Source organism: Chionomys nivalis, chromosome 2 (assembly GCF_950005125.1).
Source record: "Chionomys nivalis chromosome 2, mChiNiv1.1, whole genome shotgun sequence".
Taxonomy (NCBI): Eukaryota; Metazoa; Chordata; class Mammalia; order Rodentia; family Cricetidae; genus Chionomys; species Chionomys nivalis.
The window spans coordinates 68,393,248-68,537,120 of NC_080087.1; the positions used below are offsets into that span (position 1 = coordinate 68,393,248).

Sequence of the window (143,873 nt, forward strand, 5' to 3'; positions counted from 1 at the left end):
GCCCCTCCTGGGAGCAGACCCAGTCCAGGGCCAGCTGGTGGGGGCGGTGGAGCTAGAGAGGAAACTGGGAGGCCAAGGTCACCCTGTACCGGGACCTGGGGTTTCTAGTTGGTGCCTCTCATCCTTGGAGCTTCCAGACTCCTTCACTGGGAATTGGGAAAGAAGTCAGGGGAAGAGGTTGAAACAGGTGAGGGCAACACAGCCAGAAAGAGGCACAGCGGTGGGGATCTCATAGAAGGGAGAAACGAATGGACAGGGAGCGGACTGTCTGGAACTGGGAGTTGTAGTTTTGTAGCTTGCTTTCTTTTGTGTGTGTTTCTTTTTTGGAGATGATGGGGGCTAAGTTCTGCACAGGTGAGACTGTTGTGAGGAAAGACTGGGGATGTTCCAGAGAAGTCTGCGGGGCCTGACGAGGGGATTTTCCTCAGTGCGACAGATGCTGAAAGCTGTGGTGTGTGGAAGAAATAGGCAAAAGGGAAGAGGATTCTCTATGATGTTGAAACAAAAGTTGGGGACAACAAGTTCTAATCTGTTAGAGTGTGGGGTTCAGAGTCACCTGGGAAGATCTAGAATTGGGGGATCCCTTGCAGGGTAGACTACTGAAGCTGTAGCGAGATGTCTCTGCTGAAGGCAAGAGCCAAGGCTTGCTGGGCAGAACAGGGGGAGGCGATTATATTTTGGGACAGTTTAGATATTAGAACATTTCTGAATGGGAGCGAATTGGGGTCTGGAGAAAGCAAAGGCTGTGAGTAGGAAACCTTGTGAAGCTCACAGAGCAAAGTTTTCTTAATGGAGGAGAAAGCAACGGGAAAGATGAGTTTGTGTGAGTTGTAGGGAGAACGGAGACAAGGTTCCAAACACAAACATAGCAGGCCTCTGGGGCTGGAAGGGAGGTGGATGAATGACCCACAAGGGCAGGAGGGGCTGTGAGAGTCCGAGCGGCAGAGATTGGGGTACAGTCTCCCAAGCCTAGGGGATCTGGAGAGATTGGGGTACAGTCTCCCAAGCCTAGGGGATCTGGAGAGATTGGGGTACAGTCTCCCAAGCCTAGGGGATCTGGAAATTCCCCGGGGAGCTTTTGAAAAGCCCTAGGTGCTTGACCACATTTCAGACTCATTAACTTGGGATTTCTCAGGTCCAGTATCAGAATTTTTATTTAATCTTCTGGTACTTCGAAGATGTATCCAAGGTGGTAAGGCCAGTCCTGAGACGCAAGGGCCTATAGAGAGAAAACCGAGGAAGCCTCAGGGCCACTGAGCAGATACTGTACATCTGTGAATAGTGAGGGTCACTTGCGAAGGCTTGTTTTAAGCTAAGGAGAGATTGAGGGATTCATTTTTTCTGAGTAAATTATAGGAGACACGCAAGGTGTCATTGAGTGACAAAAACAGGGAGGGAGGCATTCTGTCAAGGAGGGGAAAAACAAAACAAAACCATGGAATTAATGAAAAATTTTTGTTTGTTTTTCTTTAGATGGGGGTCTCAAGTAACCCAGGCTGGCCCCCAACTTGCAGTGTAGCCAAGGATGTCCTTGAGCTGATCCTCCTGCCTCTACTTCCTGAGTGCTGGGATTACAGGCATATGCCACCCTGTCCCATTGATATTGTGGTTGCTATCAAACCCAGGGCTTTATGCAGGTTAGGCCAACACCTACCAGGTACATCTGCACCTGAGAGTGTGGCTTCTAAATTGGAGAGAAGTCAGAGGCAAAATTGGAGAAGTATGAACAGGCTTTTCCTAGCAGTGCCTGTGTGTGTGCATGTGTGTGTGTGTGTGTTTATGTATGTTACTATATGTGGGAAGGCTGGTAATGGGGGTCAGGGGAATTAAGCAGTGAGAGAGGCAGGGACCTCCTTAGGAGGAGCTAACAGTGGAGTTTGAATCAAGGGTTGGGTTTGTAAGAGGGCATTGGGGATCACAGGAAAGGAATCAAAGGGGTGGGTCATGACCTCTGAGTATATGGGCTGATGAAGTACAATCTTTTAGTAGAGATTAGCAGGAAAGGTCGGGTGATGGTGGCGCAGACCTTTAATCCTAGCACCCAGGGAGGCAGAGGCAGGCAGGCAGATCTCTGTGAGTTCAAGGCCAACCTGGTCTACAGAGTAAGTTCTAGGACAGGGTTCAAAGCTACACAGAGAAACCCTGTCTAAAAAATCAGAAAAGAAAAGAAAGAAACCACACAAAAAACAAAAAGAAAGAAAGAGAAAAAGACATTAGCAATTAACAGGAGAGCAGTTTTGAGCAAAAAGAGACCATCTCAACAGAGCTAACTCTCTCTCTTGCCTCCACCAGTTGGAGACCATGGCTTCACTCTGACCTCCGCCTCCGCAGCCACCTGCTTGCTGCCTCCATCCCCTCTGGCCCCTCGAGGCCCCCCGCTTCTGCCTGTGTTGTGACCCCCCCAGTCGCCGGCACGGCCCCACCTCCGCTGCCCCGGTGGTGGCCCACGGCCCCCCGGCTGCCTGTGGTCAAACTGGAGTCATTGAAACGTTGGAATGAAGAGAGGGGTTTGTGGTGCGAAAAGGGCGTTCAGGTATTGCTGACCACCGTAGGTGCGTTTGCGGCCTTTGGACTCATGACCATCGCCATCAGCACTGACTACTGGCTCTACACACGAGCTCTCATCTGCAACACCACCAACCTCACCGCAGGTGATGATGGACCACCCCACCGTGGGGGCAGCGGCTCCTCGGAGAAGAAGGACCCTGGGGGCCTTACACACTCAGGCCTCTGGCGGATATGCTGCCTGGAAGGTAGGGTGCAGGAAGGCCCTGGCTGGCCACCTCCACTGAAGCCTGTGCCTCCAGCAAATTGACGGCTAATGTGTTCTGAGTCTCCATCTCAAGGTCTCCAGGGGTGTGCTTCCCTGCTGGAGCCTCTGTGATTCCACACATTCCTCTGCCCTACCTCCCAACCCTTCTTCTCTGCTTCTCTTATTTTATTTGATGATGTGGATAGATGCGTCGCCTGTAGGTTCGACTATGTACCACGGGCATGCTCCGTAACCTTTGAGGTCGGAAAGAGGGTGCTGGGTCCTCTGGAACTGGAGTTACAGATGGTTGTGAGCTGTGTGGAATTACTGTACACGTATTTCTGTGTGTCAGTGTTTTAAATACGTGCATGTGTTCAAGTCCCCATGCAAGCTTGAACAGAGCCTCTGATCCCCTGGAGTTAGTTATTAAAACCTTGTAAGATGTGTGATATGGGTGCTGGGAACTGGACTCTGGTCTTTTGGGAGAGCAGGGAGTACTCTTCACTGCTGAACCATTTCTTTGGCCTTCTTAAATTTTTTTTTTATTCTGTCTGTCTGTCTGTCTGTTTATGTATCTATGTATCTATCTATGTATCTCATCTATCTATGTATCTCTATCTATCTATGCATCTATCTATGTATCTATCATCTATTTATCTATCTATCTATCTATCTATCTATCCATCTATCTATGTATCCATCTAGCTATGTATCCATCTATCAATGTATCTATCTAGTGAGTGCTAGTTCCAGTGTGAATGTGGAAGGCAAAGGCCAGTTGAAGCTTCACACACAGGCCATCTCACCTGCCCTGCCCATTCTCTTCCCTTCCTCACATCTTTCCTCTCCTGTTGGCTTCCAGAATTGAAACAAAGCTATGCCTTCTGACCTCCTCTGGTCTCTCTTGCTCTCTCTCCCTGCTGGAGACCATCTTCTCCTCATCTGCAGCACTTAGTACCTTTTCCCCATCAGAACTTCTCCCAAGCTCACATCCTGGTCTTTCTAGTTCTTATTTAGACAGTTCTGCTTCATCTCCACAGCCTCATGACTTCCTAGCGGACTCCTGGGATGCTTCCTCTTCTCTGACCCCTTGTTTCTTCACTCTCCCTCCAAGTATTTTCTGTTTTGGGGTGCTGTTTTCAGGCTCAAACCTATCTCCTTGCCGGACCCTTCTTGACCAGGACACCTGCTATCTTTCTTTCTCTTGGCTCCTTCTCTATCCCATCCTCCATGTTAGTAATTCTTTCATGCAAATTTCCTGTCTATCTGTCATGCATATAGAGGCTGTGAAACAAGACTCGGGGTGCTTTATTATGTGACCGCTGTCCTTCCACCTTTCTGAACCTTCTCACCCTCATCTGTTGCACTGAGGATGGACCAGCAACCCCGAAGTTCCTTCCTTACCACCAAGAGCTGAAGTTTTTACACTTTTATTTTTTGTCTGTCTTGTTTTTTCTATTGCCCCTGACTCCTCTGTCTTGTCAAATCACTCACCTCAAGTGAAGAATGGGTGGGCTTTGAAGATGAGTCCATGGAATGTTTCATACTGGAAACCAAAGTCAGTCACCAGCATTACAAAGCAGGGAGACTGCTCCCTAAAGATCTGACCTCTGGCTTCCGGCAAGCTATCACAAAAGATCTGGTGTTCAGAACTGACCCCTACTGGCCCCATTTGAGTAGCAGACCCTTTCTTTAGATCTGGCTATGGAGTCAATCAGATGTCATAGTCACCTCTGCTCATTGTCATCCCATGTCCCTCCTCTTCTCTGGTACCCCCACCCTACGGGACATGTCACTAATGTCCACTCTTCGGCCTCACCAGGGCTGAAGTACAGAGCCATATATGGGAGTTTGCACCGGAACCCTCCTTGAAATGTATGTCATTCATTCATTCATTCATTCATTCATTCATTCAATCACTCATTTATCTGTGTGTTCATCCATCCATCTTTTAAAATTGACTTTAAACTGTGTAGCAGATTCTGTACCTTTTAATTTTGTATGTGTATCAGTATGGTTTGAATGTGTGTTTTGGTGTGTAGGTAGAGGTCAGAGGAGAGCTTGTGGGGGTCATTTCTCTCCTTCCACCATGTAAGTTCATGGAATTGAATGTAGGTTGTCAGTCAGCCATCTCCATGATCCCCAGATTCTCCCTGTTGAATCAAGAGCAATAAGGCACAAAAAACACATACAAATCTCTGACTTTAAATATCTTCTGTTCTGAAAGGAGAAAGACTAATGGAAATAATAGAGAGAAAGCAGAAATGGAGAGAGGGGCCATATCAGGGTTACGCATGTGAGTTAATTGAGAAGGATGGGAGGCGTTTGTTTCATAGAGCAGTTGACATTGGTTGGTGGCCTGGAGAAGTGAGGTTGGAGACACATGGATGTATAGGCTGTGGAAATAGGGGCTGCAAAGCTTCTGAGGTGATCATGAATCTGTGTTGGCCGCCAGCGGGAGGCCAGTGTGACTGGCAGACAGTGGGGAGGGAGCAATGCATGGTCAGAGAGATAATAAGCTCTTGACGTCACAGGCTCATGTGTACTCCACAGAAGATCCAGCTTTTGCCCAGAGATGGGAGCCATTGGATTCTCTGGAGTCGAGAAACCATGGGAGTTGGCTTAAGTTCTAGCAGAATGACTCTTGCTGCTATGTTGAGAGATGGCTCAGGGGAGGGTGGAAAGGGAGAATGTGGGAGCCGTGGTTTGAATTCATAGTATATTCCAAAGTTCCCCGTGGGAAGGCACTGCTGATGGAGCAACTGTGGGATCTGAGATGGAGAGATGGGTGAAGGGTGTCTTGGAGGCAGGGCTTCTGAACCTCCACCCCGGTGACATTTTGGGACTGAGGATTCTGTGTGGCGGGGGCTGAGCTGAGCATCGTAGGATGTTGATCTGGTTCTCTATTCCCTGTCTAGTCCCGCCCACCCCCAACAGTTGTGACAACCAAAATTGTAAATTGTCTCCATACATTATCTACCTTCCCCTGGGGGATTAAAAAAAAATCACCTCAGGTGAGAAATTCCACGTGATGAGGAAGTTTTGGTCATAGCCACTTGACAATGGGGGATCTGTTCATGAGAAGGAAGAGCAGGGCATTTTGTTTAAATTCCTTTATTTTCTCTTATTTCTCTCACTATTAAGGAGGGATATCACTGGTTCAGTTGTGGACGTGTCAGCTTTAGAATGCTTGCTAAGAAATAATGCCAGTGATGGGGGAGGCGGCATTCTCTGAAGGGCTAACAGCATGCAGAGGGGTAATTATTTCTGGCTTTGTGGAGCACACGGTCAGTGTTGCCACTTCTAGTGAAAGCATCCATTCTACACCCGAGTGTGGCCGCATCTAGCTGAGTATCCTTGGTGGACGTTGGCATTTGAATTTCGTGTCCTCTGCTCTGCTCTTCCTTTCACCCCTTCTTCCCTCTTTCTCTCCCTTCCTTCTTTTCTTCTTCTCCTTCCTCCACCTCTATCTCTTCTTTTTGTGTGTTTTGGTTTGGGTTTTTGAGATAGGGTCTCATGTAGCCTAGGCTGACTTCTAACTTGCTATGTGGCCAAGGTTGGACTTTGTTTTTAAATAGGACGTCTGTACAGTCTCTTTTAATTTTATTTGTATTGTATTATACTTATTATTGTGGAGGGGTGCACACACATGCCTGTCATGGTCACATTGGTTGAAGTCAGCAGATAACTCACAGCAGCTAATTTTCTCTTCTCTTCCTACCGTGCGAGTTCCAGGGCTGGAGCTCAGGCCATCAGATTTGACAGCAAGCACCTTTACCTAGTGAGCCATTTCATCAACCCAGACAAGATCCCCTTGTCTCTGTCTCTTAAGTGACTGGGATTATATAGCATGAGTCCCCATACCTAACTTAAAGTTTTTGCTTTTGCAACAAGACTATGAGATGCAGCTCAGGCTAGCCTTCAGTTCACAGCAGTTCTCCTGCCTCAGCAAGCAGCCTCAGTACTGAGATCACAGGTATGAACCACCACACCTAGGCTTCTCCCCCTAATAGATTGAATCCAGGGCCGCATGTATGCTAGGAAGGCATTTTATCCCTTAGCTGTATCCTCGGCTTTCTTTTTATTTTTATACAGTCTCACTGACTTTCCCAGGCTGGCCTTGAACTTGCAATCCTTCTGCCTCAGCCTTCCAAGTAGATGTAATAAAAGGTTTGTGTCAAAAGATCTGGCTGAGTTTCATGCCATTTCAGATACGAGGAAATCACTCTTCTTGATACTTTACAAAGTGAAGAAACCATTCTCAGTTAGGTCTGGTCTGCTTGTTGTCCTTTTCTCCTCTTATTCTGACTTATTAGAGACGTGGTCGGAGAGACTGGAGTCAGCAGCCTGGCTGGAGATGTCTATGTGATGAGCATCAGTGTGTGTGTGGACCAGAGTCACCAAAGAGAAAAGGAAGAAACACAACAAATGACTAAGTTCATAAAGTGCTTTCTTTGCAAATACAAGGACCTGAGTTCAATTCCCAGAACTTACGTAAAGAACTAGATAGGGGGGGCTGAAGAAATGGCTCAGTGGTTAAGAGCCCTGACTACTCTTTCGGATGACCTGGGTTCAATTCTCAACACCTGCATAGCAGCTCACAACTGTCTGTAACTCCAATTTCTAGGGATCTGACACCCATGGCAAAACACCAAAAGTCAGACATGGCAGTAAATGCTTTTCTGCAGCTTGCTGGTCAACCTAGCCTCTAGCAAGAGGCTCTTTCTCAAAGGAAGTAGCATACAATAGAATGACATTTAAACAAGCATAAGAAAAATCAAACCAAAAACATTTGAAGCCAGGCATGGTTCAATCCTAGCATTCTGGAGGCAGGATCTCCAAGGCAGGATCCATGCTCCAGATGGGCCAGGGCAACATAACAAGACCTTGTCTCAAAAGGGAAAAAAAAAGTAAAAAAAAAAAAAAAAAGACAGTCAAAATGTGTTCTAACTTCATTTCTGTTGTTATAATAAATATTCTGCCAAAAAATAACTTAAGGGAGAAAGGGACTTTTTCCATCTTTTTAAAAAAAACTACTTATCTATTTATTTTGGTTTTTTTTGAGACAGGATTTCTCTGTTTAACTAGCTGTCCTGGAACTAGCTCTGTAGAACAGGCTAGCCTTGAACTCACAGAGATCCACCTGCCTCTGCCTCTCAAGTGCCAAATTACAGGTGTGCGCCACCAGAGCCCTGCTCTTTTTATTTATCTTTGTGTCTTTCAGATCATGCATTTCAATCCCATTCATCTCCCCATTCCTTCATATCCACCGCCCCTGCAACTCCATCCACCCAAATAAAATAAATTTTTTTTTTTTGATTTTCAAGACAGGGTTTCTCCGTAGCTTTTTGGGTCCTGTCCTGGAACTAACTCTTGTAGACCAGCCTGGCCTCGAACTCACAGAGATCCGCCTGCCTCTGCCTCCCGAGTGCTGGGATTATAGGCGTGCGCCACCACCGCCCGGCATAAAATAAAATTTAAGAGGAAAAAAAGAAAAGAGAAAAGAATAAAAATGGACAAAAGGAAAAACCTTATCATGGGAGTTGTGTGTGACACAGTAACCCTTTAGTCCAAGTATTTTTACTTGCAAATGTTCATTGTAAAGAGTCATTGGTCGTGTTGGAGGTCTCTAGCTTTTGCTACACTGTCTATGCTGGGCCCTCACTGGGACTCCTCTAGGATATCCTGTTGTTGCAGTGTGTTGTGGAGATTCTGCAGCTTTGGGTCTGCAGAACCAGCCCCTCCATGTGCTCCCACAGATCATGGATGGGGTGGATGTTGGGGTTGACCAACTCATAACCCTGGTTCTTGGCTCGGGTAGTTGCAGGGTTGGCCAGTCTGCCAGTTCTCCCCCATCCTCACCATCAGGGTGAACTCTCCAACATTGCTCCTGGCTAAGTCACCCCTTGCCGTGATGAGCAAGAGGCAGGGCCAGTTCTGCTTGCATGCCCTCAGGGTCTGCTCTCCCATACTTGGACCAGGTTACAGTGGATTGTTGGGGGGCAATCAGGCAGTCACTTCAGATAGTTTGTCACATTGCATCCATAGTCAAGAGCTGAGAGAAATGCATGCATGCATGTTGCTTGCTTGCATACAAGTTCTCCCCATTTTCTCTCATACAATCCAGGACCCCCACGTCCAGGGAATGGGACTATCCACAGTGGGCACATCTTGCCACCTCAATTAAAGCAAACAAGCCGTTCCTCCACAGATGCTCCCAGAGGCCACCCTGAACTAAACAATCCCTTGTTGTGACTCTCAGATGGCTCTAGGTTGTGTCCAGCTGGCAAATAAAACCAACTCTCACAAAGGGTTAATGTATGAGGGAGCTGGAGAAGTGCTTCACAGGAGACAGGAGGGAGGGTCAGATGTTGGGTTAAACCTGATGGGTGTGCTGTACGCCAGAGGAGGTTAGTGTGTCACGGAGCTCGCTTGTGAAGGCTCACTTGACTGTTACTGTAGCTGCCATTCATGTGGCGCTCAAATAACCCGCTAAAGAGCTACTATTATTGTCCCGCTCCCCGCCCCCGCAAGAGAAAGCATTGGCTCAGAGATGCACAGTGTCTTGCCCAGAGTCACACAGTTAACACACTGTAGCAACTGGATTAAAATTTAGGTCCGGAACAAAGCAGTGAAACTACCAACTTCCAGCCCACTGGGTATTCAGGTGTGCAGAAGGTCTGGCACTTCTGGGACTCAGTCTCATCTTCCTTTGTGGTATTGGAAATGGTATAGAATTTTGCCTTGAGACATAAACCATAAAACAAGACACTTTTTGTTCTCCACTGAGAGCAGTGTGGCCATGGACTGTCTGTATATTTTAACTTTCCCAGTTTCATTTCCATTATTGCAAAAGGAGGATCACGATAATGCCCTTTTAAATTTTTTAAATTTATATTTTATGTATAAATGCTCTGCATGTATACCCACACACCAGAAGAGAGAGTCAGACCCTATTATAGATGGTTGTGAGCCACCACCATGTCGTTGCTGGGAATTGAACTCAAGACCTCTGGAAGAACAGCCAGTGCTCTTAACCTCTGAGCCATTTCTCCAGCCCCCCCATATATAATATCTTATTCACAAGATTGGGAAAGTCTGAATTAATAAAAGTAAAGCACTTAGTAGGCTAGCAGGTGGTGCATGTACTGGTCTACTTATTATTGTTTTCTTCTTATTAGTATCTCAAGTATCCAGAATCTTTCCTTCCTAAGCACTCAGCACTGCCCAACAGAAACATAAAATAAATACTATATATAATTTATTTTTCTAATAGATACATTAAAACAAACAAGAAGGAACAGATAAGGGCTGGGGTGTGGCTCAGAGGTAGAGGGCTTTCTTGCCTCGAATCCTCCATTGAGGGTCTGGGGGTGTGCCTCCATGCAGAGCACCTGCCTAGATCCCCCCCACACCCAGGGCTCGAGGGCAAGGTTCAGTAGTAAAATACCTGCATAGAATCCACCAAGGGATTGGCTGCTGGGTGGGGTAAGGTGGGCCAGTGGCAGAGCTCTTGCCTAGACTTTATTAGCCAGGGGCCTAGTGGTGTAGTTCAGTGGTAAAGTGGCTGCCTAGACTTTTTCAGTTAGAGGTTCCGAGTGGGGCTTGGTGGTAGAGTGCTTGCCTAGAATCTATCAGTGGGGCCCCTTGGTATTTCACTTGGGTTCTATTCCCAGCAGTAAAATCCAAAAACAGGTGAACTTAATATTTAAGCAAATCTGACCAAAATATCGCATATAATCAATATGAACCTTACTCCTCCCCTTCCTTGCTCCTCTCACTTCCTCTTGTTATGAAGGTTTAGTGAATGTCCCCCTCATAGCCTGTGTCTGCTGCTGTATCGGGGTGGTGCTACCCACACTGGACAGTTGTGTTCCAGCCCCTTTCTGAGAACTCTCAGCTAAGCCGGCAGCTCCTCCCTGAGGATTCAACAGTCTGGACCCACGGCCCCATTTATTGCTGCAGACTCTGCAAATGCCTGCGTTCAGCAGTTTGCCTGCCTTATTATCTCATTGAGTCTTTGCAATTGTGCCACAGGGAAGGTATTATTATGGCTCCTGTTTGTCAGAGCAGCAAGCTGGAGGCCCGAGAAGGGAAAGTGACTCAGGTTGGGGCACCCACAGTGTGAGGCATGTGAAGGACTCCGTGTGCTGGACCTGGTTTTCATGTGTCCTGTCCACGGCTATCTGCTGCCACTTAACATCACATCCTTGTCTATTAGGCAGATCCTGGGCTTTGGGAAAGAGTTGTAGAGCTTCGGGGTCATCCCTGTACATAAAAAGCTCCTGTCTAGCCCAGGGTTCGAAATACGACTTAGTGGTTAAAAGCACTTGCTACTCTTCAAGGAGACCAGAGTTCAGGTCCCAGAATCCATGTCAGGTGGCTCATGACTGACCGTAACTACAGTGCAGAAGGGATCTGATGTCCTCTTCTGGCTTTCAGGGGCACCAGTACTCATGTGCACATACCTGCCAATCCCCAATTAAAAATAAAACAAATCGCCGGGCGGTGATGCACATGCCTTTAATTCCAGCACCCGGGAGGCAGAGACAGGCTGCTCTCCATGAGTTCTATGCTAGTCTGGTCTACAGAGCTAGTTCCAGGACAAGCAGGGCTATGTAGAGAAACCTTGTCTCGAAAAACAAAAACAATAACAACAAAAACCCAAACAAACAAAACTTACAAGTTCTTAGCCTCCTGGGCTCAGAGCCTAGACACTGGTCTGTGTGGTAACCATCCCAGGATCTGTGTTTCACTTCTCTGAAACCTCACCAGAACTCCACAGAGCCACAGCCTCATCTTCGTTTCTCAGCGAGGAGACTGAGACTCAGGGGTGTTCTGTTTCCTAAGAGCTGCACTGCTGGGACTCTGGGACGGGAGTCCAGAGAAGCTTGCTCAGAGCCCGAGCTCCGTGACCTCCAAAACCTGGCTGTGGCTGAACCCTCTCCTTCTGTGTGCATCTGTGTGGGGCAGGCAGCTTCCTCAGCACTCTGTGCCTCAGTTTCCTGGTTTGTAAAGTAGGGGTCCTGTCACTGTGTACTTTAGAGGGTTGTATTGAGTACTGAGCAAGTTAAGAAACCCTCTGTCAAATGCTCAGCAGCAGCGGGCACATGGTTAGCCGAGAGGGTACTGTTACAGTGTGTTAGATTCTTTAGTCTTCGCTAAAGTGTGAGTGTCAGGACAACTTGTAGGAGCCAGTTCTCTCCTACCGTGGGAGACCTGGGTATCAAATTCAGATCAACAGGCTTGGTGGTAAGTGCCTTTACATCAAGCGTCTTGTTCACTCCTTCCCCACCCCTCACCCCTGTCTTGAGGCAGTCTCAAGTGTCTATTCACTTTGCTTTCCATTTACTGTGATAAAATACTCAACAAAATCAACTTAAGGGGTGCGCATTTGCCTCATTTACGGGCTACAGTCCATCATCATTGTGGGGGCAGGGAGTCAGGGAAGCAAAAACTTGAAGTAGCCAATCACATGACAGCCAAAGTAAGGAGCAGAGAGCGGTGTTTAGCGCACGCCTGTCAGTGCCCAGCTCGCTGTCTTCCCTTTAATTACGTATGTCTGCCTGCCTGCCTATTTATTTACGTTTGGGTGGAGGGGATTTTACAGCAGGGAGCATGTGCGGATATCAGAGGATAACTTGTGGTCAGAATCAGTTCTCTCCATCCACCACATGGATTCCTGGTATCAAAACCAGGTCATCAGGCTTGACAGAAGGTACCTTTACCTGCCAAGTCATCTTGCTGTCCTACCTTCTCCACTTTATGTAGTTCAGAATCTCTTGCTCAGGGAGTGGTCCCATCCACAATTAGATAAGTCTTCCTACATCAATTTAACTCAGAAATTCCTCACAAATAAACTTTTTTTTTTTAAGATTTATTTATTTGCCAGGCAGTGGTAGTGCATGCCTTTAGTCCCAGCAATCGGGAGGCAGAGGCAAGTAGATTTCTGTGAGTTTGAGACCAGTCTGGTCTACAAAGCGAGTTCTAGGACAGCCAGAACTAAACAGTGAAACCCTGTCTTGAAAAACTAAAACCAAACAAAAAACCCAAAACCAATTTTGGTGGTTTTATTATTATTATTTATTTATAATTTATTTATTATGTGTAGAATGCTGTGCCTGAAGACCAGAAGAGGGTACCAGATCTGTTATAGATGGTTGTTGGGAATTGAACTCAGGACCTCTGGAAGAACAGCTAGTGCTCTTAACCTCTGAGCCATCTCTCCAATGCCAGACATACTTGGAGGCTAACCTTAATCTAGACAAACCCTCACAGCTATGCCCAGAGGCTTGCCTTCTAGGTTCCCAGTTGATAATGAGTAACATTACACTATTCCAGGCTGGCCTTGAACTTGGTATGTACCAGAGGATGGGTTGAACTCTTGATCGTTTGTCTGCACTTCTTGAGTGCTGGTGTGTATTAACACACTTGGTTTATACAGTGCTGCACATGGAATCTAGGGCTTTGTTCTCACTCTGCCAACTGAACTATATGTATGTGCCTAGCCTTTAGTACGGTTTAGTGACCAGTCTTATGTGACTCCTACCATTCTGAGGTGGGAACCTGAGACCATCATCTTAACCCATCATACTGCCATGGGTGTGCTGATGGAGAGAATTTACCATTTATGGGATGGGGAGATGGCTCAATTGTTTAAGTGTTTGTTATATAAGCACTAGGACCTGGGTTCAGATCCCTGGCACATGACCATAGCACTATAATCCCAGCATCAGGGAGGCAGAGATAGGAGGGACCAGAGGTCTGTTGGCCAGACAGCCTAGCTCAGTTGCTGAGTTTCTGGTGCAGGAAGAGGCTCTGCTTCAAAGAAGGTGGTGAGTGATTGAGGAAGACAGACACCCAACGTTGACTGCTGACCTTCACACATGTGCATGCACACCACACACATACAGAGAGAGAGAGAGAGAGAGAGAGAGAGAGAGAGAGAGAGAGACAGAGAGACAGAGAGAGAGAGAGAATGTACATTCAGATCAGAAAAATCTTTTTTCCTTCTTTCTAAATAGTAGTGAAATATGCATGCTATAAGTTTATTTATCATCTTACTAATTTCAGAAATAGTTACTTAAGGATGAAGTGGTCCATGCCTTTATTCCCAGCACCCAGGAGGCAGAAGCTGGCAGATCTCTGTGAGTTCAGGACTAGCCTGATCTACACAGCGGGTTCCAGGAAAGCCAGGGCTACAGAGTTGAGACCCTGTCACAGATATGTTTGCTTATGTATTTGTGTATGTGTGCATGTTCTTGTTTTATTCCACACTGGAGGCATGTCATGGTGCATGTGTGGAGGGCAGAGAACAACTCTGAGGAATTGGTTCTTCCTAACCTTGCGGATATAGGGTCTTTTTTGTTTCTGCCATGGTGAATAGTCTCAGCTAGCTGGCCAGTGAACTTCGGGGCAGTTTCCTTGTTTCCGTCTCCTATCTCATCCTGGTGTGGGATTACAAATGTGTGCCACTCCGTCTGGCTTTTTGCATGGGTTCTGGTGATCAGAAGAGGCTGTCAGGTTTGCACGGCATGTGTTTTCACCCTCCGAGCCATCTTTCCATTCCGAGGGAGCAGTAATCTCATTTTCCATTACCGAGTTGCTCTGTTTTGTTTTATGTCGTTTCGTGACAAGGTCTCACACAGCCAGGTGAGTCACGAGCAGGTTGAGGCTGTGGATGATCTCGAATGCCTCAGCTTCCTGATTCCTGGGGAATCAAACCTGGGTCCTTCGGTATGCCAGGCTGGCATTCTACCTGCTGAGTTACATCGCTAGTACCACTGTACTCACTGTTAAGCATACAGATCATCAATGCTGAGTGCATTCATGGTGCTCCATAACTAATCTCCACAACACCTGAGAACTTGCAAAAACTGAAACACTATCCACCAAACCTTTCTCCATTCCCTCTCTCCTCACCTTGGCCACCACTATTCTGCTTTCTGTATTTGTGAGTTTGATTTCTCCAGGTGCCACTTGTAAGGTTGGTTTTTTTTTTTTAATTACATTTTAAATTTATTCCTTTTTTTTTTCTTCTTATTTTTGGTGTATTGAGACAAGATTTCTCTGTATAGTCCTGGATTTCCTGGAACTCATTCTGTAGACTAGGCTGGCCTCGAACTCAGAGATCCTCTGCCTCCCAAGCGCTACTATTAAAGGTGTGCGCCACCATTGCCTGGCTTTAAATTTATTCTTAGTGTTCATGTATGTGTGTATATATGTGGATGGATGAGTATGCCTGTACCAATGCAGGAGGAAGAAGCAGGAGAACAACTTTTGGGAGTCGTTTTTCTCCTTCTACCATATGGGTCGCAGGGATTAAACTCAGATGCTAAGGCTTGGTGGCTGGCTCTCTGAGCCATCTTAACAGCCAAATCATACATGTTTTTTCCGTGTGCCTGGCTTATTTCACATAGCATCATGACCTCAAAGTTCAATGACAGTTTCAGTCATGTCACAATTCCACTTTTAGATCGAAATTTACTGTTGTGGTGATTGTTTTGATTTTTGTTGTTGTTGCGTGATTGAGGTTTTTCCTTTGTTTTTTTTTGTTTTGTTTTGTTTTTTTGTTTTGTTTTTTTTTTTTTTTTTTTTTTTGACATAGGATCTCTCTACATAGCCCTGGCTGTCCTGGAACTCACATGTAGATCAGGATGGCCTCAGATTTATAGAGATCCACCTGTCTCTGCCCTCTGAGTACTAGAAAGACATTTGCCACCATGCCTAGCTTGTAGTGGTTTTGAAGACAGTCTTGGGTAGACCAGGTAAGTCAGGAGCTGACTGAGATGAGCTGGAACTCATGATGCTCCCGCTTGTGAGAGATTTATGTGTCATCATCCTGTTTTAGGAGGTTCTGGGGAATCAAACCCAGGTCCTCTGGTGTGTTGGGCCAACACTAGAGATGTAGCAATAAGCTACATCATCAGTATAATTCCTTTTAAAGGGTTCAATAATACTCCATTGTATACATTACATTGCTTTGTCTTGTGCATTCATCTTAGAAGAGAACTTGGACTCTCCTCACTTTTTAACAAGGTACTATGTAGCTGAGACTGGCCTTGACTCAATATACAGCCTACGACGACCCTGAACTCCTGATCTTCCTGCATCTATTGCATAGGTTCTGGGATTACAAGCCACCATGTTTTTTTGTTCCCACTTTTTGGCTACCTTGAATATTGCTAAGAACATGAGCGCATTAATTCCTCACATTGCTGTTTGCAATTTCTTCAGGTTGAAGTCCAGATGTAGAGTTGCTGGGTCATGTAACATTATGATTTTTAACTTAAAAAATAAGTTTATTTTTTCATTTTATATATATGGGTGTTTTGTCGGCATGAATGATTGTGTACCACATGCCTGCCTTGTGCTCTCAGCATTAAGAAGAGGGCATCAGATCCACTGGAACTAGAGTTAGAGGCTGTTGTGAACTGCCATGTTGGAGCTGGGAATTGAACTCAGGTCACTGTGCTCTTAACCACTGAGCCCCCTCTCCAGGTAACCTGTCCTTAACTTTTTGAGGACCCTCCACACCATACTGTGTCCCCCAATGGCGGTATTACCCTTTGTTCCTGCCAGTGGTGCACATGATTTTCTCCTTTCTCCCCATTTTGTCAACACTTGTTATCTGATTTTCTGCCCTCTGTAGTCCCAGTGCATACAAGATGGCATCTTGGGCTGAGCGTGGTACTGCACACTTACCATCCCAGCATTCGAGAGACTGAGGAGAGAAGATGATGAGTTTAAGGCCAGCCTTACTACACAGTGAGACCCTTCTTCATCAAACCAAACCAAACCAAACCAAAAAAAAAGAAGAAAGTATCTCATTATAGTTGTCACTGTGTTTCCCTAAGGATTAGTGACAGTGAATATATGGGGCTTTTATTTGTTTGCTTGTTTTTATTTATTGAGATAGAGTTTCTCTGCATAACCATCCTGGATGTCCTGGAACTCTCATTGTAGACCAGGCTGGCCTTGAACTCACAGATATCTGACTGCCTCTGCCTCCTAAGTTCTGGGATTAAAGGTGCACCACCACCACCACACACAGCTTTGAATATATTTTTTTAAACTTATGTGTGTGTGTGTGTGTGTGTGCATGTGAGTGCAGAGCTCATTGAGGCCAGAAGAGGGCGTCAGAATCCCCTGGAACTGGAGTTATAGATGGATGTAAACTACTAGATGTGGGTGCTGGGTGACAGAACTCAGGTTCTCTGCAAAAATACGACATGCTCTAACTGTTGAGCTGTCTTTCTGGTCTCTGACATCTTTTACATTTTTTTTTGAATTACATATATTTATTTATTTAGTTTCTCTCTCTCTCTCTCTCTCTCTCTGTGTGTATGTGTGTGCTCAAATGTGCATGTGTGCTCACTTTTGAGAATGTGTGGCATAATGAACATCTGGAGTTTAGAGGATAACTTTGGAGAGTTGATTCTCCCCTTCTACCATGTGAATGTTGAGGATGGAACTCAGATCATCAGGTTGGCAACAAGCTCCTTATTCCTCAAGCCTACTTGCTGGCTCCCCAACACCATTTGATTTGCATCTTGGCCCATTCACTCATTCTTTCATTACAAGCTTTTTTTCTTTTTTCTTTTCTTTTCCTGTGTTGTAGCACAGGCCAATCTCTGACTTGCTATGGGGCTAAGGACAATGTTGAACTTCTGACTTTCCTGCCTTTCTTTGTCCTGGTGCTAGGAATACAGGCATGTATCACAGCCTCCATTTTATGCTGTGCTAGGGGTAGAACCTCTGGCTTTGCGTGTATCAGGCAAGCACTCTACCATTTGGGACTATATACCCAGCCCTTATCACAAGTATTTATTATGCATTTACTATGGGTGAGACAGTGTTTGAGATTCTGGAATCGCATTGATGGACAGGCCAATGCTGGCACTCCAATGGTGCATGTGTGAACACTTTGGTGTGAGTTCTGTTTCCTTCATCCATCAGTGCTGAATTGCTGAGCCTTTCTCTGCTTTATGTTCTTCATCTGAACAATGGGTACTATCTGTGGTTCCTATTGCTGTGATAAAACATCATGACCAAAAGCAACATGCCGTCATGGAGGGAAGTCAGGGAAGGAACTCAAGGCAGGAACCTGGAGGCAGGAACTGAAACAGAGATCATGGAAGAGTGGTACTTATTGGTTTGCTCCTCAGAACTTGCTCAGCCTGTTTTCTATTTTCTTTTCCTTCCTTCCTTCCTTCCTTCCTTCCTTCCTTCCTTCCTTCCTTCCTTCCTTCCTTCTTCCCTCCCTCCCTCCTTCCCTCCCTCCCTCCCTCCCTCCCCCCTCTCTATTCTTTTTTCGTTTATTGTTTTTCAAGACAAGGTTTCTCTGTGTAGCTCTGGCTGCCCTGGAACTCACTCTGTAGACCAGGCTGGCCTTGAACTCACAGAGATCCACCTGCTTCTGCCTCCTAAGTGCTTGGATTAAAGGCCTGCACCATCGCTCCAGCTTCAGCCTCCTTTCTTTCTTTCTTTCTTTCTTTCTTTCTTTCTTTCTTTCTTTCTTTCTTTCTTTCTTTCTTTCTGATTTTCAAGACAGGGTTTTTATATAGATTTGGAGCCTATCCTGGAACTCATTCTGTAGACCAGGCTGGCCTCTAACTCACAGAGATCCACCTGTCTCTGCCTCCTAAGTGCTGGGATTAAAGGTGTGAGCCATCACTGCCTGATCAGCCTGTTTTCTTATAGCACCCAGGACACCCAGCCTAGAGGTGGCACCAGATATGGTGATCTCGGCTTTCTCACACCAATCATTAGTCAAGAAAATGCACCACAGGCTTTCCCACAGGCAAACCTGGTGGGAATATTTTCTCAATTAAAGTTCCCTCTTCCCAAATGACTTTAGTTTGTGCCAAATTGACACGAAACTGACCAGCACAGGTTACAACAGATCAACAGAACATTCAGTTACGTTTATCTGGATCCTATTTTCACATCAACACAATGAATTAGGTCTTATTCTTTGAATCTTGATATGTGAAGGCATAGAAACAATAAGTACAGATGTTAACAAGGTGACAGAATAAAGGTGGTATAATCTAACAGAAAACAGTAGGATTTAGAAAAGATTGATTATTCTGTATATGCATGTTCTGCCTTGCTGTATATATGTGCACTGTGTGCATGCCTGATGCTCATAGAAATCAGAAAAGGGCATTGGATCCCCCAGGACTGAAGTTAGGGAAGGTTTTAGATTTAATGTGTCAGCATTCAGGCGGGGGGTGGGGAGGGAGGGAGAGAGAGAGAGAGAGAGAGAGAGAGAGAGAGAGAGAGAGAGAGAGAGACTGGTATGGCCTGGAGAGAAGGGAAGAGAGGGAAAACAGGCGGAATTCCACCTTTTAAAGGAAGGGGCTACTGCCTGCATATTGAGCATGCACACAAGGGAGAAGTACTCTCTCAAGACTCCAAGGGGTGGGCCAGGTATGCCTAAATACACACCTGAATGAGAATTTTAGGAACTCAACCTTGGTCCTCTGCAAGAGAAGCAAGTGCTCTCTCTGCCTCTCTCTCTTTTAAAAAAATATTTATTTGTTTGTTTATTTGTTTATTTATTTATGCATACAGTGTTCTGCCTACATGTATGTCTCTGCAGGCCAGAAAAGGGCACCAGATCTCATAGATGGTTGTGAGCCACCGTGTGAATGCTGGGAATTGAACTTAGGATCTCTGGAAGAGCAGCAAGTGCTCTTAACCACTGTAACATCTCTCCATCACCCAAAGTGGGATTCTTAGCATCAAACATTTGGTCTGAACATAATACCAACCTTATCTCTTTATTTTCAAGTATAATGGGGGGCACAGACATGTCCTCTCTATTTGTGATGTGGTTCTCAGGGATCAAACTCAGATTGCCCACCTTGCAAGCTCCTATGCTTGTGTGTGTGGTGTATGCATGTGCAGTGTGTGTGTGTGTGCTTGTGTGTGTGTGCACATGTGCATGCACATGTATGCAGAAACCAGAAGAGGACATCAGATGTCCTTCTGTATCTGCCTTCTGCCTTACTTCCTTCATACGAGATCTCTCACTGAACGCGAAGCTAGATCAGCAGGCAGCAAATCCCAGCAATCCTCCTGTATCTGATCCCTTGCCCCAGCACCGAAGCAATAGACACATGCAACCATATCTGTTTTTTTAAAGCGGTGCTGGAGATTTGAACACAAGTACTCATGCTTGCCCAGTAAGTGCTTTTACCCACCGAGTCACCTCTCCAGCCCCTAAAGCTCTCCTTCAGTGCACATCAAGTGACTTGTCCAGCACAGGAACCACCTAACCATTGGCTCTTCACAGCATTACTCACTGCCTCAGACTCGATCCCTCCATTTCCCCCTTTATTCCCATTTCTTCCCGTGTTCCTTTGCCTCACTTGTTCCAACCTCTTTCTGCTGTCTTTATAGTCATTCCTTATTCCATCCATCCATCCATCCATCCATCCATCCATCCATCCATCCATCCATCCCTTCCTTGAGGCTTCCTGGGAGCCAGGCTCTATGCCTTTCAATGGTAGGAATACAAGAAGTCAAATTTTAGTTGCCCCTCCCCCACCTTTAGGAACTCCCAGCTTGCAGAAGATAAAGAATATCAAAAAGTCTACAAGGGATGGCCTAGGGAACTGTTAGCCCTAGAGGGTCCACCTTGTGTGTGCACACGTGTGTGCATGTGTGAACTCCTAAACTGTATCTGCAGAGTAATTATTACATCTGCAAAGACCAGCAAGTTGGAGGGAGCTCGGGTTTAAGAATGAGTGTATTTATGCAATTTGTGTTTGCAGGCTATATATCACAGGCAATATAACAACCTGCTCCCACAGATTGAAATAGATAGGTTCTAGTGGGTGGGAGGGGGAGGGTCAGAGAGGATGGGATGAAGCTGCAGGATGATCTCTTGGTTCTCAGGAACTGCATGCAGTGTTTTCGGAGTCCTGGTTTTTCCATGCATTTTCAGCCTTTTCGACAAGCTTAGGGTACAAGGGTACCTCGACATGGTGACAACACTGACTTCTTGGAGGGAAAATGCGAAGTCACATAAATTGAGAGCAAAGGTCTCTAGTAGTGGATACTTGGAAGGATGTCCGCCTCTGAGGTATTGTCTTTCTCCCTTCCCTTTCCTCCTGTCTTCTCTTCTTTCTCCTCCCCTCCCCTCTCTGGCAGGAGCTCAAGCATCCCAGGCTGGCCTCTGAACTCTCTGTGTAGCCAGGCGTGACCACAAAGCTCCTGTCCTCCTGCTTCTACCTCTGGCGTGTGCTGGAATTACAGGCTTGTACCCCCACACCTGCCCTTACATCTCCCTGCCCCGTCCCCTTCTCTTCCATCAAAAAAAAAATTCTTAATACAGGTGGGAAACAGATGTGAGGGGTGCAAAGTTTGCCCCGACACCAGTTGTGGACTAGGATTCCTACCTCTTAATCAACCCAGAGAGAGCGGGAATAGAAATTGGGGCCTGGGGGTGTGCGTCTGAGTAGGGGAGGGTCTTCTCAAAACACAGGGGTTGGCGGTCCCTAAATCTGACAACCCCACCGTCCCCATCCCCTCTCCAGGATTGAAAAGAGGTGTCTGCGTGAAGATCAACCACTTTCCGGAGGACACGGATTACGACCATGACAGCGCGGAGTACCTACTCCGTACGTGGGCGGGGTGGAGGTGGGGTCGAGGATCCGGGTGGGATGAGAAAGGACAATGTGAGTTCTTGGAAGGAGACGGGCGGGTGGGGGACGGGGGGACTGGGAGGAGCTTGAACCTCACTCCTAGATTAGTTTCCCTTCCCTGGCAATCCAGGTCCAGCTGCTCAGCTGCCGGGCCAGAGGGGCAAGCCCAGCGGGAAATTCTGGGTGATGATTGGTCGGTTGGATGTCTATGGCCGGGCAACTTTGTATAGTAAAAGGCTGTAGATTGGCTGCTGCGCTGGGCCTGCAATCTGCCGCCTGGACTGACTACTCCCCTGGGGGAGCAAGTACTGCGATTGGACTGTTATCCTGAGATCGTGGCAAAGTCTTTATTATGATTGGCTGCTTTAACAAGGCTCAGAAATAACAGAATCTGTCCAGGGTTTTAGAGAGGGAAAGCACGAGTGGAAAGGTAGAAAGAAAAAAAAAAGGAGATAGAGAAGGATACGATGTATACTCAGAAAGGGAGCGAAGGATGAAATATGGAGTTACAAACAAGAGAGGGATGAAGATAAGGAGAAAGAAAAGCAGTGGGAGAGAGAAACATGATAAAGATGCATAGAAAAAGGAGGGGAGGTGGGGTGGAAAAACAAAGAAACTTTAAAATCAGGAGGGAAAATGAGATGAAAAAGAAAAGAATCAGAGAGGCAGAATTAGCGAACTAAATTTAGCTAAGCAAAGAGGGAAGCAGGCAGGAGGTGCGGTGGGCCTGGGGCTCAGTGGCCCGCCTGACAGCCCACGCGCTCTCCTCTCGTTCCTTCTCTTTTCTTTCCTTTCCTCAGGAGTGGTCCGGGCCTCCAGCATCTTCCCGATCTTGAGCGCCATCCTGCTGCTGCTCGGGGGCGTGTGCGTAGCTGCCTCCCGCGTCTACAAATCCAAAAGGAACATCATCCTGGGCGCGGGGATCCTGTTCGTGGCAGCAGGTGAGAGGCAGAAAGAAGGGGAGGCGGGCCACCCACGGGCGCGTGGGTGTCTGCGTGTGCATGGGCGCATGCGACTGCAAATTCAGCCTGCCCCAAGCGCCCCCTGGGGACTGGAGTTTTCCTAGGCTCCTCCCATGCTGGGTAAGGTAGGTTTAGGTTTAGTTTGTGCCTGCACAGACTGGTGTCTGTGAGTAAAGTGGGAGGCAAGGAGCGGACTTTCCCTAGCTGTCCTAGAGAACTGAAGGAGGCGTCTGGGATGGAGGAAGGGACCTGAGACACCAGGAGTCTAACAATAGGAAGGTGGGGCTGCGGCTGAAGAGGAAGAAATTTACCTGAGTGGATCTTAAAAGGGGCTGGTTCTAAGAAAAATCCTCTAGCCCAGTGGTTCTCAGTGGGTCGACCCCTTTGAGAGGCTAAACAATGCTTTCCCAGGAGGTCGTATACCAGATATACTGCATATAGATAATTACATTACGATTTATAACAGTAGCAAAATTACAGTTATGAGGTAGCAACAAAAATAATTGTTTTGCCTGGGGGTGGGTCACAGCATTAGGAAGGTCGAGAACCACTGCTCTAGGCCCAGCAATATGAAACTGAAGGTGTGAAGACCAGGCGTTGCCTGTTTGAGTAAAAAGGCTATTTACTGGAAAATTCAAAAGGAGATAGGTTATGCAAGAAGCTAGACGGAGGCCAGGATGTGAAGTTCGTTACCACAAGAGCTAGGGCCTTGGCTTGTGCATGTGACTGGGCAGTAGAGTGTACAAAGGCCCTGGTCCCATCCCAGCCACATTTAACCCTCCTCGATGTGATGCCTGCCTGCAGTCCAGGGGGGTCATGAGGAGTTTGAGGACTGCCTAGGCTTTGTGAGAAATCTCAAAATAAAGACTCCTCCCAACCCCAAATAAAACTGGCCTAGGGTAGCAGACGCCAGGATAATGAGCCTTAAGGACAGAGCTCAGACCTGCTCATTAGTATAGATTAGGATTGGAAAGTAGGGTGGAGTGCAGAAAAGGCCCCTTCTGCACAGGGGTGTAGTTTAGGGTAATGAAAGCAGAGCTTGCTTTAGAGTCCCCCCAGACACCACACACACACACACACACACACACATCCCCGTGGAAATTAGATTAATGAACGTGGGGCTTGCTTTAGATTGATTCCCCAGGATGGTTTAGACCAATGGGTAACAGGGTATAGATACCCTCCAGACACCACACACACACACACACACACACACACACACACACACACACACACACACGGAGATTAGATTAATGAACGTGGAACTTGCAATCCAAGAAGGGAGTTTAAGACATTTAACTAGCCTGGTATGTGTTGTGGAGAGCAGTGGTCTAGACCTGCACAGGGTGGGGGGGTCTGGTTAGGTGTGAGAGAGGTGTGTGGCAAGGTGGAAATACTGACCTACACCTACAGGGCCTGGGGTTTAGAAGACTGGAGGTTGGACCTGGAGTACGAAGATTTATTATAATTAGGGTGTAGTTAAGGCTGGTAAGGCCAGTACTCTATAGTGCAGAGAGGGTTAGGCCATCAATGGGCAGATCTTAGAGATTTAAAGTGGAATTATGCCATTAGCAACAAAAAAGGAACAGAAGGAGGGACCTGGGGGAAAATCTGGATTTATACTTTGGACAGGATCTGCAAACTGCGACTGGACTACCTCACCGAGGGTAGATCTGACACCATTCAGTGTGGGCCTAGGTGTGTGTGGGGGGGGGGGAGGATTTAGATCCATGGAGGCTAGATAAGAAGGGGCGGAACCTGAACTACCTGGGGGTGATTAACCTAAACTGTGGGAGGAATCAAGGTCATTAGGACAGGGATGGGCCATTCTCAGCCATTGTTTGGACTCTCCAAGGTAAGGTCTGAGTCCTCCTGGGGTCAAGGCCTTGAAAGGGGTGCAATTTAGACCCAGATAGGTAAGGCAGATGGAACTGATGACGGGAGAAGGGGCCAGGGCCAGGTAGGGATGGGACCAAGATTAGGGGGCGCAGGGGATGGCGCTAACTCAGAGGGCAGGGCTAGATCTCCAAGGGAAGTATTTTAGGCCAATGGAGGAGAGTCTTATAGATTTCTGAAGTGGGATTTTAGACCAATGAGGATGGGACTTAGATTCCGGAAGATGGCTTAGGCCAATGGGACCAGAACTTGCATTCCTCTGGTGGGTTTAGATTCTTGAGGACGTGTTAGCCCTTTTGAGTGATACTTAAACTACTTGGGGGTGAAATTCATACCGGTGGCAGTGGGGCTTAGACTCTTAGGGTGGAATTTAGCCCAGCAACGGTGGGGCTTAAGTTCTTGGATGCAGTTTAGCGAGCAGGGCTAAGGCTGCTGGAGTAGAGTTTAGTCCAGTGGGAACACGGGTGGAATTCAGTTCGATAGAAGTGAATCTTAGACCCTTGGGTGTAAAGCTTAGACCAGTGGAGTGGGTTTAGACTCCTGGGTGGGTTTAGGCCAGTGGGGTGGAGCTTAGACCATATGGGCAGGACATAAGAGTTCAACCAAGAGTGGAGTTTAACCAGTTGCAGCCGGGCCTAGACTCCTGGAGTAGTTTTTAGCTCCGTGGGTCTCAGGGCTTATATTCCTGGGGTGGAGCCTAGCCTAGTGGAAGCTCTGGTTTAGACTACAGGGGATTAAGTCGGCCAGAGGACTGCGGGTCCTCTAGGCTCCCACATGACCGTCTCCATCCAGGCCTGAGCAACATCATCGGGGTGATCGTGTACATATCGGCCAATGCCGGCGAGCCGGGCCCCAAGAGGGACGAGGAGAAGAAAAACCACTACTCATACGGCTGGTCCTTCTACTTCGGCGGACTGTCCTTCATCCTGGCCGAGGTGATCGGCGTGCTGGCCGTCAACATCTACATCGAACGCAGCCGCGAGGCGCACTGCCAATCTCGCTCGGACCTGCTCAAGGCCGGCGGCGGCGCGGGCGGCAGTGGCGGGAGCGGCCCCTCGGCCATCCTCCGTCTGCCCAGTTACCGCTTCCGCTACCGCCGCCGCTCCCGCTCCAGCTCCCGAGGCTCCAGCGAGGCATCGCCGTCGCGGGACGCGTCTCCCGGCGGCCCCGGGGGTCCGGGCTTCGCCTCCACGGACATCTCCATGTACACGCTCAGTCGCGACCCGTCCAAGGGCAGCGTGGCTGCGGGGCTGGCGGGCGCCGGGGCCGGCAGCGGCGGCGGCGGCGTGGGCGCTTACAGCGGGGCGGCCGGAGGCACTGGGGGAGGCGGGGCGGGCGCCGAGCGGGACCGCGGGGGCACAGCGGGCTTCCTTACGCTGCACAACGCCTTCCCCAAGGAGGCGGCGTCCGGCGTCACGGTCACGGTCACCGGACCGCCCGCTGCGCCCGCGCCCGCGCCGCCCGCTCCTGCAGCACCCGCGCCCGGGACCCTGTCCAAAGAGGCTGCCGCGTCCAACACCAACACGCTCAACAGGAAAACCACGCCCGTGTAGTGTTGCTCGCCTTCGCGGGGAGCCGGGGGGCGCGTCCGGGGCGCGTGCGCGGGCGCGCGTGCAACGAGGCCGCCGGATCGGGGTGCCCCCAGCTCTATCCCCGCGAGCGCGCTGGACACCGCTGGGCCTTCCAGCCCCTCCCCGCGCCCCTCCACACCCTCTACCCCCATCACGCTCTGAAGCAGGGACCCTTGGGGAGGGGGACGGGACAGGAAAGGGGGTTCAGGCGTGGGAGCGCTGTGTTTTATTTTTGTGTGGGGGGAATTTCAAGGGAGGGTGGGAGGGCCGTGGTGTTTTTTGCAGTTTTGAAATGTTTTCTTTTTAAATGTTTTGCTGTGTGCATGTGGGGGCGGGGCGGGGGGGAGGGAAGGGAGGGACTCCCAGCCCAGCCCAGCCCAACTCCTGGAGAGGGGCTCATAACACATGAATATAGAGTTACATCTACAACTATATATACACATGTTCTGTATAAAGATACAGGCCCGCAGAAGGCAAAGGCCAAGGGAGGGGTGCGCTGACATTTAGCTCACTTTTTCATTCATCTTTTGACAAGGGCTTATTAAGCACCTACTGTGTACCAGGTAATGGGTACAGAAGGCGGTGCAAGGGAGGAGCGGACATAAACGCAGGCGCATCCATTCATCCATTTCTGGAAATTTTATGTGTGTTGGCGTAACCGCTAGGCATTGTACTCGAGGTAAAGTAGGGTCCCTGGCGTCCTCAGAGAGTTTGCATCTTGTACATGAGACGGCCATTAATCACAGAATCATGTACCTACCCAGTAAATGACACTTAGAAATGTAGAGGCCCCTTGGGGCTGTGTTTTCCTAATGCAAGCCGTGGGTTACATCTCCAGTACTGCATAAACTAGGTGTAGTGGTGTGCTTCTGTAATTCCTACCCTTGGGAAATGGAAGGTGTTCAAGGTCATCCTGGGCTGTATGCTGAGATTGAGGCCAGCCTGGACTGTGAGACTTTTGTGTTTTTAAAAAAGGCAACCGGGGATGGGGTGGGGTGAGGGTGAATATGAAATGCTGCAGAGTGTCCAAGGTAGGGTGATTAACTCAGATGGGGGGGGGGGACGTGGAGAGTACAGCTGACTATACAGACAAAGAATGGTACTAGCTAGTCAGACCTGAGGTGAAGTGACCCAGGCAGAAAATTTAACTTACCAAGCCCCCGGGACGGGAAGCAGCTTCCAGGTTGTACCGGAAGTCTAGTGAGCCTAGCCATGGTTGAGTAAAGGGCCTGGAGACAAACTGGTCCAGTGCTCCTATGTGACATACTATAAGTCAACAAAAGGGCCATGAAGTGGCTTTGGGCAGGAACAGGGCATAAAGACAGGAACTCGGAGGTAAGAGTTAAGAGGCAGAGGCCCCTTGTGGGAGGCAGAATACTCTGCCACAAATGCTGGATCTCGGAAGGTTGGGGCCATTTTCCACCCATCCATTCAGTCACTGCCCTACGTTAACTATTAGCATTCTGTGCTGTGTAAGTTTGGATTTGGGAGATGACAGATTGCTGCTCTGGTTTCAGTGTCAAAAAATGTGCAATACAGACAGGGCAGTGGGCGTCACATTAGGGTCACAATGGTCACCCGAGAACACTGGACAGAGTGACCCACTGTCAAATACGTGCAGGGGGAATGGAGCATCCTGGAATATGTGATGTCTGGACTTAAAGGACCAGCAGGTGTCTGGTGTGTGCTGATGGAGATAACTTGGGCGAGAACCCGGGGAAGCAAAACAGCACGATGTGCAGGAGGTGAGGGCAGGAGAAGGTCAATGACTCTAGCATGCTGCAGTCCAACTGCAGGCAGTAGTGAAGGATCTACAACCCAGATCCGGAACTCCAGAGTTCCAGGCTGAGGGGCCTGGCAGTCCCTCAGCAGGCAGAGAGTGGTTCTTGCTGGTTTCATTTGCTCAGTAAATAATCCCCGAGGTCTGCACATCAGTCCTGTACTCAATGTGGGAGAACAGGAGGGGTAGACTGAGCAAGGAAAGCATAGGGACCTGGTATGAGATTTGTGCTGGGGGGGGGGCCTTCATGAATGGCACATACCTGTCATCTTAGTACTGGTGAGACTGAGGCAGGAGGACTGTAAATCTGAGGTTGCTCTAGGCTAAGAAGCTGACTCCAGAAAATGCAAAGAGCTGGGAATGTAGCTGAACTGGGAGAGTACTTGCTGAACATTCACAAGGTCCTGGGCTCCATCCTCAGCATCATATAAACTAAGTGTGGTAAATTATGCTAGTAATCCCTGCATTTGGGAGGTGTAACCTGGAGGATCAGAAGTTAAAGGCATCCTCAGCTATATAGTGAGACCGAAGCCAGCCTGTGTTGAACATGGTTTTTTAATAAGGGAGAGAAAGATTTGCTTCTGGGGCTCAGATGCGATTAGAAGGTGGGGAGGCTGAGTCAGGGACCTGGGCGCAGATCTGAGAGGGCAATTCAGGAAGACATGCTAGGGAATGGGGAGAGGAGTATAAATTTAGTGGCACTAGGAGCAGGAGTGGGGGAGGGGGTTAGTGTAGGGAGGGTGAGAGACTAGGCATAGTGAGAGGTGAGGTGAAAGAGACAAATGTGGAGGACATAACTGTTCTGAGGCATGATGGGATCTGTAGTCCAAAGGTCAAGCCCAGAGCAAAAGGGGAGGTAGGGAGTGGGCAGGAGAAAGTGAAATAAGGGTGGGTGAGGAGGGATGGAGGGCAGAAGAGATCAAGACAGAAGGCAAAGACAAGGTGATCCTGAGAGGGGAGGGGAGAAATGGGAATGACTGGTAAAAGCTTGGCAATCGAAGGTAAGAAGTTGCAAAGACACAAAACAGGAACAGAAAACCGAAACCTCACAGAGGCAAGTCAGGTAAGAAGTGCATGAGGCATGAGGAATGGGCAGTTCCTTGTCTTTTAAGAAATTGATTTTATTTGAACAGGGTATCACTATATAGGTCAGACTGGCCTGGAACCCACAGACACCTGCCTCTACCTCCTGAGTACTGGGATTAAAGGTGTGCTACCATACCCTGCATAGCATTTATTTTTAGAGAAATATTGGACTGGAGAGGTGGATCCGTGGTTAAGAATGCTTACAGAAAAGCTACAGAGAAACTCTGTCTCAAAAAGAAAAAAGATGCTTACAGCTCTATCAGAGGAACCGAATTCAGACCCCCGTACCCATATCAAGTGAAGATAACTCAAGACTCGGGGAATCTAACACCTTCTGATTTCCATGGCTATACCTCCTCATACAAGTGTGTGCACAGTCTCTCCTCTCCCCTCTCATGCACACGGGACGTGTGCACAAATACACATAAAATTAGAAAAAGAGAAATATTAAGTATGCTTGCCCTGGTGGTGCAGACCACAGGAAATTGAGGAAGGAAGATCACCTGCTTAACTTACTGAGTTCAAGACTGGCTTGGTGAGATTGTTTCCAAACAAATAGGAAAGAGAGGGCTGATGATATAGTTCAGTGGTTGAGCCCCTGCCTAGAATCCCCCAGTGAGGGGCTGGAGATGTGACTCACTGATAGAGCCTGCCATATGTGAAGGGTTAGAGTCAATCACTGGAAGGGGCAGCAATCTGTCTTAGATTATCTGAAGAGACCTTACATCATGGTAGACAGGCGGCAGAGATGATGGTTTGGGACTAAATAGCCTCCCAAGGCCGACCAAGTAACTTCCTTCAGTTCATCCCACCCTCTACTTTCACTACTACCTTCGGATAAAGCCACCATATGAACTGTGAAGGGATTAACCTATTGATTGAGCCTTTAGGATTCAATCACTTCCCCAAAGCCTAACAATCTATAACTAAATTCTTAATACCCCTCATGGGATAATTCACATTCAGACTGTACAAGTGATAAGTAGACAAGGGTCTGCTGTTTTGGGACCTCTCCAAGTGACCTCTCTAAAATTCAGAAATGAAGATGGGGCAGGAGGCTGGGGGGTGTGGCTCAGATGGTAGCAAACATGTTTAGAATTCATAGGTGCTGAGTTCAAACCCCAACACTGCATAAACCGCACGGTGGTGCGTGCTCGGTGTAAATCCAGCAGTTGGAAGATGGAGGCAGGAGAATCAGAAGTTCAAGGTCATTTTTGGCCACGTGAGGAATTTGAAGCTAACTTGGGATGCATGGAGATGCTTTATAAAAAAGAGAAAAGGAAGAAAAGCCAGAGCTGGGTGTGCTGGTGCACACTTACAAACCCCAACCCTCCAGAAGTTGAAGTAGCAATTGTGAACTGCACATTGAGACTCTCTCAATTGACTACAAAAGCTACAGATACGGTAACTGTATGACAGGGAAGAGTCATTCAAGATAAATTGTTTGAGATGATTAGTGTAAACAAGGATGAGAAACTTGCACACAAATTCCAAAGCACTGGGAACAAAAGACTGATGAGTCCTTGTAGCCCTGGATCAAAAAAAAAAAAAAATCCATATTCTGTTCCAGCTTTGATGGGAAACACCTGGAGAGCTTTAAGCACAGGCATGCCGGGGGTCATAGTTTCGTTTAAACAAAATAACAGAATCCTGTCACTGGGCTGGGAATGATTTCACAGTCAAAAAGAGGACTAGGTGGGGGTAGTGCATGCCTGGAGGTGGAAATGAGATCAGGAGTTCAGGGCTGTCCTAGCCTTCAGGAGATTCTCTTTGTCTTCCAAACAAAACCCGAGGGGCTGGGAACGCAGCTCAGTTGGCAGGGTAACTTCCCAGTATTCAGCAGACTTTCCTTGTTGTATAAATGGCATGGTGGCTCAGGCCTGTAAACCTAGTGTTTGGGAGATAGAGGCAGGGGCATTAAGAGCTCAAGACCAGCTTGAGCTGCATGGGAGCCTGTATCTGAAACAACAAAAAAGTCAAAAGTAAGCATTAGGGGCATGGGATCTTACGGATTCTGTCTACAGGGGTGGTGAACCAGGTCTGGGGGCGGGGGACGCCAAGCAACTAAGGTTAAAGGAGAAAGGAATCTGAGTTGAAGGTGAGCCGCTGTACACTGGACAGATTTGAGGTGGGAACAATCTTTTGGACGTGCCCAGTTGGTGATGCCTCTGGAAATCCAAGTCAGGGTATTAGGTAGCCAGTTGGTTATGGGAGTGGTGAAGAGGTCAGGGCTGGAAATACAAGTCTTAGTAACGTCAGCATCCAGGAGACATTTAATGCCAGAGAATGGGAAAACTGTGAGGGGTAATTAGATAGAGTTATGACTCCGCCGCTCTAGAAACTTGGGAACATCCAAGGCATCTCTATGAGAGTGATCTGGGGGAAAACAGAAAGGTAGACCCTCACAGAGGGCAAAGTTAGTGATGGTGGGGTATGGGGCTCAGTGGTAGAGCCCTGCCTAGAATCCCCAGTGAGGGCCTGGGGCATGGCTCAGTGGTAGAGCCCCTGCCTAGAATACCACGGTGAAGGGATGGGAGTGTGGTTCAGGGCTAGAATGTTTGTCCTAGGATCGGTCCCTACCACACAAGATGGAAGGGAAAGAAGGGCAGAAAGTACATAATGTTTTATGAAGCAAGAAGTCAGCCATCTGTGCCCAGTGCTGCTGAGAGCTGGAAAAAGATATGGAAGACTAGAAGGTTTGTGACTGATGGGGACAGTGGTGACGAGCTCGATAAGAGGTGACTTTTGTTTGATTTCAGAGATAAAAGCCTCCATCCAGCATTGAAGAGGATGGGGGCGTGAGGGAAGAAGAGGAAAATGAAATCTAAGCAATTATTATTTTGGTATGCAAACCATACAAAGCTGGGTGTAGTGGTTCATACCAATAATCCCAGCACTAAAGAGGCTGAGGCAGGGGAATGACGCAGTTCAAAGCCTGCCTGAGCTTCTGATGAAGACATTTTCATAGAACAATAACAAAATATTTTAAAGAGGGCCAGTGGGATGGCATAGCAGGGGGCACACTTGCTGGCAAGTCTGACCACCTGAGTTTAATCCTTGCCCTGGACCCACAAGCTAGAAGGAAAGAACTGACCCCTGCAAGTTGCCCTCTGCTCCCCCATAACCTTCATACCCCTATACCACCCCAAAATAATTGTAATAATCTTTTAAAATTTAAAAATAGGGAAGGAAGCCAGGCGGCGGCAGAGTACACCTTTAATCCCAGCACTCAGAAGCAAAGGCAGGCGGATCTCTGTGAGTTGGAGGTCAGCTTGGTCTGCAGAGTGAGTTCCAGGACAGCGAAACAGTGAAACCCTGTCTTGAAAAACACAAACAAACAAACAAAAAATGAGAGGGGGGAGAGAAGTAAAATGTACAGACAAAAAGACAGAAAATACACTCCAGATTTCTAGAGATATTACAACAGATGTGCCTGAGAAAGATGGGGAGACCCACGGCCCAGGAGAAGTTGGGGTGGAGACCAGTTCAGTAGCAGGCAGGGAAGAAAGACTTGGGAGAACTTCCCGAATGAGGCTGTGCTGTCTGCTTTCCAGCTCCTGCTGCTGACATTGTGGGGCTGGGAGGCCATCCAGCCCTGAGAGATCCAGTGAAGTCTCCTTCATTCATTCAGAAATGAAAATGCACTCAGCACTCAGGAATGTCTTCTGGGGACTTGGGGATGTCAGGCCCTGTCATTCCAGAGCTGTGTCCACCTTGTCATGGAATGGGAGCTAAGCCAGGCAGAACAGAGACAGGTGTTCCGGTGGACACTGAAGAGGAGCGGGTCACATCTTTCCTCGGCTGGACAGGCAGCTGTGTATATGCCATCTCATTGCACCATTCATTCACCCATACCTCATCCATTCATACTACCCATTGAAGTGTCTAAGGCTTCTTGTGTATCTGACCTTGAGATGGATACCTGAGAGGACCGTGACAGGTTGGGCCAGTCTAAGGCAACAGTCAGACACACAATCACCTCCAATGATACAGTCCAGAGCAGGGCCATCAGAGGTGGCATGGGTGTTCCAGGGACCTGGGGACGGCACCTGGGAAAGGAAGGAGTTGGTAAAAGGTGGGTCCCACCTGGGTAGTCCACAGAAGGGCTGAGGGGGAGTGAGGGGTGAAGAATCAGGCCCTGCTGCCATGCAACATGGCTGTCCCTGTCTAGGTGTCTGCCCCCAAGGGAGCTGAAACTGCATGGAAGGTCCCCCAGGGGCACTCACTCTAATAAATCCATGAGGATAGCTACTCTGCTTCATGCGTCCCAACCACCCCATTCCCTGAGCTCTGCCTTTTCTTCCTTCTGGGGGACTGAGGCCTCAACACTGCAACTGATCTATATCCATCGATACCCAGGATTTTGACCACGATGACCTCTTCCAGACCTTCAGCAAATTCAGTCAGCTCCGCTAGAAATACAGGGCCTAGCCCTTCTTCCTCAGACCCTGGAGTCCCCCTCTCCACTCTTGTCACCCTCCCATTCCCTAGTCCAGACTCAAGGGTCAGGCCTCAGCCCTCCTCTCTCTGACCCAGGACTCCTGGCCCCAGCCTCTTCCCTCAGATCCAGGAGTCCAGGTCCACTCTCCTTTCTCAGGCCCAGGAGTGCAGGCCCCAGCCTCCTCCCTCAAACTCAAGAGTCCAGGCTCCAGTCCTTCTCCCTCAGGCGCAGGAGTTTGAACCAAGCCCTCCCCCTTCAAACCCAGAAGCCCACACTCAAGTCCTTCTCCCTCAGACTCAGGGGTCCATCCCACCCCCACCTTCAATTCTTCTCCCCAGCCTCTGGCTCTTAGAACCCTGCAATTCAGCCAGCGAGTTTCCAGCCCAGCCTGCTCAGGACAGAAATACAAGTTCTCAGTCCTTCACTGGCTCTTTGCCTCCAGATTTTGGAGTTTGGACTTTGCAGCCCCGCCTCCGGACCCTTGGGGAAACAAAATTCCCTAGATTCTGTCTATTGAAGACCCGGCCCCTAGCCCCTCCTTCCTAGAGGCCTCTGTCCCCCCTCCCCTTGTCCCCTTAAAATACCCGGGATCCCTATGGCAACAGGCACCCGCGACAGGTGCGGGTGTTATTTACGGGTCGAGCCCGAAATAGCCGGTGGGGTGAGGGGGTGGGCGGATGGGGCGAGGCCGGGAGCGAGCACAGCGGGTCCGGAGGGCCGAGCAGGCGGAGGCAAGCAAAACCGGACGCTTCGGAGGCATCGCGGAGCTGGGGCCGGCGCAGTGCGGAGGCAGGAGAGCGCGAGGGGCCCGTACCCGGGAGAGCCGGGTGGGAAGACCGAGAGGGACGCGGGACCCCGAGCTGAGACTGGAGCGATCCCGGCCGGGCCGGCCCTGGGAGCCAGGGGGAGGGGGAGCCGAGTGACTGGACGGACTCACGGGTCCCTTCCCAGGTCCTGTGCCTCCAGGGTACTTTGCTCTGGTTTTCTGAGCCACAGTGTGGACCACAGTGCCTTGATCTGAGCCCTATCGGGACCCCAGGTCTTTCTCCTGGGCCCTTAAAGAGTCCCCAAGACTCTTTTTCTGGACACCACATAGATTCTCAGCCACCGTTGAGACCTGGGCTCTTTTCTGTGTAGTTCCTGACTACACATCCCCTTTCCCCAGAATTCCAGAAGAGTTTACCAGGATCTGTTGTGAATATTGGAGGATACTCCTTGCCTCTTTGAGACTTGGAGGGGTTTCTACTCTTCCGTGGGGAACCACAATTCTACCTCTTGTATAATCTAAAGGTGTTGTGATTCCTTGCTTTACAAACTCTGAGCCTGAAGAACTGTAGACTATCTCAAACACACGAAACACCTCAGCTTCTCTCTCTGAGAAAATCCTGAGGCTTACTGGAGACCCCATCAGCAGCCTGCAGAGACTGGGAGGTCTTCCCCCAGGGTAGGTGAACCTCAGAGGAGACTGGCTTTTCCTCTAGGCCGCTCCTGTGCCAAATTCATGTGCACAAGCCCCGGTGGTGTCTGTTTAAACCCACCAGGTATGCTTAGGCCAAGAATATAGCTTATTTGCTTGTTTGCTTTTGCTTATTTTTCCTCTCCGGAGAGGCAGAGGCTTCCTCTTGCATTCGGGGTTCAGCTTTTGTTTATTCCCAATCTAGCTGACACTGAGCACCCCACTTCCTTGAAAAGCCCAGGTCCTGCTCCCTGCTCCTCAGGGCCCCCTGCACAGGTCTGTCTGACTCCTCGAAGCTCGCCTGAGCTCTGCCCGCTCCCATCATCATGATGATGTGGTCTAACTTCTTCATGCAAGAGGAGGACCGCCGTCGAGCAGCTGTGGGACGGCGTCGTGCCCAGGGACAGCAGAATCTTGGCTTGACTCCGGAACTCGAGGGCAAGATCAAGCTAGTGTTGCTGTTGGCTGCCGTGGGTGCCACCCTGGCTGTGCTGTCGGTGGGCACCGAATTTTGGGTGGAATTTAATACATACAAAACCAACGGCAGCTCCGTCTGTGAGGCTGCCCATATGGGGCTGTGGAAGGTGTGCATCAAGCGACTGTGGCAGGCGGACGTGCCCGCGAGCAGGGAGACCTGTGGCCCGGCTGAGCTGCCAGGAGGTGAGAGGCTGTGTCCTGAGCCTGTGTCCCACAGTCAGGGAGAAAGAAGCTTGTGTCTGGGAAAACTTTTGTTCCAAAAGAAAAAAAAAAAAAAGTCTTATCCCTGAGAGTTTGTGACTAGATCAACCTGTGCTCACAGAAACTGGAGAGAAAGGGGGTGTGGGGAGAGAAGCGCAGACCTAGCCCATGTCCCCAAGCAACATATTCCCTAAAGTAATTTTTTCCTTTTATAAAAAAATTTTAATTTATTTTTTAAAAAAACATTCTTTTCTCATTTTACATACCAATCCCAGTTCCCACTCCCACTCCTCCTCCTGCTCTCTCCATCCACCTCCCTCTCCACCCCACTCCCCATCCACTCCTCAGAGAGGGTAGGGCTTCCTATGGAGAGTCAACAAAGTCTAGTAGAGATTTGAGGCAGGACCAAGACCCTCCCAGCTATATCTAGACTCCTGGTCCCACTGCCAGCGTCCCCACATTCAGAGGGCCTAGTCTGGTCCTATGCTGGTCCCCCCCCCCCGCACCCCCCCCCCCCCTGCAGTCAGTCTGGAGTCAGTGAGCTCACATTAGCTCAGGTAAGCTGAAGAAACTTGTTTCTTAAAGTTTGTCTTCTAGCTATGGCCTGTGCCCGAGACCAGCCTGTACCCCTAGAGACAGCCTGTGCCTTCAGACCCAGCTGGTACCCTCAGAACAGCCTGTAACCACCCCCGCCAACCGTATCCCCTAGAACTGCCTGCATTCCCCATCAGACAGTCATGCACCCACAGACAGCCTGTGCCCTTAACTAGAAGCCTGGAGACATCCCACATTCCCACTCTGTGAGGCTCTGTGGAGACAGACCACCCTACGCCCACCCGGAAGTCAAAAAATCTGTGCCGATTCCCTGTTTGTGGATTCAATCAAACGAAATTCTTACCCGGTACCTCTCACAATTCTGGGTGCACATTGTCTTTCATGAGAAACGTTTATACCAGCCTCTCTCACCTCTGTGTCGTCAGAACGGACATTCCCACCCTTCTCCCTTGCTCTATAGGCACCCACACCCTTCGTTTCCCCACATGGTAGTTCCTTTGCTTTTCAGCTGTGCCAGAGGGCTACCCTGTACCTCTCACTCTCTGACAGAACACGCTATGCCCTTTTCTTAGACAAGTGGGACATTCTATACCACCCTGGGAACTGGATGGTGTTTATTTTACCTCTTTTAACTCAAGGACAGTATTTGATACCCATTAAAAACCACGTTGGATATCACTTGTTTGATGAGATCTCTGCGGTGCTGCTTTCCAGTGTGTACCCGATAGTCTCAGGACCCCTGATGGAATACCTTTCACCCCTTCTGGGCTGTGATTGGATTTCCTTTCATTTCTTAACTGCTACATTTCCAGTTGTGGTATGGAACCCGAAATATAATGTTCTAAGCCTTTGAAGTGGGAAGTCACTGTTTGTGGCTTGAACTACCTGTCTGTCCTGATCAGCTATTTTAATTCTTGTGCTTCTCACTGCCTGGGACCTCAGTCAAAATGATCCCAAACCTTTGCAGAATGGGATAATGAAAAAGAATATGGGATGCTGGGCCTGGTGGTGCAATTCTGTAGTTAAGGGTACTCAGGAGGCTGAGGCAGGGGGAATGAGAGCTCCAGGGCAGCCTGGGATACAGATGCAGTTGAAAGTCAGCTTGAGCAACTTTGTGAGATCCTCTCTTAAGAAGCGAAAAGCGGACTGGAGGCATGTCTCAGTGGTAGAACACTCGCCCAAAGTCCCCGTGAGGGGCTGGGTGTGTGGCCCAGAGATAGAATACCTGCTTAGAATCTCCCAGTGAGGGACTGGAGCATAGCTCACTGAGTTTCACCATACTTGTTCTACAGGGGAGAAAAATAAGGAGCAAGAACTCTTAGTGTCCAGTCTGTGCCTCAGGCTAGTTCTATGTGGTTTGACTTTCAGATGTCTCGGTTCCTAAGAGCTATGTTTTGTTGCTGTAACTAGAACTTAAGGTCTCAGAGACCCTCATTCTTTGGGAGAGAAGATTACCCGCTGCCACTTCACTGTGTATGATGAGGTCCTTCACACCTCTTGCTGTTTCCTCTGCTTGCCAGAAAGGACTTCACCACTGAGCATGGCAACACACACCAGTACTGAGTAGGCAGAAGCAGGAAGACCAGGAATTCAAAACCAGCTTGGCTACATAGTGAGTTGTAGGTCAACCTAGGCTACATAACACCTTGTGCCAAAAACAAAATAAAACAAAGCAAAACAAGAGGACTTCACCTTTCTTACAAGGCCATTCCCAAAATACCATAATTCTGTTCATCAGAATTCTCTCTTAGATTCCATTGTCTCAAAGAAATAACTTCATTTGAAAATTAAAAGAAAGCCATTACATGTCCTTTGGCTATCATATCAGAGAGTGACTCACTCTGTTGCTTCCTAAGTGAGTTTGCCCTGTCCTCTATGGGACACGGACACAAAGTCCTGTTATCAGCAGCCAAATGGAATGCCAGATACCATACCCAGTCCCAGAAGGAACTCTACTCTCTCATGGGTCTAGAATGTATCCTCTACCAGTGTCCACAAAGAGCATCTTCCTTGCCTGGAGACTGCAGCCCCACTTCCCCAAGCTGATATCTGGCGTGCCCCCTACTCTCACTTGATGTGGATTTATCCCCTTGCCCCTTCATCTCTCCCCCTTCAATTGGTAAAGTTCCGTTTCCACTTCTCCAAATTGTCTGACTCCCCTTTCAACATTCCCAACCCCTTGTGATTCTGCACACTCCCGTCTGTTCTGTGCCTTAGTTTCCTCATATGTAGAATAAGAGTAGGTCGGAGTGAAGGATGCATTTTAGGAGCCAGGGTGTGATTTAATTGGCGTACTGTTTACCTAGCATGCACAAAGCCCTGAGTTTGATCCTCAGCATCACATAAACCAGGCATGGTGCCATATGCCTGTAGTCCTAGCATTTGGGAGATGGAGGCAGCAGGGTCAGAAGTTCAAAGTCATCTTTTGCTTCGCAGCAGGTTTAAGGTCAGCTTAGGATACATGAAACCCTGTCTTAGCATGTTAGAATATCCTGTTTTTAGCTTTAAGCTTTCTCATATTTAAATTAACAACAGTACTGAGTGAATTTTACATATGTTTACATAAAATGTTTACACAAAAATTATTGTCTGTTTTCAGAAGGTCCTCATGCTATGTCTTAAATTTTTTTTTTTTTACCTTTTAGAGGCAAAGTCTCACATGGGTCTGTCTGACACCACATCTGCATATTTTAAAATTTATTTCCCATGTTGTACATGGTGATACATACCTTTAGTCTCAGCACCCGGGAAGCAGAGGCTGGAGGATCTTTCTGTCTATATAGCAAATTCCAGGATAGCCAGGGCTACACAGGGAGACCCGTCACAAAAAAATTCTTTCTTAATTCAGTTCTGTAATGTGTTTGGCATTGCATCCATCCATACATGTTTTGACTTGGGAAAAATGTAGAATTTGAGTTTATATATATGTGTGTTTTGGTTTGAAGAAATTGTATTATGTGGCTTTGCATTGTTTTCAATGTCATTTTTCTTACTCAACACTGATTTCCAAATCTCTCTCACTTGCTTTATTTTTTTTTTTAGTTCATCATGCTTCTATGTTATAAAGCTGTCCATGAGAGCATCTATCTCCGTTATCTATCTCCTGAGAGATGGACACTAGATTATTTCCTACTCCATTTTAGTAAGCGATGCCACAGAGAACAATCATATCTATATTCCCATATGTGGTATTTTTCCTTCTTGGAATATCCAGAAGTGAAATTATTGTGTTATAGGGCAAAGACATATAAACACGCGTCACTTAGTAGCAGAGATGTATTTTGAGAAACGCAAGTTTTAGCCGATTCGTGTTGGAGAACACCAAAGCATGTACTCATGTAGATTAGGGTGGCTTCTATGTGACAAAATCATGACTTAGTTTACTTTTACTTTTAACATGTGTGTATATGTGGGGGGCAATGTGTACCTGTGTGCGAAGGCTCAGAAAGGTCCACCGAGCCCAGAAAAGGGCATTGGATGTCCGGTGCTGGAGTTGCTGTTTTAAGCTGCCTGATGAAGGTACCAGGACCTTCACTCGGGTCCTCAGCAGGGATGGGATGTGTTCTTAACCACTGAGCCATCTCTCTAGCTGCGAGGTGACATACTCATTGTCCCTTAGTCACACGCCTGGCCTATTACTGACTGAACGGTTATTGCCTGCTGTACACCTGCACTTCACGCTTTAATATGTCAGAGTCCTTCACATACAGACTAGCGCTGGTTTACCCTCCCAGCTGCTTCTCCTTCTCCCCCCAATGCTTCACACTGCCCTTTCAATATTTGCCCAACTAATTGATCTGAAGTGCTTCCTCCCTGCTGGTTCAAGTCGCATTTCTCTGCCTCCCGCTGCAGCAGTCTCTCTTCATGTACTTGTGAACTCTCCAGATTTGCCCTCCTGTGAATCACTATTCATATCCTTTGCCCGTGTTTCAATGGGGTAACTTCTCTTCCCCTTGCTAATCGGCAGGAGCTCTTTGTGTATGCGGCGTAGGAGAGAGGACTCTTTCCTGAGTCCCTTAACCTCCTGGTACCTGCATCTTGCTGTCCTTTGATGAATGAAATGAAAGCTCGTTTCTAATCCACTTGCTCCTCAGACTCACATGAAGGAGCTGAGAGGAGAGATTGTCAACTCATTTAAAGAGGAAGAATCTCAGAGTCCAGAGAGGTGAATGGCTCACTGTGCCAAAGGCTTAGACCATAGGTCTTGGGGTTAAAAACGTATTCCCCAGACATCAGTGATGTGGCAAATGGTGTTTACATCTCAGTATTATTGTCCATCTTGGTGCATTTATTTATTTATTCTGCTCCCCCAACGGTGTATTTGTGTGTGTGTGTGTTTGTGTGTGTGTGTGTGTGCACAGAGTCAGCTCTCTCCTTCTACTGTGTGGATTCCAAGAATTGAACTCAGGTCCTCAGGCTTAGCACAAGCACTATATGCTGCACAATCTTGTCAGTCTGATTTTTCTCTGCTGTGGGTCAGTCATACTAATATTTTATTTTTAGCTCCCTGTAAGTGTCTGGGCAGTGTCCAGCCTTGAGCGTACACAGAACTTCATGTCATCACCTCTTCTTTTTCTTTCCTGAACCCCACAGAAGCAAACTGCACCTACTTCAAATTCTTCACCACAGGGGAGAATGCACGCATCTTCCAGCGAACCACCAAGAAAGGTGAGGACATCTCATATTGCGACAAGGGAGGGGTGAGGGTAGGATGACAGCTCTGAAGGAGTGAGTGACAGCGTGGTGCTCGGGATGGGCTCAGATCTGGTACTGTCCCATATTTGGAGGGTGATCGTGGGTTAAAAGTTGTGGTACACACCTTTAATTCCAGCACTCGGGAGGCAGAGGCAGGCGAATCTCTGTAAATTGGAGCCCAGCCTGATCTACAGAGCGAGTTCCAGGACAGCCGGTACTGTTACACTGAGAAACCATGTCTCAAAATAAATAAATAAGTAAATAAGTAAATAAATAAATAAATAAATAAATAAATGAATGAGTGGGGGCAGTGATCACCAGACCTTGTGTCCAGCATTCTGACCACTGATTCAGCCTGTACCATGTGGGGCTTGGACAAATTATACTTCCTTTCTGTATTGAACATTATAAGCATTTTAAGGCCACTGTACAAGCTAAGCTCAGCACTCATGGTTTGTTAGCACTAACTCTAGTTCTTACGATAACCCTACAGTTTGGAACTTTAGCTTCATAGCTTCATCACCCAAGTGAGAAAACAAATCAGAAATGGTTGAGAGTATTATTATCCATTTCCACAAAAGGGCAGGGATACGATCCCAATCCTCCCTGCAAATCTGAATCTACAGAATCGTATGTGAAAAATGAAAATGTTGCCGGGCGGTGGTGGCACATGCCTTTAATCCCAGCACTCGGGAGGCAGAGGCAGGCGGATCTCTGTGAGTTCGAGACCAGCCTGGTCTACAAGAGCTAGTTCCAGGACAGGCTCCAAAGCCACAGAGAAACCCTGTCTCGAAAATCCAAAAAAAAAAAAGAAAATGTTGAGCGTGTTCTTTGGTCCACATAATGGTTTCGAGCCCCATGGGAGTGCCAAGTGCTCAGAAGGTAATGGTGTAATGGGGAAATGAATTTTTAATTTTAACTTCAGTGAATTTAAAATGGAATGTGTCTCTGGTAGCTACCACTATACCAAACAATCAGATTCTGAGAACTTTGTCCTTTCTACCCTAAATCCAGCTTCTTGAACATCGCTTCAATGCCCCAGTGTCTTCATAGAGGAACTGGGATCATTTCATGTCTCTAGCTGTTTGTTTGTTTTTAATGAGAATTTAATGCAGCTAAACTCTTATGAGACCTGGTGCATACAAGGGTCCCTTACCTTCTCCATTCATTTCTTGTGTGATCTGAGTCAAATCCCTGTGCACCTCTGAGATGGTAAAATCACCTGGTGCACTGGTCTGGACCACCTCCTATGGTGCTGAGCAGTACACCGAGCACTTCCTGTGACTTCTGATCCTGATTTTCCAGAGCTGAAGACTGAGGGCAGTGTAGGACTTTACCAGGAGGGTAGTTGGGGAAAATTACAACCTGGGTGATTACAAGATAATGAATCATCTTTACCACTGTCTCCTACACCCTGTTCCCTCCACTTCATTATTTGTTGACCCAGTGATGATCAAAGGACAAGTTGCAGATGGTCATTCCAGTATCCCTGACCTGGACTTGTCCCCCTTTTGCTCTATAACCTGAGTCAAGTAACTAACTGACCTATCCGAGTCTCTCTTCCTTCAATGGTGTAAATAACACACTCTCAGGAGGACTTTGAAGTCCTTCGTCCTTCTGGTTGTGCTTCTTGTGGAGGAGTGCTGTCCATGCTCCTGTTCCCATGTTCTCTGCCTCTTCCTTGGCCCCTCCTTGCAGAAGTAAACCTGGCAGCTGCTGTGATAGCTGTACTGAGCCTGACAGCCATGGCCTTGGGCTGCCTCTGTGTCATCATGGTGCTCAGCAAAGGTGCAGAGTTCCTGCTCCGCTTGGGAGCCGGCTGCTTTGGCCTCTCAGGTGAGGGCTGAGTGTGTGGAGGCTAAGGACATTGCATGCTAGGAAGTGAGGTCTCTACACACTGCTGCATGCTGGGAGGTGGGATTCCACACGCTGCTGCATGCTGCAAGGTGGAAACTATCCAGTTGCATGCTGGAGGTGGGAACTGTATCCAGTTGCATGCTGGAGGTGGATCTCTACACGCTGTTGCATGCTGGGTGGTTGGATCTCTACCAGCTGTTGCATGTTGGAAGTCCACTCACATTTGAGTGCTGAGCGCTCTACGCAATGTTGCATGCTGGGAAGTAGAATCTCCAAGTCCAGCTGCATGTTGGGAGTAAAGAGAAACCCAAGAGCTCTAGTATACTCAAAGATGGAAGAATTCCAAGGACTCTTACTGGCAAGGTTTGTTTAGATTTAAATGTTGTTTTACATTTGGAGCTGGGAGTGCCAAGAATCTCTGTGCACTGAGAATGAGATCTCCACTCACTGCTTCATGCTGGGAGCAGAGGAGGGGTCTGTCCAAGGGCTGTAGTAGGCTCAAAGATGGAAGAATTCCAAATTCTGTTGTCGGCAGAGGGGTGGAATGTCTCTAAATAATACTATTTTGGGTTTGGACATGGGGTCTCCAATGACTGATACCAAAAGAAGGGGTAAATCTTAGGCACTATTGCTTGCCAGGAGTTGGAGTGAGTTTATGTAAAATCTAAAATCCAGGAACTTTCTAAATCCTGTTGTTGCATGACAATTGAATGCTCTCCAACCACTCTTTTAGATTTGGCTTGGAATCCCCAACACTGTTGTGTAGTTGTGTGATTGGAGGAAGAGGCAGCTCTGTGAGCAGTATTGCATGCTGGGTGGTCAGAGAAGCTCAGGAGCTGAGTAGGTCCAAAGATGAGAGAGTCTCAAGCCATTAAGAAGGTTTCCAAAACAGTCTTTGAGTTTTGAACTTTGAGTCTGCAGGGACTCTATTGTATTCTTTTTTTTTTTTAAGATTTATTTATTTAATGTGTATGAGTGCTCTGTCTTCATGAATACCAGAAGAGGCAACCAGATTCCATTACAGTTATAGTTATGAACCACCATGTGGGTAATGGGAATTGAATTCAGATCCTTTGGAAGAGCAGCTGGTCCCTTAACCACTAAGCCATCTCTCCAGCCTCATGTGCTATATTCTTTTTCCCACCGTTCCTGGAGGCACTGCAGTACCAGGTCGGTGAGTGGAGAGGATGGAGTAAGCTCCTACTCCAAGTCCTAACTCCAAAAACCCATTGAATATAGAGGACACATCAGATATTAATTGGATAAGGACAGATACTACACATGATTTTGGCCAAAATGCTTAGAAGCGATGTGTGTTATATTTTTGTAGGGGAAGATTCAGAAAAAAAAAAGGCCACATCTTGTAAAATGTATACCTCAGTAATAACAAAGACTTCAGTTTGGTCGACATCTACCTCAGAGCTTTACATTGAGTGGACTAGCTAAAGGTTGCTATGATTTATTTATTTATTTATTTACTTAAAAATTTTTAGTGCTTTATTTAGCTTTGCTTTATGTGAGGGTGTCAGATCCCCTGGAACTGGAGTTACAGACAGTTGCGAGCTGCCGTGTGGGTGCTGGGAATTGAACCCAGGTCCTCCACAAGAGCAGCCAGTGCTCTTAACTGCTGAGCCATCTTTCCAGTCCCTATTTTTTTACTTATTTATTTACATATTTATTTAATATGTATGAAAGCTTGACTTCATGGGTGTCTGTTCACCATATGTGTGCTTGGTGCCTGAGGAGTCCAGAGAAGGGCAGTGGATCCCCTGGAACTGGAGTTACAGATGATAGTGAGCTGCCATGTGAGTGCTGGGAACCCAGCCTGGGTCCTTTGCATGAGCAGCAAGTGCTCTTAATCATCAAGCTATCTCTCCAGCCCCAAAGTCTGTTAGTCTTCATTTTGTTGATAAGAGCACTGAAGTTCAGAAAAGTCAAGTGACCTCTCATAGACACACAGCCCCTAATGGCAGAGGCGGGACTTTTCTCTTTTAAATTTCCTCACAGTTTTACGTTCATGCACACACAAACGCATATATGTGACGCCTTGTTCACATCCCCACCCATGCATCCCCCCTTGTCCGTCTCCTGTCGACCCCCTTCTTTACAAGTTCTCCTTCAACTTTCATGGCTTTGTTTTTTGGTGCCCCACTGCATTTAATTAGGGTTGCCTGCATGGGTAGAAGGTCATTTGCTTCACCAAAGTCAACTTACCAGTGGCTACAACACCCCTGAGGAATCTATCTCCATTTCCATAGCTGATTGTTGATGAACCAGTCTTGCACAGGTCATCATCCAGACGCTAAGCTTTCTCGGCCTCTTTCACTGAACTGCAAATGATGGGATGGTGATAGAGATGTTGGTGATGACAGTAAAAGTGATGATAGTAATGGTGACTACGGTGGGGTTAGGGTAGGGATAGAGATCATGGTGGCAATAGGTTGCGGTGATGATAGTGATGATCGTGGTTGTGACTCTAGAGATGATGGTGGTAGATATTAGTGCTTATGTGGTGGTTGTGACAGTGCTGGTGTCATTGCATTATTAATGATAATGGTGACAATGATGGTGGTAGTGATACATGTAGTCCTAGTTAAGGTTCCTTCCTTCCTTCCTTCCTTCCTTCCTTCCTTCCTTCCTCCCTCCCTCCCTCCCTCCCTCCCTCCCTCCCTCCCTTCCTTCCTCCTGAATGCTGGGATTTGAGGCATGTGCCACCACCTCCTGGTTTCTATAGCTGTGATAAACACCATCATCAAAAGCAACTTGGTTAGAAAAAAGGATTATTTCATCTTATGCTTCCAAGTAATAGTTCATCACTAAGGAAAGTCAGAGCAGGAGCCAAAGCAGAGCAGGAGACAGGAACTGAAGCAGAGGTCATGGAAGAATACTATTTACTGGCTTGCTACTTTTGGCTTACTCAGCCTGCTTTTTTATATCACTCAGGAATACTGATTTCCATAGCAGCTACAGTTTAAACTCACCTCAACAGTGAACATTCTTGCCAGCATTTGTTTTCATGTATCAATTACTAGCCTGGAATTTATCATGTAGCCCAGGCCAGCCTTGAATTTGTGATAATCATGAGTACTAGGAATAGGCACACACAATCATTCGTGACTCTCCCTACTTTAAATATTTGGAGGTGCTGGAGAGATGGCTCATTGGTTAAGAGCAATTGTGTTCTTCCACAGGATCCAAGTTTGGTTTCCTGCATTCATGTCAGGCAAATTATAGCTGCATGTAACTCCAACTCCAGAGGATCTGTTGCTCTCTTCTGCACTCACACAGTATACACACACACACACACCCAGAGGCATGCACACCTGCACACACGCAAAAAATACACCTTTATTTTTTTCTCCTTACTGCATATCACTCTCTGAAATCCTCTTTCTTCCTCCTGTATTTGTTTCCGAAGGTGCCCCTAGTCAGTGTTGTCTAATTTGTGTTCTTTTTTTTTAAGATTTATTTATTTATTATATATACAACATTCCTTCCATGTATGCCTGCAGGCCAGAAGAAGGCACCGGATCTCATTATATATGGCTGTGAGCCACCATGTGGTTGCTGAGAACTGAACTCAGGACGTCTGGAAGAGCAGTTAGTGCTCTTAACCTCTGAGTCATCTCTCCAGCCCCTCTAATTTGTGTTCTTTGTTTGACAAAAATGCCTAAGGATTGGAGAAAAATCCTATAAAAAGAGCTAGCTAGGTACTGTGGTAGATAACTATAATCCTAACACTCAGGAGATTAAGGCAAGAGAATTGTGAGTTAGAGAACAGCCTGAATTACATAGCAAGACTCTGTCTCAAACTAAGAAGCAAAAAATTCCTTTAAAAATGATAATGATTTCAACTCTAGTGATGGATCAGTTGTTAAGAACACGGGCAGCTTTTCCAGAGGACCCAGGTTCCATCCTTACAACCTTCAATAACTCCAGTCCCAGGTCATCCGATACTTCTGTAGGCATTTTGTGCACACAGCGCTCAGACAAAAGTGCAGGTAAAATACCCATCCACAGAAAAATGTTTGCCAGGTGTGATGGCACATGCCTTTAATTCCAGAACTTGGGAGGCAGAGGCAGGAGGATTCTGTGAGGTCCAAGCCAACCTGGTCTACAAAGTAAGCTCTGGACAGCTAGAACTACATAGAGAGAGCCTGTCTCAACCTCTACCTCCTAACCCAAATAAAAGTGATTAAGCCAGGCATCGTGGAAAATGCTGTAATCCCACTATTTAAACAGATGAAGGAGAATCTCTGGACCTTCAAAGCCAGCCTGGTATATATAATGACTTCCAGGGCAGCTAGGGCTATAGGAGACCTTGTCTCAAAATGAAGAGATGGGAGGCTAGGGTAATGGCCCAGTCAATAAAGTGCTCGCTGCTGTAAGCACGGCAACCTGCGTTTCATCTCTAGAACCCATTAAAAGCAAGGCATCTTTTATACTCTGTTCTTTATAAATCTATAATCCCAGCAGTGTGGCAGAGACAGGAGGGCTTGCTGGCCAGTGAGTCTAGCCAAACTGTGAGCCCTGGGCCAATGAGAGGTCTTGTCTCAAAATATAAGGTGTAGGACCAGCAGGATGGCTCAGCAGGCATAGGGACTTGAAACAAGTCTGACGCCCTGAGTTCAGTCCCCAAGTCCATGTGGTGGAAGGAGAGAATTGATTTGCACAAGTTGTTCTCTGACCTCCACATATGTGTCATGGCGCACACACACTCACCAAAATGTAATGTAAAGGTGTTTTTAACGTGGAGTAGGAGCTGGAGGTGTATTGTGGACGAGCACTTGCCTAGCAAGTACAAGGCCCAGGGTTCAATCCCTAGTGCCTCAAAAATAAACTGGAAAGTAATTGAGAAAGACACATTGCATTGACCTCTGGCCTTCACATATACACACATGGGTAGGCATGTGCGCGTGCATACACACACACACACACACACACACGGAGAGAGAGGAAAAATGTCTCTATGTTAAGCACAGATGTAATGCTTGCTTCCTGTCCCCCATTGGTGGAATGAGTATGACTGTTGAATGACCGAAGGAAAACGTAAGAGGATCCTTGGTTGATAAAGGAATGAAGGAGGGTGACAGTCTCAAACACAAACTGCAGTCCCAGAGCTAAGAATTTCACTCTCTACTTTTCATTCATTCATTCATTCATTCATTCATTCATTCACTTATTCATTTATTTTTGTACATTATTGTTTTGCCTACATGTTTGTCTATGTAAGGATGTCAGATCTCGGAGTTACAGATAGTTGTGAACTACCATGTGGGTGCTGGGAATTGAACCCGGGTCCTCTGGCAGACCAGTCAGTGGTCTTAACCACTGAGCAACTTCTCCAGCCCAAATATCTCTCTGTTCTCCCCCCACAGGCCTGCTGCTCTTGGTCAGCCTGGAGGTGTTCCGGCATTCCGTCAGAGCCCTGCTTCAAGGAGCCAGCTTGACACTCCCCCAGCCTGACACTCCCCCAGCTCCACGCCTGACCTATGAGTATTCCTGGTCCCTGGGATGCAGTGTGGGTGCTGGCCTGATTCTGCTGCTGGGGGGAGTCTGTTTCCTGCTGCTCTCCCTGCCTTCCTGGCCATGGCGGTCACTGTGCCCCAAGCGGGGTGACCCAACCACCTAGAGCCCTAGAGCCCCGGCCTGCTTTCTGCAGTCATCTGCAAAGCCTGCCTCAGTTTCTCCTCAAGACTTTCCATCTCTCTTCTAGAGAGACTGTTCTTCCCACTCAGGGGGTCCATTTTACACAACGTCTTGGCCCCTCATTTTCTCTCTGTAAATAACACTTTTGGGGGTGCAGGAGAGATGGCTCAGTAGGTAAAGTACTGGCTGAGCAAGTCATGAGGACTTGGGTTTGGGCTTCTAGAACACACTTTAAAAGCCAAATCAATGGTACATGTCTGTAATCCCTGGGGTTGGGAAGGTAGAGACTGGGGGAACCATGGGGCTTAGTGGCCAGATAGCCTGGCTGATGAATTAGGTCCAGGTTCAGTGAGAGACCCTGTCACAAAAAATAAGTTAGAAGCCATGGAGGAAGATGCCTGATGCTGAACTCTGACCCCCTCCCAATGCACGTGTGCATGCACACACATGTGCGCACGTGTATACACACACACACACACACACACACACCCTTTCTTGGTAGCTGAATTTGGGTTGCTTGGGGGAGGATGAGAAAAGGCTATGTGCAAACGCGGGCTTCCTGGAGAACCTTCCAGGGACCTGTTGGGGAGACAGCTATAAGCTGGTGGAAGGGCGGGGGTCCCAGAAGGACTGGGGGAGAGATGTCTTTCGCCGGCCTGGTGGGGCAGAGAAGAGCCCAGGCCTGACTTTACTGTGATCTGATTTGGGAATAAAGGTTTGAAGATGTGACAACTTTGGTTTGGAGGCTGTCTGTGTGGAGCTCATGCATTCTAGGGTGGGACAAGGAACCCCTGTCCTCTTCATTCATTGGCCACATGCGACTGTCTGTCCTGGAGTCACCAGTTCACGTGCCTACACGTGCAGATAAGAACTTGGAGAAGGAAACAGTTCAGAATGCAGACATGGCTAAAGTTTGAATCTTGTCCTTCCCCAAAGTGCACGTGCTAGGGACACTCAGCACAACTTTGGTTATAGTTTCATGTGTGTGCGCAGGTGTGTGTGTGTGTGTGTGTGTGTGTGTGTGTGCATGTATATTCACTGTGCAAAAATGTTGGTTTTCATATGACTCTTTTTAGATTTATTAATTTTTGTTTTATGTGTGAGTATTTTGCCTGTGTGTCTGTGCACATTGTGTGTGCTTGGCGCCATTAGAGGTCAGAAGAGGAAATCAGAACTCCTGGAAATAGAGGTATAGATGGTCATGAACCACCATGGGAGTGGGAGTCAAACCTGTGTCCTCTGCAAGAGCAACAAGTTCTTTTAACAGCTGAGACATCTCTTCAACCCCTTCTATGACATCTGTACAAATATATTTGACCACATCATCATCTGCCCCACCCCCACTCTCCTACCTATTTCCAAGTAGCCCCCCTTCTATTTTATTTTACTTTTTAAAATTTGAGGCATAGTCTCACTATGTAGGCCAGGCTGGCCTCAAATTCTCAATATTCCTGCCTCTGTCTCCTGAGTACTAGGGTGTCAGGCAGGCACTACCATGTCCACCCCTGATGATGTGTTTGTTGTTTGTTTGCTCTAAGGCAGGATCTTGCTTTGAATTCCTGGCTTGTCTAAAACTCATTATGTAGCCAAGGCTGGCTGCAAACTTGCAGTGATTCTCCTGCCTCAGTGCCAGGGTCATAGGTGTGGTTCTGGAGAGCAGGTCTTTACAGACATAATCACAACAAAACAAGGTCTCGAGGATTGGCTCTAATTCAACCCAACTTGTGAAAAGGGGAGATGGGGACACAGAGATGGAAATTCACAGAGGGAAGGCAGCATGGAGGGACCCAGGAAGAAGACAGCCATCTGTACTCTGAAGAGGAAGCCCCTTAGTGGATCCCTGCCTCAAGCCTCAGGAGGAAGGAAGCAGGATGCTCAACCTATATTTTATACTTAAAACATCCAGAACCATAAGGCGACAGGTTTGTTGTCCAAGCACCTGGCAATGATTTGTGACAACATCCCCAGCAGGTGAATCCAGACTTTGGCACCCAAGAATGTGGGTACTTCTAGGATAGAAACTGAGAAAGATGGGGAGGAGGGGCCAACAAGACTGCTCTTGTTGGAAGATGAAGGCACTTGCTGCCAAGGCTGAGGACCTGAGTTCGATCCCCAGGACCCACGTGGTGGAAGGAGAGGACCAGCTTCAGAAAGTTGTCCTCTCACTTCCACACATGCATCATGACATGCGCACACGGGCACACAAATATGCCCTCTGACCTCCACATGTGTACCATGACATGTGCACACACACAAATAAAATGTGCAAGTAGAGGCCGAGGAAGTGGCTCGGTGAAGCCTTTGTCATGCAAGTATGAGAATCAGAATCCACGGGCACACCTTGCTATGGCAGCTCAGGTCTGTAATTCCAGCACTGGGGAGGCAGTCAAAAGGCTCCCAGGTCTTGCTCTTCAGGTAGTCTCGCCTCCTCATGAACCACACATGAGGGGTACTGCCTCAAAAACTATCTGGCCTGCACACATGCACACACACATGGCCCCCCACAAGTGCGTGCACATACTATATGCAGGCGTCTTTGAGCAATGGTGGGTAGAGTTTGGGCACTATGAGATTCATGAATGGCGACTGCATCTTGTTGAGGACATAGAGGGGACATGGAGACAGAAGAATTTTTTCTTTCCTTGTATTTTTTTAATAAAAGTATCTGTTATTCTCTAACAATTCAATATACATGAGCATTGCATCTCAGTCAGCTCTAGCTCCAATTGTCTCCTCCTGTTCCCACAAGGTACCCCAACACAAAAGCATACACTTTCATATCCCCTCCCCCCCGCCTCGTAACCCACCAAGTACAATTCGAGTGCTTCCTGCTGGAACGTTGAGTGATCTTTCTGCCTTGATCTTGTGCACGTGACTGAGGCTGCAGCAAGTTTACAAGTGCAGGTCCAGAGCTCAGTGTTTGCTCCCCTCCATCTTCCAGCCCTTAAACCTCTTTCTGCTCGCTCCTTCTTCCGAAACCGCCAGCAAATGAGGACCTTGTGTCAGATCTGGAGTCTCTCAGCAAGAAGAGCGCCTTCATCTCTGATGAAGAGCTATCTTTCCCTGGTCACATACCACTGTGTGCTGGGCACTGGGCCAAGGTTTTTTTTTTTTGGTTTTTCGAGACAGGGTTTCTCTGTGGTTTTGGAGCCTGTCCTGGAACTAGCTCTTGTAGACCAGGCTGGTCTCGAACTCACAGAGATCCGTCTGCCTCTGCCTCCCAAGTGCTGGATTAAAGGCGTGCGCCACCACCGCCCGGCTCGGGCCAAGGGTTTTATTATGTGGCGCAAGCCTGCTACACTGCTGTTGATGTCTCAATAGAAACACAACCCATCAGAGAACTTAAGTGTGGCCTGTCTTAAAGCTATACAGCGGCTACGTGAAGGTAGAATGGCAACTCAGGCTTTTCGCAGCACACTCCTACTCACTACAAAGCATAGAATTATAAGAGAAGCCAGAATAAGTTCAAAACTCAGGCATACTGATTGTGGTGACACACACCTTTAATCTCAGCACCCAGGAGGCAGAGGCAGTCAGATCTCTGTGAGTTCCAGGGCAGTCAGGGCTATTTATGACTCTACCTCCCAAGTGCTGGGATTAAAAGCGTGCACTACCACCACCCGCCTATAAAGGTTTATTTTTTTATGTATGCAACGTTCTGTCTGCAGGCCAGAAGAGGACACCAAATCTCATTACAGATGGTTGTGAGCCATCATGTGATTGCTGGGAATTGAACTTGGGACCTTTGGAAGAGCAGACAGTGTTCTTAACTGCTGAACCATCTCTCCAGCCCATAAAAGGAGGCCAGATATAGTGATGCATACTTTAATCTCAGCACTTGGGAGGCAGAGGCAAGTGGATCTCTGTGCGTTTGACACCAGCCTGGTCTACATATTTCTAGACCAGCCAAGGCTATACATAATGAGATCCTATCTCAAAAGCAACCAAAGATTAAAAACCAACCATCCAAACAAAAGCCTTAAATAGAAAAAAAAGTACAAGTCCAGGCCGGGCAGTGGTGGCGCAGGCCTTTAATCCCAGCACTCGGGAGGCAGAGGCAGGCAGATCTCTGAGTTTGAGGCCAGCCTGGTCTACAAGAGCTAGTTCTAGGATAGGCTTCAAAACCACAGAAAAACCCTGTCTCAAAAAAACAAAAACAAACAAACAAACAAAAGTACAAGTCTGTTTTAAAGTGTAGCTCCTCCACATTGCTGAAGGAACCTGCCTTCCGTGCATCTTCGTTTCACCATCTTGAGGAAAGCTCACGGGCTCAGCACAGCACTGGCTTCTCCCAGCCATTCCAAGGAGTAAATGCGGTAATAATCCCTGCAAAGCTGCCTGGAGGCCTCCTGGCACCAGATCATAGCTGCATCTGTCTTTGCAGTTATTATTGTTTATCAAGCGGCACTTTGCGGCTGGCATGCAGAAGGCAGTGAAGACCGACCCCTGAGGAGCTGACAGTCTGCCCATGGAAACAGATATTAATCCCATCATCATGCTAATGGCCGTGTAATTATAAGCTGAGATAAGTGCTAAGAAAGATCACCAACCACTTCTCTTTATCTTTGATTTTGAGCCTCGCCAGCTCAGGCAATCCCAGAGTGCTGTGTAACCACGGGGCTTAACAGGCTGGAAGGGGCTCTGGGTTAGGGAAATGGTTCTGCCTGATGGAATCTCCACCTAGAGCAAATAAATGCCTGAGCCAGAGATGACATCCGGTGTCTTTTCACCTTCTACCTTATTTCCTGTAAGACAAGGTCTCCCACTAGTCTGCAAGCTTACTGTTTCAGCTAGACTGGTTGGCCAGCAAGCACCCAAAATTTGCCTGCTTCTCTCTGCTCCCCAACACTAGGGTGAGCACCCTGAACAGACACCGCCCACTTGAGCATGTGACTTGGGCAGGCCTTGCCCTTCTCTGCCTTTCCCCTCTGTCTTGCTAAAAACCACTAGATTACATTCCTGAAGCTAGCCCCAAGGTCCATTCCCTTGTTTGACCACTTCCTCCTCCTGAGCCTGACTACCGAGGCCCAGCTATCGACGTGTTGAAATCTAGCAATCAAAAGCTCCTTTAGCTCACCCAATTAACATGCCCAATTAAACTTAGACACCTCATCCTAACATGAGGGCTCCCTTGCAGCTTTATAAACTGCTATTTTCCTATGTGTCATGTCTGTCTCCTATAAAGAGACAGTCCTTTGTCCCTCTGGGACAAAAACCCTTGCCCCATTTCCTTTCTTCTCTTTCCTTGTCCTCCCTTCTGTCTCTGTCCCTCTGGGGTAAGTGCTGAGAACTTCGCCTTGGGGGTCCTGAGCTGATACTTTTATTCCACACTCACAGCCATCTGCAGCTTTTAAATGGGTGCCAAGACAGCAAGTGTTCTTACCCCCTGCACCATCTCCCCAGGCCCCCAAATCTCCCTTCCTACCTGGGGTCAAGGCAAGGAAGGGACGGCACTGAGCTCTGACAACCAAAGGAGCCTGAGACCTTCCTCCAAGCCTCCCCAGCCACTGCTCCCTGGACGTGGGCAGCTTTTGTTGCTGTGAGGAGATAGTTGGTAACAACAGATGGTCAACTTAAAGCAAGTGTGGTGGTGGACGCCTGTCATCTCTGAACGTGGGAGGTTGAGGCAAGAGGGCCTTCCAAGCTGCACAGCAAGACCTTGTCTCAGGAAACATGCAGCTTAGCGTGCATATTAGAATACACCAGGAGGAGGGTGTGTGTGATTCAGCAGGAGGGTGCTTGCCTAGGATTCACCAGTGAGGGACTGGGAGCATGGCTCAGTGGTAGAGTGCTTACCTAGCTGACGTAAGACCTTGGGTTCCAGCCTCAGCACCATAAAAATAGATAGAAGATAGATAGATTAATGATAGATAGATAGATAGATAGATAGATAGATAGATAGATAGATAGATAGATCATAGATGTTAAATAGATATTTGTGAGATAGATAGATTAATGATAGATATATCATAAATGTTAGATAGATATTTGCCAGATAGACAGACAGACAGACAGAGGAAGAAGAAGAAATAAAACCCTTACAAACTTGGACAGATTTACTTTGGCTCATAATTTCAAGTTTCAGCCCATGGTCCGCTGGTCCTGTGACTGGGTTTGTTGCAGTGGTGGAGGAAGCCTCACACCATGGCAGCCAGGAAACAAGGAGGTGGGTCTGGATGTCCCCTTAAAGGGGACTGTGTAGCAAGCCCTTTACCCACCAAGCCATTCACGGAAGTGCCCTTGCCCTGGCGCCTGTGTTCTCTGTTCCCCCGAGTGTGCACGCAGGTGGTTTGGGGGGCGCATCCTTTCAGTCCTGTGATCTGTGTCTGGGTCCCCAGTGCCTTGTTAATGCTTGCGGGTCTGAATCTAAGGACTTGTGAGATGTCTCTGTGATACACAAGCTCACGCCTGGGCCTGTGCTTCTTAATCAGGGGAATTTGAAAAGGGAAGTCCAGCATTTGAGAAGCAGAGGCCTTGGCGAAGCAAAAAAGAGAAGCAGTAGAGACCGTGCTGAAGAAAAAAGAGGAAATTCCCTGACCCCGTGTCAGAGCCCCTTCCTCACTTCCTAGCTGTGCGATCTTGAACAAGTCGTTGACTCTGTGTCTCAGTTTCCTCTTCTATGTCCAATTATCCTTAAAGCTGGACAATAATATCTATGTTTTAAGGTTGTTGGCAGGGTTAGTGAGTAAAGCATTTTTTAAAAAGAAATTTATTAACTTTTTATGAGTACTTATTTTCCCAAGGATTAAGATATTAACTCTTTAAGTTTTAATTATTTATTATGTACACAGTACTCCACCTGCATGTATGTCTGAATGCTAGAGGAGGGCGCCAGATCTCATTATAGATGGCTGTGAGCCACCATGGGATTGCTGGGATTTGAACTCAGGACCTCTGGCAGAACAGTCAGTGCTCTTAACTTCTGAGCCATCTCTTCAGCCCTGTAAGTAAAGTTTTTTTAAAAAAGGTTCTCATATGATATATCCTTAATAAATATTACCTTGCCAGGTGGTGGTAGCACATGCCTTTAATCCCAGCACTCCAGAGGTAAAGGCAAGCAGATCTTTATGAGTTCAAGGCCAGCCTGGTCTGCAGAGTGAATTCCAGTACATCCAGGGATACACAGAAAAACCCTGTCTCAGTAAATAAATAAACAGATAAATAAATAAATAAATAGCTAAATATTCCCCTTTGATGGTGGTGTAGTACACAGAGCTGCACACAGCTGACAAAGTGCCTGTTTTCAAGTTATGCTTCCTCTCTTCATTTTACCCTTGTCTGACTTTGACCAAGATTAGAAGAGGTCCAGGGTTTCAAACGGGAGTAAGGGCTGGAGCAGTAGCAGAGGGTTTCCAGGCAGCAGAGGGATTAGGGCTCACAGTGCCAATTCCCTGTATGGGGCTGAACCCAGAGAGGTGATAGGAGGGATAAGGGCTGAGCAGATCTTCAGCTCCTGAGAACTCCTCATTCTTGCTCCCCAAATCCCCCGAACACAGCTCCCACAATCCTTTTTCTCTTTCCCTCCCCTTCCTTCTTCTCTCCTCCCTCCCCCTTTCTTATTCTAAAAATACACACATCAATATACAAAGGTATTTGCTGTTCTGAAATTTTTTAATTTACATTTTATTTATTTAATTGCTTTTATTTATTTTGTGTTTGGGGTTTGTGCACAGGTACCATGACAAATACATAAGGTCAGAGGACAATTTATGGAAATCAGCTCTTTCCCACAACCAGGTGTATTTTGAGAATTATACTCAGACATTGCAAGTGTCTTCCCACTGAGCATCCCCACTGGCCCAGCTAGTTGTCTGTGAGATAGTCTCATGTAGTCTAGGGTGGCCTTTAATTCATTACATGGCTGAGAATGACCTTGAACTCCTGATTCCTGCCTCCAGAATGCTGGGACTAGAAGCTTCCACACTATACAAAATTTACATGGTGCTGAGGATTGAACCCAGAACTTTGTGCATGCTAGGTGAGCGTCCCACTAGCTGAGCTACCTCCCAGACATTTTCTGAAAATGCAGATCTAAGTGGACATTTTGTAGCTTCATGTGAAGTCTGGTTTTTCGATTTTGAAAGGCTCCCTTCATCTGCTGCACTAATACCAGACTTTCACAGCGAGAGAAGATGGATGCAGAGAGAAAAGATTCAGGATTGGAGCTGTGTGAAGTAGAAAACACCTTTAATCCTAGCATTTGGGAGGCAGAGGCAGGCAGATTTCTGTGAGTTCAAAGCCAACCTGGTCTAAGAGTGAGTTCCCGGACAGCCAAGGCTACACAGAGAAATCCTGTCTCTAAAAACCAAAAATGAAAAGAAGAGATTTGGAGCCAGGTCCAGGGGACACCAAGAAGGAGGACCCACCTGGCCTCTCCTCTTGCCTTCACATCTTTGCACAGTCTTCTTTATGTGTGCAGGTGTAGGAGGAAGGGGCTAGCAGAGTCTGTGATAGCGGATCCAGACATGATTCATCATTACTTCATGTACAGGAGAAAACAAGCGGTACTGAAATGTGAGGTGCAAGAACCACAGGATATGGGGAACAGAGGAGGGTGCTGGCCTCCCTCACCAGTGTTTTAAAAATTGTAGTTACTAGGTTCGGGGTCTGGAAAGGGAGCTCAATGGTTAAGAGCACTGGCTGCTCATGCAGAGGACCAATGTTCCATTCCCAGGACTTACACAGTGGCTCACACAGGCAAAACATCCACAAACATAAAAATATATACACATAAAACTATTATTACACTGTTTATTTAGTGTGGATGTGTGTGTGTGTGCGCTCTATGAGAGTTGGTTCTCTCCTTCCACCATGTGGGTCTTGGGTGACCTTGGTGGCTGTCAGGCTTGCCCGCAAATGCCTTGAATCACTAAGCCATACCACTGGCCCTCTTTTCAGTGTTTTGAGGGCACACCGAATTTCCATTTTCACTTAAAGATGCAAGCATGGACTTGAGATAGATCAAATCATAAAGTGCCTGCCACACAAGAATTAAGAACCTGAGTTTAATGCCCAGCACCCATTTTTTAAAAGCTGTGTGCAGGATCTGAGGAGGTAGCACTCACCATGCAGGTGTGAACTCTGGAGTTTAAATCCCCAGCAGCAAGGAAATGTCAGATGGCCATGGTGTACCCTGTAATTCCATTACTGGCGAGGCAGAGACAGGTGAAATTCTGGAGCAAGCTGGTCATTGGACTAGCTCATACCAGTGAACTCTGGATTCATTTGAGAGACTGCCTCAATAAATAAAGTGGAGAGAAATAGAGGGAACTCCTGATGTCTGTCTTAGGCCTCTATATATTACAGATGTATGCTCATGCATGCTCGTGCGCACACACACACAAGGGGGAGGGAGTAATTTTTAAAAGTTTGCTGCATAATTTTCTTTTTCTTTTCTTGGGGGTTTGAGACAGGGTTTCTCTGTGCAGCCCTGTCTGTTCCGGACCTTGCTCACCTTGGCCTCTAATTCACAGAGATCTACCTGCCTGCCTCCCAAATGCAGGGATTAAAGGTGTGCACCACCACCATCCCATATATATGCTGTAAAAATTTCAATACTTACAAACACCCATAACTTCCCCACACTTTTTTTGTTATTGTTTTTTGTTTTAGACAGTCTCGCATCTTCGAGGCTGTCTTCAAATGCAGCTGTACTCCTGATCCTCATGACACCATCTCCTAAACGACAGGATTTCACATAAGTGCCACCATGTCTGGTGGATGCAGTGCTGGGGACAGGAGGCAGGGCACTATGCACACTAGGCTAGCGCTACACTAGGGCTACACTCACTGAACCACATCCCCAGCCACATAGGCTACATTTTGTCCAACAACTCATCTGTATACAGATACGTGGGTTGTTTTAACCTCTTGGCTATCGTAAATAATCTTGCTACAAACATGGACGTATAAATATCTGTTTGAAAACTGGCAAGATGGCTCAGTGGATTAAGTCTCTTGCTGTCAAGCCTGATGACCTGAGTTCAATTCCAGAAGATATCTGATTCCTACGATTTGTCCTCTGACCGTATATCTACTCAGATGCCACAGCGAGAGTGTACCCAAATGAATGCACACACCAATAAATGCAATTAAAGTTTAAAATATCTGTTTGAATCCTGCTGTCGATTCTTTTGGGTCTTCACTCAGACTCTGAATTGCTGAATCATGTGGTGGGCCTATTTTGGGTTAGAATTTGAAGCATGAGCTTCCACTGAGTCAGTCAGTGACTCACATGGAGGAAAGCCCAGTGGGGACTAACTTTTAAGAGCATGACGTTGGCTACCATGGAGAGCAGTGCATTGTATTTTCAGAAACCGAGAAGAGCAGATTTGAAGTGTTCTCCCCACAAGAAAGTGACGGAGAGGTGAGCTTTTCCACATTCATCAGCTTGATTTAGTCATTCTTCAAATGTCAAGTGTTTCAGAATGTCAAGTTATATACCATAAATACATATAGTATTTGTCAATTAAAGATCGATCGATTGAAACTGGGTGTGGAGTGAACACCCATAATCCAGCTACTCAGGGACAGAGGAGGGAGAATTGCATGAGGCCAGCCTGGTCTACATGGTGGATTTTGGGCCAGAGCTACATAGCAAGACCTTGACTCACTGTCTCAAACTGATAGATAGATAGATAGATAGATAGATAGATAGATAGATAGATAGATGATAGATAGATAGATAGATAGATAGATAGATGATAGATAGATAGATGATAGATAGATAGATAGATAGATAGATGATAGATAGATAGATAGATAGATAGATAGATAGATAGATAGATAGATATAGGTGATAGATAGATAGATAGATAGATAGATAGATAGATAGATAGATAGATAGATAGATGGATAGATAGATGATAGAAAGAAAGAAAAGTAAGTTGGTTCATATCTGTGGTCCTGGAACTTGAGAAGCTGAGGTAGGAGGACCAGAAGTTCTAGGTTGGGTAAGCAAGATGTCTCAGCCAGTTAGACCACCATGACCCACATGGTGTCAGGAGAGACCTGACTCCTGCAAGTTGTTCTCTGACTTCCGCACAAGTACCATGGCACCTGCCTTTTGCCCCCAATAAATAAAATCTAATAAAAATTTAAAAATAAAAAAGTTTAAGGTGGTCCTTGGCTACATAATGAGCTTGAGGCTAGCCTGGGCTACCAGAAATTATGTACAAAGAAAGAAAGGGGAGGAGGGAGGAAGAAATAAGGAAAGAAAGAATGATTTAAAAAAGATTTTAAAACGATTTTTTTATAAAGTCTTTTTTTTTATTCTTTTTTAATTAAAATTTCCAACTGCTCCCCGTTTCCCATTTCCCTCCCCCTCCTCCCACATATTGCCCCCTCCCCCCACTCCCCTCCCCCATCCCCACTCCTCTTCTCCTCCCCCCAGTCCATTCCCCCTCCCTCTCGATACTGAAGAGCAGTCCAAATTCCCTGCCCTACAGGAAAACCAAGGTCCTCCCACTTCCATCCAGGCCCAGGAAGGTGAGCATCCAAACAGGCTAAGCTCCCACAAAGCCAGTTCATGTATTAGGATCGAAACCTAGTGCCATTGTCCTTGGTTTCTCATCAGCCTTCGTTGTCCGCCATGTTCAGAGAGTCCAGTTTCAACCCATGCTTATTCAGTCCCAGTCCAGCTGGCCTTGGAGAGCTCCCAATAGATCAGTTCCACTGTCACAGTGGGTGGGTGCACGCCTCGTGGTCCTGATTTCCTTGCTCATGTTCTCCCTCCTTCTGCTCCTCATTTGGACCTTAAGAGCTCAGACCGTTGCTCCAAATTGGGTCTCTGTCTCTCTCTCGATCTATCGCCAGATGAAAGTTCCTGTGCCATTCTCCTTGGCCTCTTGTCAGCTCTTATTGTCCGCCACATTCAGAGAGTCCGGTTTTATCCCATGTTTTTTCAGTAGCAGTCCAGCTGGCCTTGGTGAGCTCCCAATAGATCGGCCCCACTGTCTCAGTGGTTGGGTGCACCCCTCATGGTCCTGACTTCCTTGTTCATGTTCTCTCTCCTTCTGCTCCTCATTATAACCTTGGGAGCTCAGTCCGGTGCTCCAGTGTGGGTCTCTGGCTCTATCTCCATCCATCGCTAGATGAAGGTTCTATGGCGATATGCAAGATATTCATCAGTATGATTATAGGATAGGTTCATTTCAGGTTCCCTATCCTCAGGTGCCCCAATGAACTAACTGGGGACATTGCCCTGGGCATCTGGTAGCCATTCCAAATTCAAGTCTCTTGCCAACCCTTAGGTGGCTCCCTTACCTAAGGTATGAGTTTCCCTGCTCCCCTATCCAACCTTCCTTTATCCCCAATCACCCCGATTCCCCCAGTTCCCAGAGGTTAAAGAACACTGGCTTTTCTTCCAGAGGTCCTGAGTTCAATTCCCAGCAACCACATAGTAGCTCACAACCATCTATAATGAGATCTGGTGCCCTCTTCTGGCCTGCAGGCAGAACACTGAATACATGATTAAAACGATTTTTTAAACAATTAGTAATGCACCGGGCGGTGGTGGTGCACGCCTTTAATCCCAGCACTCAGGAGGTAAAGACGGGCGGATCTCTGTGAGTTCGAGGCCAGCCTGGTCTACAAGTTAGTTCCAGGGCAGGCTCCAAAGCTACAGAAAAACCCTGTCTTAAAAAAAAAAAATAGTAATACTTCAAAAAAAATTCAGTTTAATATTGTGGGCCCAAAACAAGGAGAGGATGATGGCAGGCGCCTTTGCCAGCTGAGCCAGGCTGCTGGCATGACCTTGGACTTCTGATTCTCCTGTTTCCACCTTGACTGCTCTGGGATTACAGGTGTGCATCGCCACACCCAGTTTTCAATATTTCAGGTTTAAACTTAATTAATTAATTAGGTTTTTCGAGACAGGTTTCTTTGTGTACCTCTGACTGTCCTGGAACTCGTTCTGTAGACAAGATTGGCCTAGAACCTGGAGATCTACCTGCCTCAGCCTCCTGAGTGCTGGGATTAAAGGAGTGAGCCACCACGCCCGGTTTATTGTAATTTTTAAAAAACTTTTTAAATCTTGAGACAATGAGTTGAAGGTCTCCCTGTGTAGCTATATGCCATTTCCCAAAGGATAACACCAGACAACCTGTTTCAGAAAACACAAGAGCAGAGAGTAAGAACCTCACAATTTCCCTCTCAAGGCAGCAGGCTCAGAGTTGCTGCAGGATAGAGGGCTGCCATGTTTTCTGATCCTTCTGTGTGGGAACGAGGCTTGCGGTTCAGAGAGCGAGTACTGGTATGGAGAGATGCAACGTGAAGCTGGACTTCTCTAAGGAAATAATAGTCATGCGTTTTTGATACTAGTTCACAGGCCTTCGCAACTGTTGGCTCAGAGAGCAATGGCTGCCTCCCTTATTCCGCTTTGGCTGGAAACAATCACTGGCGCCACCTAGCGGCAGGATAGGTAGCGACGACTCAGACCTACAGCAGGAGCTTGCAGTGTAGAGTCATGGCCTCCACGACTTTCTCCCTTCTAAGGTTGCAGTTTTTAGTGCATAAACTCTCTTCTGGTCTTTTATGGACTTATACCCAATCACCCTCTCACCAACGACTGTCCTTTATATTAATACAGATTCTGTGGGCCAGGGATTTGAACAGATTACACAGTGGAAGGCATCTGCCTGCTTGACCATCTGGACCCCCAGGAGCTGGAATTACCTAGAATCATCTAGAAGCTTCTTCACTCATTGGTGAGGCGCTGGGCTGGGGTGATTCCAAGGCTGAGCTCATATGTGCTAAACAGGTGCTCTGCCACACTGGCTTACATTGGGGCCTGGAGAGATGGCTCAGTGGTTAAGAGCACTTGCCGTTCTTGCAGGGGACCCAGGTGCAGTTCCCTGAATAGACACAGCTCACAGCTACCGTAACTCTACTTCTAAGGGATCCCACCCCCATCCTGGCTTCTATGGGCACTATGGTCATTGTTGCACTTAAGTACACTCAGACAAAATACTCATACATAGAGGATAAAAAGAAATCTCCTTTTAGAAATTATATTTTAAGGACCAGGAGTGGTGGTATGCGCCTTTAATCCCAACACTCAGGAGGAAGAGGCAGGTGGATCTCTGTGAGTTGAGGCCAGTAGACCAGCTTGGTCTACAAAGCAAGTTCCAGGACAGCCAAAGCTGTTACAGAGAGAAACCCTGTCTCGGAAAGAAAGAAAGAAAGAAAGAAAGAAAGAAAGAAAGAAAGAAAGAAAGAGAGAGAGAGAGAGAGAGAGAGAGAGAGAGAAGAAAGAAGAAAGAAAGAGAGAGAGAGAGAAAGAGAGAGAAAACCCCAAACAACAACAACAACTATATATATATATATATATATAGAGAGAGAGAGAGAGAGAGAGAGAAAGAGAAAACCCCAAACAACAACAACATATATATATATATATATATATATATATATATATATATATATATATAGAGAGAGAGAGAGAGAGAGAGAGAGAGAGAGAGAGAGACTGGGTCTCATTAAGTTCCTTGTTTTTTTTTTTTAATTATATATATTTGAAGATGTGTGATTCTCTGGAGCTAGAGTTAGTGACTGTGAACTCCCCTGATACAGGTGCTGGGAACCGAACTTGGGTCCTCTGCAAGAGGAGTATGCATGTTTAACCACTGAGCCATCTCTCCAGCCCCCAGGATGATCTTGAACTTATGATTCTGGCCTCCTCCTCCCAAGTGCTGGGACTCCAGATGTGCATTCTCCTGTCCGAGTGCTGCTGGTGGTTTTCAAGGGTACAATATGTTGTTGTTGTTATGATAACTATAGTCACTATGTTGTACAGTGAACTATAATTCAGCTTTAAAAAAGAAGGAAACCCTGTCACTTCGACAACACAGATGCTCCCCGGAGGATGTTATGTTCTGGGAAATGAAGCAGGCACAGAAAAGGAAACACCGCATGATGTCATCCAAATGGAGAATCTAAAATAGTCAAACCCATGGAAGCAGAGAGTAGAGTGGGTATTCTAAGAAGTTGGAGTTGGGGGCTGAGATCTGGGCCCTGCAAAGTCTTGAGTTTGAGGTGTGGGAGAAACTGAGTTGTCTTTTTGATTAAGAAGCACATTAAGTTATTAATATGTCTGGACAGACAGACAGACAACAGATTGGGGCTGATGCCTCTGAGGAAGAGTTTAGGCTGAAGAACCAGAGTTAAGGGTCTTGCTTCTTATAGATTTCAGAGAAGCCAGGAGAGAGGCTTTCTCAGAGTACCAGCAGGCAGCAGGGAAGGAAGTGGGAGCGGGGCTCTGCTAGCCTCTTCGATTGTCTGCATCTAGCAGCCTCATGTGGAGAAGTGATGAATCCCAGAACCTAGGTAGCCTATTAGAGACTCACAGGCAAACTCTCAGGTGGCTTATGAATCAAAGCTGGGGGACAGAGAGGGAGGCTGTGGTTGGTATGGCTAACAGGTAGGTGCTGTTAAAATGACAAGGTCACGGTGACAGACACTGCATGCTCTGTGGTTCAAGAACACATGTGTACTTCATTCTGTGGGAAGAAATCTGTGGGGAGGGAAGGAGGGGGAGAGAGGGTCAGGGAGACACACACACACACACAGAGAGAGAGAGAGAGAGAGAGAGAGACAAACACACACACACATACACAGAGACGGGGGGGGGGGGGAGACACACACACACACACACAGAGAGAGAGAGAGAGAGAGAGAGAGAGAGAGAGAGAGAGAGAGAGAGAGAGGTGGTGCCACCACCTAGCATCTCAATTGGGCTAGTCCAAGCACTTGGGAAGGGGGTTCACCTTAAGCCATGCCAAAGTGATGGAAAGAATAATTAGTCCTTTAAAGAGATGGTGTGGTTTTCCTTCCTAGAATCCCCTCATGTGTTGCAGCCCAGAAGACTCTTAAGTTTGCCTGCTTTGTTTTGTTTTCTTTGTTCCTGTTTTGCTTTGCCTTGTGTTTTCTGAATTATTCTCTAGGTTATAAATTCATTTTTTAAAATCTGTTTTCTAAGCATGTTTTCCTTAATACTTTGGGTTTTCCTCAACATTTCAGTTTCCTTGCTCTTTCTCTAAAGCCTCCCCTGCCCCCCCCCCCAAGGCTGCTTGCCTGCCTGCAACCCCTCTGACCTCCATACCTGGGTTAAATGGCTGATCCCTTCCCACTCCCCTCTACTCTCCAGGCATTGGTTACTGAAGTTTTCATTTTACCTGCCTGAGGTTTTTCTTAATCTGTAATGAAATCGTCCTTATGCTTCCGAGTGAGTCATTTCTTAAATCTCCCCCCCCCCCCCCAGACAGGGCTTCTCTGTGTAACTCTGGCCATCCTGGAACTTGCTCTGTAGACCAGACTGGCCTTGAACTGAGAAATTCTCCTGCTTCTGCTGGGATTAAAGGTGTGCACCACCATTACCCAGCCTCCTAAATTCTTTTATTAATGAGACAAAGAACCCCCAAAGGGAAGACTGGTTTCCACTGTCTCTGTTTGCTCCGAGTTAACCTTTAACCCAGATGCCATCTAAATGCAAGACTTGGGGCAGTGATATTTGTGAACCCTCCCCTGTACAGAGAGGCGAGGATAAAGAGAAACTTAGATACAGCTCAGAGACAAGATTGACCATTTGGCCAAAGGGATGAGATGGAATTTTGGAATGACTTTGTTTCCCCGGCTCTGTAAAAACTGCTAGTTAAAGAAGGTGTGGAAGGCAATTTTAGGGTGCTAACTCACTGAGTAAAAAGTAGCTTAGAGATTTGGTTTCAGGTTTTGTGCATATGCTGGACTGAGTACAAAATTATGGATAATTCCAGGGCGAGGGAGGAGTGAGTGCAAGCATTCTATTGACTCCACTGATTCAGGAGGTCACATATCTCCTCAGTCAATCCTCCGCTGATTTCAGGAGGTCACATAGCTCCTCAGTCACTCCTCTGATGATGACCCACATTCTGGCCTCCAGTCAGGCGAGGAGGTAAGCATCTCTCTTACTCTGGTTGAAAGACCCTACAGACCCCCTCCTCAGAACCCGCAGCTAGCAGGCTCCCCGGGAAAACGTCCTGTTTGCTTGAAAGATTCTCAGGATCAGCAGCTAGCCTGCTCTCGTGAAAGGAAAACAGGGTATCTATAAGATAAGAGCAGGATGTCTGCTGCCAGACATCCATGCTGGGAGAGGAAAACCATTCATGCCCCCCGCCTCATTCCAATAACCAAGCTTCTGCTTCTGTAAATTGCTTTTTGCTGCCCTCTTTCCTATAAAAAGTCCTCCTCCCAGTCTGCAGGCGCGCAAGTCCTCCGAAAGACTTTGCCGCCCGCAGGTACCTGTGTCTACCTAATAAACCTCTTGCAGTTTGCATCCGACCCGTGGTCTCGGCCTGGTCTCTGTGTCCGGGGGTCTCCACCTGAGGGAAGGTCCCTACCGGGGTCTTTCATGGTGACTTTAAATATAGTATATGCTGGGATGTTTACAAGTGCACAGCAGGGCCAGAGGTATCTTTGGGAACCACCCACCTCATTTAATTATTTATTGTGTATATGAATATTCTTTTTCTCGTGCATTCCACAGCGCACTTATGGAGGAGGACAAAAGACAGCTTGTGGGTGGCTAGTCTCTCTGCCCATCACAATGGTCCTGGGAATCGAACTCATGCTGTATGGCTTGGCTTAGCAGTAGGTAGCTTTATCCTCTGAACCATCTCACCCTTTCTACCTTGTTTTTCAAAACAAGGTCTTTTTTTCACTGGGACCTGCGGCTGAAAGGTTTGGCTGGACCAGCCTCGAACTCCAGTCAGAACCTCCAGAAGGCTGGAAATACAGCATTCGGCACCATGCTTGGTTCAAATCACTCATTTACTTAAATGACAACCCTGAAGTTTATTAAAGGGAATTTTACACACAGATTTAGGCCCCACAGTAAACTGAAAGAGGGGCTCAGAGAAAGAGTAACACACACCCGAGAGTGGGTGTGGCTTAAACCACCCAGTACAGGGGATGGGGAAATCGTCCTTTGTGAAGGGCTCAGAACTCTTTCTGTTGTTTTTCTTCTGCCTCCTTCAAGTGTCTGTGAGGTCACACCACAGTTCTCAGTTTATGATTAGCTCACAAGCTTAGGTGGCCAGGTGTAACCTCACACTTTCTTGATTTTGCTTTTGTTTGTGGTGTTCAAAGGCCAACCTACAAAAAATGACTTGTTTCCCCTGTTCCGTGAGTGGGGTTAAAAAAAAAAAAAAAAAGCAAATTTGCAAAGTGGTTTATCAGAAAGATCTAGTTGACTCATCCACACCTCATCCTACTTCCCCCAAACCCCCAAAGGCTCTTGAGTGAGCGGCAAGGGGAGGTCACAGGGAGGTAAGCTTCACGGGCAGCAGGGGTGTGGAGAGGGGGGCAGGGGAGGTGAATCGCTCACTGTCCTCAGCATCCTGTGAAGTCGCAGGGGATTTCCTTACCATGCTGAGCCAGCTGGACTGGAAATTTTCTGGTTTTGGAAGACAGCCTATCATAAAGCCTATCATAAAGATCGGTTAGATAACTTGGCCATTAGAACAGGGGACTCCGGTGTGGTTTGGTCTGGTGTCCAGGGGCCTGGTATAGGAAGTCAGTACCCACAAAAGCCTCTGGTAGAGTAGGTTTAGCAGTGGGCAATGCTCTGGCATTGGTGGGGCAAGCCTGTAACCCTAGCTATCTGAGAGGTTGAGTCAGGAATAGGAGGGGGAGGGGAGAACACAAACAGGAAGAAGAGAAAGAGGAATAAGAAAAGGAGGAAAGGGGAGACCAGCACCCCAAAAACTGAGCGTGAAAACACAGGTCTGTAATTCCATCGCTCAGGAAATGGAGGAAGCAGGGGATCAGAAGTTCAAGACTATCCTCAACTCCATAGAGAGTCTGATGTCAGTTTAGGGATATGGGGCTGGGGAGCACGGGAAGTACGGGAATGGACAGAGACACAGAACAGGAAGAGAAATGACTTTTGCACGAGCGCCACCTGGAGGTATGTTGTGGAACTGCAGAGAGAACCTGGAAATGTACAGAAGGAGCCCTTGAGGTTTCAGGTGTCCTTAGCTGACTGACAGGAGATGCATCCCAGTACAGGAGGTGCAGAATACAGGCTTGCATCTTTGTGAGAGAGCAGGAGAGGAATAGAAGGTCCAGGTGGGGAATAAAGAAAGAGCTGAGTGTTCTAACTCGGCAGCTGCAGGCAGCCTGCCAAAGAGTTTCAATTACTAAGCTGACACCATTTTCCTTTCTTCTTGCATCTGACTAATATAAAAAAAAAAAAGGACTGGAAGTTTTTCTGACCTAAGATGACTATGAAGGTCGTTTGACTCACTTTCTATGGCGCCCAAAGACACAGGCAAAGATTTAGGTGTCGGGCATGGTGGTCTATGCCTTTAGCACCAGCACTTGGGAGGCAGAAGCAGACAGAGTTTGACACCAACCCACTCTCCATAGAGAGTTCCAGGACATCCAGGGCCATGCAGACAAAAACTGTTTCAAAAAGCCAAAACCAACTAAACAAAAAAAGACTTAGACCCGGGGGAAGTGGATCATGCAGAAAACTGATGGAATAATCATGTCCATGGCTTTATTGACTTAAAAAATATATACAGCAAAGATTTATTTAGTTAGTTTATTTTAGTGAGTGTGTGTGTGTGTGTGTGTGTGTGCGCGCGTGCCTGGGTGTATCTGTATGCACAGAGGCTAGAAGAGGTGTCAGATCCCCTGAAACTGGAATTACAGGCCATTGTGAGCCCCCAGTGTCGGTGCTAAAAATCAAGCCTGGGTCCTCTGCAATAACAGCCAGCAGCATCAGACATGGTTTCCGTCTCATGGAGTGGGCCTTAAATAAATGAATCAGTGGTTGGTTACTTCTGTAATATTTGTGCCAGTATGTATTACAGGCTGGTTACCATTGTAGGAAGAATAAAAGGTTTGCAGCTGGGTGATATTGAGGTAAGAGACCTTGGAAAAGTTATTCCTAAGTGGGATGCCTTCCTCAAATCTCTCCCCTCAAGGTTCAGGGATCTGTTTGGAAGAGGGAGAGGAAAGACTGTAAAAGCCGAAGGTGGTAGATAGCTCTAAAGAAACAGCATCTTCCAGACAGACACACACAAAAGAACTGACGCACATACAAACTCAAAGAGCCCATGACAGCATCCACAAGACCTACACAGTCTCAAGCAAACAAAATCTCAGCGCTTTCGGAGAAAGTGGATGAGAAGTCATGTTGCTTCAAGACAGTATCTAACTATATAGTCCTGGCTGTCCTGGAGCTCCCCGTGTAGACCAGGCTGGCCTCAAAATCACACAGTTCCACCTACCTCTGCCTCCCAGAACTGAGATTAAAGGTGTGCCCCACAATACCTAGCCAACCACTGATTTTTGACTGTTTATAGTACCAGATTTGAATTCCTACCATGAATCAGGCCTCAAGTTCAATCAGAAAGCAATTAGTTACTCCTATAGCAGACTTGCCACGTGGTCCCAGTGGGCACATAGTGCTTGACTGTTTGGTAAGTGTAGCACAAATTATAATTGCCCTTAATAATAAAAACGCAGAGTCAGCTATCAGGGAGTAAAAACTGAGAGATCAGAGAAGCAGGCGGCCAGTCACTAGAGTTCTTACCTCTACCAATGTTCAGACAAAAGGCCATCCTGTCCTCAGACTGCCTCCTCAGACCAACCGCCTAGACTACAACCTCAGACTGCACTGAGCTATTACCTCCTCCCGCCTTATAACCCTCTCTCTGTGAAGCCATATCACTCCTGTCTCCATCTCCCTAGTGCTGGGATCACCTTTGTGTGAACTCTTTTAGACAGATTCAATCTTTTGTAGCCCAGGGTGGCCTTGAACTAACGGAAATCCATCTGCCTCTGTCTCCCAAGTCCTGGGATCAAAGGTGTGTGGAACCACTGCCTGGCCTCTAGTGTCTTAGCTCTGCACTCTGATCTCCCGACAAATTTTATTTGTTAAAACACAAACAAAACATCACTAGAGGTAGTGTTGACACAGGGTCCACAGCTAAGGAATGCTGTTGATGTCAGCCATGCCCCCAGCAATCTGTGCAGCACTTTCTGGCACTATGAGGCCTAACCAGTAGGGAAGAAGCTTCTAGTCCAATCCTGTTTCTCTCTGTCTTGTGACTAAGATGTATGGCATCATTAAGACATCACTATATCCAGTTACAGTGCCGGGGACCGACTGCATCACGGGTTTCTTGAGTGCAAGGCAAGCACTTTACCAGCTGGGCTCCAGCCCAGCCCTCCGTGTGCCATTGCATACACGTCTATAACTGCAGTTTGCTCCTAGTCACCCTTTGCTCATCTTTCTTCTGTCCTCCTCCAGCCAATTGCTCTCCTTCCTCCTCCCCCTTTCTATGCTGTGTGTACGGACATCTAGACTCTGCTAAAGAGAGAAAGCCTGCGGCACTTTCTTTCTGAGTCTGGTTCATGTCCAGGTTCATCTGTTTCTTCATCCTGGAAATGACAAAATTCCATGCTTTTCTTTATGGCTGAATAAAACTCTCGGGTGTATTGATTGCTTTTTTTTTGTTTGTTTTTTGTTTTTTGTTTTTTTTTTGTTTTTGTTTTTGTTTTTCGAGACAGGGTTTCTCTGTGGTTTTGGAGCCTGTCCTGGAACTAGCTCTTGTAGACCAGGCTGGTCTCGAACTCACAGAGATCCGCCTGCCTCTGCCTCCCAAGTGCTGGGATTAAAGGCGTGCGCCACCACCGCCCGGCTTATTGATTGCTTTTTGAAATAGTATTTTAAAACTATTTTTTCATCATGCATGACCATGCGTGGGTATGTGCCCAAGAGTATGTCACATGCCTGGAGATGGCAGTACCGGTGCTTGGGAGCCCTCCAACACAGGTTCTGGCAACCTAACTCAGGTCTTCCGGAGGAGCAGCCATTGTTCTTAACCGCTGAGCCACCCTTCGGCCCTTTAAAATGGTATTTTAGGGTGAGAAATGGTTCAGAGGTTGAGAACACTGACAGCTCTTCCAGAGCTCCTGAGTTCAGTTCCCAGCAACCAGGTGGTGGCTCACAACATTGGTGCCCTCTTCTGGTGTCCAGGCATACATGAAAGCAAACACAGTATACATAATAAATAAATAAAAATGGCATGGAATGAATTCTTTGCGGAATGTGTTTTGATCATATTTACCATCCTTCCTGAGTCCTCCCAGATCCACCGCCTTCTCTATCTACTCAGTTTCATTTCCTCTTTTTTTTTTTTTCCATTTGAAGTTCATTGCTGGCTCAATGCTCAGACCATCCCATGGACGGTGCTCAACCCACCAGGGACCACACCCTTAAAGAAAATGGGTTCTCCCTCTCTGAGCTGCTATCAGTAGCTCCTCAGCTAGGGTGTGGGTCCTTGAGCCTACCTCCCCGTCCATGCTGGGATGATTTGAGCTCACACAGGTCTTGGGCATGCTACTGTAACTTCTGAGTTCTCATGTGCTGCTAACTGCCCTACTGTGTCCACAAAACTGTTTCACTGAAATCCATCACCTCAGACTCTTATACTCTGTCTATACTCCTGTTTGTTTTGTTTTCTGGATGGGGGTCTCTCTACATAGCCATCCCTGTCCATCTTGGGATTTACTACGTAAACCAGGCTGGTTTCAAATTCACCTGCCTCTGCTTCCCAAATGCTGGGCTCAAAGGTGTGTACCCCTGTGCCTGGTTCCACCCTCTCTTCCTCCATGATCTCTGAGCTCTGTGAGAGGGGGAGTCATATAGATTTCTCACTTAGGGCTAAGTATTCTGAAGTCTCTTATTCTCTTGTGCATTTGTACCACATTTTCCTTGTCCATTCCTTGGTTGATTTACATCATTGGTTTTGAACTTTGGCTCTTATGAACAATGCTGCAATAAGTGCAGGCATGCTGTGCTGACTTATTTCCTTTGTATGTATGCCCAGAGGGTAGTACAGCTGGATCTTACGCTAGCTCTGTTGTTTTTATTTTTATTTTCTGAGAAACTTCCATCCTGGTTTCCATAGCGGCTGCATCAGCTTAGACTCCAAAAAGCGGTGAATAAAGGGTCCGTTTCGATTCATTCTCTCTCCCATTTTGTCTTTGATTTCCTGGATGATAGCCATGTTGAGTGGGGTGAAATGGAATCGCGATGTAGCCTTAATTTGCATTTCCCTGATGACTAAGGATGGAGAACGCTTTTTCGAGTATTTATTGGCTCTTTGTTTTTCTTCATTTGAGAACTGCTTGTTCCTTCCATTGGCCCATTTACCGACTGGATGATGTGTTGTTTGGCGTACCCACATCTTTACCACCCCTGTGCTCACAGCCAAGGTGACCACCTCACCTCAATGTATGCAATGTATTATGAACGAATTCACCCCCTTTAATCTCTCTTATCTCACGTCCATTCCTATACACCTTTCTTCCAAACCATTCCCACCTACTTTTATGTAATTGTGTATTCTCTCTCTTTCTCTCTCTCTCTCTCTCTCTCTCTCTCTCTCTCTCTCTCTCTCTCTCTCTCTCTGTCTCTTTCTCTCTCTCTCTCTCTCTCTCTCTCTCTCTCTCTCTCTCTGTGTGTGTGTATGCAGTCAGTCACAACTGCTGTGTGTCCTGAGAAATCCCTCACTCAGAAGCACAGACTCCCATATATTGAGACCCCACCCCACCCACACAGACCAGGCCTATGAAGTCAGGGGCAGCTGGCCTCACCACTTGCAGCACCCCTGCTGGAGATCTTCTGTTCACAGTGGGAAAGAAAATTATCCATCTTCACTCAGCCCAATCTTCTATCCAACACTGTAGACCAGGGTTTTAGTCCCATAATAATTCTCAGTTTCTTCCCCAGCACATCCCTCAGGGATATGCCAGATGACAAAACAAAACAGGGCAAATTCATTTTTCTCACCGTCTGGAGGCTGGAAGTTGGAGATCAAATGTCAGTAGTTCTCTAAGGAGGATTTTTTTTGTTGTTGTTGTTCAAGAACAATAAAATAAGAAAAACTTCTGTTCTTGGCTGGCAGATGGCAGCCTTCCCACTGTGGCCTTGCATGCTTTCTCTCTTTTCCTGACATTTTATATATATGATAGATTTATTTGTATGCGCGTGTGCATGTGTGCATGCATGTGTGCATGTGTGTGCGTGTCTGTGTGCACTCACGTGCAGGTGAATGCGCCTGTGTGTCAGTGCAAAGGTCAGAGTAGGGTATCGGACATTTTCCTTTGACACCCTCCACCTGTCCCAGTTAATTTCAATTGTCAGTTTGACACAGGCCAGAATCATCTGAAAAGAGGAATTGCCTATATCATATTGGCCTGTAGGCATTTCTGTGCCCAGCCCCTTGTGGGTGGCACCATCCCTAGGCAAGGTGAGCTTGTGCTATCTAAGAAAGCCAGCAGAGTAAAAGCAGGTTTGTCAGTGATCCAGCAAGCAGTATCCTCCGCAGTTTCTGCTGTATTTCTTTGGCTATGAAATGAGTTCCTTGGTTCGGTGAAAGCAAGCAGGCTTGACTTCAGGTTCTTGCCTTGAATTTTTGTGATGGATTATGACCTAGAAGTGAAAGCCAAAGCCAAATAAATCCTTTCTTCCCCTAAATTGCCTTTTTTTTTTTTTTTTTTTTTTGTCACAGCAGAAGAAAGAAAAGTGGAGTGGAGCACCACCAACTACTCTGAGGCAGGGGGCAGGGTCTCTCCTCTACCTCAGGGCTTGCACTTTCTCAGCAAGCTAGAAGCTAGCAAACATCAGTGACCTTGTTTTTATATCCCTAGTATTCCTTCCTCTAACTTCATGTCCTCCTCTTACTCCCTGATATGAGGGAAAATACATGAAACTTGTCTGTTTTATTTCAAGTAACGTGGCGATCCCAGTTCATCCATTTTCCTGGAAATGGTAGATTCCATTTTTTTCTTTTGTAACTGAATAAAGCTTTCCCATGTGTGTATGCCAGATTTTCTTTATCCATTCACCTGATGATGGACAGCTGGAAGTATTCCATGCTCTGGCTATTGCAATTAGTATTACAATAAGCATGGACATGCAAGGGCTTTTCTTTGTCTTTTTGTTTCAGTCAGGAATGATAGACTAGACTGGGCGTGGTAGCTCAGTCAGTAACAAGCACAAGGACCTGACTTTTTTTTTTTTTTGAGTCTTTAAAATTTTTTTAAAATAGCTGGGCAGTAGTGACACACACCTTTAATCCAAGCACTTGGGAGGCAGAGGTAGGCGGATCTCTATGAGTTCAAGGCCAACCTGGCCTACAGAGTTATTTCCAGGACAGTTAGGGCTCTTATACAGAGAAACCCTGTCTCGAAAAACCAAAAAGGTAAAAAAATATTATATATGTAAGAATGTTTTACCCATGTGCATTCTTGGTGCTGCAGGTGAGAAGAGGACCCTGGGTAATTCTGTCATTGGATTTACTAATGTTTGGGAATCACCATGTGGGTGCTGGGAATTGAACTTGGGTCTTCTGTAAGAGCAACAAGTACTCTTAATTACTAAGCCATCTCTCCAACCCCAGGAGATTGAATTTTTTTCCATTGAACTCAGGAAACAAAAAACCAAACTAAACTAGACATGATGGCATGTGCTTCTAGGCCCGGTGTTGCAGAGTGAAGACAGGGAGATCCCAGGCTTGTTGACCCACCATCTTAGCCTATTCAACAAGTTCCAGGCCAAGTGAGAGCTTTACCTTGTCTCAAAAAACAAGGCTGATGACCCCTGAGAAATAACGCCCAAGGTTGCCTTCTGTCCTCTACATGTGTCTGCACCCTCACCCATATATGTAGCCACCCCCCCACATATATATGGGGGGAAGAGAGAAGGGGAGGGAGGGAGAATGATAGACTGAGGGAGAGCAGAGGGATGCTGAGTTTGGAAGCAATTAGAATCAAGAAAACGAAGCCTAAGGCATCACCACTCACCCCCGGTTCCTGGATGTTTTGAATCATCATTCTTATTTCTTGTTAAAGAACAGCTTCCTCCACATGGCAGGGACAGATGGTCCTGAGGGCTCCCAAGTTTTAAAGAGCAGTGACTGTGTGCAAGAGAAGAGCTGCAGATGCTCCTCCCCCATCAGCTGCTCCTGATGAGACTTAGCCACTATGTCACACGGAGGCTGTGGTAGGAGAAGAGGGACCAGGACGGGTGGCAGAGGTTCCCTTAAGAGGCATAATCCTAAAACTTCTGCATGGGCCGACTATGTGCACAGCCCAGATGTGTGTGTTTTGTCAGCTTGCTGCAAGCTTGAGTCACCTAGGAAGGGGAACCTCAATGAGGAGTTGTCTCTATCAGACTGGCCTGTGAGCATGTTTGTGGGGCATTTCCTTGAATGGTTGATGGGATTTGGTGCCCCTCCTGAGCTGGGGGGTCTGGATTCTACAGGAAAGCATGCTGAGCAAGCCAGCAGAAGCAAGTCAGTACGTAGCACTCCTCCATGATCTCTGGTTCTGTTTCTGCCTCCAGGTTCCTGTCTGAAATCCTGGCCTGACTTCCCTCAGGGATGGACCTGTGACATGGAAACACAAGAGGAAACACATCCTTTCCCCCAAGTTGGTTTTGGTCATGATGTTTTATCACAGCAATTGTAATTTGCAACATGACGGTGTTAAGAGATGGGGCCTCTTGGAGGTAATGGGATCAGTGCCCTTATAAGAGACCCCAGAGGTTTGCTATCCCCTTCACCATGCAAACACACAGGTGTGATGCCAGGTGTGGCAGCTCTTGTCTGGAGTCCCAGCTCTCGGGAAGCTGACGCAAGAGGGTCGCCAAGAGTTTCACACCAGCCTCAGCTATAGAGTCAGACAGACCTTGTGTCTGTGTGTGAGTGTGTGTGTATGTGTATCTGTGAGTCTGTGTATCTGTGAGTGAATATGTACAAATGAGTGTAGGTGCATGGGGAAGCATGAAGGTGCATCAGAACTCCAGAGCTGTGATGTGTGAGGTCCTTCTGTATATGTGCTGCATCTATTGGTTAATGAATAAAGCTGCTGTGGCCGGTGACAGGGCAGAATATTGCCAGGCTGGAAGAGATATAGAGAGTAAGCGGAGTCGACACCATGTAGCTGCCGAAGGAGAAGGACACACTGCCGAAACCTTACCTGGTAAGCTACAGCCTTGTGGCGATACACAGATTAATAGAAATGGGTTAATTCAAGATGTAAGAGTTAGCTAGAAATATGCCTAAGCTGTTGGCCAAGCAGTGTTGTAATTAATATAGTTTTTGTGTTATTTGGGTCTGGGTGGCTGGGAAACGAATGATCAGTCTCTACCTACAGAACTGGAGTTACAGGTAGTTGTGAGCCATCAGATGTGGGTGCTGGAACCCAAGCATTGGTCTTCTGTCTGCAAGAGCAACAAGTGCTCTTAATTTCTGAGCCATTTTTTTAGTCCCATTGGCTGGCTTCAATTTTTTTAAATTGCATTTTTATTTGTGCATGTGTGTACATGTAAAGATCAGAGGGCAACTAGTGGAAGTCAGCTGTCTCCTTTCGCCATGTGGGTCCTGATGATGTAACATTAGACTTGGCAGCAAGCACTTTTACTACATAAGATATCTCACAGGCCCTGCCCCACTCACCTTAAAAAAGCAGCAACACAAGTTGAGCAGCAGTGGTGCACACCTAACCCTAACCTTAATCCCAGCACTCAGGAGGCAGAGGCAGGTGTGTCTCTAAGTTTGAGGTCAAACTGTTCTACAAAGTGAGCTCAAGGACAGCCAGGACTACACCTATCTATAGCTTGTCTACACGGAGACCCTGTCTTGGGGTAAAAAAAGCAACACAAAGAAGCCATTTAGCCATTTATGATGCAATTGGGCCCTCAGCAGATAATAGCGCTGTCCTACAAGCACCTCAAACTTCAGCCTCCAGAATGTGAACATTTGTTATTTATGAGTCTTGCAGTCTATGGTGCTTTGTCACAGCAAACTGGATGAAATTAAACATTCTCTCCTGACCTCTCATGCCCTGGACTTTAATCAGGAATACACATGGAGGGGGTGATGGTCTAGGGCTTATAGCCTGACTAGTCAGACTTAGAAAAAGATCCTGACCTTTGACTTTAGAACCTTTGAGTTTGGTAATACAGGCTGTAAGCTGTGTGCGTGTCGTCTGCCTTTGTGTATACCTGCATGTCCCTCCCATGTCTTCATGCTTGCGTGATTCTGTGTAAGTTTTGGTCTGTGGTTCTGACATGCTGGTGGTTTTCAATAAGAATGTAGGCTTGTCTGTGTGTTATGTGTAGCTGTCTCTGTGGGTCTCTGCATAGTACAGCGCGTTCATTTGGCTTCCATCACTGTGTTTAGTGTGGTAATGACTCGGGCTTTAAAGGAGAAACCAGGAATTCAACCAAGTTGCTGAGCATGTTCAGTCTCTTTTCCAAAGCACTCTGGGATTTAGCCCTCCTACAGGACATACTGTACCTACTATATGATGTATAGTTCCAGAGTCCCAGTTTGTCAGAGATGACAAGGTCCTCAGAGACAATCCCATCCAAGGTTTATTTTTTTTTAATTTTTTTTCATCTTCCTATCAACACTAGAACACAGAGTTCTGTCTCTCCAATTCTTATCCTGGTAATTTTTTCAGATTTACACAATGCATTGGTCTAGAACAAGAATTGGCTAACCATGGCCTTCCATTTGTGTTTATTTGAACATACAGCTATGCTTATTTACGTATCAGTTATGGATGCTGAACTCCTATAGTCATAAAGCCGAAATCACTATTGCTTGCTTCTTTTCAGAAAGAAAAAAAAGGTCTGCCTTCTGAGGGTCTAGGACCTAACAGATCTGGGATTTAGATCTGAGCCTTCATGACTTTGGAAATATAAATAGTTTTGATTGTGAGTACTTTGGGTCTTTTGTTCATCACTGTAGAAATGAGAAAAATGACTGTCTCATGTTCCTTCCACCTTTCCTCTGGATGTTCACAAGCCTCTGATTCCACTGCGGTTCTGCTTCTTCCTTTGGAATCGCTGGTGTATTGCTCCATGAGGAGGAGGGAGCAGAAGTGGGGAACAAGGTTCAGACAGCTGTGGGTATGACGGAGAAAGCCCTCCAGGGGATGACTTTGGTAAATCTGTTCAACTTTATTCCAGAGTATATGGAATATATAGGATTGGAAAGCCTGGGGACAAACCTTAATTTACTTTAAGTGGCATGCTCCTGTCATAAGCCTTCTTATGTGACATCAGGGTCCCATAGCAAAGCTCCTAGCACGAGTCTTAGTTACCATATGTGCAGCAGAGGTGGCCTCTAGCAGGAAACTGTGGCAAGGGTCACCATAGAGATAAATCAGGCTTCCAGGCTTAGGGACTGCTCTCAGATAAGGTCAGTCCTCCGGGCTCAGGGACAGTCTCCAGATAAGGGTGGGTAGAGAGCAGGAAGTTCTGCTGGGGGAGGAGGGAGTTCCCACTTCCCCGAGTTTTGGAAAGAGCTGCCAGGCCATGATAGACTGCAACCTCTGATCAGTCATCATGGCTTCCCAACATCCCACATTGATATTTCTGGAAAGGTAGGCACAAAGACAGGATGTCTGTTATTATTCTTGATGGTGTGGACTTTTCCTGGTCACAGATAGGATTTGGAGAGTGTCTTCTTTATGGATTCACTACTGCAATTACATAACAACAGATTTTCCTCATAACTATTGCATGTCTTGGATTATAGATTGAAAAAAGCAGGAAATAAATTCTTGTTTTATGCTTTATTTAAAAATTATTGTTGTGTGTATGCATGTGTACCTTTATGTGGGTATGTACACCTAAGTTCATCTGCCCAAAGAGGCTGGAAGAGGGCATCATATCCTTTGGAGCTGTACCCAGTCAATGAGGTGGTGGGAACAAAATCCAGGTCCTCTGCAGGAAGGATGTGCACTCTTAACTGATGAGCTATTGCTCTAGCCTCTCTCCATTTGTAATACAGTGCTATGTGTCCTAGCTGGCTTGGAACTCACTATGAAGCCAAAGATGGCCTTAAACTTCCGGATCCTCCTTCCTCCACCTCCTGAGTGCTGGGATAACAGTTCTGTTTATGTACTGGAGATGGAACCAAAGACTTTGGGTACTAACTGAGAGCAAATGTTCGATTTTTTAAAACTCCCATATTCAACACTTCTATGAGTTAGTTTTCTAGCCTCTTCTGAAGGGAGTCTATGATTTTTTCCCTAACAGATCCACTAAATAAGATCCCCCTAACCCCTCCCTTTTCTCCTTGGCTAAAAGTCTGTGAGTCTGTAAGCCTGGAATTGTCATTATCAGTCATAGAGTCATAGGAACAGCTGGTCTGAATAATAATAACACAGAAATAGAAATGGAGATGAGAGGCAAAGGAAGGGAAGCTGAAGTGGTTTTCATTATGTGGATGCAGGCATCTGAGGATGTCTCTACAGCTCTGCGTTTTCTTCAGCTTGCTTACATAACCAACCGACCTTCCTTCCTTCCTTCCTTCCTTCCTTCCTTCCTTCCTTCCTTCCCTCCCTCCCTCTCTCCCCCTCCCTCCCTCCCCCTCCCTCCCTCCCTCCCTCCCTCCCTCCTCCTCCTCCTCCTCCTCCTCCCTCCCTCCCTCCCTCCCTCCCTCCCTCCCTCCCTCCCTCCCTCCCTCCCTCCTTCCTTCCTTCCTTCCTTCCTTCCTTCCTTCCTTCCTTCCTAGGTTTTCTTACTTGGATTTTTCCTTTTGTCACTTCTGTCCAAGAGGCTAAACTAAGCTAATTGTCAAAGATGGTATACATAAAATATAAATTAACATATAGAAACATTAGCCCCTCCTCTACTCAGAACCAAATTTGAACCTACAGCTTGGGTTAAAGCAATTTTAAGGCAGGTGTGGTGGCACACGACTTTAATCCCAGCACTCAGGAGGTAGGGCAGGGAGATCTCTGAGCTTGAGGCCAGCCTGGCCTACAGAGAGAGTTCTAGAATTGTCAGGGCTACATGGAGTAGTCCTTGGTCTTGAAAATAACAACAAAAACCAATTTCAAATGGGTCTAAGAGATGGCTCAGTGGGTAACGATGCTTGCTGACAAGCCTGACTATTAAGTGTGGTCCCTGGGATCCACATGACGGAAGACTAGGACAAACCTCCGCAGGTTATCCTCTAACCCCACATGAGTGAGCTCTCACACGAGCTCCCAAGGTCCCGATGAGGAGCAGAAGGAGGGAGGACATGAGCAAGGAAGTCAGGACCGCGAGGGGGGCACCCACCCACTGAGACAGTGGGGCTGATCTAACGGGAGCTCACCAAGGCCAGCTGGACTGGGACTGAAAAACACGGGATCAAACTGGACTCTCTGAACGTGCTGGTCAGTGAGGGCTGGCTGAGAAGCCAAGGACAATGGCACAGGGTTTTGATCCTACTGCATGTACTGGCTTTGTGGGAGCCTAAACTGTTTGGATGCTCACCTTCCTAGACCTGGATGGAGGGGGGAGGACCTTGGACTTCCCTCAGGGCAGGGAACGCTGACTTCTCTTTGAACTAGAGAGGGAGGGGGAGGGGGAGGGAAATGGGAGGCAGGGAGGAGGAGGAAAATTTAATAAAAAAAATTAAAAAACCAAAATAATAATAATTTAAAAAACATCTTAAAAACTTTCAAATGCACCAAGTATTGCAAGGGCTAAAAAAACCATGATATTGTATGTATTTATGTATGTTTAGTAGCATAAGTATTACCACATATTGACTACTAGTGAATATCTATTTAATAAAAGTATGGAAAAAGCACACAAGAATGAAGCTAGGCATGGTGGCACAGCCTCTAATACTAGCACTTGGGAGATAGAGGTAGGAAGATCAGGAGTTTCAGGTTATCCTCAGGTTAGTTTGAGGCTAGCCTGGACTACCTAAGAACCTGTCTCAAACAAACAAAAAAGCGTTACATAGTGTTTGCCTCTGGTGACGGTGAGAGAGGGAAAAACAAACTAAGGGTAAATATGGGTGGGGAATATATCTCAGTCAGAAGGTACTTGCCTAATGTTGGTCAAGTCCTGCGTTTAAGATTTAATACCCCCCAAAAAAACTTAAAAAGAAAGGAAGAAGAAGAAGAAGAAGAAGAAGAAGAAGAAGAAGAAGAAGAAGAAGAAGAAGAAGAAGAAGAAGGCAAAATGTCACTGTCTAGACAATACCAGGCAATGCGTTTCCATTCATATTTTGTATTTTTCATTGATTGGATTATTTTGAAAAACAAAATTTTAAAAAGGGCCAAACATAATGGCACGTACATTTAATCACAGTACTTGGCCGGCAGAAGCAGGTGGATCTTTGTGAGTTCAAGGCCAGCCTAATCCACATAGCAAATTCCAGGCCAGTCAGGAATACACAGTGAGAACCTGTTTTAACAAACAAACAACAACAACAAAAAACCCCAAACATCAAAAAAATCATAAAAAGAGAAAATTATTCAAAATCTGCTCATGAGCTAAGGATATTTATATAGAGGATCCAAATGTTCACACTTCCATTTCTTCCTATATTAAAACAATGCCTTGCAAAGTCGAGTGACAGAACATTGGAAGAAAAGCATGTGTGTGCGTGCGTGTGTGTGTGTCTCTGAGTGTCTGTGTGTCACTTGTGTGTGTCTGTGTGTATGTTTGTTTGTGTGTGTATACATATGTGTGTCTGTCTCTGTGTATGTCTGTGTGTGCATGTCTGTCTGTGTGTGTGCATTCCTGTGTGTTTCTCTATGTGTGTCTGTTGAGATATGCTCTCTGTATGCAGCTCAGGTTGACCTCAAATTCACAGTCTTCTGCTTCAGCCTCCTGAGTGTTGGATTCCAGGTGTCACTCAGCGCAGCTGGCTTCATGTTCATATTTACACACGTGATCATTCTCAGTGTCACTGAAACAAAGAAGTCCATGCTAGAGAAACCTTACAATGATGCATTTAGATAATCAGACTGGGGTCTCTAACAGCATACACCCAATAAACTTAGGGGTAGCTTACGCATCTAAGGCCACACTCTTCCCTCTACCTGTGGGGCTAGAAAGGCTCCAAATACCCAGGTTGCAGTTGAAATCAGGGTACATTTTGTTTCCTTGTTTCTGGAGATAGGGTTTCTTTGTGTAGGCCAGACTGTTCTTGAACTCAGAGATCCACCTACCTCACCTCTGCCCCTCGAGTGCTGGGACTAAAGGCAATATACATATTTAATTTCGTTTTGTGTGTGTGTGTGTTCCTGAGTGTGTGTATGCAGGAGCCCATGGAAGCCAGAAGAAAGCATTGGATCCTCTGGAACTGAAGTTACAGCTGGCAGCCATCATGTGGGTGTTGGGGATGGAGCCCAGGTCCTCTGTAAGAGCAGTAGCTGCTCTTAAAGGCAAAGACATATCTCCAGCCCCCAGGGTGCATTTTTTATGAATCTCTTTCTTGGTGTCTGGCCAGACTGGGAGGAATGAACCCATGGAAGAAACTGAAACTTAGGGCTGAACTGTTAATATGGGGGTGTGGGGGACTTTCCTGTAGGCAAATTCCCAGGAGACTGTAGCTGGATCGTTTGCTTGTTCTGTTATTAGTATTTTTGAGGAACCTACACACTGTACTAGTTCCTGCTAGCAATTCCACTACTGGATGCGCTAGTTCACACCCCCACCAACAGTATATAAAAGGGCTCATCCCTTTGTTTGTTTTTAAAAAAAAAAAAAAAAACTCATGATTTTTTTCTGGTATCTTGTTACTTACCTATAGCCTCCTCCCGCCTTGGAAAATTAGAATGGCTGGTTCTGAGAGAGTGGGATGGGGGAGGGGGAGATGGGGGAGAGGATATGAATGGAAAGTGGAAGTAGAGGATATGAAGACTTGAGGGAGAGGGAAGTGAGGCAGAAATAGGCTGGGGTGGGTAGCAATTGGCGATATTTAAATGGGGTCTTAGAAGAATGAAGTGGGAAGGAAGTGGGGCATGAAGCTTGCTGAAGACTGTGCATTCATTTACCTCTTGGGAGGCTCTTTGTGTGACGAACCTATAAACATACCAGGAAGAAGAATTTACACATATATCTATGTATACACATCTACATGTGTGTGTGTTTGTATGTGTGTGTGGTGTGTGTATGTGTGTGTGTGTGTACAGCAGGGTGTCACTATGTAGCTCTGGTTGAGCTGGAAATGATTGTGTAGACCAGGATGGCCTTGAGCTCACAGACAGTAACCTGCCTCTGCCTCCCGAGTGCTGAGATTAAAGGCATGTGCCACCTCGCCCACATCTTATCAGAATCATTCTCTTGCCTCTCTCTTTCCCGCGCATGGATAGATAACTCTTCTTAACTCACCTTGCTGAGTGCATCTGTAGACAAAGTAGACGGAGACAAAGAGGAGAGAGATGCAGAGGCAGCTGAAGGTGGTAAGGATGATGCGTTTGCTGTTTGATGGTCGGGGGGAATTTCCTCCACCTCCTCCCACTCCATCTGTACATCGGAGACAGAAATGGCAGCTGTATCATGAGATACCCCTGAGAGCACGTGTCGGAACAGCTGTAGAGGGCTGGACAGAGCCTCTCACATGGGAAAAATTCCATGTGAGCATCTCACCCACAGCCATAAATTTGATCGTTTACCAAGAACGGAGTCACAGAATCAGTTTGCTTCCCCAAACAGTTTAGCAGAGCGGTTAAGAGGCTCCAGACACAGTGTGTGGTGGCACACTCTGAGAATTGCAGGACTCCAGCCAGAGGTGGGAGGATCTTGAGTTAGAGCCCAGCCTTGGTGATACAGTAAGTTTCAGGCTAGCCTCAAGTGTGTGTGAAATCCTGCCTGAAACTAAAAACAAAATAAGAGCCAGAAGCCAGAAAACCCAGTAATCAAACTGGTGGGTGGCACTGTCTTGGGTGGCTGTGGCACCTTTTGAATAAGGGGTCTAGCCCTGCTCAAGCAGGGCCGTGGGGTGAGGGGAGTTCTGGTCCTGTGAGATATGAATAGTCAAGGGTCCTTGCTGGATATTTTGGTGTTCGTTCTTTTAAATTTAAAGACATATTTATTTGATGTATAAGTGTTCTATTGCATGTACACCCAGAAGAGGGCATCAGATACCACTATAGATGGTTTTGAACCACCATGTGGGTTCTGGGAATTGAACTTAGGACCTCTGAAAGAGCAGTCAGTGTTCTTAACCACTGAGCCATCATCCATTTTTTCTGAGACAGGGTCTCACTGTGTACCCCTTGCTGAGCTGGAACTCACAGAGATGTGCCTGCCTTCTGTGTGATGACTAAAAGCAGGCACCACCACAATATTGAGTACCCATGTTGGCAATTTATTTTCTCTCCCTCTTCCTCTATCACCTCCCTTTCACTATTTATTACTTAATAAACTCATTCATTCAAAATAGAAAATATAGCTATCATATAGATCATTCTCCAGAATGTACTTAATAAAAAGATGGGAAATTTTCGTCTATCAATTTGTGGGACTCTGATGTACAGTGTGGGTATAGAGGAATGTATTCAATTTGTAATAATCATTACACAATGTGCACCTTGAGTACAATCTTTGTCAATGAAGAGTTTTTTTTTTTGTATGTTTTTCGAGACAGAGTTTCTCTGTGTAGCCTTGTTTGTCCTGGAACTCACTCTGTAGACCAGGCTGGCCTCAAACTCAGAGATCCACCTGCCTCTGCCTCCGAGTGCCGGGATTAAGGCTCGTACTACCGCTGCCCAGCTTTAGTTTAGGGTTTTTATTGCTGTGAAGAGACACCATGACCATGACAATTCTTGTAAGGGAAAACATTTAATTGAGGGGGCTCGCTTACAGTTTCAGAGGTTTAGTCCTTTGTCATCATGAAGGGGAGGATGGTGACAGGCAAGCTGGAGCTGAGGATGTTACATCTTGCAGACAGCAGGAAGCTGACTGTCACACTGAGGGAAGCTTGAGCAAAAGAGACCTCAAAGCCAGAGTTCACAGGGACAAACTTCCTCAAACAAGGCCACTGTTGATACCAGTGCCACTCCTTTTGGAAGCCATTTTCCTTCAAAGCACTACATGCAGTAACTAACATCATTTTACGTCCTTCTAATCCACATCCAAAAATCCCGAAACCCTTACAACATATAAATAAATGACTTTGTTCTCCCATTGCAATGTTGCCAGTGGAGTCTTGTTCTGTTTAACAAAATCCATGGTCAGTTTAAACACCCGTGATGGTTAGTTCTAATTGACGCCTTGACACAATCTAGAATGGCCTGTGAAGAGAGTATTGTGGTACTGTCTAGATCATGTTGGCCTTTGGGCAAGGGGTGGGGGATGGATGTGATTATATTTACAGGTAAGGAATGACACAGCCTAAGGTGGGTGGTGCCATTCCTTGTTTGGGTCCTGTATTGTATAAGTGTAGAGAAAATGAGCTGAGCTTGGGTGCATCCATTCTCTCTCTGCTCTTGACCGTGGAATTGTGAGTTCTTGGCTGTGAACATGACTAGCTGCCTCAAGTTCCTGCCTTGATTTCCTTGAAGGATGGGCTGAAACCTGGAGCTTTAGCAAACTCTTTCTTCCCTAAGCTGTTGTTTTGTTTTGGTCATGGATTTTATCCCAACAAGAGAAATGAAGCTAGGACAGGACCCGAGGTGTAGGTCCTCTCACCCCCTCCTCTTGTACTCTCCCTCGTTCTCTGTTCTCCTTTCTACTTCATTCCTCCATTCCAGAAACACGCTTTCTGATATTGGCTTTTCCTGTTCTCTACCCACAAAGGCTTGTCTTCAGATGTCAGTGTGATTGGGTATGTCTCATCCCCTAGAACTGTGATGGACAGCCGCCTCCAAGTACCTTCTTCTGGTATTCACATTCCTGTCAACTCCTCTGGCCTTGAGTGCAGATACTTAGGCTTTGCTTCTAACCAACAAATGAGCAAACACAGCAGAGTGTTTGAGTGTCACCCCCACGACAGTATGCTATTATCTAAGAACCCCCCTTAAGCCAGTGCAAAAGAAAAGATTTTTCCCCAATCCAGCTTCCAGAAGAAAATGCAGCCCTGAAAACTTTCTTGCAGCCTTGAGAGACCCAAAGCAGAAAACTCAACAAAACCTATTTGCCTCCTGACCCACTCAAACTGTAAGACAAATAAATGGATGTTTAATGGGGCTAAGGATCTATCTAGTTCAGTTGGTTGATTCATGCCTAGCATACACAAAATCCTGGGTTTGATCCCCTAGTACCATGTAAACTTGGTGAGGTGGTTCATGCCTGCGATCTCAGTCCTTGGGTGGGAGAGGCAAAAGGATAAGAAGATCAAGGTTTTCCTTGACTACATTAAAAGTTCAAGGCCAGCCTGGTCTATATTAGACCCTGTCAAAAAAATTGGATGTTTTGAACTTCCAAATTTGTGGTTATTTGCTATACAGCTATAGACCACTAAGCATGATCACTCACTATCTACGATTTTCTTTTTAGCATTTCATTTCTGACTGTCCTCTTCCTGAGTATTGTGATCACAGATGCTCTAATCATGTGCTCACTGCCTTGAAATCAGTTACACATTATAGCCCTAATAGATTTTGATTCACAGTCATTAGAATTCCGTGTACTCATATTTAGCTCTAAACCCCCAGTGATAAGTTACTGCTTCCAAGCTGTGACCTCTGGTTCATTGTGTATTCATCTTCTACTGACCTACTAACCTTACATTACATCAGATTTCCTACTAATTCACTCTTCGGAGGCATTCGTCTCTGATTACATCATTGAGACCTATTGGAAATCCCTGGCCAGAGCCTCACCCCTGCACTCAGCTCCACATCTCCAGTCTCCTCTGAGGACTTGTATCGTTATTGCTTCCTGGAGTCTCCAGTCGAGACCCATTAGAAAAGAAGGAACATGTCCACAAAGGAACTGATCTGACCATTTGGGAAGAGGGTGAGTGGGAGGGGAACTTAGTGAGGGACCAATAATGCCAAGCAATGATATACTTGAAGAAAAATGTCATTAAACCTATCACTTTGTATAAGAGTTGCGTAATAATATAAATTTGACTGAAAAAGCAGAGCAAGTCATGGTGGACATATATAATGCCAGCACTTAAGAGGGGAAGACAAGAGCATCAAAAGTTCAAGGCCATCCTTAACTATATAATGAGTTAAAGAATAGCCTGGGCCAAGGCCAACCTTGTCATTGTCATTATTATAAATACAATCAATCACATCTATTTATTAATAATTATAACAATTATTTGAAAACTAAACAGATGAAGTTATAAATATAAATAGTTAAATATACAAAGTATATACAATTATAAAAATATAATTATAGCTAATTATATTTATAATTATTATAGCATTATTATTTTAAAACTCAAGAAGCAAGGCTGGGAAAATGACTTAGTGGGTAAAGGACCTAGTATTAGAGACCTGAGTTCAGATACCCAGAGCCCATATAAAACTGGATTGGTACGTCTGGTAGTACTGGTAGTCCCAGCACTCCCTCAAGGAAGTGGGAGGTGGAGATAGAAGGACCTCTGAAAGCTCTCAGGCCAGCTAGCATGGAGTACACAGCAACAATGCAAAAGGGAGACTCTGCCTCAAACAAGGCAGGAGAAAGACCATCATCCAAGGCTGTCCTCCGATCTCCACATGTGTGCCATGGTACCCTTGCACCCACATGTACACACATATCACACACACACACACACACACACACAATGAGTTTGAGGGTTGGCTTGATGGGTAAAGTTGTTGGCTGTTAAGTGCAACGACTTGAGTTTGATCCCCAGACCCACAGAGTGGAAGGAGATAAGCAAGTGTCACAACTTGTCCCCTGACCTCCTCACACAGGCTGGGGCACATATGTGTACACACATGCACACACAATAAATAAAAAAGTGTAATTTCAAAACATATGAGGAGAAGGTCTGAGGCTGCTCGGCTCACCTGTGACCACCAGCTGTAGGTACTGACTCCGTGCTGACCACCTGCGGGAGGCTGCTGTCCTGTAAGCACAGAAATAGCCCCCAGCATCTTCAGGCTGCACGTGAGTGAGGTGGAACTCAGCCTCCTTTGCCACTGATCTTAGCTCCTGCTGGTACCCAGAGTTGTGCAACTTTCCCAGAGTAACTGTAACATTCTGGAAATGAGTCCAGCATCGGAGAGTGACGTTACTCTTGCACCTGACCACAGAGCTGGGCCAGGCACTGATGGAAGGCCTGGGAAGTTCCTCTGGAAAGAATTCAGAGTTAATTGACTCTCCATCACAGCAAACCTCTCTTAGAATTCTAAGGATTAAAGGTGTGACGGTTAATGTCAGTTATAACTTGATGAAGTCTTTGATCACCTGGGAGACAGGCTTTTTGCCCATGCTTGTAAGAGCCTATCTTGATTAGTCCGACATAGAAAGACCCATCACTATGGGTGGCACCATTCCTTAGACGGTGGTCCTGCATTGTATAAAATGGAGAGGGCCAGCAGCAGGGCTCAGCTGCTAAAAGTCTCATTGCCAAGCCTGAGAACCTGAGTTTGGTTCCTGAGACCCACACTGGTAAAGGAGAAAACTGACCTCCATGTACATGCTGTGACATGTTCACATCCCACAAACCCTTATACATAAGTAAATGCAAGAATTTTTTTAAAAGGAGAAAGTGAACTGAGCATAAGTGTTCATTGCTCTCTTGTTCTTAAGTTCTTAAGGCTGGAGAGACGGCCTGTGACTAAGTATCCCAGGGGACCCATGTTAGGTGTCTCTCAACCAGCTGTGACTCTAGCTAACTCCAGAGCATCTGACACCGCTGACTTCCGAAGGCACAGAATTCATGTGCACAAACACACATACACATGATTAAAATATTTTGCTTTCTAAGTTTAGGACTGGAGAGATGGGTCATGTTCAAGAGCACTAGCTGTTCTTGCAGAGGACCCAGGCTGGATTTCAGAGCGTACACAACAGTTCAGTTGCCTCTAACTCCAGTTCCAGGGGATCCAGTGACCTCTTCTGGTTTCCTTGGGTACTGCACACAATGGTACATTCACACAAATGCGTGAAAACACGCATATACATAAAATATTCTTTAAAAAGTTTTAAAATAAAATTTTATTTTGAGTGTGTGTGTGTGTGTGTGTGTGTGTGTGTGTGTGTGAAGTGTGTATGTGGATGTCAGAGGACAACTTCTGGGAGTTGATTTTCTTCCTCTACTATGTGGGCTTCCACGTTGTCAATCTTGGCAGCACCTGCCTTTATTTACTGAGCCGTCTTATCCCGCCCACTCTTTTCTTCTTGAATATGGATGCAATAACCAGTTGCCTCAAGCTCCGGTTGCTGTGACCTCCCCACCAGTAGGGTCTGCAACCTCAAACAATAAGACAAACAGGTCATTTCTCCCTTAAGTTGCTTTATCAGGATTTATCACAGCAACAGGAAAAGTAGCTACTGTAGGGCAAAAAGCCCAAGCTCACTTTGGGGTTTCAGAAACCTACCAATCTCGGAGCTCAAAAACCAACCAATCCTTGATCTCAGAAATCACCAATTCCTGAACTTGGGGACCAACCAACCCTGAGTTTGGAAAACTGCCATTTCCTGATCTTGCCCTAAGCTCAGGACTTGAAACCCCATGGATCCCCACCCTGAAAAATGCTACCCCCTCTAAGAAACCCTACATAGAATGCCTGCCTGCTGCTTAGTTCTTCGCTGCTTCTCATCCTGGCAGAGGCGATCACTCTCTTCTGTTAGTCCCAGAAAATCTCTTGTGTGAGGTTTGTTGTGTGGGGTGACTTTGGGGTATTCCCTGACTCCTGACTGCCGGGATACTTTTCTCTTCAGAGGTGCAGCACTGACATTGGGGAAACCATTCTCCTCAGATCTGGAACACCTGCAGCTACTACAAAGGGAGAAGGTCACGGAGAGTGGAGCAGGGAACACATAGAACGTGTGGAAACTCACCATTCTCTTCCTCATCTCCATAGCACAGGCACAGCCCTGGAAGAAGAGAAACCTCGGTGAGAGACTGTGTCCTCCGACTTGAAACGCTACCTCCCGGCTGAGGGGGAATATATAAAAAAGTGAGAGTAGAAGAAACCCACAAGGCTCAGGGAGTGAAGGAAACCTGCATGGCTCATGAAGCTTTCCCAGCTCAGAATATTCACAAGGGCCCCCTCCCAGGGTATAAAGACAGTCACCATTGCTGGGGAGAAAAGGCTCTCCAGTGTGCATAAGCTGTGGGCAGTTCCAGGGGTGCCGCTTTTATCAGTTGTGACTTATCCTGGGATGTGCTTTTTCCTGATGTGGCTGACTGTGTAAGCCCAGCTCCTATAGTAATCCCTTATACGCCTGGTACAACTCACTGATTTACCGAGATAGACTTGGGTAGAGTCGAGGTAGGCAAGAGTAGGGCTAACTGAGTAACCTAGGATGCCACTTGGCTAGAGCAATATACACACCATCTTCCTTAGAATGCACATATCAACTTGGGACCCCCGCTTCATGCATATACCAGGGTCCAAATAATGCATTATGTCATTCCTCCCTAAGAACTGTTGGGTGACTCCTTTATTGTGGCCAAAAACATTCTGAAACTAAATGAAATGGCTCAATACAGGCTGAAGAAGTTTGGGGTGCTAAGTGGTAAGTCAAAATATATCCTTTGAACAAGCATTTAGGGGAAATCGCTCTTTACTGTATTATACCTATGCATGATTATGATCAGATGCATCTTAGGTAAAGATATGTGCAACAAACAAAGGCTTACATATCTAAGCCTATCAATCAAATCCAAAAGGCCCCTGCATCATGCCTCTAGCAATCAGTCCCTCTTCCTAGACTCACAAAAGGAAGCCCCAGACAGTGACCAAGGGCTCTTGAGTCCTCTAGGCTGGGTAGCCTGCTATGATTTTGTAGTCTATCTGACCTGTGATTTTTCTTTGATTCTGAATAAAGACCCATGCTATTTTACCATTTTTGTATGTTTTCAGTTATTTGAACAAACACATACACACACACAAACTTGGAGACACCTGGTCAAGTCTGAGACCATGAGACAACCAGTACCAGAATCATTGCTTTGGTCTGCCATCAGTGTCCTGTCTGGGCGATATACATTTGTTTGAGTTCTAATCTGTTCTACTTTCATTCTGTTGCTGTGATAAAAACACTGATCCAAAGCAACCTGGGGAGGAGAGGGTTTATTTACTTTCCACATCAGGGCAACAACCCATTACTGAGGAAAATCAGGGCAGGAACTGGGAGGCAGGAACCATGGAGGGACTGCTTGTTGGTTCACTTACCCGGCTCATATTTAGCTGACGCTTTTATACAGCCCAGGCCCACCTGTCTAGTGATGGTGCCACCAACAGTGGGTTATGTAGGTTGAGTGTTTCTTGTGACTGCTGACTCCAAAATAAATGCACAGAGACTTAATATTAACTACAAATGTTTGACCAATAGCTCAGGTTTGCTACTAGCTAACTCTTACAACTTAAATTAACCCACTCTACTAATCTACATTCTGCCACGTGTCATTACCTCCCTTTCACCTTGGACTTTCTTTCTCCGGTTTCCTCTCTGTATCTGGCTTGCAACTCTTCTGACTTTGTCCTTCTTCTTCCCAGTGTCCTTTGTCTGGTATTCCCACCTAATGGTATCCTGTCCAACTACTGGCCAGTCAGCTTCTTTATTAATCCAATTATGGCAACACATATTCACAAAGTTTAAAGTAATATTCCACAGGGATATTTATGCAGGAGGCTGGGCAAGAAATTAAGACAATCCCCCACAGACATGCCCAGTTTGATCTAGGCAATTCATTAGTGGAGGCTTTCCTCTCAGATGATTCTATGCCGTGTGTAGGGTGTGTCAAATTGACAATTAGAGCTAACTAGGAGAGAGCTTGAGGGTGGGCAGAGGTGGTGGTAGCCATTAGAATGGCCATGACTGCTAAGTGTCGTCTTCTTCTTCTTCTTTTTCTTCTTCTTCTTCTTCTTCTTCTTCTTCTTCTTCTTCTTCTTCTTCTTCTTCTTCTTCTTCTTCTTCTTCTTCTTCTTCTTCTTCTCCTCCTCCTCCTCCTCCTCCTCCTCCTCCTCCCCTCCTCCTCCTCTTCTCCTCCTCCTATTCTTCTTCTCCTCCTCCTCCTCCTCCTCCCCTCCTCCTCCTCTTCTCCTCCTCCTATTCTTCTCTTCCTCCTCCTCCTCCTATTCTTCTTCTTCTTCTTCTTCTTCTTCTTCTTCTTCTTCTTCTTCTTCTTCTTCTTCTTCTTCTTCTTCTCATCATCATCATCATCATCATCAACATTATTATTTGTTTTTTTGAGACAAAGTTTCTCACATAACAGCTCTGGCTGTCCTGGAACTTGTTTTGTAGGCCAAGTTATCCTCAAATTCACAGAGATCTATCTGCCTTTGTCTCCAGAGTGCTGGGATTAAAGGTGTGAACCACCATTGCCAGGAGGTAAGTGTCTTCTTAATTCTTGCTTTTAAATTCAGGATCAGATACTATAGAATAATCCTTCTGTACACTGTGAAATGTGTTGTTCTCATTGTAAATAAAAAGCTGATTGGCCAATATGTAGGCAGGATTTTTGGAGCAGACAGAATGCTGGGAAGAAAGAGGATGGAGGCTGAGGAGTCTTGAGGAAACTCCATGAAATGCAAACTGAGCAGGATGGAAAGTGCGTACATGAGGTAAATGAGCCTTGGGGCAGCATATAGATGGATGGAAATGGGTTAATTTAAGTTATAAGAGCTAGTTGAAAATAAGACTAAGCTATTGGCTGAGCATTTATAATTAATATTAAGTCTCTGTGTGGTTATTTGGGAGTCAACTGGTGGGACAGAACTGACGGCCCGGACACAGAGAGACTGTCTACAGCTGGCATCTAGCTCAACTGTCAGAGTGCTTGCCTGGCATGCATAGAACAGTGGCTTCTATCTCTAGCTCCATGTAGAGTGGGCATTAATTTGCTTTCCTGTAGTTTTTGCCCTTGGAGATAAAGGCAGGAGGGATCACTTGAAAGGTGGAGGAAGGAGAACAGAATGAAAAACATACTAACTAAAAGTGAGGGACCAAGAATTACACATGGTGTCGTTCTGTTCCATACCTTATCCAGAATATGCAAATCCAGAGAGACAGAAAGCTCATTAGTAGATGCCAGGAGCAGGAGGTGTGGGGAGCTCAATGAGTATAGTGTTTCTGTGGGGGTGGTGACAGTATCTTGGAACTAGATAGAAGTGGTGGCTGCACAATACTGTGAATATACCAACTGTCCCTGCCGTGTAGACTTTCAAGTCATTGGTTTTATGTTCTGTGACTTTTATCTCAGTAACTGTTTAAAAATCAATGTGCCTTGGGTGATTTTCCCTCTCCCATGGAGATTTATATGAAGCCACAGCAGCCAGCCTCACAGGATCAAGCCGGTGCATACCTTTAATTCTAGCACTTGGGAGAGAGGCTGGCGAGTCTCTGAGTTTGAGACCAGCCTGGTCTACAGAGGGAGTTCTTGGGATAGCCAGGGCCACTCAGAGAAACTCTGTTTGGGGGCTGGAGAGAGGGGATTCCAGCATGGAGTGGTGGGGGCTCTGAGGTTCTACCCTTAGCTAATTGCTGTTGAGGGAAGGAGAGTCACTTTGCTTTAGGGGTGTAACCACAGGTAGGTCGCCTGTGTCCCAGTGGATGACCTCATACCTATAGGCATATGGTCAACACTAATTGAAATCAATGAGGGAAGGAAGGAAGGGGGGGGGAGGGAAGAAAGAAGGAAGAACAAAAGGAAGGAAGGAAAGAAGTAATGAAAAAGAAAGGAAGAAAGAAGGAAAGAAGGAAGAAAGATTTTGGAGGGAGATGTTCTGGGAAATCCTGGAGGGAGTTAAAGAAGAGAGTGGGGATAAATGATTACAATGTATAGTATATGTGTATAAATTTTTCAAAGAATAAATATTTATGTAAAATATATATGGGGTGGAGAGATACACGTGTTAAGACCACTGACTTCCCTTCCAGAGGACCAGCTTTCTATTCCCAGCACCCACATGGTGGCTCCTGTCTGTAACTCCAGTTCATCTGCTACAACAAGGCCACGTCTCTTAATCCTTCCCACATACTCTCACCAACCAGAGACCAAGTATTCCAATGTATGAGCTTGTGTGGTTATTCTCCTTCAAGCCTCCACAGTGAATGAGCTTTCAAAGCTGTAGAACCATAGCTGCCCAGGGCCCTGCTTTCAGACCCTCAACCCATGCAGTAGCATGCCAACAAAGAAAAGGAAAAATGGCCTGGCAGCATCAAGCTCGGCCCAGATGACTCCAGGGGCCAGACCCACAGTTGCCATCAGTGATGTTCCTGTTGCTGCCTTTCGTCAGCTGCGGCTTTCTCCTGCTTGTGGAGGGCTCCTGATACTGAAACTCATGTAAGCATTTGTATTCACTTTGTTTTTTATTTAGCGAGTTACTACTGTGTGTATATGCTATGTGTGTGCTTGTGTGTATATGCTTCTGAGAGCTCGTTAGTGCATATGTACCACGGCATGTGTATGGAGATCAGCTTGAAGGATTTGATTCTCCTCCTCTGAGGCATGGACATCCAATGATTAAACTCTAGTCAGTGAAGGGCTCCAATGGCCCAAACATGGCAAACAAGAGAGGTCCTCTGTTCTTCCCCCTTCTTTTGTGTCCCTTATTTGGCCATTTCCTTATCCCCAAAACTGACTGTCAATTCTACTTTTTTTTCTCCTTAAAACCCACTCCTGCAGAGCCGCTTGCTGCTGTTTCTGTCTGATTAAGATTCAGCCACCCTGGTTCTGTGTCATGCTTAATATTAGATCTCTTTGTGTTGGAAATTGGTGTTTGAGTGTGGTCTGTGCCTAATGGGGGTTCAGAAGGGAGCACTCTATGGTGGTGCATGCCTTTTATCCCAGTACTCAGGAGGTAGAAGCAAGTGGACCTCTGTAGGTTCCAGGCCAGCTCTGGTTACCTAGTGAAACCCTGTGTGGTAGTTTGAATGAAAATGGCCCCTAGAGGTTCATAGGGAGTGGAATTATTTGAAAGGATTAGGACATTTAGCTTTGTTGGAGTAAGTGGGTCTTGTTGAAAGAAGTATTTCTGTGGATATAGGCTTTGAGGTTTCAAATGCTCAAGCCAGGCCCAGTTCCAGCCCCCCCCCTTCTGCTGCCTGCCACTTCAGACCTAGAACTCTCAGCTACCTCCCCAGCATGATGGTTTGCTGCCGTGCTTCCTGCCATGAGGATAATGAACTAAATCTCTGAACCTGTAAGCCAGCCCCAACTAAATGTTTTCCTTTATAAGAGTTGCCATGGTCACAGTGTCTCTTCACAGCAATATAAACCCTGACTAAGGCCCCTGTCTTTAAATACATTTAAAAAATGTCAAACAATAGCAACAATGAATGGAGCCCCCAAGCACATTGCCAACTGCTACCAGAAGCTACACAGAGAGGCCTGGAATAAGATCTCCCTTCTCTCCTTCCAAAGGAACCAGTGTTGTCTATACCTTGATTTCCATAACTCACGTAATCAAGAAATTTATTTTCTATTGTTCTAAACCAACGGTTGGTGGCACTTAGGTACAGCTGCCCCAATAAAGCAACTCGGGCTGTATCAAGACATTTCCCAGAGGAGGTGGTCAGCCTGGTCTGTGGCTGGAGACTCTCTCTAAAGAGCGTACACAGAAAGAAGCACTGACCGGGAGGGAATACTGTGAGCAGTAAAATAGGAAGGAACAGGGCAGATGTGGCCTTCTGATTGCCATGCCCACACATCTTGACCCTGCCCTTGCACCAGGGAGGAACAAAGGGCCTCTTAAATGGGAGCTGCTGTATGATGCAACCAAGCCAGCAGCCCCATCTTCCTCTTCATGTACTGAGATATCTACATGTGGGTAGTTCAAATCGATGTTGTTAAAATCAGCCCCAGGATGGGGATGGTTGGAAAAATCTGCATCTTACCCACAGCTCTGCATTTGGCAGTTCCTGCACCTCCACCCCTTTCTAATCTGGTGGCATGACCAGGCAACGTTCTGGGTGCCCGAAAGGAGATGCAGAGACCCTTATGGAGCTTGAACTTCTTGCAGTAATCAGTGTCTTTAGGTGTGGCACTGATACAGATGTCCTTGAGGACCCCCCCCCCCCCATACCAAGTCTCTCACACCCACACATAGACACCTTCATCTCTGCATTTCCTTAGTCACCACCTTGACCCTGCTCTGAGTTTTTCTCACCCAAGGAAGCACTTGTCATAGCCCTGGAGACTCACCCAGGCCAAGCAGGTATATGAAATCTATGTCCATAGCTCCCCTTCTCCCTAAGCCAAGGTCCGGTGTTCAGTTCTCAGGAAGGATTGGCAGGGCAGGAGGAGACCACAGTTCTCTCCTGGCCCCACTTTGTCCCTGGAACCTGCAGGCTGAAGCCTTGCCCTGACGCTTGGGTTGCTTTCATAGCTGTTTGCACAGTTTCCTTCCTGAACAGACACAGGAAGCAAGAAGCCTTGGATGATGACATCTCTGTCAGCCTGGGTGCAGCTCTGCCCACCCTGGGACCTGCCCTTCTCAACTGAAATCTTACCTAAAATGCTTTACATTTGAATTTGCTCATTTTTGACAATTTAATGCTTGTATATAGTGTCCTCTGTTCATATTCATCCCCTTCCTACTCCTGCCAGCCCCCTCCTTTCAAACTAGGCCCCTCCTATCTTTATACCCTTTCCACCATCCTATCTGTCTGCCTCCCCCTTTTTAGTTTTACACTTTGGTTATCATTCTCCTCTGGTTATTTAGTCTATTTTTTCTATAACTATAATATCTTTAGGCAATTTATTTTATGTCCTTCTGAAGTTATTCTTTCTTTGAAAATTTCATGAATGAATACAGTGCATCTCACCTACACCTTCTCAAGTCTCCCCAGCACCTCCATCAATCTCCCTCTTAATCTCATGTCTTCCTTTCAAAATCATTTGTTTTCAGGGCTGGGCAGAGGGATCAGCGGCTAAGAGAACATGCCTCTCTTCCAGAGCACCTGAGTTTGAGTCCCAACACCCATGTCAGGTGGCTCACAACTGCCTGTACCTCCAGCTGCAGGGAGAACTGACACATCTGCCCTCGAACGCCTGCTCACACACAGACACACATACATACATAAAATTAAAAAGTATAAATAAAATATTAAAATATTATTTATTTTAGGTTTACGTACAAAATTATGCATTTCATAGACATTTTCATGCATATATCCTTTATTTATTTATCTATTTGTTTGTTTGTTTATTTATTTATTTAACGTATATGAGTGCTCTATGCTTTTAGGCCAGAAGAGGGCATCAGATCCCACTATAGATGGTTGTGAACCACAGTGTAGTTCTAGGGAATTGAACTCAGGACCTCTAGAAGAGCAGCCAGTGCTCTTAACTGCTGAACCATCTCTCTGACCCCCCGGCTTTTGTTCTTCTTCATCCCTCTCCTCTGTCTCAGCCCTCTCCCATCTTCTCCAGTCCTCTACCCTAGCCAATAGTCCTCCCTTTGCTTTCACAGAAACAACCCAGTCACATTACGTAAAATATGCCAGGCCCACCAAGCCAGTGCCACATTCATTCTTTCATGCATAGGATCAAGGAAGAAAAATGTCAAGAATGAGGGACAGTTAGTGATGTCATATTCCTTATCTTCCTTATTGCCGTGAGAAAATACCTGACAGAAACAACTCAAGGGAGACATTGTTTTGTGGTCACAGTTTCAGTCCATCATGCTGGTGGAGGTTGTGTAGGGGGAGCATTTGCTGGAGGCTTTTCTCATCACTCAGGGAGCTTGGGGTGGAACAAGAAGCAGGCTGTTGTAAATTTCATTTCCCTTAAGGCTATGATAAAACATCCCAACAAAGACCAGACCTGGTGGTGCACACCTTTATCCCTAGCACGCCCTAGGTGGAAGCAGATGGATCTACAGTTTAAGGTGAATTCAGTCTACATAGTAAGTTCCAGCACAGCCAGGTCTACATGGTGAGACCCAATTTCAAAACAGAAATGAAACAACCCAAATCAATTTGATAGGCTTTATTTGACTCACAATTTCCAGGTTAAAGTCCAGCATTAAAGGGACATTAAAGAAGAGAAACTTGAAGCAGTTAGTCATATTGCTTCCATGATCAAGAGCAGTAAGTAATGAATTAATGCATATATGTTAATACCCAGCTCTTTCGCTCTTGGAAAATTGGGTGACCCACACTGACGAATATCTAGAATATCACCATAGAACCTTCATCCAGCGATGGATGGAGATAGAGACCCACATCAGAGCACTGGACTGAGCTCCCAAGGTCCAGTTGAAGAGCAGAAGGAGGAAGAAGATGAGCAAGGAAGTCAGGACCATGAGGGGTTGGTCCACCCACTGAGACAGTGTGCCTGTTCTAATGGGAGCTCACCAAATCCAGCTGGACTGGGACTGAATGAGCATGTGACAAAACTGGACTTTCTGAATGTGGCTGACAATGGGGGCTGACTGAGAAGTCATTGATAATGGCACTGGGACTTGTTTCTACTGCATGTACTGGCTTTTTGGGACTCTAGTCTATTTGGATGCTCACCTTCCTAAGCCTGGATGGAGGGGGGAGGGACTTGGACTTCTCACAGTGCAGGGTACCCTGCCCTCTCTTAAGACTAGAGGGGGAGCTCTCGGTTCTAGAAGGGTGATTGGAAGAAGGCTCTCCTCAGAGAACTGGAGACCATTTTGTGCCATTCTCAAAGAGCCCATGACCAATCCTGCCATCCAGTCTGAATCTTCGTTCTGAATCTGTCTACAAGTCAGTCTGGCCCTTTTCCAGGAGCATTCACAATACCCAGGTCTTCTTCCGGGTTGCTGAAGACTACTAGTTCTGATTTCTTTGTGCCACTGACCCCTCTTCACCAGTTGGAGGACCAGAAGGATGCGGATCATGTTTTAAGAACAACACTGGCGCGCGCCCAGGCGGCGGAGACACCGGCATGCAGGCCAAGTGGTGGAGACACCAGCGAGCAGACCCGGTAGGGGTGGGATAGTCCAAGCATTCAACAGTGAAGCCCACACTGAGAGCAGATCACCCCACTACAATTAAATCAAACCCATTAGATAGCATCGATAGGAGGAGATGGGCAGAAGCCAAGGCAAGAATTCACACAATAATCTGAAAAACAACATGAAAACACCAGAACCCAATGATCTTACAACACAAGGACTTGAACACGCTAACACAGAAGAAGAGGAAAAAATGAACTTTATGAAAGCAATAGAGTCCCTTAAACAACATGTAAAAAACGTCCTCATAGAAATGGATGAAAAGTATAATAAAAAGTTTGAAGAAATGAACAAATACATAAATGATACCCTGGGAAACCAAGAAAAAATGATCAAACAGGTAATGGAAACAGTTCAAGAATTGAAAACTGAAATGGAAGCAAGGAAGAAAACACAAACTGAGAACCAGCTGGATATGGAAAATCTAGGTCAACGAGCAGAGACTACAGAAACAAGTATAATCAATAGAATACAAGAGATAGAAGAAAGAATCTCAGATTCTGAAGTCACCATAGAGAAAATAAACGCACTGATGAAAGAAAACAGCAAATCCAACAAATTATCATCACAAAACATTCAGGAAATATGGGACACAATAAAAAGACCAAACCTAAGAATAATAGGGATAGAAGAAGGAGAAGAGTCACAGCTCAAAGGCCCAGAAAATATTTTTAACAAAATTATGGAAGAAAACTTTCCCAACATAAAGAAAGATATTCCTTTGAATACCCAAGAAGCATACAGAACACCAAACAGACTGGATCAAAAAAAATCACCTCGCCATATAATAATCAAAACACAAAATATACAGATTAAAGAAAGAATATTAAGAGCTACAAAGGAAAAAGGCCAAGTAACCTATAAAGGTAAACCGATCAGACTTACACCTGACTTCTCTATGGAAACCATGAAAGCCGGAAGGTCCTGGATAGAGGTACTGCAGAAACTAAGAGACCATGGATACAAACCCAAACTACTATACCCAGCCAAGCTATTGTTCACTATCAATGGAGAAAACAAGACATTACAGGATAAGAACAAATTTAAACAATACGTAGCCACAAATCCAGCCTTACAGAAAGTAATAGAAGGAAAATCACAACCCAAGGAGTCCAATATTTCCAACACTGCCTATAATAACTCAGGCATCTAGCGACCCTTCAACAGCACAACTCAAAGAAGGGAGACACAAAAACTCTACTACCAAAAGCAATAGGAATAACCAGAGTAAACAACCACTGGTCGTTAATATCACTTAATATTAATGGTCTCAATTCACCTATAAAACGGCACAGGCTAAGAGATTGGATACGAAAACAGGATCCAACATTCTGCTGTCTGCAAGAAATATATCTCAACCACAAAGACAGGCATCTACTCAGAGTAAAGGGTTGGGAAAGGGTTTTTCAAGCAAATGGTCCTAAGAAAAAAGCAAGTGTGGCCATACTAATTCCTAACAAAACTAACTTCAAACTAAAATCTATCAGAAGAGATCAAGATGGACACTTTATACTCATAACAGGAACAATTCATCATGATGAAGTCTCAATCCTGAATATCTACGCCCCTAATATATAAGCACCCACTTATGTAAAAGAAATATTACTAAAACTCAAGGCAGACATCAAACCACACACACTAGTAGTAGGAGACTTCAACACACCTCTCTCACCAATGGACAGGTCAATTAGACAGAAACCTAATAAAAAATTAAGAGAATTATTGGAGGTAATGAAGCAAATGGACTTAACAGACATCTATAGAACACTCCACCCAAAAAGGAATGAATATACCTTCTTCTCTGCAGCTCATGGAACCTTCTCAAAATTGACCACATACTCGGTAACAAAGGAAACCTCCACAGATACAAAAATTATCAGTGTCCTCCTGTGTCTTATCAGATCACCACGGATTAAAGTTAGAAGGCAACAACAATGCTACCCCCAAAAAGCCGACAAACTCATGGAAACTGAACAGTCAACTACTGAACCACACCTGGGTCAAGGAAGAAATTAAGAAAGAAATTAAAGTCTTCCTTGAATTTAATGAAAATAAAGAGACAACATACCCAAACCTATGGGACACGATGAAAGCAGTGCTCAGAGGAAAGTTCATAGCACTAAGTGCCCACTTAAAGAAAACAGAGAAAGCATACATTGGGGCCTTAACAGCACACCTGAAAACTTTAGAAAAAAAAGAAGCAGAAGCACCCAGGAGGAGTAGAAGACTGGAAAGAATCAAACTGAGGGTGGAAATCAACAAAATAGAAACACAGAAAACAGTCATAAGAATCAATGAAACAAAAAGTTGGTTCTTAGAGAAAATCAACAAAATCGACAAACCCCTATCCAAACTAATTAAATGACAGAGAGAGAACACGCAAATAAATAAGATCAGAAATGAAAAGGGGGACATAACCACAGACACAGAGGAAATTCAGAGAATCATTAGATCTTACTACAAAAGCCTGTATGCCACAAAACTGGAAAATGCAAAAGAAATGGACATTTTTTTAGATAAGTACCATATACCAAAGCTAAACCAAGACCAGGTGAACGATCTAAATAGACCGGTTAGTCGCGAAGAATTAGAAATGGTTATCAATCAGTGGGTTGCCTTTTTGTCTTAGTGACAGTGTCCTTTGCTTTACAGAAGCTACTCAGTTTCAGGAGGTCCCATTTATTCAATGTTGTCCTTAATGTCTGTGCTGCTGGGGATAAACGTAGGAAGTGATCTCCTGTACCCATATGTTGTAGAGTACTTCCCATTTTTTCTTCTATCAGGTTGAGTGTGTTCAGACTAATATTGAGGTCTTTAATCCATTTGGACTTGAGTTTTGTGCATGGTGATAGATATGGATCTATTTTCATTCTTCTACACGTTGACAACCAGTTCTGCCAGCACCATTTGTTGAAGATGCTCTCTTTTTTCCATTGAATACATTTAGCTCCTTTATCAAAAATTAGGTGTTCATATATTTGTGGGTTAAAATCAGGGTTTTCTACTCAGTTCCATTGATCGACTTCTCTGTTTTTATGCCAATACCAAGCTGTTTTCAATACTGAGGCTCTGTAATAGAGTTTGAGGTCAGGGATGGTAATGCCTCCAGACGAAACCAGGACCACGAGGGATGCACCCACCCAATATGACAGTGGAACTGATTTATTGTGAGCCCACCAAGGCCAGCTGGTCTGGGTCTGAATAAGCATGGGTTGAAACTGGACTCTCTGAGCATGGCGGACAATGAAGGCTGATGAGAAGCCAAGGACAATGGCACTAGGTTTCGATCCTAATACATGAACTGGCTTTATGGGTGCTTAGCCTGTTTAGACGCTCACCTTCCTGGACATAGATAGAAGACCTTCGTCTTCCCACAGGGCAGAGAATTTGGACTGCTCTTCAGTATCGAGAGGGAGGGGGAATGGTGTGGGGGGAGGAGAAGAGGAGTGGGGATAGGGGGAGGGGAGTGGGGGGAGGGAGCAATATTTGGGAGGAGGGGAGGGAAATGGGAAACGGGGAGAAGGTGGAAATTTTAATTAAAAAAGAATAAAAAAAAGAAAAGAAATGGTTATCAAAAATCTCCCTTCCAAAAAAAGCCCAGGACCAGATGGTTTCAATGCAGAATTCTACCAGACCTTCCAAGAAGAGCTAATACCTATACTTCTTAATGTATTTCACAATATAGAAACAGAAGAGTCATTGCCAAATTCCTTTTATGAAGCTACAGTTACCCTGATAACAAAACCACACAAAGACCCAACCAAGAAAGAGAATTACAGGCCTATCTCACTCATGAACATCGATGCAAAAATCCTCAATAAAATACTGGCAAACCGAATCCAAGAACACATCAGAAAAATTATCCATTATGATCAAGTAGGCTTCATCCCAGAGATGCAGGGCTGGTTCAACATACGCAAATCTATCAATGTAATCCACCATATAAATAAACTGAAAGAAAAAAAACCATATGATCATTTCATTAGATGCTGAAAAAGCATTCGACAAAATTCAACACCCCTTTATGATGAAGGTCTTGGAGAGATTAAGGATAAAAGGATCATACCTAAATATAATAAAAGCTATTTACAGCAAGCCGACAGCCAACATTGAATTAAATGGAGAAAAACTCAAAGCCATCCCACTAAAATCAGGAACACGACAAGGATGTCCACTCTCTCCATACCTCTTCAATATAGTGCTTGAAGTTTTAGCAATAGCGATAAGACAACATAAGGGGATCAAGGGGATTCGTATTGGAAAGGAAGAAGTTAAGCTTTCGTTATTTGCTGATGATATGATAGTATACATAAGCGACCCAAAAACTCTACCAAAGAACTCCTACAGCTGATAAACACCTTTGGTAATGTGGCAGGATACAAGATCAACTCCAAAAAATCAGTTGCCTTCCTATACACAAAGGATAAGGAAGCAGAGAGGGAAATCAGAGAAGCATCACCTTTCATGATAGCCACAAATAGCATAAAATATCTTGGGGTAACTCTAACCAAGGAAGTGAAAGATCTATTTGACAAGAACTTTAAGTCTTTGAAGAAAGAAATCGATGAGGACACCAGAAAATGGAAGGATCTCCCTTGCTCTTGGATTGGGAGGATCAACATAGTAAAAATGGCAATTCTACCAAAAGCAATCTATAGATTCAATGCAATCCCCATCAAAATCCCATCAAAATTCTTCACAGATCTGGAAAAGACAATAATCAACTTTATATGGAAAAACAAAAAACCCAGGATAGCCAAAACAATCTTATACAATAAAGGATTGTCTGGGGGCATTACCATCCCTGACTTCAAACTCTATTACAGAGCTACAGTATTGAAAACAGCTTGGTATTGGCATAGAAACAGAGAAGTCGACCAATGGAATCGAATAGAAGACCCTAGCTTTAAACCACAAACCTATGAACACCTGATTTTTGATAAAGGAGCTAAAAGTATTCAATGGAAGAAAGAAAGCATCTTTAACAAATGGTGCTGGCAAAACTGGATGTCAGCCTGTAGAAGAATGAAAATAGATCCATATCTATCACCATGCTCAAAACTCAAGTCCAAATGGATTAAAGACCTCAATATCAGTCCAAACACACTGAACCTGATAGAAGAGAAAGTGGGAAGTACTCTACAACACATGGGCACAGGAGAACACTTCCTACTTACAACCCCAGCAGCACAGACATTAAGGGCATCATTGAATAAATGGGACCTCCTGAGACTGAGAAGCTTCTGTAAAGCAAAGGACACTGTCACTAAGACAAAAAGGCAACCCACTGACTGGGAGAAGATCTTCACCAACCCCGCAACAGACAAAGGTCTGATCTCCAAAATATATAGAGAACTCAAGAAAGTAGTCCGTAAAGGGCTAATCAACCCAATTAAAAAATGGGGCACTGAGCTGAACAGAGAATTCTCAACAGAAGAAGTTCGAATGGCCAAAAGACATTTAAGGTCATGCTCAACTTCCCTAGAGATCAGGGAAATGCAAATCAAGACAACTTTAAGATACCATCTTACACCTGTCAGAATGGCTAAAATAAAAAAAACACCAATGATAGCCTTTGCTGGAGAGGTTGTGAAGAAAGGGGTACACTCATCCATTGCTGGTGGGAATGCAAACTTGTGCAACCACTTTGGAAAACAGTGTGGCGGTTTCTCAGGAATTTCGGGATCCACCTACCCCTGGACCCAGCAATACCACTCTTGGGAATATACCCAAGAAATGCCCTATCACACAACAAAAGTATATGCTCAACTATGTTCATAGCAGCGTTGTTTGTAATAGCCAGAACCTGGAAACAACCTAGATGCCCTTCAATGGAAGAATGAATGAAGAAAGTATGGAATATATACATATTAGAGTACTAGTCAGCAGTAAAAAACAATGACTTACTGAATTTTGCAGGCAAATGGACGGAAATAGAAAACACTATCCTGAGTGAGGTGAGCCAGACCCAAAAAGAGGAACAGGGGATGTACTCACTCATATTTGGTTTCTAGCCATGAATAGGGGATGTTGAGCCTATTATTCGTGGTCCTAGAGAAGCTAATTAAGAAGGTGAACCCAAAGAAAAACATTTAGGCGATGAAAGGAGACAGAGACAAAGACCCACATTGGAGCACCAGACTGAAATCTCAAGGTCCAAATCAAGAGCAGGAGACAGAGCATGAGCAAGGAACTCAGGACCGCGAGGGGTGCACCCACACACTGAGACAATGGGGATGTTCTATCGGGAACTCACCAAGGCCAGCTGGCCTGGGTCTGAAAAAGCATCGGATAAAACTGGACTTGCTGAACATAATGGACAATGAGGACTACTGAGAACTCAAGAACAATGGCAATGGGTTTTTGATCCTACTGCACGTACTGGCTTTGTGGGAGCCTAGGCAGTTTGGATGCTCACCTTACTAGACCTGGATGGAGGTGGGTGGTCCTTGGACTTCCCACAGGGCAGGGTACCCGGATTAGTCTTAGGGATGATGAGGGAGGGGGACTTGATGGGGGAGGGGGAGGGAAATGGGAGGTGGTGGCGGGGAGAAGGCAGAAATCTTTAATAAATAAAATAAATAAATAAATAAATGAAACGAGAACTAAAGAAAGAACCAAAAAAAAAAAAAAAAGAAAGAAAGAAAACAAAAATTTCAGTGCAAGAAAACCCAAACCCAAAACTCAAACTTACACTAAAGAATACTAAAGAATATTTTCTTCATGCAGATTTAGTGGCACTGTCCTATACCCTGTGGCCAGCTTAGGACACATAATAGGAAGGCAGGCACAGATTGTAATGACCTCTTCAAGGCAAGAGGAGTCAGGCCACTTTGGGGCTTTGAAGGACAAACACTCTCTGAGGGTGATCCTGTAATATGTTGGCCACTGTATTATTCTCTCAGTCAACACAAGTCTATGTGCCTACTCAAAAGGTACTTGGGGGAGTATCTGCTGTCCAAAGATCAGATAAAAGGTCACTCTGGCCGGGCGATGGTGGCGCACGCCTTTAATCCCAGCACTTGGGAGGCAGAAGCAGGCGGATCTCTGTGAGTTCGAGACCAGCCTGGTCTACAAGAGCTAGTTCCAGGACAGGCTCCAAAGCCGCAGAGAAACCCTATCTCAAAAAACCAAAAAAAAAAAAAAAGGTCACTCTGACATCTTCTCTAAATCTTTTCTCAGGACCGTTCACCTCAATTAAGGCTGCGAAACAGGAGACTATTTCATAAGGGAAAAGTGAGTGGGCAAACAACGAGTGAGGGACTGTTCTCATCGCAGGAGAGCATTAACGTTGGCATCACATGTGCATGCCATGCAGTAGCATGGCACAGGATGAGAATCCGATCGTTTCTGGTGTGGTCTGTCTGGATTGCAGCATGGCATCAGTACAGTCTCCCTTGACGGATTTCCCTCCAAGTATGAAGGCCTGAGGACTCAACCAGCTTACAAATGTCCTCAGCCCCAAACGTTCAGAATAACTATGAGCAGAAACATATCCTCCCTGCTTGTTTTTGTGCCCTAGTTGCTGTTGGATGTTGGGACTCTGAGTAATTCTTGGCAGTTTTTTTTTTCTATCTTAAACTTTTTTCCCCCTGTGGTTTCTTTATTCCAGAAATAGTGAGCCAAGAGACACATGGATCTTTAGGGAGAAATCACCTACAGGGAAGTTCATATTTGCATCACTGGTGTGCTTACAGTTGGAAGGACATGTCTTGCTCTGAGGAGGTCTTGATCCTACAGTGGAGAAATGGGTTCTGGTTGCCTGTGACTTTCTTCAGCCTTCTTGGTTCTCTGAAAGGATGCTGTGAGAGAAGGAAAGGAGATCAGCTCCAGAAGCTCCCTTGTTCTGTCACTGGCTGGGTGAGATCAGGGCCCATTCACACATAGGAAACCAGAGTAAGGAAGAACATTTATCCCACAAATACTATGGTTGTTGGGAATGGGACGCTCTGAGGACTTACTTGCCTGTGACCTTGAGTGCTCCTGCTGCAGCAGCTCTGTTGGCAGGAGGCTCTCATCAGGACTGAAGCCTGCTCCAGTTCATGTTGGAGATTTTCTGACCTGGAAGAGGTAGGCAATGAGTGCGTTGGTGCGAGAGAATTGTCTGTATTCTGTCAATCATGTTATAAATAAACACTGATTGGCCAGGCAGGAAATACAGGCGGGAAAACCAGACAGGGAGTAGAAATGATATAATGAGAACAGGAGAATTCTGGAAAGGAGGAAGTTGATTCCTCCCACTCCTGCCCAGACCACCGAAGCAGCAGGATGTGATCTGCCCCACTGAAAAAAGGTACTGAGCCACATGGCTAAATAGATCAGAAAAAATGGGTTAATCAAGATGTGAGAGTTAGCCAGTGAGAGGCTAGAGCTAATGGGCCATCAGCTTATAATTTATGGAGACCTATGTGTGATTTTTCTTTGGGGGCTAAACAGTTGTGGGGTACCGGGTGGGACAAAAACCCCAAACTCCATGTTACAGTGCATAGTCCTGGTGGGGTGTAGAAGCCCAAAAAGTAAGTCTTTTTAACCTTGTTTGAAGGTTAGAGTTTTAGCTTGTTTAAAGTTTTTGACAACAAGTGTGGCTACACACAACATAGGGTGTGGTTATTTGGTGTTTTTGACATTAAGATGGTTTATAGAGGTAGATTTTTTTTTATTATTTTGACTGAAGGTCAGAAAATTTAAACATACTTTGGCTCCTTTTTTTTTTTTAAATTAAGAGGTTTGACATAGGGAATGGCTGTCTTTAGGATTCTTGGTCTAGAGTGGGTTTATTGCCTAAACAACAAAATGCATTTCTCATGATTTAGAGGTTTGATATCTCAAAGTATTAAAGCAAGTAACTGTTTTAGTTGCCCTTTGTGTTATGATTTCAGCACACCAATATGACTGACACTTCTGGGTTCTAGGGCCACACATGTGCAGACAAGCCCTTAGGCAGAAGTGCCTAATGGCCCTGGGAATCTTTTTCTTATTATTATTATTTATTCATTATGTATACAACATTCCTTCCATGTATGCTTGCATGCCAGAAGAGGGCACCAGATCTCATCATAGATGGCTGTGAGCCACCATGTGGTTGCTGGGAATTGAACTCAGAACCTCTGGAAGAGCAGTCAGTCTTCTTAACCTCTGAGCCATCTCTCCAGCCCTGGCCCTGGGAATCTTAAAGGACCATGTGTGACCTATGTGTGGCATGGTTGCATCATCTATGTATGACACAGGTACGTTATCCCCCTGTGCACATGCACTGGGCAGCCTTTAAAAACTGGACACACCATTTTCAAACTCTCTCTCTGTACACTGGCCTCACCAGGCCTGTACACTACCCCCAATAAACTTCTAAGCAGGTTTGTTGCATGTTCCGTATTTCCTTTTCACTCACGCAGGGTAATTTCATTGGTGCCGTGGGACTTGGGAGACTCTCCCACCCCTCTCCTGGGGTTGGGATTTAGAACCAGGTATTTTTTCCACAACAACCATGTGTTCCATGTGCCTGAGCACAACCTCTATGCACACCACTTGGTTCAATTGGTGAATTCCCCATTGTTATCCAATTACAAGATCCTACTAAGTACATTACCGAATCTCAGTATTCCCTCTCTCTTCAGAACCTTGGGGGACTTAATCCTATTATCTCTGACCTTTTAAGAAAAAAGCTACTTTGCCCCACTTCTTCTCCCTTTAACACCCCTATACTTGCTGTTAAAAAAAACTAATGAAACCTATTTCCTGGTTCAAGACCTCCGGCTCACTAACTCCGCAGTGGTCCCTCTTGATCCTGTAGTGCCTAATCCTTACACACTTCTTTCCACTATGCCCCCAAGAAACCTCCCACTTTTCAGTTCTCAATCTTAAGGATGCTTTTTTCTCTATTCCTCTCAGTTCTCAATCTCAAAATATCTTTGCCTTCACCTGGACTGACCCTGACACTCACCTCTCTATACAGCTTACCTGGACCATCCTTCCCCAGGGATTCCAGTACAGCCACACCTATTTGGTCAGGCTTTAGCTTCTGATCTACTCTCATTGTCTCTCCCTAAGTCTAAACTCATACAGTATGTAGATGATATGTGAAGTCCATTCTTGGAGATCAGCAAAACTGATACCTCCACTTTTTAAAATTTCTAGTCCAAACAGGGCTATAGTGTCTCACCTTCTAAGGCACAACTGTCTATCTCTCTGGTTATTTACTTGGAATTAACTATTACCCCAACCCAAAAAGCTATTAACCTAGACAGAAAAAAAGCTAATTCACTCCCTTGAAGTTCCTTCTACAAAAGAAGAGGTTTTCTTGTTCCTAGGAATAGCTGGCTTCCTGCATTCCTGGATCCCCTCTTTTTCTCTTCTCACCTGCCCTTTATATGAGGCAGCCCTCGGCTCTCTGCATGAGCCCCTTCTCCATCCCATTACTAAACCCTTCCAGAGACTCCAGCAAGCCCTTATCCAGGCCCCAGCTCTTCATCTCCCAGATTTAACTCATCCTTTCTCCCTCTATGTAACAGAGAAGGAGGAATATGTCCTTGGGGTCCTAGGCATATTCAACTGGGACCTTCTTTTGCACCTGTAGCATACCTGTCAAAGAAGCAAGACCTCACCACTCAGGGCTGAGCACCCTGCATACATGTTTTAGCAGTCACTGAGCTTCTTATTCATGAGTCAAAGAAACTAATCTTTGGATCACCCACCACTGTCTTCTCCCATCACAATCTGTTCCATCTCTTAACTTACAAAAGCTTACAAACCTTGCCCACTTCCCAAGTTCTTTTCCTCCAGGTGGCACTAGTAGAAGATGCCACACTCATTTTCCAGTGCTGCTCACCCCTTAATATCTCAAATTTCCTACCTCAACCTAGCATTAATTATTCCCCATATCACTCCTGCATAGAAACCTTAGAGGGTCTATTGTCCCACCTCTCACATATACAGGAAGGCAAACTGTCCCAGGCCACTTACACCTGGTACATAGACAGATAGATGGCAGCTCCTTTTTATGTGAAGGGACCTGTAGAGCAGGCTATGCCATAGTGTCAGATACTGGGGTGGTGTAGGCACAGGCACTCCCTGCCCATACCACTAATCAGCAGGCTGAATTAATAGCCCTTACCCATGCTTTCCAGTTAGCAATAAGGCAATCTTTAAATGTTTACACAGACTCCAAATATGGCTTTCATATCCTCCTGTCCCATGCAGCTATCTGGAAGGAGTGTGGACTTCTTACAATGAAAGGAGGATCAATAACTAACTCAGGTTACACTACGGACCTGTTAAAAGCCTCCCATCTCCCCAAAGCTTTAGGAATTATTCACTGTAAGTTTCATCAGATCGACAGTTCCATTATTTCCAAGGGAAATAACTGGGCTGACCAAGCAGCTAGATCACCTACCACTGTCTTCTCCCACATTCTAGAGCCCAAACCCACCTCAATCACTTCAGGGGGTTCATACAGTACAGCCCACATTCTCGCAGACATCCCCTGACACCTGACAAATTCTGTCTGACCTACGTCAGCTCTTTCATCCTAATAGCAAAACTCTGTTTCATTTTGTCAAGGGTCACCTCCAACCCACCTGTGAGGACATAGAGTTCTTAAAAGCTATCACTACCTCTTGTAAAATCTGTCAAATGATTGAGGGTCTGGAACCCAGGTCCTATGCAACAGCAAGTGCTCTTAACCACTAAGCCATCCCTCCAGTGCTGGAGAATCATTCTCTAAAAAAGTAAGAACATTGGTTGTTTGCCCATGTTCCACTGAATGACCACACACCCATGCTCATAGCAGCACTATGGGCAGTACTAATTTGACATAGTGGGTACAGTGGGTTGAGTAAGAATGATGTTGCTTTAGTCAGTGTTCTGTTGCTGAGAAGGGACATCATGACCATTGCAACTCTTATGAAAAAAACATTTAATTAGGGGCTTGATTACAGTTTTGGGGGCTTAGTCCATCATGACAGGAAGCATGGCCACAGGAAAGACAGACATGATGCTGGAGAAATAGTTGAGAACTACACTATGATCTGTGGGCAACAGGAAGAGAAAGAGAGGGGGGGGTCTAGGCTTGATCTTTTTGAAACCTCAATACACAATGCCAGTGCACAATTCCTCCTACAAGGTGACACTTTCCCTAACAAGGCCATACCTACCTATCACTGCCTAAGGGACCAGCCTCCAGTGTTACAAGGCTGAAAGAGAAATCAACAGATTCAGCTCATAGTAGACTTTTTTATCTGAGGGGGTTAGGGAAAAAGACATTCACACTTTCTCTTGATGTTTTCCTTCTTTATTCTTCTGTGTTCTTCTACTGTATACTTTTTTCCCTAGAACTTGTATACCTGAACAAAATCTTTCAGGCTATATAGGAATTACAATGTGGTTACATTCTAGTTTTCAAGTGAATGATTATAATGAATACAGGTAAAAACATGTTTTTAAATCTTTGTTACATAAAGCAAAGTTACCACAAGAACCCACATACATTTACGTCTAAGTAACTTGTTACATACAGATTAACAAAATATGAGAAAACAGAGGGTATTTTTTTCTTATCCAGTTCTTTCATTGGTAGGCTGCAAATTGCTGTTACAAATAAAGAATCATATCACATGTACTCACTAATAAATGGTTTTTAAACATAAAGCAAAGAAAACCAGCCTACAAACCACAATCCCAGAGAACTTAGACAACAATGAGGACACTAAGAGAGACTTACATAAATCTAATCTACATGGGAAGTAGAAAAAGACAAGATATCTTGAGTAAATTGGGAGCAAGGGGAACTTGAGGGAGGGTTGGAGGGGAGCAGAGAAAAATTTATAACTCAATAAAAATCAATAAAAAACCAAATAATGAATCAATCACTTTATTATTTATCTTGAAAGGTAATCTTAAAGGAATTACAAACCTAAACTGTTATACATTAAAAAAACCCACCCATTCAGCTAGCTATACTTTAAATCTTTAGGGTGCATACCCACTCATCAATAGTTTCTTATATCAAAAGACTGAGGGCAAAATGGGTACAAGGAATTATCATTACCCTAGCAAGGAAAGTAAATCAGGTAGTAACAATTGGGCTGCTTTGTATTTTTGACAACAGATATGTGTCCTTGTGAACTTTAGATTATTTCCTGGGGTTTTTCATTTAGAAGAACCAGAGATATGAGGTGGCCCACCCCAGCCTCCACCCTATATATTTAGTGGAACACATGAAGGGGCCAGTCCTATAGATCCAAAGATATAGGATCTCCATGACAACCATGCAACAACAGGATATCCAAGAAGAGTCCCAGTGAGGGCCTAGTATCACTAGTGTAGCAGAAACTAGAGGCCTTAAACCAGACCAATGACTCTTTGCAATGAACACTTCTAAGTAAGGATATATGGACTCTAAAGGGTCACTGTGTGACTCACTGTGTCACACTACAGCTTCCAAGATGAGATCTCTCTCTCTCTCTTTCTCTCTCTCTCTCTTCCCCCTCTCTCTGTTTCCTCTCTCTTTCTCTCTCTCCTCTCCCCTCTTCTCTCTTCTTTTCTCTTAAGTTTTATTTGTTCTCTCTTGGGGGTCAAGTCGCAAGGGGAGAGAGCATATATAAAAAATGGGAGAGATGAATGAGATTGAGATGCATGATGTGAAAGCCACAAAGATTAAATAAAAGTTTAAAAATAGATAAATAAATCTTTAAAAAGAAAAAAAACATAAATAAGACAATATTTATATTTTTACAACTCAATAAAAGGGTAAATAAAATAACTAAAAGGGGAGCAAGGAGATGACAGAGCCCATAAAGTGCTGTACAAAAGTGAGGACCTGAATTTTTATTTATCTTATTTTTCTCTCATAGAACACATCCTAATCACACTTTGCTCTCACTCCACTTCTCCCAGTTCTGTCCTACCTCCCCTTTCCCTTAAACCCACCCTCAATCTCCCTCTAGAAACAAACGGGGACATCAAACTTGGCAAAAGAAGATACAATAAGAAAGGCACAAACCCTCATATCAAGGCTGGGCAAGACAACCTAATAGGAAGAAAGGGGTACCAAGAGAAGACAAAAGAGTCAAAGATACCCCCATCCCCACTTTCATGGATGTCCCCCAAACATCAATTCAACAACTATAACACATGCAGAGGACCTAGATCAGAACCATGCAAGCTCTGTGATTGGTGTTTCAGTCTCTGGGAACCCCCATGAGCTCTACTTAGTTGATTCTGCAGGCCATGCTGTCATTGTATCTATGCTCTGGATCCCACAATTCCTCCTCTTCTCTTCTGCTGGGTCCCCAAAATTCCAAGAGGAGGGACCCGATGGAAATCTTCAACTTGGGCTTTCTCACCCTGTCTATTGTCTGTTTGTGGGAAGGACTTGAATTCTTATCCCTGGTACCTGTAAGAAGTCAGATGTACTAACTTGTCCCTATAATCCTGTTCTAGGGAGAGGAAGACAAGAAGCTCTCTGGGTTTTGTGTCCAACCAGTCTAGGCAAATCAGTGAACTCCAGGTTCAGTGAGAAACCCTGCCTCAAACACAAGATAGCGGGATGAAGAGTGAGAGATACGGCTTAGTGGTTAAGAGCACTTATTGCTTTCCCAAAGACCCAGGTTCAGGTCCCAGGACCCATATTCAGGCAGCTCACAGATGCCTATAATTCTAACTCCAGGGGAATCGCATGCCCTATTCTGGTCATAGTGGGCATCTGCACATAAGTCACACACACACATACACACACAAACACACACACACATATACATATGCACACACAGACACATGGGCACACGCCCAAAATGAAAAAAGCATCAACATAACTTATTCAGAAGCATCAAAATCCATTGCATAATCCATACATGTAATATATATTGCTTGAAGCTACAAATATATAATTTACATGTTACATATGTTAATCCAGATACCTGAGAAGGTACACAAAACACATTCTAAAGAAAATATAAATAAAACCTTATAAATCATGTACTGACATAAACTTTTACACAGAAACAGATTCATAGTACATGGCTTTGGTTTATGTTCTAGGCAGCATGTCCTATCCATAGAGAGAACTAGGATTGTAGTTTCAGTGTAGCAATTGTAAATCAGCAAAGTATCCCATGTGCTCCTGTGCCAAGTTCTGTCCTCTGCGCCATGGAAGGGATGAAGAGTGGAGCTTCCATCCCATCTCTGGATAGCTCTCAATGAGCTGACAGTGCAGGCTTCACAGAAAACTGAAGAGCTGCTTGTCCACCTTAACCAAGGATTAATGGTGGCCCTGGGGTGCTGCAGGGTCTGTGGGGAAAGAGGGTTAGATCTGAATTTAGTTGAGAAATTGATGTGGGATTCCCCTCTGTATGCTGTGAATACCATTGGTTGATAAAACAAACAAACAAACAAACAACAACAACAACAACAACAAAAACTGTCTTGGGCCTGCACAGGGAATAGAGGTAGGTGGGGAGGACTGAGCTGAATCTGGAAGAAGGAAGGCAGAGCATAGAGAGAAGCCATGTAGCCCCACTGGAGATAAACACTGGAACTTTGCCCAGTAAGCCTCAGCCTCATGGCAATACACAGATGTATTAATTTAACCCAATGGAGATGGGTTAAATTAAGATGTAAGAGTGAGCCAATAAGAAGCTAGAGTTAATGGGCCAAGCAGCGATTTAAATAATATAGTTTCTGTGTGATTATTTTGGGGCTGAGCAGCCGGGAACCAGCAAACGGCCTCTTATAGCAAGAAATATTAACTCCTAAATGTGATGCCCAGCAAAATTCTTCACAGACCTCGAAAGAGCAGTATCAACTTCATATGGAAAAGCAAAAAACCCAGGATAGCCAAAACAATTCTGTACAATAAAAGAACTTCTGGAGGCATCACAATCCGTGACTTCAAACTCTACTGGCATAAGAACAGACAGGAGAACCAATGGAACAGAACAGAAAACCCAGATATTAATCCACACTCCTTTGAACTCCTGATTTTTGACAAAGAAGCAAAAAATATCAAATGGAAAAAAGAAAGCATATTTAACAAGTGGTGCTGGCATAACTGGATATCAACCTGTAGAAGAATGAAAATAGACCCATATCCATCACCATGCACAAAACTCAAGTCCAAATGGATCAAAGACCTCAACTTAAAGCCAGCCACACTGAACCTCATAGAAGAGAAGTACACTTGAACACATTGGCACAGGAGACCACTTCCCAAATATAACCCCAGCAGCACAGACACTGAGGGAAACAATTAATAAATGGGACCTTCTGAAACTGAAAAGCTTCTGTAAAGCAAAGGACATGGTCAACAAGACAAAACAACAGCCTACAGAATGGGAAAAGATCTTTACTAACCCCACATCAGACAGAGATCTGATCTCCAAAATATACAAAGAACTCAAGAAATTGAACACCAAAAGAACACATAATCCAATAGAAAAATGGAGTACAGCTCTAAACAGAACTTTCAACAGAGAAACCTAAAATGGGTGAAAGACACTTAAGGAAACGTTCAACATCCTTAGTCATCAGAGAAACGCAAATCAAAACAACTCAGATTCCATCTTACACTTTAAAGAATGCCAAGATCAAAAACAATGATGACAACTTATGCTGAAGAGGTTGTGGGGAAAAGGGAACACTTCTGCATTGCTGGTGGGAATGCAAGCTGGTACAGCCCCTTTGGATGTCAGTGTGGCGATTTCTCAGAAAATCAGGAAACAACCTTCCTCAAGATCCAGTAATACCACTTTTGGGTATATATCCAAAGGATGCTCAATCGTGCCACAAGGATATGTGCTCAACTATGTTCATAGCAGCTTTGTTTGTCATAGCCAGATTATAGAAACAACCTAAAGGCTTCTTGACCGAAGAATGGATGAGGAAAATTTGGTACATTTACACAATGGAGTACTACACAGCAGAAAAAAATAACGACATCTTGAATTTTGCAGGAAAATGGATGGAGTTAGAAAACATTATTTTGAATGAGGTAACCCAGACACAGAAAGACAATTATCACATGTAGTCACTCATAGGTGGTTTTTAAACATAAAGCAAAGAAAGCCAGCCTACAAACCACAATTCCAGAGAACTTAGACAACAATGAGGACACTAAGAGAGACTTACATAGATCTAATCTACATGGGGAGTAGAAAAAGACAAGATCTCCTGAATAAATTGGGAGCATGGGGACCTTGGGGAAGAGTTGAAGGGGGGAGGGGAGAGGCAGGAAGGTGAGTAGAGAAAAATGTAGAGCTCAATAAAAATCAATAAAAAAAGAAGAAGAAAAGAAATATTAACTCTTTGTTACATTTCATTTATTTCCTGTGCATGTGTGTGGCCATGTGGGTACCACATTATGTGTGGGGAGGTCAGGGGATAACTTGTGGGACTTGGCTCTCTCCTACCATGTGGATTCTCGGGATAAAACTCCAGTTGTCAGGCTCAGCAACAAGTGCTGTTAGCCACTAAGTCATGTTGACTGTTCCAAAATTATTAATTGGGTAGGGTCGTCAATATCTTCTATTCTGAGTATCCTCAAGCCCACTTCTCATTACTCCAACTGGAGATGTTTGAAAGCTACACTAGGTAGAAGATGCTTTTTTTAAAAAAAGATATACTTCATTTTAAAAAAAAAAAAAAATGTGTATGGGTGGAGTAGGTATGTGCATGCTGGGCGGGAGTCTGCAGAGGCCGAAAGAGGTCAATAGGTTCCCCGGGGTTGGTGTTACATATGGTTACAATCTTTTTGGACACTGGGAACCAAGCCCAGCTCCTTTTTTTTTTTTTTTTTTTTTTTTTTTTGGATTTTCGAAACAGGGTTTCTCCGTAGCTTTTGTTTCCTGTCCTGGAACTAGCTCTTGTAGGCCAGGCTGTCCTCGAACTCACAGAGATCCTCCTGCCTCTGCCTCCCGAGTGCTGGGCTTAAAGGCGTGCGCCACCACCGCCCGGCTCCCAGCTCCTCTTTAAGAGTAATGCATTCTTAACCATTGAGACATTTCTCAGACCCACGGTTAGTTTTTTTTATTTCACAAATTTGAAGCCTCAGCTGACAGTTAATGGGAAAGGACACTGTACTACGTACTACTCTAGATATGTTAAATATACCTATGCCTAAACATACAGGGCAATGCAATATTGAAGAGGAATCTGTCAGACGGTGGGGGGAACATTAATAAAGAAATCGCACACTAGCTCCAAATAAGGTATAATAAGGGGTTCTTTATTAAAGGGAACTCACAGATCACAAAGGGAAACAGGAACAGAATCCAACATCCAGGTGTGGCAATCAGGGAGAGAGAGATTGAGGGGACAACCCGTGTGCTTTTTGGTACTCAAGGCCATGTCCAATCTGGTCCAGCCTCTCAATGGCCATTGGCTGAAGGAGGTTCCCCATCACCTCCCCATTTTGTCTAAACAAGAGAGTTCCAAACCCAATATAAAACTATATACAATAAGAACAGATATCGAGTATAAAAATTAGAATTACAACCAGCATAAACAATATTAAGCAAGAAACATATGCAAAATGTTTTAATAATTTTTCTATCCTAAGGAATCTAAGTCTTGCATTAGAAATGGTTTGAGGTCCAAGGCCCTCCCTACTATATCTAGGCTGAGCAAGGTATACATCCAAAGAGAAGGTTCTTCATCACAACATGGTAAGAAATAAATCTACTGCATATAAAATGACATTAGTGCCATTGTGGAAAACCATGAGAATTCTCTGCACCAATGCCAGATGCTCAGATAGTTCCTCACAATGATAGATAGTACAGCAAGGTAACCTTAATAGACAGTGGAAACTTTGTGTAAAAAGTATTTCATAAGTAGCTTCATTAGCTCTTCTGTGCTAAGCATTTAATTACTAGTTCAACAACTTAATATATAATTAATTACTTACTTCTTTTCCCCATATTGATTAATGTATGATTAAAAACCTAAATTTATCATTACATCATTTGTTATTTCGTTTTCTACTGTTTTAGTTGTTATTTGTTTTTGATGACAAGGTCCCACAATGTAACCTTGACTGGTCTGGAATTCTCTATGTAGACCAGGCTGACCAGGAACTCACAGAGATTAACCTGCCTCTGCCCCCAGAGTGCTAGGATTAAAGACATGCATCATGATACCTGGACATTTTTATTTCTCAGCTATAAATCCATTAATTTGGTGCTCAAACATTCATCGTAACTATCCAACAGTCATGAAATAGGGAAATTTTCGGTTTTTTTTAACCTGGGTCTGCTTGGTGACACCTTCTTCCTGTACCAGGCTTCAGCCAGGAAGAATGCCATAAGCACCACAAACAAGGCAGACATTCCCAGCCTGATGACATTAATCTTGGTGTAACACTGTGATGAGGCCTTTAGGGAAACTGAAAGAGAGAAGACGATTAATACTGTAACGAGCATCCTTCCTCCCCCAAAAGAATCAACCACAGCTGACTTTCTTCCATCCACTCAGACACTGGCCAGTGGAAAGCTGTCCATTCTTTGCAGTTTTAACCCCTAAGCACATAATTTAGGCTTTAATGAGAGCTTAAATGAATGGAGTTTTGTTTTGTTTTTAAATTTTATTTTCTGTATATTCATTCTGTCTATTCTACTTTGATTTCTGTGTCATGATAAAAATATTTGACCAAAATCAGCCTCAGGTGCGAAAGGGTTTATCTCATCATAGAGGTTACAATCCATCATTAAGGAAGGTTAGGGCAGGAAATGAGAGTAGAAACCATGGGGAAGAGCTGGAGAGATGGTTCAGTGGTTAAGATTATTGGCTGCTCTTCCAGAGGACCTTGATTCCATCCAAAGTAAGCACATGCAACTCACAACCATCCATAAGTCAAGTTACAGGGGCTCCACACCCTCTTCTCACCACTTTTGGTACCTAGCAAGATTGTGGTTCATAGACATGCATATGAATAAAACAGTCATACACAGAAAGTAAATAAAATTTTAAAAAGAAAAAAGAAACCTGAAATTTAAGCATCTCTGACTTGCTCTGCCTCATGATTTTTTTTATATACCTCAGTACCAACTGCTTGATGATTGGTGTCATCCAAAGAGTGAGAACAAAGGCCTTCTACATCAATTAATGATCAGGACAATTTCTCATAGACATGCTCACAAACCTATCTGAACTTCGTATTTCCTCAGTTGAGAACTCTTATTTCTGATGACTTCAAGCTGAGTCAAGTTGACACTCAAAGCTAATTAGGATTCTGACTGTCTTCCTTGGAGTTTCAGTTGTAGTGATAAGATACCATGGCCAAGGCAACTCTTAAAAGAAAGCCTTAATTAGGACTCACAGTATAGGAGGGTAAGAGTTCATGCCCATCATGATGAGAAGAATGGCAATAGGCAGGCATGGTACTGGAGCTGTAGTTGAGAGCTCACATCTTGACACAGAAGCAAGTGGTAGAGAGAGCTACCTAGGAATGGCAAGGGCTTTTGAAAGCTCAAAGTTCACACCTCCAGTGACATACCTTCTCCAACAAGATCACACATGTCTCTCTTAGGGTCATTTTGTTGTCTAGGTTCTCTGGGATTATGAAATATAGGCTGGTTTCCCTTTGCTTATGACTAAAAGCCACTTATGAGTGAGTACGTATTACATTTGTCTTTCTGGGTCTGGGTTACTTCACTCATTATGATGTTTTCTAGATCCATTCATTTGCCTTCAAATTTCAAGTGTTATTATTTTTTCTGCTATGTAGTTATGAGCAAAACATAAACCAAAGGAAATTTACAGGGCACAGAAATCCATGGTAGATCAGCATCTCTCCACATACCACAAAAAGCCATTGTACCTTGAATATAGCAGAACTTCACCTGACATCTGAGCCCCTGGAACACTGTGAATGTCAGCTGCACTCAAGAAGGGCTATTGTAGTATGACAGTAGCACAAAATAGATACTTAGATTAAAAGCACACAACAGACAACCCAGATAGAAACGCACATGGCTACAGACACTTTTGGACAAAGATGCCAAAAGTTCACATTGAAGGATGTTTTCCTCACAAAATGATAGGAAACCTGGATTCCTTCACATAGAAGGAAACTAGATCCCTATATCTCACCCTGCACATAATCAAGTCCAAATAAATCAAAGACCTTACTATAAGAACTGAAACTTAAAATATTAGAGGGAAAGCTGGGCAGTGGTGGCGCACGCCTTTAATCCCAGCCCTCAGGAGGCAGAGGCAGGCGGATCTCTGGGAGTTCGAGGCCAGCCTGGTCTACAAGAGCTAGTTTCAGGACGGGCACCAAAGCTACAGAGAAACGCTGTCTCGAAAAACCAAAATAAAATAAAATAAAATAAAAAAAATTAGAGGGAAGCATTTAAATATAGAGGCATTGGCAAAGATCTTCTTTTGTTCCCAGCATCCACATCAGGCAACTCATAACCAACTGTAACTCCCAACAATGCCCTCTTATGGAGTCTGTGAACACAAAACTCATATACATATACCCACACACATACACACTATTTTCAAAAATAAAATAAAATAGGTACTTTTAAAAGAGAGAGGAAAGAGTATAAGTGATAAAACAATAAAATTATGCAATAAACTATGTCTTATTAGAAAAAATACTACTGCCATCATATAATCCTTACTTGTCACTGAGATATCAAGATGATCACTTGGATGCGAGGCCCTGAAAGGGGCTTCTGCCTGCAGGTACACACAACTGTACCTTCCTGCATCATGAACTGTCACATTCTGAAGGGTGAATTCCACTGTGTCGTTTTCTGAACTCAGAAGCTGTATGGGGGATGAAGTTCCCTCCTTTAGCAGAGCGAACATTTTATACTGTGTGAAATTGTGTGGCTTCCAACACTGTAGATTCACCTTCTCTCCTGTGGTAACTTGACGCAAGTGCTGGACACGGAGGGAAGGCTTAGGCAGGTATCCTGTAAGAGAAACAAGATCCAAGGAGAATAGGTCAATCTTAGAGTCCTATATTCATCCTTCCAGTCCTGCAAGGGTCCTCATGATGCTGAAACTTTCCCACAATCTGACTCTCAACAGACATATTTTTATTAGTTAAATATGTCTGTAGATAACTTTCCATATGTACACAGTGCATACTGACCATTTTCACCCCACCTCCTAACACCTTCCTCATCCCCACATATCTCTCTGGTGTTCCTTTCTATTCATTTTGTCTGGGGATCCCTGAGACTAGCCAGGACCCTTTGTGTGACCATTTGTTTGGAGTTACCTGTTGGAGCCCAGAGGGCTCAGCAGAGGGTACAAAATTAAACTCGGTTGCCCCTTTCTCCCAGAGTCAACCCATAACCAATAGTTTGGTCATAAAGAGAAGGGCCCTGTACGATCTTTTCCTCCCATCACTTACTATTGATAGGGCATTCTTGTGTGTGACCAGTGCTGACCGGATGTTTTTATTTCACTCCTCCAGTAAGAGAAAACTTGAGGTAATCCAGTTTGTCCTTGTTACCTCATGTCCTTTAACTGCTCTGGAGGTGTAGTTCTTTTAAAACTATGTTTTTACTTGATTACTGGGTGGGGTACAAGCCAGGGCATGAAAGTGAAGGTCTGCAGGCACCATGTGGATGTCTCTCCTTCCACCATGTGGGTGTTTGGGATCAAACCTGTGTTGGCAGACATTGCAGCCAAAGCTTCTCCAAGTTGATCCATCTTACCAGTCCCACGTGATGTCCCTTTTGTCCCTACCTCTGCTGCATTGGTGACAGGTTCTCCCTTCTCTGAAAATCACTGTACTTTGTTCTGAGGCATCTCTTCTCACCTGTGACCAATAGTAAGAGGACATCACTGGAAAATGAGATTTTCTTGAGGGACTCCTTCAAATGGTATTCACAGGTATAATATCCAGCATGCCTTAGCTGAAGGTTAGTCAGGCGGAACTCAGCTGTCCCCTCTGTCAGATGATGTGGAGGCCTAGAATCCAATATGCTATCTCCCTTTCTGAGAACAAGTATTATGCCCGGCGTGGGACTCACACATCGCAGTGTCACGGTGCTGTTCTCTGAAGCCACTGAGTTTGGCCAAGCACTGAGGCTGGGTTTGAGAAAGAAATCTGGAGGAAACAAAAATCTCTCTGGATCAGGCACATCAACGTGCTCGCAGGAAGGACACAGAGAACATGTGTGATCAAAGCTCGGAGTGGGTGTGGTTGAGTCACTTACCATCTCTGTGTGGCCATCATTCAGATCTGCAAAACAGTCATGAATGATGTACGAGTGTCTACTGAGTGCAACCTCATTCCCATTCTTGGTTCTGAGGAATACCCCAGAGGTTCTAGATGAGCTCAGACCCTGAGTTCACATATTTGTGTTTGCATGCTCCAGCAACTAGCCTCTGGCTTTAAGCCAACTGAAAACAGGGAACCATCACAATTCTGGAAAGCTGGGTGCCTCTCCTACAGTGTCTGCATGGAAGACAGATGCAATGTGGGAGAGGGCCAGGTGCAGACATGTTGAGAAGTTGTGGCAGCATGAACTGCAAAGGTTACAGTGGCCAATGGCCTGATCCTGTGGTGAGGAGCAGAGACTCAGGAGAAATGGAGTGAATAACAGTCTCCCCCAAACACACACACACACACACACACACAACTGAGATCAGCAGACAAATCAGGATCTGAGGCACAGGAGAAAGTGCTTTGATACAAAGAAAAGGCATAGAAACCTATTCACTGGAATGGCAGTAAAATACTTTTAAATTCTAGGAAAGGAAAAAGATATCAAAACACCAGGTTATGACTAGACATACCAGAAAAAAGTCTCTTCATTGCAAATTATAGTTACGATGCAAATATGGCAGAGGAAAGAAATAATATTAAAAGTTGTAAGAGGTAACTAAAATTCTGAACTCACAAAAATTAATACCACACTTCTCAGCAGTCCTAAAAACCATCAAAGCAGGCAATGGTGTATTTTAATCTCTGAAAGTGAGTAGCTTCTAACTAACATTACTATGTAGAAATTACAATCAGTAACTAGAAAAGGATGCAGCATATACCACTCAGTGAAGCAGCAAGCCCCTGACATGAATACTGGAGAAAGAAAAGACTTGATTCATTTCAACCAGGAAAAAAAAAACTAACAGAATTACAGGAATAAGAAAATCTATCTCGGAATTGCCCTAAGTGCTGGAGTGAGACTTAGCATTTGAGAGCAGGAAGTTCTCTTACAGAGGACCAGTTCCCAGCACTCACAAAGTGAGGCTCCCAACAGCCTGTAATTGCAGATCCAGGAGTTCCCATGCCCTCTTCTGGACTCTGCAGGAGCTGCACTCAAGTGCACACACACACACACACACACACGCAAACAAATGGTTAAACAAAGTAAGTCATCCATAGGGTATAGTTCAAACCTTTTATTTTAGCACTCAGGAGGCAGAGGCAGGCACACCTTTGTGAGTTCGTGGCCAACCTGAACTATATAGTGAATTCCAGGTGAAGCAGATCTACATAGTGAAAAGTCTCAAAAATTAATTATGGGATACAAAGGTAAGCATGTATTAATAAAGGGAAAAATCCATGAAGAAAATATAAAGATTAAGGCAGTGAGATGTCCTAGCAGGTAAAGGCACTTGCCACCAAACCTGAATACCTGAAGTCAATGTGAATCTCACACAGTAGAAGGAGACAACTGAGTCTCTCAAGATATCCTTGCATTCTGTGGCATGTACACGTTCATGAACATATTGCACATATGTACACAATAAATAAACAAATGAAAAAAATTTAATGATTGAGTTGGGCTTAGTAACTCATTTCTTTAATTTCAGCACCCAGGAGGCAGAAGAGGAAACCTGTGAGTTCAAGGCCAGCCTAAATTACATAGAACAAAACCTAAACTGTATAATGAGATACTACCTCAAAAACAAACAGAAAACCTTAAGAATGCCTACTTGTTCTGACTTTTTGGAACCCATTCTCTCTGGAGGGATACTTTGCTCAGCCTAAACATAGTGGGGAGGGCCTTGGTCCTGCCCCAAAGCAATGTGCTAGACTCCCCATGGGAATCCTTACCCTCTCTAAGGAGTGGATGGGGGGTGGTGAGAGGGGGAAGGGAGGGAAATAGACAGAAGTCATATACATTGAATGTTGATGCCCCCATTTTCATAAAACTAATACGAGTAGACATAAAGAGACAGACAGATCCAGATACAAGAATAATGGTGACTTCAATATGCCACTGGTTCAAATAGATACACGATCCAGAAAAATATCAAATGAAAAACACAGAGTTTAACTGCGCCACAAATAAATGGGCCTAGCAGACATTTAAATGATATTCTATCCAACAGCACTGAAATACACATTCTTCACAACAACTTTTCCAGTACAGAGCACATCTGAGCCATTGTAAGGCAGTGGCACCCCAAATGGAGCATTCCCTCAGGAGGGAGGGAGAGTGCTGGTGAGAGAGGGAAGATTCTCAAAGGCCCCTCCCAGCATGGAAAAAGGGTCAAGGACTGCCACTGGAGGAGGAGATGCTGACCAGCCCAACACAGAGAGAAGAGACTTCTGGGAGCGTCCAGCTGCCTGCACATTGTGCAGAGCTCCAGGCTGCAGCGTTCATGAGTCATCAGCAGCGCTGGAGGGGGCTTTCTGCTGGGGCAGCTGCTGTGGTGCCATCCCTACTCCAGCTGACACTCCCCCACCCATGCTCCTCTCAGTAACCCCAATAACAACCCATCGGTTCACCAATTGGGACTTTCACTGAAACTTTTTATTTTTTTGGTTTGTCATGGGCTCCCTTAGGGTGAGGTTTTTAAGCTGTTTAGATGTGCATGTGTGCCTGCATGAGTGCATGTATGTATGTGTCCATGTGTTTTGCTTTTACCCTGGAAAAGTCTGCCTCATAACTGCCATAAAGCAAATCTTAATGAACACAAAATAATTTTAAGTAATTAAATAAATATTTATAATATTAATTTAAATAATTTCTTCTAAATAATTTCTCCCTCTGTGTATCTGATCTCACTGTGCATCTCTGGCTGTCCTGGAACTCACTAGACCTGGTTGGCCTTGAACTAATACGGATCCACCCGCCTCTGCCTCCTGATGCTAGACAGGTGTAAGCAAGATCAAACCTAGTTGAAAAGGAAGAATTTTTTTCCTTTCATCAGCTCTCAGATAAAACTAAGGTTAAGGTTGAGAGGATGGCTCAGCAGGTAGAGTTCTTGTTGTCCAAAAACCTCTCCCAAGGTGGAAAAAAAAGCCAAGGCCCTATGCTGAACTCAACCTTCCAGGAGGGACTACAGAAGAAAAGCATCTGATGTCTCCCAGTAGGAAGATACAAAGACCCTGCAGTTGAAAACCAGCCTGTCTAAGGAAGCAGCTAACCTCACATGTATGCATGAATGTGGAATCTGGAAGGCAATGTTCTCATTTTCAATTGCTCTTCCACCTTATTCATTAAGGCAGGACCTCACAGCCAATCATAGCTCCTGGATATGGTTACACTCGTTAGCAAACCCGCCCTGCAAGTCCCCTGTCTCTCTTCTGAAGCTGGAGTTACAAGTGGATCGCCATACTGACCAAGCAATCACATGACTGCCATAAGAAACACATCCTCCCCCTTCCCTATCCCTAGTAACCAAAACCTCAGCTTAAAGCATGTCATCTATGTTCTCTTGAAGGTTCTGTGACCTATCATGGCATGGTCAGAACTAGAGACCACACCCCTCTGTTATTAAATAAAGTCTGCACTAGCTGTTTGAGATCATATAAATTCTCATCTTTCCTTTCTTCTTTCTTATCTTTGTGAAACTTAGGCATGAGGGCCAGATTTGAATCTCCATAAGCCATGAAATATCTAGGTGAGTGTACAGCCTATAACTCCAACTTCAGACGGCCAAGATGGAGGATCCTCCAGAGCAAGCTAGTTACCAAAATAACCATAGTTGGGAGCTATGATTTCATTTCGAGATCCTGCCTTGCTGAAAAAGGTAGAAGAACAATTGATGACTTCCAGACTCCACATGCATACACACATATGTGTACAGACATCCACACCCATGTATGCTCACACACATGCAAGCATGCATATAACATATGTACAAAACACACATGTACAAATGAAATCAATAACTAAGTATTCATTTCTGTTGCTATCATCACTCCCTGCCCACCCCAACTGCTTGGAAGATGATCACCCTTTGCTGCCTTCCTTTCTGATAGATTGACACATGTCATTCTGAGGAAGCCCCTCCTCACCTGTGACCAATATTAGAATTTCATCACTGTACCGCAATGATACATTGGGGTTCTCAACTTCATAGCACATGCAGGTGTAGTATCCAGAATCACTCTCCTCTACCTCAAAGAAATGGAAATTAAATGAACCCGGAACTGCCGACACTTCAAAAAATCGAGATCTCCTTTTTATCGTCCCAAGTTGTGTCCTAGGATCCAACTTAGTATCTTGCCTTTGATAATTACAGTACACATTTTGTGGGACACTTAAACAGTTCAGGGTCACATTGCCCTTTGTAGGAACCACAGAGCTGGGCTGGGCGCGCAAGGAGACCTTAGGTAAGATCGCTGAAAGAAAATAAAACTCAGAGTTGCATATGACATATCATCCTGCTCCCTGGGAACCATTTAGAACAAGGGATGAAGCCATTTAAATATTGGGGGGTGAAGGAAGAGACACTTACTTTTCCACTTTATGCCTGTAGACCCAGCACATAGCCCTGCAAGACAATGACTTATAAGACACAGTGCCTGCCTGGAGCTGCCTCATTGCTCTCTCTGATCCCAAGAATCTACTACTGAGTTCAGGCTCTTGCTTCATGTATTGAGGCATTTCTGTGTTTCCCACATGTTTCTTGCTCATCAACAGCCCATATCCTCCCTGTGCAAGTCTGTAACCCTGAACTGGGGAGCAGAGACAGGCAGATCCAGGGAACTTGCTAGCCAGCTAGTCAGCCTTCCAAAACAGGAAGTTTCTGCTTCAAAGAGAAATCTCAAAAAATAGAGGGAAGAACCAAGAAAGATTCTTAATGTCCTCTCTCTTTGACTTGCCACATGTATGCACACAGGCACTTGAATGCACACACACACACATGCACGCGCACGTGCACACACACATCACATATACAACAAATGCAAAAGAATGAATGTAAATGTCATGTTGAAGTGGCAGAAAGCCATTCAGAAGCTCATAACCTACTGATTTGGAGGAAACAGGAACATATGTATAAAGTACTAAACACATTCCCCACACATGATGTGTGTTCACAAAATGAAATTTATTGACTTCTCCTACAGCCTCGCTGGCCTCCCCACTGGCCTCACCAACTCCAGCTGCCTCCACAACCCACCCACCCACCACAAACAGCCCTGCTCTCCCTCAGACTTACCAAGACAGAACAAGAGCAAGAATTGGGAGTTCATGATGCCTCTCAGTAACACACTTTTTGCAGAATGCCTCTGCAGCTTGCCATCGCTGTTGTCTGTGTTTAATTCTGGGAGCAGCAGTAATGGCCTTCCTTCAGTTTTTAATCTTCAAAGCTAGCCCACAGCTTCTGCTTTATGGTGATAATCTGGATGTGATCTCTCAACTATATCACACCACTTCCTCCTGACGTGGCTCTCATAGGCCCCTCACCACACAGAAAGAATTCAGACTGATTCGCAAGTTTCTGAGAAACTGCCGTATTGATTTCCAAAGTGGCTGCACAAGTTTGCCTGCCCACCAGCAATGGAGGAGCGCTCCACTCGTTTCACGTCCTCCCCAGCATATTCTGTCATTTGTGGTTTTGATCTTAGCCATTCTCACTGGTGTCAGATAGAATCCCAGAGTCCTTTAGATTTGCATTTCCCTGATGGCTAAGTGCTTCTCTGCCATTTGAGATTCTTCTGTTGAGAATTCTGTTTAGGTCTGTACCCCCATTTATTTATTTTTATTTCTTTGGTATTTTGATGTCTAGTTTCTTGAGTTCTTTATATATTTTGGATTTCAGCTCTCTGTCAGATGTGGGGTTGGTGAAAATCTTTTGCTATTCTGTAGGCCACCATTTTGTTCTATTGACAGTGTCCTTTGCCTTACAGAAGCATTTCAGTTTCAGGAGGTCCCATTTATTAATTGTCGATCTTAACATCTGTGCCTCTGGTGTTCTATTCAGGAAGCTGTCTTCTGTGCCAGTGCATTCAAGGTTATTCCCCACTTTCTCTTCTATGAGGACTCATGCTGAGGCCATTTATCCACTTGAACCCGAGTTTTGTGTAGGGTGATAGATATGGATCTATTGGCATTCTTCTACATGCCAACCTCCAGTTATGCCAGCACCATTTGTTGGAATGTTTCTTTTCTACATGGTATAATTTTTGTTTCTTTGTCAAAAACCAGGTGTTCATGGATGTGTGGATTTATGTCTAGGACTTTGATTCAATTCTATTGATTAATGTGTCTGTTTTTATGCCACTATCATTCTGTTTTTATTGTTATAGTCTATAGTGAGCTTGAGATCAGGGATGATGACACCTCCTGCACTTCATTTATTTATTTATTTAGATTTTTTTTTAGCCAGGCAGTGGTGGCACATGTCTTTAACCCCAAAACACCTGGGAGGCAGAAGCAGAAGGATCTTTGTGAATTCAAGGACAGCCTGGTCTGCAGAGTGAGTTTCAGAACATCCAGCGCTTTTGAGAGAAAACCTGTCTCAAAAAAACAAAACAAAACAAAAAAATATTTATTTATTTTAATTTGTGTGTGTATGTGGTGTGTGTGTGTGTGTGTGCTTTGCCTGAATATATGTATGTTCATTATGTGTATGCCCAGTGCTCAAGAAGTCAGAGGAAGGCTTTTGAGTCTCCTGTAACTGGAGTTACAGATGACTGCGGAAATGGAACCCAGGTACTCTGCAAAAGCAACTAGTGCTCTTAATTGCTGAGCCATCTACCCAGCCCTGGAGAATTATTCTTTTAGTAGGTACGGACATTGTTAGATGGTGCAAGTTCCATTGAATGATCACACAGCCGTATGCAGCACTTGTCTGTCATCGTGGCTACATTGGTTTGAAAAGTAATGGCCTTGGCTTAGTTAGGGTTTCTACCGCTTCGAAGCGACACCGCAACTGTGAGGAATCTCCGCTCCGGAGTTACTCCCCTATTCCAAACCCCACCCTTCTTTGAAAGCCTGCCCAGGGACCGCTCCTCCCACAGATGTTGGGGAATGCCTGCAGAGCTGCAATTGGTTTGATTCTGGGATGTTGGTATCTGCTCTTTTTCTACAGTACCTTCTGTTTGAAATATATAAACCGTGTCTGAGAGTTTCCTAAAGGTGCCAAGCCCATACAAAACGTGGTTGGGAAAAACCAAGCAAACCAAAGTATTCCTTAATCAAGAATTTGCATTTGGCCTTGTCCTTTTAGGCAACTTAGATAAGAGGTTTGGGTGTACAGAAATTGACTTGCTAAAGGTGTAAACTGAATAGCAATTTTTTAAAAGGCCTTTTGCTAAGGGAGAGTGAGTGACTGGGTGTACAGAGGCTGACTCCACTCCCTATCCCCCTATCCCCCCAACTCCCCACCCCGTTACAGTTGGAAAGGGCTAGGAAATCATCCTTAACATGCTTTCGTGACTTCTTCCCACGGACCCACCTGAATCCACACCTGATCTACAACACCTGTAGCTACTCAAGACCATGCCTATAGGGTATTTAAGACCCAGCCCCCAGACCCTAACGTGCTTTCTCTCCTACTTTCTTCCCCAAGAGAATCACTGGGCATGCTTTGCTCATTAAACCTAGACTTTTAATTCAGCCTGATCTGATTTATTGCATTGATAGAGAAACCCAATATCAGGGTACAGAAACCTATCAATGACCACTGCAACTCTTATAAAAGAAAACATTTAACTAGAGGCTGTATTAGAGTTTCAAAGACTTAGTTTTGTTCTGTTTGTTTTGTTTTTGATTTTTTTTGAGACAGTTTCACTGCATAGCCCTGTCTATCCTAGAACTCACTCTGTTGACCAGGGTGACCTTGAACCTGCCTCTGCCTCCTGAGTGCTAGGATTAAAGTTGGAAACCACCACCATGGACTGTGAGCCCCTCATTGAATGCTTTCTTCTATGAATTGCCTTGGTCATGGTGTGTCGTTTCACAACAATAGTGAAGTAAAATAAATAAGACAGAGTTTCTATCTACAAAAAAATTTAAAAAGAAAGATTAGCTGTGGGCTGGAGAGATGGCTCAGCAGTGAGAGCACTTGTTCTTGCAGGAGGACAGAAGTTCAATTCCCATCACCCACATGTAACCCCCACCACAGCTGTAACCTCAGTTCCAGGTGATCCAGAGCCTTGTTCTTGATCTCTTCAGGAACTAGGCATGCACACTGTGTACATGCATACATGCTGGCACAACACACATACACAGAGTGCAAATAAATAAGTCTGAAATTAGCTGTAACAAATGACTAAAATAGACATTCAAACAAGCATTACAAAGTGCTCTGAGGAGATATGCTTATTTAGGGCAAGGTTGCTGTGGATCAAACCCACGGCCTCCTGTATGCAAAGCAAGAACTCTACCAACTGAGTTACAGCTCCAGCCCAGATATGCTAATTCTATTGAAAACAATCCTCAGAATCTCGTTAAAATAAGAAATCAAATGAGTCACAGTTTTTAATTGCTTTTCTCCCAGCATGTATCTGGAAGAAGAGCAAAATGTCCCTCAGGGTCTTTTGTCTTGATAGAGATGATTTGTCTTACTTCTTAGATACAGAAAAAAAAATCAGCAATGAATTATCAGAAAGTAAAACCAATTATAACTACAGGTGTTTCTTTGAAGGTCACTTTCACAAGATGAGAAAGTTATTTTTAAAGGTTCAAGACACTTGTAAGACCCTTATATGCAACATGCCTGTGTATAGATTTATTCAGCAGAGAAAGGAGTAATTTAGTAACGTCATGAATATTCATGTCATTCTCCATATTGTACCAGGAAACAAGATTGATATTCTTGGGTGGGAGTGTTCTCAACTCAACACCTTATCAAATCAATTCCTTAAATTAGTTTTAGAACTCAGAAAAACAGACTTTCTCCTGATGTAGTATTAGGAAAAAAAGATGACATTTCTATATCCCTTCTTAGCATTTCTTTAGCTAACAATGAATGTGTATTTCTATTTATCATGTTTGCTTATTTATGGGAGAGCATACATGTGCCACGGTGCACATATGGAGGTCAGAAGACAACTTGGGGGATTCAGTTCTATCCTTTTACATTATGAGTACTGTCCCCCAAATCAGGTCATCAGGCTTGGCAGCAAGTACCCTTATCCTCTGGCATGGAAATGTACATTTGAAACACCAAGATCTGCACTTACTTTAGTCAACCTGAAAGTTCTGTTAATTTTGATTTCAATGGTAGGAATGGAGAAGGGGCCAAGCAGGATTTGGCCTATTTAAGGTGTAAGATTTGGGAGGCCAGGAAGTGATAACACGTGCCTTTAATCCCAGCACTTAGAAGATAGAGGCAGGCGTTTTTGAGTTTGATGCCAGCTTGCTCTACACAACTAGTTCCAGTACAGGCAGAGCTACACAGAAAAACCTTGTCTCAAAACAAACCCACAAAAATAAAGTAGAAGATAGATCTGATAACAATTATCTAGCCATCAACAGATGATGTCCAATGTTCTCAGTGGTTTTGTGTGTGTGTGTGTGTGTGTGTGTGTGTAGTCACATGCTTCCCACCATGTACACGTGGAGATCAGTGAAAGACCTGGAGTGTTGGTTTTCACCTTTGACCTTGTCGCTTTTTTAAGATTTCTTTTTAATCCACGTTAGCATGAATGTATAACATATATGCAGGTGACCAAAGAGGCTGTACCAGGGTGTTGGAATCACATGCAGTCATGAGCCACCCGACATGGGTCCTCTGAGCAGCAAACACTCTTAACAGCTGAGCCAGCTCTCCAGTCCCACCTTCTACCCCATTTAAGGCAGAATCTCTTGTCATTCAGCAGCTGGTCCATGAGCTTCCAGCAATCCCACCTCTTCTCCCCATCTTGCTATGGGAACACTAGGACTATGGGAATACATATTACCCATGCCTAGCTTTACACGGGTTCTGGGCAATTCCAAGTGAGGTCTTCATGCTTGCCTGCCAAGCACGTTACCACTGAGCCATCCCCCAAGCCTAACAGTTTTTTTAATATGCACTGCCTCATCAACTTATCTTGTCTTCAGAGCCAGCAGTAGATGCTGTTAAACTTGTCCATTGTACAAACCAGGACACAGAGACTTCTGCACCATCACATAATGTACAGCTGTCACTTGGTTTTCAATAGGGACACTACTCAGTTTAGCACCAGGACATGGTAAGAGGGGACAAGATGGATAGAGAGGGACATTTTAATATCTTATGTTATATGGACACACTTGTACTCTGTATTTGTTCTGGCTAATCTTGGTTGTCAGTTAGACTGAATCATCTAAAAAAAAAAAAGCTCCTAGGCACATTATATATAAGCAATTTCCTTCCTTCCTTCTTTTCTCCCTTCCTTCCTTCCTTTCTTTTTTCTGAGACAGGGTTTCTCTGTGTAGCCCTGACTATCTTGGAACTCTGTAAACCAGGCTGCCCTCAAACTCAGAGGTCTATCTGCCTCTGCCTCCTGAGTGCTGGGATTAATGGTATGTGCTACCACCACCACTGACTATAAGAGTTGTTTTTTTTTTTTAACCAGGTATTTGAAGTAGAAAGATCCATCTTGAGTGGGGTGATACCAGGCCTGATAACCTGATTTTGGGGGTGATACTCATATGGTAGAAGGAGAGAACTGACAACCCCAAGTTGTCTTCTGACCACCATATGTGCACCGTGGCATATGAATGTCCTCCCATAAATAAACAAATGATACCTTCAGATGGCAGGTTTTAAAAAGGTCCAAGGAAACTCTTTTTCTTTTTCTTTTTGCTGGCTTGCCTTCACATCCTTTTGAAAGAATTTTTATTGTTTTTATTTATGTATATGCACATGCATCTTCAAGTGGGTACACGCATGTGAGTTCTGTTCCCGTGGAGGCCAGAAGAGGGTGATAGATTCTCTGCCGTTAGAGTTACATGCAGTTATGAGCCATTTGGGTACTCTGCAAGAACAAAAAGCACTGTTAGCTGCTAAGTCAGCTCTCCAGCACCAAGGTACACAACCTGTAATTGTTTTAACAAGGGCATAATATGAGCCCTGAGAACCTCACCATATAGTCTAAATGTTCTTAGGAAACTTATTTGTCCAACATGTTCCAACTCAGAACCACTGAGTTGGATGGAACACACCACTTCCTTCTTGTCTCAGGCTCTGAGATATGCTGTTTTCTCTACCTATACTTTTCCTGCTTAACTCTTTTGACTAATGTTTACGCTTCTTCCAGAAACCAGTTTAAGAATCCCTTTCTTACCTGAGTGTGGTGTAACACACCTGTAATCCTAGCACTTTAGGAGCCTAAAGCAAGATGATTTCTAGTTCAAGGATTGTTTGAGCTACAAATGTGGAGAGAGCCTGTCTCAAAAAAGAACATACGTGGGCTACTGAAATGGCCCAGTAGATATAAGTGTTTGCTACCAAGCCTAACCACCTGAGATCTACTCCTGGTACCCACATGGTGGAAGGACAGAACCAGCCTCTGCTATTTGTCCCTCTGAAATCCACATGTGCATCCAGTGCATGCACATGCACACACACACATACACACATGCTCACGTGCACACACACAAATAAATAGATACGGACAGACATGCAATTAAAAATTTTAAAGATCACACACAAAAGAGAGAATTTTGAGAGGGGGAGATATTCTTTCTTCAGTAAAGACTTCTCTGACCCTACTTTACTTACTGGAAAATTTTTGTATATATTTGTGTTTTTGTTTTGAGACAAGGGCTCATATAGCTCAGGCTAACCTCAAACTCTGTATATAGGGAGGCTGACCTTGAACTCCTGATCTGCCTTCCTGCACCTCGGAAATGCCAGGATTACAAGCGTGCACCACCTGACACCCTCTCCTAACTTCAACATCTCCTGCAGCTGCAATGAATCACCAGTGTCGCCGCTGTCCTTTGAACACCTTCCCAAACCATTCTTCACAAAAGTCAAAACCAAGGTAACTCTGCTCTCAGTTTTATAGTCACTGATTCTCCTGCTAAAATGGAACACACTCTGGTTAAAATAAGAAGTCTGGGGCTGGAGGTGTAGCTCAGTGTGAGAGCATTTGTGTGAGCTCTAGCGTGTGTGAGGCCCTTGATTCAATTCCTGTAGAGAGCAGCGTGGAGTCACACCTGATGGCTATATGTAGAGAGCTGTGTGGCCGCACCTGATGATGCTGGCTTCCGCCCTCCGCGATCCCGAAAGCGAGTGCTCTCTGTAATAATCAACTCCTAATATCAACTAGGCCTGACTTATGCTGTTATCATGCAATGATCGTCAGCTGCTTGCATATGTGTGGACCTATGGGCAGTGCCCACCTGGCAATCTGGGGTTGGCGGCCTAGGCCTACTTAAGGACTGGGAGAGGTTTGCCCAGGGAGAGAGAAAGAGAGAGAGGGAGAGAGGAAGAGAGAGAGAGAGAGAGAGAGAGAGAGAGAGAGAGAGAGAGAGAGAGAGAGAGAGAGAGAGAGAGAGAGAGAGAGAGAATGCATTGTCAAAAGGTCCTGAATAAAACTGCTTAGCAAGAAGAGCTCGGGTGTTGCGTCCTTCTTGCTGGCCGAGGGGGAATCGCGACAAATTCCCACACTGGAAGACAGAAAGAAAGAAAAAGAGAGGGATCTCTCACATTGTCATGAATCTTTTAATCGTTCTGCGTCATAAGTGTGGGCGGAAAAACAACATGGTGTGCTAATGAGTGCCTTTAAATCTGACAGAATTGTTTTTACCAGACTTTCTGATGTTTGGGAATTCTGGGATGTCAATTATAACATTGTTACCAGGGTAACAGAGGATCAAGGGAGACCACCATCTCTAATGCCTTTGGACTCCTGCAAGGTTATTTTATGCAAATTATACTTTAAGTGACAGATTCGTAGAACTGGAGAAGGTAAAGCATTGACAACCATAATTAACATCCGTAGCTCTCCGCACTGCGTGGGACTACAAAGCGCATTTATAGTTTTTTGAATATTTTTAGTTTATCATTTTATCCAATTGGACACAAGTTTGTTTCATGGAACGAGATTTCCTTTATCCACAGCCTCCCCTCCTTTCTCTCCCCCTGTTCTTCTCCTCTGCTACCCTCTGCTCTTCTTTCATTTTCCCTTCCCATAGTTGTAAAATAAAGAGAGGAAAAGGTAGGGCAGAAGAAGGTAGAGGCCTTTGGCGCAACATCTGATGACCTGAGTTTGAGCCCCAGACCTACTTGGTGGAAAGAGAAAGCCAATTCCCAAGGTTTTCCCTCTGATCACAGTACATGCACTGTGTCACGGACACACACACACACATGCACGCACAAAAGTGGAATTTTTTAAATTATATTTATTTATTTATTTATTTATTTATTTATTATGTATACAATATTCTGTCTGTGTGTATGCCTGCAGGCCAGAAGAGGGCACCAGACCCTGTTACAGATGGTTGTGAGCCACCATGTGATTGCTGGGAATTGAACTCAAGACCTTTGGAAGAGCAGGCAATGCTCTTAACCTCTGAGCCATCATTCCAGCCCCACAAAAATAGAATTTTAAAAAAATTCCAAGCAATGACTTCTTCTTAATCTATTGATTATACTTCTTTTATTTTTATTATTAGTATCACATTGTTTAGTATGTACATGGGTGCATTTGTGTTTGTGTGTGTGTGTGGTGTAGAAAGCAGAGGACAATTTACAGGAACTGATTCTGTCTTTCCACCATATGGTTCCTGGGAATCAAGCTCATCTCAGCAGATTTGGAAGCAAGAACCTTTGACAACGACTCATCTCACTGGCCCATGTTCCTGGAACTACTTACAGCTAGATATACAAACTTGAAAAAATACTTTTTTTCAGACATGGCCTCACTGTATACATTGGGCAGGCCTTGAGATCTTCCTGTCTCCTGTTACAAGACATTTGATTACCCTGTGTAAAGATATGTCACTCTGATTGGTTTAATAAAAAGCTGAAGGGCCAATTTCTAGGTAGCAGAGAGGATGCTGGGAAGAAGAGCAAAGATGCATGAGACACGAGGAGACACAGAGGAAGCAGGAAAGCAAGATGGACAACATGTAGATGAGATAAATGAGCCTCAGAGCAGCACCTAGATTATTAGAAATGGGTTATTTTGGGTTATAAGATCCAGTTAGTAACAAGCCTAAGCTATCGGCCAAGTTTTCATAATTAATATTGTCTCCATGTTGTGATTTGGGAACAGACTGGCAAGACACAGAACTCCCAAGTCCAGTCGAAGAGAGGGAGGAGCTATAATATGAGGAAAGGGGTCAAGACCATGATGGGGATAACCACAAAAACTGCTTACTTGATCTAATGGGAACTCACTGACTCCAGACTGGCAGCCAGGGATAGGGTAATGGGGGCGGGCACAGCATAGGACCAAACTAGGTCCTCTGAATATGGGTGACTGTTGTATGGCTGGGACAGTCTGTGGGGTCACTGGCAGTGGGACCAGGATTTATCTCCACTGCTTGAACTGGCTTTTTGGAGCCCATTCTCTTTGGAGGGATTCCTTTCTCAGCCTAGATATAGTGGGGAGGGCCTTGGTCCCTACCTGAAAGCAAAGTGCTAGACTATTTTTGACTCTCCATGAGGAGTGGGTGGGGGTGGGGCGGGAAGATGGAGGGAGTGGAGAAAGTGAAAACTGGGATTGGTAAGTAAGATTTCAATTAAACAATAATAAAAATATATATAAACAAAAAATCCACCTCCCAAGAGACAGACTACAGACATACACTATCATACCAGGCGGAGGTTTGAACTTTTGGAATCCGGGGCCTTATGTCTGCTAAACTAGTGCTCTTCTATTGCTGAACTGCCTGCCAGCCCCTCACTGGGATTCTAGGCAAGTGCTTTCCTGCTGACCCACAACTGCCAGCGCCAAATCACCCCTACAGACCTAAACAGGATATTATGTAGATCTAGAGAACAGACGGAAGAATAAGTCCGGGCTGTCAGCTCCCTGTTAATCCTTCCTTACAAAAAGACACCATTAAAATGGAAGCCAGAGGTCAGCAGATATCTATGAATGAGGCCAGCCTGGCCTACATCATGAGTTCCATGACAGCCAGAGCTCCAGAGCTACGTAATAGAGACCCTGTCTCAAAACCAAACACTCTCTCTCTCACACACACACATCACACACACACACATCACACACACATCACACACTCACACACACATCACACTCACACACACGCACACACATCACACACACCACACACTCACACACATCACGCACTCACACACATCACACACTCACACACATCACACACTCACACACATCACACTCACACACATCACACACGCACACACACATCACACACTCACACACACTCACACACATCACACACTCACACACATCACACACTCACACACATCACACACTCACACACATCACACACACGCAGACCCACATGCACTCACACACATGCACGCACACACACTCACACACACAGACTCACATGCACTCACACACACGCACGCACACACACACTCACACACACAGACCCACATGCACTCACACACACACTCACACACACAGCACACACTCACACACACATCACACACTCACACACACACTCACACACACACGCACACACGCAGACCCACATGCACTCAAGCTCACAGATGTCTGCAGCCACTCTGTAGACCTCACTGCCAAGGTCTCAAGTCTAGATGGCAAACAAGCATTTCTATATTCTTGTGGCTCCAATCTGCAATACATCAGCAGCAAGAAGTGTGGGACGACCTTGTGACAGCCTGTGAGTGATAGCAGGGGCAAGGAAAACTGTTTCTGTAACCACAGTGAATCCGACACCAAATGTGCAGCATTTGCCTCTGCAGAGAAGGGAAGTCTGTAGCTCGCTGCAGGCACTAACAGGAGTGTCCAAGCATTAGGCTCATTCCGACACGAAATCCCTGGACTTCGTGCAGACCCAGGCTGAGGGCTCTGCCTCCCTACACTGGGCCCACATCAGGTGTCAGTGGCAAATAGTGGGTCTCCCTGTTACCCACACCTCTTCCTGGCTTGGCTACCAATCCTACAACCCCTTACCATCTTGAGTGCCGTAAGAGTTCAAGGACCTCAGGACACACACGCTCTCCTTACTGCTGCACTTTAGTATAAAAAACAAGCCCTAGGGTTCTGCAAGAATGGCAGGGTAATGGGAGAAGATGGGGCGGGAGGGGGTAGAGGGAACAATAACTAAAATAAAGTATATACCATATAACATTGTCAGAGTCTAAGATAAGTAAATAGTAAGAATAAGGTGGCCCCGGTGGTTCATGCCTGTAGATCCCAGCTACTCCGGAGGCTGAGGTGGAGGATAGCAAATTGAAGGCCTGCCTAGGCTACAAAGTGAGTTCAGTGCCAACCTGGAAAATGCAGGGAGACCTTGTCTCAGAATTTAACAAAGTTTAAAGGTACTGGGGGTGTAATTCTGAAGTAGGGCTTTTGCCTAGCATTTATACATAAGACCCTGGGTTCTGAGGCTGGTGAGATGCATTGCAGATAAAGGCACTTGACACCAAGCCTACTGACCTTACTTTGCTGCCTGGACCCACACAGTAGAAGGAAAGACCAACTTTCACATATGATCCCACACACATACTCACACATGCACACAGGTAAATAAATACACAAATAAATAAAAATCTGTTTTTTAAAACCCTGGACACTGGGGATGGAGACATGACTCAGTGGTTAAAAGTACTTACGGATTTTGCAGAGTTCAGTTCTCAGCACACATTTGGGTGGCTCACAACTGCCCATAACTCCAGCTCTAGGGAGCCTCTGGCTTCCCAAGGCACCTGTACTCACACGTACATACTCACACCCATAACCCATCATTCCCATACACACATCAAAACACAACTAAATTGCAATCTTTTTTTTTTTTCAAAACAGAGTTTCTCTATGCAATCTATGTAGTCCAGGAACTCACTCTGTACACCAGGCTGGCCTCAAATCCAAAGATCCACTTACATCTGCTTCCCAGGTGCTAGGATTAAAGGCGTGCACCACCATCACCCTTCTAAAAATTTTTTTTAATTTGGTGAATTCCATCTCCAAAACCACAAAAGCATAAGAGTAATAACTGTATGTTGTAAATGTTATTGTCAGGAGTACAAGGCAATCTTTGGCTGCACAACAAGTTCCAGCCTAAAATGTACATTGTTTATTTTTAAAGATTTATTTTATTTCCTGTTTATAGGTGTTTTGCTTGCATGTATATCTGTGTGTCATGTGCATCCAGTGTTCATGAAGTTCCCTAGAACTGCGGTTACAGACAGTTTGAGCTACCATGTGGGAGATCAGAACCAAACCTGCGTCCTTTGAAAAAGTACCAAGTGTTCTTAACCCCTGAGACATTTCTCTAACCATTTGGGTTTTTCGTTTGTTTGTTTTTGTTGCTGTCGTTTTGGTTTTTTGAGACAGGATTTCTCTATGTAGCCCTGGTTGTGCTGGAACTTGCTCTGTAGATCAGGCTGACCTCGAGCTCACAGAGATCTGTCGGCCTCTGTCTCCCAAGCACTGGGATTAAAGGCGCGCACCACCACCGCCTGGCTGTTTGTTTTGTTTTTAAGACAGAGTCTCAAATAGTTCAGGCTGGCCTTGAATTTTATATATTGTCAGGAATTACCTGAACTTCTGATCCTCATTCTTCTATCTCCCAAATGCTGGGGTGACTGGCATGTTCCACCACACCCAGTTTTATGAGGTGCCAGGGATCCAACCCAGGACTTTGATCATGCAGGCAGGCACTTTACTAACTGAACTATAAGCCCAGCTCCACTCTGGAATACATGAAACTCTGTCTCAAGAAAAACAAAAAGAAAAAGGAAGATATTCGCTCCCACTCTCTCCTCCCCACCTCTGCCCTTCCTACAGCAAGAAGGCAGCGTGCATCTACAATCCATGAATAGCCCTCACCAGAACCCCGTGATGCCGGACAGATACCCAGATCTTGGATCGCTGATAGCACTATCGTCTTTGATGTATACGGCAGACTTGGATGGATGCACAAACCCAAGAATGGTAACATTGATTAACTGCTCCGAGGAAGACTTAACCTCTACAGAAGTAAAAGCCTGTGTGCTCACAGACAGCTGACCGGAGCTAGTGGGAGCTCGTGAATCTTGACTGTCAGCTGGGGAACCTGCATGAGACCACACTAGGCTTTCTGGATGTGGGTGACAGTTGTGAGGTTTGATTTATCTTGGGGGGGGTGGTCTCTGGGAGTGGGACCAGGACTTACCCCGGGTGCATGAACTGGCTTTCTGGAGCCCATTCTCTATGGTGGGATACCTTGCTCAGCCTGATACAGAGGAGAGTCCTGCCTCAATTTGGTATACCAGGCTTTGTTGACGCCCAAAGGGAGACCTTAGCCCCTCTGAGGAGTGGATGGGAGGTAGGATGGTGAGAGGCAGGGTGGGAGAAGGGGAGGGAGTGGGAACTGGGGTTGGTATGTAAAATAACAAAAGTTAAATTAAAAACATAAAGCTTGTGTATTACAAAAATTCTTTTCCTGGGAGCTATAAAGAACATCCACCACCATTTCCAGAAGGTCCCAACTCAAACCAAAATGCAATTTCACTAAAGTTGACTTGGGAAACAATTGAGTTATTAGGCTACTTACAAAGCAGGTGGGGGTGCGGGTAGGAACATGGACGACCCCAAAGCAGCGGCATTGGAAGGTCTGCACCCAGCATGGATGATGGCTCCTCCGTGGCTGCAAAGATGGAGTATCCTCTCAGTTAGCTTCCCCCATTCTATCTAGCCCTTCCGGGAGACACCCACCCAGCCCACTTGCAGTCACAGCAGAACTGCATACAAAATGCCTGGGAGGAAGAAACGAATACTCAGTTGAGAGTCCAGTGACCCTCTCTTTCCATGAAGATGTGCCAACCATTCACGGGGCTGTTGACACAAATAAAAACAGCTAATCTAATGATGATTTGTTCTTCTCGGGGGACATAGGTCCACAGCACTGGTTCTTCTCGGGGGATATAGGTCCACAGCACTGGTTCTTCTCGGGGGACATAGGTCCACAGCACTGGTTCTTCTCGGGGGACATAGGTCTACAGCACTGGTTGCTGAGACCACCAACAGAACACTGTACCCCTTAGCATTCAGGCACATGTAGACATAGACCTAGCACTGCTTCCAGTACTCTTTCTCACTGTACCCATGGCATGGGACAGCTGCTGTGGAAGGTTTTCAATTGCATGCCCTATTTTCGAGAATGGTATTCACACCTGTCACAACCCATTGTGCCAAATAGTCAACACCAGCTAGCAACTACGTTCCTAATCATGGTCTGAACTCTGGTGTTGTTCAGAAATCAACCACAGGGTGGCAGTAGCATATTAACTATTTAACTTGGATACCGTATTGACAGGTTTGTGCAGAAATCCCTCTTGGCTACTAGAAACTAGCAAGAGAGAGAAGAACCAATCAAAGGAATTAATCTAGTCTATGTCAAAGGTCTCTTTCCAGTTATCATTAGGGTCAGCCAGAACATTTCACTCAAGAGTTGACCTATGGTCTCCTCTGTGTGAGAGATAAGGCATACGTATACACACGTGTGCATGCTGGGCAGTGGTGGCACACGCCTTTAATCCCAGCTTGGGAGGCAGAGTAAGGCAGACTTCTGTGAGTTCAAGGCCAGCCTGGTCTACCGAGAGAGTTCCAGGATAAGCTCCAAAGCTACACAGAGAAACCCTGTCTCGAAAAACAAACAAAAGAAAAAAAAAAAAAGCAACAGAAAAAACAAAAAACAAAACAAAAAACATGTATGCACGCACATGCGCACACACACACACAATAACTAAGTAAAATACATAAATAAATGTACAACAGAGAGAGAAAAGCAGCCAGATTGCGGAGCCAGTTACATAGCTAAGTGGGTAAAGGTGCTTGCCCTGTAAACCCAGCAGCCTGAATCTGTTCCTAGAACCCATGTAAAGAAAGAAAAGAGCTGGTTCTACAAGGTTGTCCTCTGACTTCTGCATGTGATCTGGAATGTGTACGTGTACACACACACACATATTCATGCATGTTGAAAATTATAAATATTATAAAATTTAAAAAATAATAAATAGTCTTTAAATTAAAAAAAATTAAGTCAAGTGTGTGCCACAGAATAGTGGAGGACCTGAGGGCCATTAGGCTATAAGTCTCCTCTAGAACCATAGCCAATTGGCAAAGTAGGGGACCCCTGAAAGTGAAAATGCCCTCCAACTTTCAGAGAGAAGGTGAACCTTCATCCAAAGACCTCACGTTCATATCAAGACTATGCAAGAGAACAAATGTCCCTGACTTTGTTCCTAGACTATAAGGAATCTGGTTGGGGGACGATCCAGAGGTTTCCTTCCCTTTGAGGCCCTCAAACCGTACAGGCCACTACTATATTCTCTGTCTTTACGGATGAGCCCTGAATAACCTAGAGCTGTGGTCCTCAGCCTTCCTAATACTGTGACCCTCTAATACAGTTCCTCATGCTGTGGTGACTCGCCAAACATAAAATTATTTTTGTAGCTACTACACAACTGGTTTTGATGTTGTTATGAATTGTAATGTAAATATCTGCACACAGAGAGTTTTGAGCAACCCCTGTGAAAGGGTCGTTCAACTCCCCCAAGAGGTTGAGACCCACATGTTGAGAACCTCTGCCTTAGCAGACCTAGGACCCAGTCATCTATCTTGATAAGTCACTAAACCCGGTGAAGTGGGGCTCGCCCCTTGCGTCCCATCACTCACACATCCTCACAGCTGTGGCTGTCACCCTGGGTCAGAGTATGATGTGCATGCCCCACCAGAAACTCTGAACAGAGAGACCTTCCACTGGGTCTCTGACAACTGAATCAACCAACACCAGACTCTTATTGCAAAGCCAAGCGAAACTTTCAATTCTGCTGACTGCTCTATGCCAGCTTCCTACTAACTGAAACATTCTCTGGGCTGGGGTGGAAGCATGCGGTGGGGTGGAGTGGAGCTGGTAAACAAAAGATTACATATCTGGAAACAAGAACACTTGGGAAGATTCTAGAATACTCTCCCAAGCTTCATAGAAAATAAACAATTGGCAGGGCGGTGGTGGCACACTTTTAATCCTAGCACTTGGGAGGCAAACAGATTTCAGTGAGTTCAAGGCCAATATGGCCTACAAAGCGAGTTCCAGCACATCTAGGTCTGTTACACAGAGAAACCCTGTCTCAAGAAAGAAAGAAAGAAAGAAAGAAAGAAAGAAAGAAAGAAAGAAAGAAAGAAAGAAAGAAAGAAAGAAAGAAAGAAAGAAAGGGAGGAAGAAAGGAAAATAAAAGAATGAATGAAAAGAAAGGAAGAAAGAAAAGAAAGAGAAAATCAACAATTGCTGGGGAGGAGACTCTAACCTTGACCTGAGGTGCTGCCTGTGATCTGCACAGAGTCCTCACCACATTGAAGGGGTGCTTTGGAGAAGTGACTACTTCTGAATCATCCCTGATCCTTTGCTAGTAACCCTTCACCCACTCTCTTGCTACTAACCTCAATAAAAATGTTTTGTTCCACCGCATTGGATTCTAGCACAATAATTTTTGTCTGTCATGCCCCCTCCCACCCATTGTGTGTGTGTGTGTGTGTGTGTACACATGCATGTGTGCATACTATATATCTCCCAAGAAAAAGTCAGTCACACAACAGTACCTCCCAGCCCGTAATACCTCGACTATACTCTCCAGTGAAATGCCTTCTTTCCTAAGAGTTGCCAAGGGCAGGGTGTCTCTTCACAACCATAAAACGGTGACAAAGTCAGCTGCTTACCACCAACACCAACAACCTGACTTCCATCCCTGGAACCAGCTTGGTAGGAGAGAACCAACTCCCCAAAGTTGTCCTCTACCCTCCCTGAATACATGCTGTGGTATGATAGTGAAGAATGAAACCTACCACTAGGTGGAGACATGCCACCATCTTTCCATTAGGAGTTTCTCTAGTTGAGCAGATCAATCACCTGTGAGGAAGGAGAATCCACCTAAAGGAACAGGAGTAGCAATTACCCCTTTAATGCGATGCAGTACTTTGTTTTCTCAGAATTCCTACTCTGATGCAGTCCCTACAAGTTATTCTGTGGTTCAGCAGGGTCTGTCTGCGTTTCTGAATCCTTCCTTTTTCTACTGCTGTGGAATAATTCTTTTGTACACTGTAAAGATTTGTCTCTCAGATTGGCTTAATAAAAAGTTGGCCAGTAGCCAGGCAAGACGCATGGGTGGAACAATGAAAGTTAAGGGCACTGGGCAGAAGGAGGGCAGAGTCAGAGGTGTCACCAGCCCCACAGAAAGTAAGCAAGCTGTGCCAGAGAGGTAACTGCCATGAACTTTGGGGCAGCACATAGATTAAGAGAAACTGGTTGATTTAAATTGTAAGAACTAGTTAGTAGTAAGCCTGAGCTATCGACTGAGCATTTATAATTGATATTAAGACTCTGAGTGGTTATTTCGGAGCGAGCAGTCAAGACAGGAAAATTTGCCTACATTTGACTTTGCCTTTCTCTTTTTTGATATTGACTAGAGCCTAAGTATGCTTTCCCTGGTACTTTGGGCTTTCTTGTTTTCCCTCTAAATCTCCTCTCCCCACACTGTGGCTGACCTCCATACTGACTTAATTCAAACAGTGTGACCTTTGTTTCTCTTCTCTTCTCCCTTCTCCTCCTCTGAGCAGCTGATGAGATTTACAGCTTGCCGGTCCTCCAGTATTTCTTTTGAATTCTAATATATATTTTCCTTTGGAGTTACTGGCAGTTGAAAGCTGCTTGATGTGTGTGCTGAGAACTGAACCCGGGTCACACCT

General features: G+C 45.3%; 4 protein-coding genes and 1 pseudogene across 4 annotated transcripts; 2 read left to right on the top strand and 3 right to left on the bottom strand.

Moving 5' to 3' along the window:
- The first annotated feature begins 2,296 nt into the window (after nt 1-2,296).
- On the top strand, nt 2,297-26,076 carry Cacng8 (calcium voltage-gated channel auxiliary subunit gamma 8). Its single transcript, XM_057761959.1, has 4 exons — nt 2,297-2,753; nt 21,301-21,384; nt 22,209-22,349; nt 25,059-26,076. The coding sequence occupies exons 1-4, from the start codon at nt 2,576-2,578 to the stop codon at nt 25,817-25,819; spliced, it is 1,164 nt and encodes a 387-aa protein (XP_057617942.1). The 5' UTR covers nt 2,297-2,575; the 3' UTR covers nt 25,820-26,076.
- A 7,770-nt stretch (nt 26,077-33,846) lies between these two features.
- On the top strand, nt 33,847-48,738 carry Cacng6 (calcium voltage-gated channel auxiliary subunit gamma 6). The gene is made up of 4 exons (XM_057762251.1): nt 33,847-35,260; nt 40,427-40,501; nt 42,227-42,364; nt 47,764-48,738. Exons 1-4 carry the CDS (start codon nt 34,927-34,929, stop codon nt 48,015-48,017), a joined length of 801 nt encoding a protein of 266 aa, XP_057618234.1. The 5' UTR covers nt 33,847-34,926; the 3' UTR covers nt 48,018-48,738.
- LOC130870625 (U2 spliceosomal RNA) lies at nt 43,519-43,696 on the bottom strand (annotated as a pseudogene).
- A 31,409-nt stretch (nt 48,739-80,147) lies between the features above and the next one.
- Nucleotides 80,148-95,239, bottom strand: Vstm1 (V-set and transmembrane domain containing 1). The gene is made up of 6 exons (XM_057762740.1): nt 95,119-95,239; nt 88,806-88,841; nt 86,807-87,091; nt 82,227-82,361; nt 81,890-81,917; nt 80,148-80,799 (listed from the first exon to the last, which is right to left on the bottom strand). Exons 1-6 carry the CDS (start codon nt 95,150-95,152, stop codon nt 80,742-80,744), a joined length of 576 nt encoding a protein of 191 aa, XP_057618723.1. The 5' UTR covers nt 95,153-95,239; the 3' UTR covers nt 80,148-80,741.
- A 21,863-nt stretch (nt 95,240-117,102) lies between these two features.
- On the bottom strand, nt 117,103-126,653 carry Tarm1 (T cell-interacting, activating receptor on myeloid cells 1). The gene is made up of 4 exons (XM_057760242.1): nt 126,599-126,653; nt 120,675-120,965; nt 119,521-119,817; nt 117,103-117,275 (listed from the first exon to the last, which is right to left on the bottom strand). Exons 1-4 carry the CDS (start codon nt 126,651-126,653, stop codon nt 117,103-117,105), a joined length of 816 nt encoding a protein of 271 aa, XP_057616225.1.
- Nucleotides 126,654-143,873: the final 17,220 nt, after the last annotated feature.

What these genes read in the sequence shown, in the direction of transcription:
- Tarm1 (XM_057760242.1), bottom strand. Translation starts at nt 126,653, where the DNA reads ATGACAGAATATGCTGGGGAGGACGTGAAACGAGTGGAGCGCTCCTCC. An exon ending in CCTCTTACTATTGGTCACAG is followed by an intron (nt 119,818 to 120,674) that starts GTGAGAAGAGAT and finishes TTTCTCTTACAG; the next exon opens with GATACCTGCCTAAGCCTTCC. An exon ending in TCTTGATATCTCAGTGACAA is followed by an intron (nt 117,276 to 119,520) that starts GTAAGGATTATA and finishes TCTCTCTTTCAG; the next exon opens with TTTCCCTAAAGGCCTCATCA.
- Cacng6 (XM_057762251.1), top strand. Translation starts at nt 34,927, where the DNA reads ATGATGATGTGGTCTAACTTCTTCATGCAAGAGGAGGACCGCCGTCGA. An exon ending in CCAGCGAACCACCAAGAAAG is followed by an intron (nt 40,502 to 42,226) that starts GTGAGGACATCT and finishes CCCTCCTTGCAG; the next exon opens with AAGTAAACCTGGCAGCTGCT. An exon ending in CGGCTGCTTTGGCCTCTCAG is followed by an intron (nt 42,365 to 47,763) that starts GTGAGGGCTGAG and finishes CTCCCCCCACAG; the next exon opens with GCCTGCTGCTCTTGGTCAGC.
- Vstm1 (XM_057762740.1), bottom strand. Translation starts at nt 95,152, where the DNA reads ATGGACATAGATTTCATATACCTGCTTGGCCTGG. An exon ending in TGGAGATGAGGAAGAGAATG is followed by an intron (nt 87,092 to 88,805) that starts GTGAGTTTCCAC and finishes AATTCTTTCCAG; the next exon opens with AGGAACTTCCCAGGCCTTCC. An exon ending in CTACAGATGCACTCAGCAAG is followed by an intron (nt 81,918 to 82,226) that starts GTGAGTTAAGAA and finishes GTATGTTTATAG; the next exon opens with GTTCGTCACACAAAGAGCCT.
- Cacng8 (XM_057761959.1), top strand. Translation starts at nt 2,576, where the DNA reads ATGACCATCGCCATCAGCACTGACTACTGGCTCTACACACGAGCTCTC. An exon ending in GCGGATATGCTGCCTGGAAG is followed by an intron (nt 2,754 to 21,300) that starts GTAGGGTGCAGG and finishes TCCCCTCTCCAG; the next exon opens with GATTGAAAAGAGGTGTCTGC. An exon ending in GATCCTGTTCGTGGCAGCAG is followed by an intron (nt 22,350 to 25,058) that starts GTGAGAGGCAGA and finishes GTCTCCATCCAG; the next exon opens with GCCTGAGCAACATCATCGGG.